Source organism: Pinus tabuliformis, chromosome X, assembly GCF_031772625.1.
Source record: "Pinus tabuliformis cultivar Carrire ecotype Pingquan chromosome X, CPIR1, whole genome shotgun sequence".
Lineage (NCBI taxonomy): Eukaryota > Viridiplantae > Streptophyta > Pinopsida > Pinales > Pinaceae > Pinus > Pinus tabuliformis.
Genome location: NC_142308.1, coordinates 1,094,677,767 through 1,094,821,945, shown reverse-complemented (window position 1 = coordinate 1,094,821,945; position 144,179 = coordinate 1,094,677,767). Strand labels below are relative to the sequence as shown.

The following is a 144,179-nucleotide window of genomic DNA, read 5'->3' as shown; positions in this document are numbered from 1 at the left end:
CCTTCAAGGGGTGATTTTAATGTCCTTTCTTCACCTTGGCTTTGATTCCATGTTGAATTTCTAGTGCTAATTAGGCAAACACAATTGTATATAATTGATAAATACTTCCAATGATATATGATATTACTTTAGCACACCCCACAAAATCATTAAGTAATTACACATAGAAAAATAAACTATAAATAAAATGAAAAAAACAAATATCACAATAGAATCGCCATGCATAGTAGACATCAGTATTTTGCCCTGGGAAACCCAAACTTGGGAGAAAACCCAACAATATTTTCTAGGAGAAATTGTTAAGTTCAACAAAGGTACATATTGATAGTTTACAAGTCAACCTAGGTCAATCGCCCTTCCTTAGACCTTGTTTTGAGCCCTTATCAGCTCTGTCTGAGCCCTTGACCAACTCTTTTCAACCCCTTATCTCTGCTTCCTATTTAGCCACTCTTGCAACTAATGTAGCCTCCCTGAGGCCCTTTAAATCTAGCCTTTTACATTCTCTCCATAGCCTCTTCATGCGGCTTGTTATAAGCCTTCCTCGACCTCTACATGTGGCCTGCTATAAGCCCTCTTTAGCCCCTTTCAATGGTTTTCTCAACACCCTTATTCCGTCCCTAGACTGGCCTTAACTGAGCTCTTGCACAGGCCTATATGTGGCCCACCCTGAGACCCTTTTACAACCCTCTAATGAGATCTATTACGATCCATATTTACGGCTTGTGCCAACATTGCCTAGGCCTAGACTAAGGCCTTTGCCTATGATCAGACATGCTTATTCTTGGCTTGTTTTAGGCCTCCTCTGCTATGACAAGGATTTAGCGTAATCTCAACCCCTAGTAGCGTTCTTTTAGGTTCAGACAAAGGCTTGTTCTAAGCACTCCCTATGGCCCTAATCCACTACCTTAAGCAACCTTTCCTTGTTGTGGATATCAACCACAACTCAATCTTTTCACAACCTCTTATATCCACCAAAATATCCATAATCTTAACCCTTATTTAGCATAGGTATGCGACTGAGTTTAGGGCACATACTAACCCTAAAAAATCTCTTCTTGTTAGACACAAAGAACACCTCCTAGACTCCTTAATGGTCGTGACTACCTTAGATGAATGTCACTCCACAAATGTGCTCTTATGAATGTGTCAGTGAATAAGTGTCCAAGCAAGGAGGTGGAATGCCTATATATAGTGTTCATGAGGTGCCCAAGGAGCACATCTCCTTGTTGGGCCAACTTGAAGAAAAAATATTTTAATTTAATTTCCTTTTAATTATTTAATGAGCTGACTTGAGTAGTTGGGGAATACCTCCCGCAACTACCCAAAAAAACAACATTTGGAAAACCTGTTAAGTAGACTAGGAACTTCATCATACAAGGGTTGTAATGTAAATTTCCAGAGATCAATTTCTTTGCACATCCATTTGATAACCAACATCGAGTATTCAAAGATTTGTGATTGGGTGACAACAAACTCCTTTACTAGTTTTAGAACTAGCTTCAAAGGCATCATTTTATAGAAGTTATTGATTTCTTAACCAATTTCAGCTTTAAAAGAAATATGATGATTTGAATATAGGTGTATTATGACTCTTAAACCTTCCTTAGAAGGGTTTTCCTATGAAACCCCATTGAAAAGATCCCATGGAATAATCTTATTTATTTCCAACTCATCTTACCTATGAGGGATAGCTCTTTCCTACACCAATGAATGGGCATTTAAAATACTTATGGCATGAATAATACAATTGAGAAGGATTATCTTTTTATTTCTAGCAAGCCATACTCCCTAGGCTATGCTAAAAGGTAGTGCTTTGATCTTGGCAGTCCCCTTTTTTTGTACCATGATTTGAAGGCCTCTTCAAGATTGCTTCCTTCCTAGAATTTTTCTACCCTTATTAAACTTTCCACCTATTTCCATACCTCCTTGGAGTATGGACAATTCAACATGAGGTGAACAATAGTTTCTTCTACTAAATAACATTGAATCATCCCCTAAGATCAAGGAGTTCAATTAAACAATTATAGGGAAATAAACGAAGTATTATTCACAATATGAGTTCTATATTTTAACATGTTTGAAATGAAAGTCACAAGGTTATTGTGGTTTTTGCAAGTGAAGAGGTTCTAAAGAATAATAAAGTTTCTGAATTTAGGCTTTTGTGATCCATAATTATGATTGTTGGGACATCTTTTGGTACTAATCACATCCAGAGCTTTTTGTCAATGCGTTTCGAACCACTAGTGTTTCAAAACACGTCATCAAAAATCTCTGGATGTGATTAGTACCAAAAGATGTCCCATCAATAATAATAAAGTTGTGAATATGCAAAGTTATGTTTATATTATTAATAAGGAGAGCATAATTTAAAAACACATGGAGTTTATCCTCAACCTCTTGTGTATCATAGAGTTTGCGAATTCACTCATCCAAAGTGTTTTTTAGGTTACTACTATGATAAGTCTTATTATGGAGGCCATTAGGATTGGTCTTAATTTTGATAATTCTCATTTCATTATGTAAGCTCATAATGTTGGAAAAATAGTTTTTGCATGGAGAGATGTTTTCATCTACATACGTAATGTTATAGTAAAAAAATAAAAATAAAATTACTTTCATTTAAAAAAATTGTCACCTTTAGTGTAAAAAATACTAGTCAGATTTAGAGTAACCCATCGCACTTTAAATTTAAATTTGAATTAGTCGACCAAGTTTGCTTAGGGTTCATATTTTGTATTCAAAAGGGTGTGGGGTTCCCATCCTCCATTGATAATAGACTATCTTGAATGTTGTTGATATTAGTTCAACACCCACTTGACACATTTTACATCTGGATCCCAAGTTGTAGAAAGCTCTAAACTCAAGTTCTAATCTTCAAATCACGATCTATGTTCAAATTAGACTCATTATAATAACAAAATGATTTCAATTTTATTAACACTATGGTTTCCAACAAAAAACTTTGAACAATTACATAAAATTCACGGAATAATCACATGAAAGGGAGGGTATTTCATCTAGTAACATAATTCATGCATAATTCCAACATAGAGTGTGATAGGTTTGAGTTAAAGTTTTAGAATGCCCTATGTTTATTTCATTTTTAGAGTGTTAGAAAAGATAAACATCATTGCCTCTTCATAAATTAAAGATCCCTCCCACATTTCATTTTGAGATGGCTTAAATCAAATTTAGATGCCTATCTCAAAATGGGGTTTTTCCTTTAATTGATAATGTTACATAAAAACAATATAAAAATATGATGGAATCATGGAAGAGCCAATATACAAATTTCAACTTACAACTTTGAGAAAAACTATAGTGCTCCTCAAAATTGTTATTTCTACCTATTTGAGAGCCCTTATTTCACAAATCAAGTAAAATTGTGTATAATTTTATCATTTTAGATTTAGGTTGAACATATATATATATAGCGAGAGAGAGAGCATGTTGACTAGAAAACCAAGTACACCAAATGAGATGTTGAATCCATATAGTCGTTGTGTTCGTATACATTGCACGATGATATTCTACTTCTATGGTTGAAATATAGACCACACGTTGTCTTTTTTCGAGACTAGACAATGGGTTTAGAGCCACGTCAAATCACAATGAACTATAAACTTCGTGTTATCTCCATCTCTATCCCAATCCTAGTTGGTGTAACTATATTGGTTCACTTTGTCATTGCAATACTTTATACCAAGCTCCTAAGTTTTCTTGGTATAGCGAACAAATCTTTTTGTCTTTAAGATGACTTCCTTACAAATCATACATAAATCAAGAAAGTGCATTGAGAGCAAAGGAAATATTAGGTTGCTTGTGTGTTGAATTGATAAAACTATTGACAAGTTGTTGATAGAGCTTAGCATAAAATTCAAATAATGAGTCATTGGTTAGCTTCAGTCATAACTCATAAGGTGTAACACACAATTTTTAGTCTTCCATTTTGAACTTATGTAAAAGATTTGACACATATCTAGGTTGAGAAATAAAGATACCATCACCCATTCACATGCCTTGGGTGTTTGAAAAGAAACATATGATCTCAAATGTATTTGGTAACTATCTCTTCAAACCCAAATTTTGAGTTTGAAGAGATAGTTACCAAATATAATTGAGATCATAGGTTTCTTTTGAGACACCCAATTCAATATAGTTTTGTAATTAAAAAAATTATGTTTTTAACCATTACATTTAGAGAAGTTAGGTGCATTTTATAACTCAATATTTTAGATATCATAATATCCATTTCATATAATCCTCTCATTTCATCTATTAGTTCAATGTAACATATTAGTTGGTCCAATGTAACATATGTCTAATATACTATGTTATATAAAATCAACCTAGATTTATTTTATATTTGGATTTATCAAGCATCGAGAGATCAAATATTGCAAATTAAAAGAGGTTTACATCTCGAAAGATTTAATTCCTCTTGGTGCTTAACATATTTGAAGTTAAAATGGATTTAAGCTAATAATAAACCAAATCAGAATCTATAAAATCCTTAAAATATTTCAAATTTCTTTTAGTCATAATTTCATTAATGTTTTATCTTTTATTTTCATATCATTGTAAAATTTAATATCGCTAATTTAATTACCCCCTTGTTATTTATATAGCTAAATCAAATCTTTAGAACATATAACCCAACCTCTTTTAAGTGCATGATTGCCATCCCTCATATTAAAAGCAATAACATGGAGCCTATATTTGTTCAAATAGTTTAACGGATCATATTTGTAATTTAAATGTCTAATCATAGCTTTAAGTCCAACAAAGTATATCTAGATTTTAAAAAAATGTGATGAGAAACGTTACATTTAATTTTAAAATTACAAAATTTGATAGTCTTTTATATTTATTTGAGGTCTCTGATCCATATTGAATCATTACATTGTTTGTCATCCATATCGATGCATTAGGAGTGGAAAAAGTGGAGGAATCAACTCACCGGACCGTTTTTATCAGCGGGACCCAGTTTGGCAAAATGGGGTCTGAAACCTTCTGGAGTGTTTTGAGGCATCAAATGACGTTTTTTGGGGGTAAAACTTGGTCGCTTTTGCCCGCACCATTTCATTCTATTATACACATAGAGATCTTTCCAACAACATAGGAAGCACGTCAATCGAAGTTGGTATGCAAAAGTTATGCCACTCAAAAGTTGACCTTCCTGTTTTCACATCTTTAGTTCAAGAGGATGTCGTATCAGCCCTATTATTCATGGAAAAGGGGCTAGCCACATGTTTTTTTTTAGTAAAAGACTCTATAATAATCTATATTGTAACTCTAGTTAAGAGTTGATATTGTCAAACTTAACCACTAGTAGGTTATCAAGTTGTGTTGTAACAGAGCCACCAAGAGGAAGAGGCATTCCATTCTTTCCAGAGGATTTGGTCCCATAGTTGAGCAAAGATAACTATGAGAGATAGGAGGTAGAGCACACAGAAAGGATTTGTGTATTGTATTAGCCCATGGGCCACAAGTATTACTTCTTTTCACCTGCAACCATATTTCCAGATAGAGAAAGAAGCAAAACAACCTCACCTTCCAACTGGGTTTTTCTCCCAAAAGGGTTTCCCAGAGAGCATGTCTTGTGTCTTATGTGTATTTTTTTTGTTCTCTACTTTTATGCATAATTTTCATTCGCATGCATGCATTAATTACAGTAAAATCTACAGATCTAGAAATAAAATAAAATTGTAATAGTGTAGAATCTCAACTTTTTAATATAATATTATCAGATCTATTGTGACGAATTGTCCAGTGGAATATCCACGGAATTTTATAGATAATTTGGTATCAGAGTAGGTTTCTTTGGGCATTTTGTGGATATTAAAGGGAAGTAGATTGACGGGACCGAAAATGATAAAACCTTAATCAAGGTCGACGAATCTGTAAACGAACCTCGTGATCTTCCAGAGGTGAGGTTTTTGCAACTCAAGCAACAAGTCATGGATATAAACTGCAATGTAAACCTCCTCATGGTGGCCCTAATCAATAAGTTAGGGACATTTGGAGAAGATGGGGGTTCAAATGTAGAGGACAAATCAAAATGGGGATCAGGAGATCGAGAACACACGGAGAACTAGCCGAAGAAATAACCCAAAAAAGATCAGTCCATTTCGAGTGTCATGAATCAATCCTTGTTTAAAGTGGAAGCAAAATTTGATATCAATTCATACTATGGTGAGATCGATGCTCTGAAGTTGAACCATTGATTGTAACAACTGAAATTTTATTTCAACATCCACTAGATCGAGGAAGGAAAAAAGATCTCATTCGTGTGACAAAAATTGGAAGGTTATGCACTGACTTGGTGGGAGAGCCACACAAAAACCCTGAGGTTGGAGGGAGAACCTACAACGATTAAGTGGGAGGATTACAAAACCCTCATTAAGTCATGGTTTTATCCCAACAAGTAAGTGGAGGACTAGTGGATTCGGTGGCATTACCTTAGGCAAAAATCAGGCCAAAGCATGCAAGAGTACACCACATAATTCAAAAAGATGGTTGTAATGTTGGGTATCTCTCCAAAGAACCCATATGTACTCCTCAAGTATTTGGGGGGTCTACACCACCATCTGCGTGATCAAGTGATGTTGTTTAAGCCCAAATCAGTGGACGAGGCTTGTGTACAAGCATAATACCTGGAAAACATACACTTGAAGAGAGCACAATCAAGTGGATCAAAGCAGAAGGAGAAACAAGACGCTTCTAAGGAGGGGAAGAAGAAGAAAAAAGGGGGAAAAGATAAAAAAGAAGACAACCACATCACACTAGTGCAAAGATCCTAGCAACCACTGCAACATTGATGGCCATATAGAGGAGATGTGTTGGAAGTTTCATCTAGAGCTAAACCTGATGAACAAGAAGAAGAATCTCATGGCCATTGATTCAAGCAACCAAGTTGAAAGCAACTTAGATATGGATGAGAAGATCATTTGTAAGTTAGTACTCAGAAGGTGAATCTGAGTAGCCTTCAGTGACATGAAGAGAAATAAATGACCAAACTCTTTCATATAAAGATACAAGTAAAGAATACAATGCTGGTCAAGAAGTTGGGGCTGGAAGTTCGTGATCATCCAAACCCATGTCCACTGGGATGGGTAAATAAGGATGCATAGTTGAAGATAACAAAATAATGCAAAAATAGATTTGTTATCAATGTTTATAGATGAAGTAGACCTAGATGTGGTTCCCCTTGATGTATGGAAAGTCGTGTTTGGGAATCCATACATGTACATGCATGATGCAATATTCATCATGAGATCCAACTAGTATCAACTCATCAAGGATGGAAAATCATTCATCATCAATGTGCATAAAGGCAAGTCGAAAATTTCACTGGTAAGGGCCAACCAAGCCAAGAAATTGATCAATTCTAGTAAGAAGTATGTTTTGTTGTTTTAAAGAGAAATTTAGTCTAAAGAGGAGTCAATAATAGGCAAGGCATCCCTGGAGGGGTGTACTAAGAGACAAACACAACAATTGGAGGAGTTGTTACATGCATACATGGATGTGTTCCGAAAGCCTAAAGGGTTACAACCTAAGATAGAAGTGGAGCATGAGATCCAACTATTTCCAGACTCCCCATTGCCAAATATTGGGATGTACAAGCAGTCTGTTATAGAAGCAAGTGAGGTGATGAAACAGTTGCAACAGCTGCTGGAATAGGGTGCCATTCGACCAAGTACATCATCATGTGGGTCACCCATAATCATTATGCCAAAGAAGGATGGAACTTGAAAGATGTGTCTATATTAGAGGGCGTTGAATAAAATAACGCTTAAGAACAGATACCCCCTGCCCAAGATAGACGATCTGCTAGATCAGCTGCAACAAGCAAAGTACTTCACCAAGTTGGACTTGAAGTCGGGATATCACTAGATTCGAGTCAAAGAAGAAGATACATGGAAGACCACCTTCAAAACCAGACAAGGTTTTTATGAGTGGTTATTCATGCCATTTTGCCTATGTAATGCACCAACTACATTTATGAGATTAATGAATGATGTACAGCACCCTTTTATAGATTCATTTGTTATTGTCTATTTGGATGATATACTGGTATATATAGTTCTACATGGGAAGAGCATATGTCACATTTGACGCAGGTGTTGGAAACATTGAATAAGCACCAACTGTAAGAAAATTTCAAGAAGTGTGAGTTTGTGCAGCAATCTTTGGTGTATCTGGGCTATGTGATCAATGGATGAGAACTGAAGATAAATCCTTCCAAGATGGAGGGCACCATGAAATGGTTAGTGCCTACTAATGTTTCTGAGGTTATGAGTTTCATTGAGGCAACACAGTACTTGAGGAAGTTCATAGCCTCATTTTTAGTGGTAGTAACACCACTCCATGCCATAACAACAAGTGGCAAGAGTTTCCAGTGGGGAAAAGGTCAACAAAGGGCTTTCGAAGAACTAAAGAAGAAGATTAGCCAAGCACTAGTTCTGGCATTACCAAACTTGTAGCGAACCTTTGAATTGGAGACAGATGTGAGTGGGTATGCTATGGGAGTTGTATTGATGCAGGGAGGAAGGCTTGTATGCTACCATTCTGAAGTATTTCATGGGGAAGTTCTTAACAAACCTACCTACAACAAGGACATCTATGCCATGGTGCAAGTTGTGAAGAAGTGGAAGCACTATCTGTGGGAAAGGAGACATTAATCCACATAGATCACTAGCCGTTACAATACTTGCAAGCCTAGAGTAAGCTACAATAGGCCAGACATTACAAGAAGTGGGGTTTTTACAACAATTTCATTTGGTGATTAAGTATAAGAAGGGAAGCACAAACAACATGGCCAACATGCTGTCAAGGCCACCCACATCAAATATCACAACTTTTGGGACTCTTATGCACATGGAGCCATTCATCGATGATGCATATAAATAGGCATATTTAGAAGATGAGGACTTCAAGGAGGTGTGTCAGCAGTTGTAGAGTCAAAGTCATGTGCACAATGGCGATAACATGGTTGACTACCATCTTCATGATTGTTACTCTATAGGCTCGAAAAGCTATTTTTTCTAAAGGTGAGAGATTGGAGATGATCAGAGAGGCTCACGCCTCCAAGGTTGCAGGGCACTTTGGTGTAGGGAAGACCATGGCTAACTTGCAGAGGTATATGTATTGGCCCAAGATGCAAGAGAAGGTAGCTAGGTTCATAAGAGGATGCATGCTTTGTTGTACTAGCAAGCCTACCAACAAGAAACAAAATCTATCTCATCCCTTCCCTGTACCTACTCATCTTTTGGAAAGCATTTCCATGGACTTTATGGGAGGTTTACTGACGACTAGGAAGGGACATCACTGCTTTTTTGTGGTAGTTGACAGGTTCAATAAGATGTGTGTTATGATGCCCTATAAAAAGACCATCAGTGGGCAAGAATGATCAGGTGCTCAAGTTTCACATCGCACAACATTTCGTCGTTAGCAAGACCCTCAACACGCCAAACTTCACCGATTGCAAAATGCAATAGTTCCCGAATGTGATGCCACTATAGGTTGCGATTTAATATCCCGTCGAGTCCGTGATATCGTAATTGCAAATCGCCCATTTTTATTCACAGACCATAAGAGCCTGTAGCACTTGCCGATTGCGATTTGCGATACGACTGACAAGTTATGGCCCGCGACGCGGTGAAATATTCGCTCAGTTAGCGGATTTTGGAGCGAATTTGTGGGTTTCTGTCAGTTTTGGAACAAATAGTGGGAGAACTAGGAGAAGTCATAACTTCTTCAATTATTATCCAAATTGGATGCAAAAATAGGCTAGATAGCCATTTTTTAGCATTCTGAACTCATGGAGACAGGTTTCAGAGGCATTCGAGCATTATAAACACACTTTAGTTGTAATATGAGCCTAATAGAGAGGCCTAAGCATTGGAGGCTGGACCAAGGAGACGTAGCCTAGGAGGGGTGAACTCCTCATCAAATCTTTGTGTTGTGTGTTGTATTTTGATGTTCTTTGTTGTTATTTTGTTGTTGTTCAGCATATGTTTTATGTTAAATTGTTTATAACATTTACATAAGAAACTCTCATGGGAATTAGTTAATTAAGCAAACATGGTGAATCCTTAAGCACTTGATAAGCAAATGATAAGCATATTGGGTTTTATTCTGAATGGGGAATTAGCACAACATTACTAATCTGCTCCATTTCAGATCAAGTTGGTATCAGAGCACTGGTTTTTGCTTACTAGATTTTCTTTGTGAAAGAAGGATTTAATTGTTTGCAATTTTGTGTCATGCTAACAAGGTTAAAACTCAAAAGAGGAGAAGGAAAGTTGGTTGGAAGCCCTAAAGTTGGGTCAAGTGGAAGAAGAGAAAGGTTTCCAAAGTCTTCTACACCAGTACATCCTCAAGTTGCAGAAGTTGTAGTTGAGTCTTTAGAGACCATGTCTCATGAAGGAGAACCTATCATGACAGAAGATGAGAAGACCTTCAAAAAGGATTTCTTTGATTTGACATAGACGATGAAGGTCCTCTATGAAGAGAGGAATAACATATTGTAAGGAAAAAGTTCCAAACCTCCCAAAGGAGAAGGCTCTTCAGGAGGAGGTAATGGAAAAGGAGGTAATGGGAATGGAGACAAGCCTCCACCCTCTCCACCATCTTCTTCATCTTCTACTTCACAAGCATCTTCACACTCTTCCACTAATACAACCCTTACTCATACTCATCTTCATTATAAAAAAGGAACTGGTAAACCACCTTTTCTAAAGCCTGATGTTAAATTCAAGTTGTCTATGTACAATGGAGAAGTTAATGCAAAAAAGCTGGATAACTAGATTCGTCAGTTGGAGGTGTATTGTAGAATTCAAAACCTTCAAGAGGATGATATCCAAATTTAGTTGGCTTCATTGAGAATGGAGAGTGCATCACTCATTTGGTGGGAAGCAAGGACTCAAGAGGAGATTAAAAAACATGGTGAGATCTCTATTACTTGGTCTAATTTCATTGTTGCTATAAAAAGACAATTCTATCCTTTAGCCCATATGCAAAAAGCTATCATGAATTGGCAAAATTTCAAACAGTTAAAAGGTCAAAATGTGCAAGAGTATACTCAAGAGTTTAGGAGAATATCTCTTATGCTAGGAGTAGACTTGTAGTCACAAGATACTTTGTTGAAATATATAGGAGGTTTGCATAGCTATCTTCGACATGCCATTTTTATGTTTAATCCCATGAATCTTGATGAGGTTTGTGTTCAAGCTACACACCTCGAAGCAAGAGGGAAAAAATGTACAAAAAGAAGGTAAGAAGAAGCCATTATAGAGAGGTGGAAAAGGAAAGAATTTTAAAGGAAAGCAGAAGAAAAATGCTTATGTTAAGAAAGAAGGGGAGAAACCCATGTGCAAGAATTGTTCCAAAGAGGGTCATGATGAAGCGCATTGCTAGAAGATTCATCCTGAATTAAGACCGAAGAAATCTAACAATAAAGGGAAACAAAAGACAAACGTTGTTGTACAACAAGACTTGGGTTCTGACTCAGGTGATGAATCAAAGATTGCAGCCACAGTCACTAAGGGAAAAGCCGTGTCAAAAGCAAGTAAAGAGGAAGCCGTGGTAAGCACCAGTGCAACAAATAACTCTAATAACATTTCAAATGAGGAAAACAGAATTGAGTTGTTCCATATTTGATTTATTTTCAAACACACCAAGATTGATACGTTGTTTCATAGTGGATCTCAGGCAAATTTATTCTCTACAGATTTGGTCAAGAAATTGAATTTGGAAACCGTGCCTCATCATAAACCGTATCCGTTGGGTTGGATAACCAAGGATGCAAATCTTCAAGTCACAAGGAAATGCGTTTTCAGAGTTTCTATTACTACGAATTTCATTGATGAAGTCAAATTAGATGTAGTGCTGCTGGATATTTATGGAATTGTGTTGGGAAGCCCGTATCTGTATGACAGGAAAGTCGTTTTCCATAGATTTGAGAACAAATATCATTTTTTCAAAGATGAAGTGGAGTATATTGTGAGAGCTCATCGCAGGAAGCTTAATATGTCTTTGGCAAGTGCAGGGAAAATGAAGTGATTGTTCAATTCCAGCAAGAATCTCGTGCTCCTTATGATCAAGCAGAAGAATTACATGGAGCATGAATCCTTTGCAGGCTGTGACGTGAAGCTGAAAGCCGAATTGGTTGATGTGGTTAATGAATATGGACACATGTTTCAAGAACCAAAGGGATTGCCACCAAAAAGAATTCAGCATGAAATTCGTCTATAACGAGACTGTCCACTCCTAAACATCGGTATGTATCGAATGTCAATTCTGGAAAATTTAGAAATTAAGAAACAAGTCCAGGAATTATTAGATAAAGGTCTAATTCTTCCTTCTACTTTTCCATGTGGTTCACCAATTGTTTTGGTACCCAAGAAAGATGGAATCTAGCACATGTGTGTAGATTATTGAGCTTTGAATAAAATTATCATAAAGAATCGATACCCATTGCCCATAATAGATGATTTGCTAGATCAATTGAAGAATGCAAAATATTTCACTAAATTAGACTTGAGAAGTGGATATCATCAAGTTAGAATAGCTAAGGAGGATATTTGGAAGACTGCTTTTACAACCAAACAGGGATTGTTTGAGTGGCTGGTTATGCCTTTCGGTCTTTGCAACGCTCTAGCTACATTCATGAGAGTTATGAATGATGTTTTAAGATCCTTTATTAATGAGTTTGTAATTGTCTATTTAGATTATATTTTAATATTCAACAAATCACAAGAAGAGTATGTCAAGCATGTGAGGAAATTGTTGGATGTCTTGAAAAAATAACAATTATTTCTAAAGATGTCTAAATGTGAATTCAGGAAAACTTCCTTAGTGTATTTGGGCCACGTAGTTGGAGGAGGTGAGCTGAAGATTGACCCCTCTAAAGTTTTTGTCATTCTGAATTGGCCGATACCCAAATCATTCACAAAAGTAAGGAGTTTTCTGGGAGCAGCGCAGTACTGGAGGAAGTTCATTGCCAATTTCTCTTCCATAGCATCTCCACTACATGCTTGGAACATCGTGAAGGTTGTCTTCCAGTGGGGAGGCAAACAACAAAAGGCATTTGATGCTTTAAAACAAAAGATCAGTTCAACCCTAGTTTTAGCATTACCGGATTTGAAATACAAACAGATGCAAGCAATTACGCCATGGGTGCAGTTCTTTTACAACATGGTAAGCCCATTTCATTTCATTATGAGATTTTTAATGGTGTTGTTATTAACTTTCCTACATTTGATAAAGAGCTTTACACATTGGTGCAAGGTGTGAAGAAATGGAAGCATTACTTGATGGGTAAAGAAACCATTATTCACACCGATCATCAAACTTTGCAATATCTGCAATCTCAAACAAAATTGTAGCAATCATGGCACTTTCGTTGGATGAGATTTTTACAGCAATTCCACTTAGTAATCAAGTATAAGGAAGGTATTTATAACATAGTTGCTGATATGCTTTCTAGATCGGTTGTTAATGTAGCCATTTTACACAAGAATAATTATGTTTTGCCTAAAAGTTATGTTGAACAATACGCACATGATGTTGACTTTCAAGAGGTATATTCAAACTTGAGTTAAGGCCACCAAGTTGAGGAATTAGACTACCATGTACATGATAATCTGTTGTATCATTTGGGAAAACTTTGTGTTCCACATGGAGAGAGAGTAAATGTCACAAGGGAAGCGCACACTTCTCTTATTGCTAGACATTTTGGTGTAAGTAAAACAGTGGCAAATCTTCAGAGGTATTTTTACTGGCCTCATATGCTTGAAAGTGTGTCACATTTTATCAGAGGTTGTTCATTGTGTGCAGTCAATAAGCCTAGTAATAGGAAACTAGGATTGTACACACCACTTCCAGTGCCTTCACGTCCATGGGAGAGTGTTTCTATGGATTTTGTAGGAGGTCTTCCTTTATCAAGAAAAGGTCATGATTATTTGTACGTAGTTGTGGATAGGTTTAGCAAGATGTGCATATTAATGCCTTGTAAAAAACAAATTACAGCTGAACAAACAACTCAACTTTTCTTTCAAAATATATGGGTTCATTTTGGATTACCTACTTCTATTGTAAGTGATTGTGATTCCTGATTTGTTGGGAATTTTTGGTCAAGTTTATGGAACTTGATGGACACCCAGTTGAAGAAAAGTACAGCCTTCCATCTGCAAACAGATGGTCAAACTGAAGTGGTTAACAAGAAAATTATTCATTTGCTAAGAGGATATTGCAGCAAACATCCTAAGTTGTGGGATGGACCGTTGCATTGTATTCAGCATGCTTACAACCGAGCAAAACACTCTCCTACTCTAACTTTGCCTTTTCATGCATGTCTTGGTTATTTCCCTAAATCGCCTTTGGATTTCATCTTTAAGAAAGATGTAGCTGTAGATGGACATAGCGACATAAACAGAGTGAAGAAATTCATTAAGTAAATTTAGTTGATTCACCAAACAGTTCAAGAACAACTAGAAAATAGTCAAGGCAAGTATAAGGCAAGGCATGATAAGCATCGCGTGGATCATCAGTTTCAAGTAGGTGATGAAGTTAGCAAGGAAAGGCTTCAAGGTGGAGGTAAAAAGCTGAAACCAATCCATTATGGTCCATTTAAAATTTAAGAAAAGATTGGTAATAATGCTTTTAAACTTGAGTTGCCTTCATATATGCAAATTTGCTCCATTGTTAATGTTGAAAATTTGAGATTGTATGAGCCTCCTTGATTGAATATCAAGGATAAAGTGTATAAATTCCATCAATTGAATATTTTTCTCTAGAATTTCTTGATGAGCTTCAGCAAGACACCATACTTGACAGAAGAACGAGGTCATAAAAAAGGGGAAATGTTGATTATCTTCGAGTGGGTCTCAAAGGTACAAATCCATCAAAGGCCAAATGGATTGAAGAGGGGAAGGTGAGGGAAAAATACCCTCATCTGTTCAATAACTGAATATAATATTTTGGGGTCCAAAAGGCTTCCAGTGGGGAGGAGTGATCAGGTGCTCAAGTTTATGCTCAAAAATCAAAGTGTCAGAATTTTGTCAAACTCAACTTCAGATCAAAGAGCTCATCATTCTAAATCCAATGGTGTGAACAGCACTCAAATCTAAGCTCGTATGCAAAAGTTAGAGCAAGTCAAAGTTCAAGTTTGACTTGACTACATGGCAGAATTGGATGCCATGGCAAAGGTCCCAAGGAATGAGGAGACGCCAAGTGGCAGGCCTCCATTGGCCCTCGCATATCTCATATCGCAGGTCACAGTTGGATTAGGTTAAAAATCGGCCCTTAGGCAGTGCCGATTGCGATTTGCGATATTGCATATCGCAATCACAGGAAAAGATGAGTTATAGAATTGACCCCTGACACAATCAAAGTTGCGATGCGATGTATTACAATCGCATATCGCACCCACCGATATATATATATATATATATATATATATATATATATATATATATATATATATATATATATATATATATATATATAGATATATATATATATATGGATTAACGTCGATTACAATGAGCGATGAGTTCCGATAGTGATAAGACCCCCAGACATGATATTTTATATGTCATAGTTTAAGTTCCTGTCAGGTCCGCCAATGTCGCAATGCACAACATTATTCTATTAACAAGACCCTCAACCCGCCAAACTTCACTGATTGCGAAATGCGATAGCTCCTGGATGCGATGCGACTATAGGTTGGGATTTAATTCCCGTCAGATCCGTGATATCGCAATTGCAAATTGCCCGTTTCTATTCACAAACCATAAGAGCTCACAACACCTGCCGATTGCGATTTGCGATATGAACGACAAGTTATGGCCCACGACATGATGAAATATTCACTTAGTTAGCAGATTTTGGAGCGAATTTGTGGGTTTTTGTCGGTTTTGGAGCAATTTGTGGTACAAAGGAGAAGTCATAACTTCTTTAGTTCTTATCGAAATTGGAAGCAATAAGGGGCTAGATAACCATTTTTTAGCATTTTGAACTCATGGAGACAGGTTTCAGAGGCATTTGAGCATTGTAAACACACTTTTGTTGTAATTTTGGGCATAATAGAGAGGCCCAAGCATTGGAAGCTAGACCGAGGAGACGTAGCCTCACCAATCTTTGTGTTATGTGTTGTATTTTGATGTTCTTTGTTGTTATTTTGTTGTTATTCAACATATGTTTTATGTTGAATTGTTTATAACATTTACATAAGAAACTCTCATGGGAATCAGTTAATTAAGCAAACATGGTGAATCCTTAAGCACTTGATAAGAAAATGATAAACATCTTGGGTTTTATTCTGAATGAGGAATTAGCACAACATTACTAATATGCTCCATTTCAGATCAAGGAAGTAACAAAATTGTTCTTTGGACATGTTTGGGTGCAATTTGGGATACCAAGGAGCATCATTTCAAATAGGGATACAAGATTTCTCAGTGCATTCTAGATTACGTTGTGGGAGAAGATGGACACAAAGTTGAAGATACATACATCATTCCATCAATAGACAAATGGGCAGACATAGGTAGTCAAAATGACTTTGGTGCAACTTCTAAGAGGATACAACCAGAGGCATTCGAAGACCTGGGATGAAAATTTGTTATATATACAAAATTCTTACAACAGATCAGTCCACACTTCTACAGGGAAGTTCCCATTTGAGACTTGTTTTGGATATTTACCACCTTCACCTTTGGATATTGTAAATGGGCAATAAGGAGGAGTGAGGGAAGATCTTACATGAGATGCTTTGAGGTCTGAAAAAATTATACAGAAGATCAGGCAGATCCATCTATAGGTACAAGAAACACTATAGAAGTCATAGGAGAAGTATAAGGCCAAGCATGATCAACATAGAACAGAGAAGTCATTCAAGGTGGGAGACAAAGTATGGCTATAGTTGAACAAGGAAAGGCTGCAGGGGGTTGGTAAGAAAATCAAGGCTCTGAGGTATGGTCCTTTCGAGATACTGGAAAAGGTGGGTGATAATTCCTATCGACTTAGTTTACCACCATATATGTGCATTTACTCAGTTGTGAATGTAGAGAAACTGAAACTCTATGAGCCTTCCATGTTGGATCAGGAAGAGGAACAAATCCTACCTTCTGTAGAGGATTTGGCACCAGATGCTCAGGTAGAGTTGACAGAAAATGCAGTTTTGAGAAGAGGACCAGAACTACAAGACAGGGAAGCATGACCTTTGGTAGATTGGGTTGAAGGGACAACTTCCAAGCAAAGCTAAATGGTACACTAGGGAGAAGGTGGAGGAAAAATTTCCTCACCTCATTCAGTAGAAATATTTTGGGGACCAAAAGCCTCCCAAAATGGGGATATGTGATCTAAATTGGATCATTATATTGTTTGTCATCCATCTCGATGCATTTTTAGTAGAAAAAGTGGAGGAATCATCTCACGGGATTGTTTTTATTGGGGGGACCCAGTTTGGAAAACCAGGGCCTGAAACCTTCTGCGAGAATTTTGAGTCATTAAACGACGTTTTCTGGGGGTAAAACTTGGCCACTCTAGTGGAACACAATTTTGTGCTATTCAACACACAAATATCTTTCCAACGACGTAAGAAGCATGTCAATCATAGTCTATATGCGAAAGTTATGACATTCAAAAGTTGACTTTCATGTTTTCACACTTATAGTTCGGGAGGATGTCACGTCAACCTCTATTATTCATGGAAAATGGGCTAACCAAGTGTTTTTTTTTTTTAATGTAAAATACTCTGGAAGATTCTATATTGTAACTCTAGTTAAGAGTTGATGTAGTCAAACTTAACCACTAGTAGGCTATCAGGTTGTGTTATAACTAGGCCACTAGGAGGAAGAGGCATTCCATTCTTTCGAGAGCATTTTGTTCCATAGCTGAGCAAAGATAGATAGGGGAGATAGGAGGTAGAACACACACAGAGGATCTATGCACTGTAGTCGCCCACAGGCCACAAGCATTACTTCTTTGTACCTATAGCCATATTTCCAGACAGAGAAAAGGAGTGAAGTGACGTCACCTTCCAGTTGGGTTTTTCTTTGGGTTTCCTAGAGAGCATATATTGTGTCTTATGTGTGTGTGTGAGCTTATTTTGTCATTCTCTACTTTTTTGCATGATTTTCATTCACATGCATGAACTAATTACAGTAACATCTACAGATCTAGAAATTAAATAAAACTGTAATAGTGTAGAATCTCATATTTTTAATATAATATTATCATATTTGTTGTGACGAACTGTCCAGTGGAATATCCATGAAAGTTTATAGATCATTTGGTATCAGAGAGGGTTTCTTTGAGGAATTGGTGGAGATTGTAGGGATATAGATCGGTGGGGCCGAAATTTGTAAACCCTAATCATGTCCGACAAATATGTAAATGAATCTCGTGATCCTACAGGGGTGAGGTTTTTGTGGCTCGAGAAACAAGTCGCGGATATAAGCCGCAATGTAAACCTCTGCGTAGCAGCCCTAAGCAATAAGTTGGGGATATTTGGAGAAGATGGGGGTTCAAATGTAAAGGAAAATAAGAAGGGGGATCGAGACATCGGGAAGACACAAAGAACCAGTTGAAGAAAGAACCCGAAAAAGATCAACCTAGTTCGAGTGTTGTGAATCAATCCTTGTTTAAAGTGGAATCAAAAGTCGATATCAAGTCGTACAATGGCAATATCGATGCTATGAAGCTAAACAACAGGTTTCAACAACTAAAAGTTTATTTTAGCATCTGCTAGATCGAGGAAGGGCAAAAGATCTCATTCATGTGGTTGAAATTGGAGGACCATGCAATGACTTGGTGGGAGAGCCACACGGAAACCCTGAGGTTGGAGGGAGAACGTCAAGTGACTAAGTGGGAGGAATTCAAAACTCTCATTAAGTCACAATTTTATCCCATCAGGTATGTGGAGGACCAGTGGATCCGATGGCATTACTTCAGGCCAAAACGTGCAGGAGTACACCATATAATTAATAAAGATGGCTATAATGTTGGGTATCTCCCTAAAGAACCCATATGTAGTCCTCAAGTATTTGTGGGGTCTACACCACCATCTGCATGAGCAAGTGATTTTTTTCAAGCCCAAATTGGTGGACGAGGCTTGTGTACAAGCACAGAACCTGGAAAAGATAGGACTTAAGAGAATTCAATCAAGCAGATTGAAGCAGAAGGAGCAACAAGACACTTCTAAGGAGGGGAAAAAGAAGTAAAAAAAGGGAAAAGATAAAAAGATGATAGCCACAACACACTAGTGCAAATATCCTAGCAACCACTACAATATTAATGGCCATACCAAGGAGAAGTGTTGGAAGTTGCATCCAAAAGCTAAATCTGAAGAACAAGAAGAAAGATAACAAGAAGAAGAATCTCATGGCCACATATTCAAGAAACCAAGTTGAAAGCAACTCAGATGTGGATGAGAAGATCATTTTTACGTCAATACAAAAGGAGGTGAATCTGAGTAGCCTTCAGCAATAAGAAGAGAAAGAAATGACTAAACTCTTCCATATAAAGATACAGGTCAAGAAGACAAAGATTGATGCTCTATTTGACTTAGGATTGCAGGTGAATCTCATTGTAGCAAAGCTGGCGAAGAAGTTGGGGCTGGAAGTTCGTGATCATCTAAACCCATATCCAATGGGATGGGTAAATAAGGATGCAGAGATAAAGGTAACAAAATAATGTAAAATTAGATTTGCTATTAGTGTTGATTTTATTGATGAAGTAGACCTAGACATGGTTCCCCTTCATATATGTGGAGTTGTGTTTGGCAGTCCATATATGTACATGAATGATGCAATTTTCATGAGGAGAGCCAACCAGTATTGGCTCATCAATGATGGAAAATCGTTCATCATCAATGCGCACAAAGGCAAGTCAAAATTTTCACTAGTAAGTGCCAACCAAACCAAGAAATTGATCAGTTCCAGCAAGAAGGATGTTTTATTGTTTTTAAGAGAAAGTCAATCTGAAGAGGAGTCAATAAGAGGTAAGGCATCCCAGGAGGGGTGTACTAAGATACAAACACAATAATTAGAGGAGTTGTTACAGGCATACAAGGATGTATTCCGAGAGCATAAAGGGTTACCACTTAAGAGAGAAGTGGAGCATGAGATCCAGCTATTGCCAAACTCCCCATTGACAAATTTTGGGTTCTATAAGTAGTCTGTTATAGAAGCAAGTGAGGTGAAGAAACAATTGCAACAACTATTGGAACAAGGTGTCATTCGACCGAGTACATCACCATGTGGGTCACCCATCATCATTGTGCCAAAGAAGAATGGGACTTGGCGGATGTGTGTAGATTACAGGGCGTTGAACAAAACCACGCTCAAGAACAAATACCCCTCCCCATGATAGATGATATGCTAGATCAGTTGTTGCAAGCAAAGTACTTCACCAAGCTAGACTTGAAGTTTGGATATCACCAGGTTCGAGTCAAATAAGAAGATACATGGAAGACTGACTTCAAAACCAGACAAGGTTTGTATGAGTGGTTAGTCATGCCATTTGGCCTATGTGATGCACCAACTACATTTACGAGATTAATGAATGATGTACTGCACCCTTTTATAGATTCATTTGTTATTGTCTATTTGGATGATATACTGGTAGATAGTGCTATCTAGGAAGAGCATATGTCACATTGGACGCAGGTGCTAGAAACATTGAAGAAGCACCAAATGTTAGCAAATCTCAAGAAGTGTGAGTTTGTGCAATAGTCTTTGGTGTATCTGGGGTATGTGATAGATGGAGGAGAACTGAAGATAGATACTTCCAAGATGGAGGCAATCATGAAATGGCCAGTGCCTACTAATGTTTATGAGGTTAGGAGTTTCATTTGGGCAACATAGTACCTGAGGAAGTTCATAGCCTCATTTTCAGTGGTAGCAGCACCGCTCCACACCATAACAACAAGTGGAAAGAGTTTCTAGTGGGGAAAAGGTCAGCAAAGGGCTTTCGAAGAGCTAAAGAAGAAGATCAACCAAGCACTAGTTCTAGCATTACCAAACTTGTAGTGACCCTTTGAAGTGGAGACAGATGTGAGTGGGTATGCTATGGGAGTTGTCTTGATGCAGGGAGGAAGGCATGTATGCTACCATTCTGAAGTATTTCATGGAGCAGTTCTTAACTACCCTACCTACGACAAGGAGCTCTATGTCATGGTGCAAGTTGTGAAGAAGTGGAAGCACCATATGATGGGAAAGGAGATAGTAATCCACACATATCACCAACCGTTACAATGCGTGCGAGCCCAGAGTAAGCTACAACAAACTAGGCATTACAAGTGGATGGGGTTTTTAGAGCAGTTTCATTTGGTGATCAAGTATAAGAAGATAAGCAGAAACAAGTTGGCTGACATGCTATTAAGGCCACCCACATCAAAGATCAAAACTTTGGGGACTCTTATGCACATGGAGCTATTCACCCATGATGCATACAGAGAGGCATATTTAGAAGATGAGGAATTCAAGGAGGTGTATGAGGAGTTGCAGAGTCAAAGTAATGTGCATGATGGAGTTAACACATTTGACTACCATCTCCAGTATGGGTTACTCTATAGGTTGGATAAGTTATGTGTTCCTAAAGGTGAATGATTGTAGTTGATCAAAAAGGCTCACACCTCTAAGGTTGCAGGGCACTTTGGTGTAGGGAATACCATGCCTAACTTGCAGAGGTATGTGTATTAGCCAAGATGCAAGAGTAGGTAGCTAGCTTCATAAGGGGATGCATGCTTTGTTGTAGCAGAAAGCCTAACAACAAGAAACATGGTCTATATCATCCCTTACCTGCACCTACTCGTCCTTGGGGAAACATTTCCACAGACTTTGTGGGAGGCTTACCGACAACGAGGAAGGGACATGACTACCTGTTCGTGGTAGTTGATAGGTTCAATAAGATGTGTGTTCTAATGCCCTGTAAAAAGACCATTAGTGGGCAAGAAGTAACAAACTTGTTCTTTGGACAAGGCTGGGTGCACTTTGGGATAGCTAGGAGCATCAGTTCAAACATGGATACAATATTTCTCAGTGCATTCTGGACTACATTGTGGGAGAAGATGGACACAAAGTTGAAGAGATCTACATCATTCCATCCACAGACAGATGGGTAGAAAAAAGTAGTCAACAAGACTTTGGTGCAACTTTTGAGGGGATACAACTAGAAACATTCAAAGACCTGGGATGAAAATTTGGTATATATACAACATTCGTACAATAGAGCAGTCCACACTTCTACAAGAACTTTATAGAGAAGATTAGGCATATCCATCTACAGGTACAAGAAACATTGTAGAAGTCACAAGAGAAGTATAAGGCTAGGCATGATCAACACAAAAGAAAGAAGTTAGTCAAGATGGGAGACAAAGTATGGCTACAATTGAACAAGGAGAGGCTGCAAGGCTCTAGTAAGAAATAAAGGCTTTGAGGTATGGTCCCTTTCGAGATACTAGAAAAGGTTGGTGATAATGCCTATCGACTTAGTTTACCACCATATATGCACATTTTCTTAATTGTGAATGTAGAGAATCTGAAACTCTATGGGCCTTCCATGCTAGATCAGGAAGAGGAACAAGTCCTACCTTCTGTGGAGGATTTGGCACCAGATGCTTAGGTAGAGTTAACAGAAGATACAATTTTGCAGAAGAGGTCAAAAGCTACAAGACAGGGGCAACATGACCTTTGGAAGATTGGATTGAAGGGACAACTTCCAAGCAAAGCTAAATGGTACACTAGAGAGAAGGTGGAGGAAAAATTTCCTCACCTAATTCAGTAGAAGCTTTTGGGGACCAAAATCCTCCCAAAATGGGGAGGTGTGATTCAAATTGGATCAATATATTGTTTTTCATCCATATTGATGCATTTGGAGTGGAAAAAGTGGAGGAATCATCTCACGGGACCGTTTTTATTGGTGGGACCTAGTTTGACAAAACATGGTCTGAAACCTTCCAAGAGTGTTTTGAGGCATCAAACGATGTTTTTTTGGGGGTAAAACTTTTCAACTTTAATGCAACTCCATTTCATGCTATTCTACACATAGAAATCTTTCCAAGGACGTAAGAAGCACACCAATCGGAGTCCGTATGCAAAAGTTATTCAACTCGGAATTTGAACTTCCTGTTTTCACACGTATAGTTCGGGAGGATGTCGCGTCAACCCCTATTATTCATGAAAAAGGTGCTAGCCACGTGATTTTGATGTAAAAGACTCTAGAAGAGTCTATATTGTAACTCTAGTTAAGAGTTGATGTAGTCAAACTTAACCATTAGTAGGCTATCAGGTTGCATTATAACCGGTCCATTAGGAGGAAGAGGCATTCCATTCTTTTGACAGCATTTTGTTCCATAATTGAGCAAAGATAGTCAGGAGAGATAGGAGGTAGAGCACACAGAGAGGATATGTGCATTGTAGTAGCCCATGGGCCACAGCCATTACTTCTTTCTACCTGCTGCCATATTTCTAGACAAATAAAGAGAGCGGAGCGACCTCACCTTCCAGCTAGGTTTTTCTCCCTAAAGGGTTTCCTAGAGAGCATATCTTGTGTCTTATGTGTGTGTGTGAGCTTATTTTTTCGTTCTCTACTTTTCTGCATAAATTTCATTTGCACACATGCGTTAAATACAATAAAATCTATAGAATTAGAAATTAAATATAACTGTAATAACGTAAAATCTCAGAATTGTAATATAATATTATCAGATATGTTGTGACGAACTATCCAGTGGAATATCCACGACAATTTATGGATTAGTCTCATTAAAAGAATATTGTATATCCATTTGATTTTTGTTATTTATTTATTACCATATATAAAATATACATACATAATTTATCTTCTATCGTTGTGGTCCACCACTTGGGAAAACCAAACTAGTGATGAATCAAAGGATTTTAGTCCAAAATGATACCAAAATTGGATAATGCCTGACACAACAGAGTGTGATAATAATTACACTAAGCATTTATAGTATGAATACAACTTGTAGCATGATCTATAAGGCTTCATATATAACTAGGAAATTTTAATTTTGTCTCTGTATTCAATTTGTAGATCATTCAGTTACAAAGGAATCTCTTGCATGGCCTCATTCTCTCTAGGAGGACCTTGCTTAGCGGGGTCTCGATGCACCCATATAATTTCATAGAGTAGAAATACTAGTTCTGTCGACCTTTGGTGTGACTCGGACCAACACCGAGTTATCAACAAAGCTAATATCTCAACATTAATAAATTCTCCTTTCCTTGCAAACACTTTCCCAAAGGTCAATGTGATATTGTCCTATATCTCTAAAGGGGTGTGAAGGTGCTAAATTCTAACTACTGAATGAGCTCGGGTTTGAGCACGAGAATTCCCTTCCCCTTGGCTCAACAAGCCCCACTTGATATAAACATGTTATCGGGGCATGGTGGGGGAAGAAACAATACAAATCTTAGTGAAAAGGGTGTGACCAAATGTGAAAAGTCCTTGTGACATGGAACAAGAGGACAAACAGAGAAGGCAATGACTATGGGTTGTGAAGAGGCAAGGAAAGAGAAGGAGATACAAGCTAAACAAAGCCCATCCCTTCATAGTAGAAGTCCCTGCGTCTTTAACAAATAAAAATAATATAACTTTTAACAAGGAGACGAGAGTAATAAAAGCCGAGCGAGCATATAGAGACCTGCAACAAAATTGAATTAAACCAGAGGCTGAACAAACATTATCCAAGTAAATTGATTCCTTCATTCAAGCATCAACGAGAGTTGTTGAGCTTGTATATTTTCCTGAGCATTTTTTGTGAAGCTGTAACCTAGGCTTTCTCCTCGAACAAGATACCCAACCATTGACCTTACAAAAACCCGAGCATACTGAGATGTGCGAGTGAGGTAGGGTAGGGAGGGAGGACCTGAACCTTCCCTTAGAGGTGAATTGGAAATAACCTTAAACAAAGCAGAAACACTTACAATAACAACTAGACCTAGCGAGGGAAGGCCCAACTAAGCACGAAGAAAGCAACCTGTTGCCAAATACCATTGATATTCCATCACCTTGATCACCTAAACACCATCGAGAACCTTCTTGTCTTGGCCACCCTGAATTATTAATTGCAAGATAATGCAAAATGTGTTTGAACAACGATGTATCTTCAATTATGTCAAATAAAAGTAGGTGGTATCCATGCCTTTCCTCTTTATTAAGCAAAGTGATAATGTTTATCACCTTCTATAAAGTGTATATCCATTTGATTTAAATTAAATTTCAATTTACAATAAAATTGATTATATATATATATATATAAATTATTGAAAGTCGCAATAAAATTGATTATATATATATATAAATTATTGAAAGTCGCAATAAAATTGATTATATATATATAAATTATTGAAAGTTGAAGTTTAATTTTTATTCAAATGATTTTTGTGGTTGGAATTTTCCTAATAAAACTGTGTAATATTTATTATCCGTCCTCTAGAGGTACCTCCATTAATCATAATGAGACCTAAAACCCTTTAATCATGATGAGACCAAAAACCCTTTTATTGTTTCCTTTCTTATATTTATAATCATAACTTGGATTATATCTATTCAAAATAGTTAAAGAGGTGTAAATAGTTATTCGGAGCGTTAAAGGTCTCAAAGATTTGAAATATTCAGCCAGAGGTAGAGAAGCTGGGAGGTGATAGTTGCAGCTAATCATGGCGGGAGTGTGTGCACCCATGGTAGTGTTGGACAACGGAGGAGGATACTGTAAAGCAGGGTTCGCGGGCCACAAAAATCCTCTGGTGGTCGTCCCCAATTGTATGGGGCGTCCCCAATCCACGAAGAAATGGGTGATAGCAGACCAGCTCCAGCAGTGCGATGACATAGCCGGCATTACCCTGCGCCGCCCATTCGACAGAGGTTACCTCATAAACCCCGACCTGCAGAAAGAGATTTGGGATCGAATATTTAAAAACCTTCTCAAAATTCGACCCTCAGACTCTTCGGGTTTGCTCTTGGTGGAGCCTCTCTTCAATCTGCCCTCCATTCAGAGGGCCACGGACGAGCTTGTCTTCGAAGATCTAGGGTTCCAGTCCCTTTACGTAGCAGATTCGCCCTCGTTGGTTCATTTATACGAGGCGAGCAGGTCGCCTATCAGCCTTTTAGCCCGCACACAATGCAGCCTCGTGGTGGATTGCGGCTTCTCCTTCACCCACGCGGCTCCCGTGTACCAGAACTTTACTATTAATTATGGGGTTAAAAGAATTGATCTCGGAGGAAAGGCGCTCACTAATTATTTCAAGGAGCTTGTTTCCTACCGGGCTATTAATATGATGGACGAGACTTACATCATGGACGATGTTAAGGAAAAGCTATGCTTCGTTTCACTCGATGTCGCCCGCGACCTTGAAGTGGCCAGGTACCCCTTATATCTTTACTCTCTGAACATTTTAACCCACATGTAAGAGGTTTTGAGGTCCATCCCACCACTATGGGTTCTCATGTCACAGTAAGCTTATACGCGAGTTATAAGGATGACACAAAACCAGTGGTAATGTGTATATTGACAAGAACTCCACTTTGATTTTTTGATTAAGGATCAATATCCACGGGTAAATGGTTTTTGAGTTATTCATATCATCATTTTGCCTACTAACAAAAATCTGTATATTTGTGCCCCTGAAAATTCTCTTGAAAGGTTTCGTTATAATGCCTATTAAGTGCCAGAGCCCAAATTACAAATAGAAATGTTAGAGCACAAATTACAATTCAAACACACACTTGGAGAAATAAAACCTAGAATTTAATAGCCAAGGGTAACTCAATTATGTCCTAATACTATGCCTACAAACTGTGTACTATCCACAATTGCTACAATGAAATTCTTTGCATCTTCCACGATTTGTATTTGTAGCACAGTCGAACTAGAATTGTTTCAATATTCTGCCATCTTCCATGTTTGCTAGAATGCTATTTACGCCGGGGAAGTAAAGTACTTCTCTGTCTTTCACTTCTAAGATTGACAACTACATTCATCACACAAGAGACCTTTCAGGATATTGCGGGTGATAGTTGGCTTTCTTTTTAAAATGATTTTTCCCATCGCAAAAAGAATTTCACAACTGACTTTATTGTGGTTTTTATTTTATTTGGATCGAAACGTTTCAAGATTTTGTCTATCTTGTTATATTTACTATATATTCATGCATTTGTTACCATTGTTCAGAATACTATACAACCACAAAAGATTCACTGTTCCAACTTGTAATTTATTTTCAACCGTTAAATGCCCTTTATCTTTGTCACTCTAGATGGTGACTCAATCCGGATAATGATATTCGTTTTATTGCAAAGTCATGTTTTCACCATTCCTCCCGACATGTAACTTTTTCCCTTCCCAATCGGTGCCTTTTCACGTCATTTTTCTATTCAATACGCATTTGTGAACTAAAACCTGAATATTAATGAAGAACATACCAAGTTTAAATTTTATACACCTGTACTCTTTGTTCTGTCCTTATTTCCACCAAACTGTTGCAGCTAGTCATGCAATCATTGATGTATACTGTATCCTTTAGAAATGGCTAAATACTAATGCTTCAACGAGTCTGTTAACTCCCCATTTCCAATGCCTTCTATTATCAATGGTTAATAAAAACTTATATATAGTCTCCCACAAAGAAATTTTTTAATTTTCATGACACTTGAATGAACTCTATTTCACTCCTCCATTGAAAACTACAAACACAATATAAATAATATCAAACTGTGCTTCTTGACATATGTAGTCACCCCCTGTCAAATATTTTGTTCATCTTATATCACCTAACAATTATATGTACTAAACCAGGTAAAATTAATCCATCGTGTGGAGTAAAGTAAATTGGTACATCTATTATCAGAGGTATTTTTAGATGTGAAATAAAGAATAACTCTTAAAAAAGACACAAGAAACAATGTACCTATGCTTTTGTTGGGATCTGATTATCCGTAAAAAAAATTGTTAGATCTTTGCAAATCTCTCTGCAACAGAAGAATCTGAAAATTTCAATCTTGTTTATGTTCAAATCATGCACTTTTTTTTTGAAGTAGCTAAATGTGATTCTGGATTACCAGGTCATTAGCTCTTCTATTCTTGAATGAAAAATACAATGGTTTGATTTTTCTACCTGTGCACTATTTTTTTTGAAGTAGCAGTTATAAATGTGATTCTGGGTTACCATGTCATTAGCTCATCTATTCTCAAATGATAAATACAATGGTTTTATTTTGCTACCTGTGATTGCTTCTGTGGAATCTACTATCACTCTGGGCAGAAGCAGAGGTTGAAAACATGAAGGATATATAGCAAGCGGTCTCTTTTATTTTGGATTGATACACAGCAAAACGTTCTTTTTATTTTGGATTTTCATGACTTATCAAAATGAACCTTAATTCAGCTGACATGGTTTTGTGTGTGAACAATGTTTTGATCACTGATAACACACACCCGTGCAAATCAGCAAAGAATACTTAGAGTTGCAACATACACATTGGTTAACTTAAACTGGTTAAAGAATCCTAAGAATTGGCTTTCATAAGTAACTTAAACTGGTTAAAGAATCCTAATAATGTTCTTCTGTAAGTGATTGCTTAATCCCTCGGATTGGTTGAATGGTTCTGGTTTTTTCATATTAAGTTACTTCCTTATCAGCACAGTGAAAATACGTTTTGTGAAAAATCATACCAATAAGCCATATGGATTGTTCCAATGGGAAATACATTTTCAAATTTCTACTAAAATGCAAATTCTCTTTATGAACAGTTTTATATATTTTAAATGCTTATACCAATAGTAATCAGTATTATTCTAGTTATGTGTCATCACCAGAATCACCTGGAGATATAACATGATCCACATGGATGAAGGGAGAAGATGGTTAGGGTTTGGTCTGGGTTGATGCAGGAAGAGGAGCTCCTGGATCATGGAGATGATCCTAGTGATTTGTCAATCTTTAGATACGACGAGGAAAGTATATGCCATTGGAATAAGGACAACCTCTTTTTGATCCTGTCAACACAAAGGAACCTGAATCCTTCAATGGGATTTTCTGAACCCTTGTCAACCAGCCAAATGGAACTGTTCCAATGGGAAATACATTTTCTACTAAAAAGCAAATTCTGTTTACAAGCTGTTTATATATTTCAAATTCTTATACCAACAGTAATCAACATTATCCTAGTCATCACCAACACCACTTGGATATATAACATGATCCACATGGATGAGAGGAAAAGAAGGTTATGGTTTGATCTAGGTGGTGGAGGTGTTGAAAATGGTAACTAGCTTCGGTCTTCATAATTGTCTATGTACCATGACTTGATGTAATCAATGTACTTGTCAAAAGAAAAAGAAAAGAAAATTGTGTTTTTGCAAAAGAAAATTATTTATTCAAGAATGGGTTTCTTGCCCATTGGTTATTTTTTCATAGGTCTAGCACCCATTGTGTGCTTTAGGGTTATGACAAGGTCAAAGTCAAGGTCATGATGTAAAGTCCCTTGGAGGGCTCTTGAATTGATGTAAAAGAAATTATTTTTGTATGTAAAATGATCTAGAAGCTACCAAGTGATGGGTTGGGCAGCCCACCAAGTCGGCCCCATTAGAGACAGTTGCACCCCACCGAGAGAATATATAAAGAAGAGGTATTCGACCTCATGTGATACTCTCAAGAAATTTTGCACTCTTAAGAACTCTGAGGCAAATACAGAGCGAGAATGAGGAGAAGGGTAGCGAAGAAAAGGAGAAGGTCTCTTTGTTTGGTTTGGGTATAAAATTCTTTGTTTGGCAAGCTTGCTCATGTGGGAAGGAAGCTATCTCTGTTTAGACTTTGGACTAGAAAAGAACTGTAGATCGAGTTAAAGAGAGAAGCATTGTTGTTTGGGTGGCTGGCCTATTACTTGATGAGTTGTCTTGGTCGAAGGTCTTGGAAGTCTTCCTTGAATTTCTATAAGAAGTGAAGTTTTTGGGTTTTCCCACTTGGAGGGGTTTTGCGCTGGCGTAGGGCCTATTTCTGGTGTTCTTGTTTGCATTGTGATCTTCTTTATTGGCATTGTCTTGATGATAAACACTACATAATAATAATGATGATGGACTGATCTAATATCATAAGAATTGTCAATGTAATAAGAGAAAACATTTAAAAGAAGCCCTAATTCTGTTTGCCCTAGTTTTCTCAACAAGAGGAAGAGGAGCTCCTATATTATGGAGAGTATCCTAGTGATTGGTCGTTCTTTAGATGTGATGAGGAAAGCATATGCCATTGGAATAAGAACAAAAGCCTTGTTTTGCCTTTGTCGACACCAAGGAACTTGAATCCTTTGATGACATGTTTTGGATGCTTGGAAAGGGACATTGCTGATGGAATATAGTAGTACTAGGCCCCTTTACTAATTTAATCAAATGTTTTCTAACTTAGGGAAAGGACATTTTTAGTAAGGGCCTTTTCAATAGGTGGATGACAAGGGTGTGGTTGTTGTTAGCCATAATATTGGTGAAGAGATATGTCAAGGTAAGATTGGCATGTTTGGGCCATGTGAAGATGGTCCTTTGCTTCTAGGTAGTCATTCGAACCTCATTTCTTACACCCTGTTTGAAGTTGGAGGACATGCAGATGGTGATTTAGTGGAAAGAAAACTCTAGGATTGGATTGGCAAAGTTTGGGAGAGCTTGTTAGGCTATATGCTTTTTTAAGTTGCATGGTAAGGGGAAATGGAAATGCCTATTTGAAACGGGAACATACTAGAAATGTGACCCCCCAAAAATCAGGGAATGGGGAAACATGATATATATGTCGATATATATTTCATAAACTTATATTGAAACTTTGAAAGAAAGCATTTAATTTTTAAGTTTTAACATTATAATTTAAAATATAGATACAAATTCCTCAATAAATGAGCAAGTACTAATGCCCAAAGCCCAAGAATATATAAATGAGAAACATAAAATAAATCAGACAAGTGATACATGTAACATAATGCAAGAAATAAACTCCAAAACCAACCTTTATTATTTATAAATATGGTTATGTATCTAAAATTATGGAGACTTATAGAAATCTCCAAAAAATATTATTAAAACATAATAATTAACAAAAATTATTTTAAAACACTTAAAAACGTTTTTAGTGGGCCCCAGGCAATAAAAGGGCCACATAAGTGCATCATACGAGCCCACATGTGATGTATAACCATTGATGTGTTGTGCAATGCTTGAAACACGTTTCAAGAGGGGTGATACAAGTTTCAAAAACATGAAATGCATATCACCCCTCTTGAAATGTGTTTTAGGGTTTTCATACTAAAACACGCTTGGTATAGTAGGTGGGGTGTGCTTCCTGCACCTTAGATGCCTATGTTATACATTTTATTCGAAGGCTAGATAGCCTTCATTTTCAAAAGTAGGGAAGATGTTAATAAGATCTATAGGGGGCATTTGTCCCAATGTTTTACAAAACGGAAACGGATTCGGACTCGGCCGAGGATCGACTCGGAAACGGAAACGGAAACGGCAATGACTCGGCCGGCTCGATTTCAATGACTCGGTCGTTGTAAAAAATACATTAAATATTTATTTTTTTTATAAAAAAACATAATTTTAAATAGTTTAAACATAATTTTAAATATTTTCATTCAAGTTTCCAAACACACAACATTATAATATACATGGAAGACAACATATGATCAAAGTAGGCTCATGAACCAATCCATTATATCAAAATGGTACGGTGTACCCAATGGCAATAGTAAATACATAGTCAACTGTAGTCTCTGTCTGTCATACATGATCAAAGACTCAAGAGTCAAAACAAAATACAAATAACCAAGGAGGCTAGTAGCTACTGGCTACTGCCAGAGGAGCCAAGATCATCTCGACCAATCTCTGGATCATCATCATCAGAGGCAGAGCCAGACAAGGGGCCCCATGACTCCTCCTCATCATCATCGTCTCCAACTGCAACTGTAGAAGTGGTGCCAGTACCAGTACCACTAGGCTGTGAAGCAGATGCAAGCTGAGATAGAGTACAAATGCGGCTGCGCTTCTGTCGTGGCTGAGCAGAGGAAGGCGAAGCACCTACAACTGGAGTCCTAGTCCTACTAGCTGGCTGTGAGACTGAGGCTGGTGGATTGGGATCTGCATTCAACTGAACACGCTGCAGTGGATCTCCAACATCAAGTTCATCAAGATCCTCATCAGGATCAAACTCTGGTATACGACTCTCCACTACCCAATCTGATGTTGGATCAATGTCTTCCAACACAATGGGATCTGAATCAGGTCTTTTGTTCAGCAATTGGTTCCGTCTGAGCCGAAGGTTGTATTGGACAAAAACTAGATCATTCAACCGTTTTTGCTCCAAACGGTTTCTCTTCTTTGTGTGAATCCTCTCAAAGACAGACCAATTGCGCTCACACCCAGATGCACTGCAAGTTTGACTCAAAATACGAATTGCAAACCTTTGCAATTCAGGGCAGTGGCCACCAAAGGCCTCCCACCATTGTGCTGCAAAAAACATAGGAGTGTAATGAATTATGAGTTAGATGAAGGCTGAAGCTCAAAAAAATTACAAATTATATCTAACTTGAAATTGAGAAATTGAAAATTGAAATTTTTGTTTACCTGGCTCATCTGCTTCTCTTGCAATCTTTGCTAGGTTCTTCCCAAAGGTACCTGTTGCATTGGTGAAGGATGTGACCTGCTGATGTATCAGTAGCTGATCAGACTCCGATAGGACCATGCGCTCAATGCAATCAACTAGTCCATCTCTGACCTCCCCCCTCAAAGCTCCTGACTCCTTAGCTTTATAGTGATACCGTGGGTTCAAAAAATACCCAGCTGCATGTATAGGGCGATGGAGTTGATTGTTCCATCTTTCATCAATGATTGCCCAAATGGGCCCATACTTTGCCACTCTATCCTTGTATGCTGCCTTTATTTGCTCCTTTGCTTGATCCATAGCCTCATAAATGAAGCCCATAGCCAACCTTTCCCCATCCACCAACCGCAACACCTTAACTAGTGGCTCAGCAACCTTCACAATCTCTGTTGCCTTTCTCCAAAAAGTTTCATCATGGACTTTCCTTCTCAATTCTCTGCCTTCTGGTTTGTTAGACCAACTGCTATTATTCCAATCATCACTGGAAAACATCTTTTGCAAGTTTCTATGTTGGGAAAGCATAGATTGCAATGTCAAAAAATGTGTAGCAAATCTAGTGATGGCAGGCCTAATAATATCCTTGCCTCCAGTGTGTTTCCTCATGAGACTCAAAACCAGTGTATGATTGTAGATAAATTTGGTTATGCTTTTGGCATTATCTACAGTGTTTCTGACCCAATCTAATTTCCCAATATCCTCAAGCATGAGGTCTATGCAATGTGCAGCGCATGGGGTCCAAAAGATGGTCTTGTGTTTTTCCTCTAACAGTCTACCAGCAAGAACATAGTTAGAGGCATTGTCTGTGATGATTTGAACAACATTAGCCACCCCCACTTCCTGAATAACCTCATCCAATAGCTGAAACAACAATTGGCCATCTTTTACCTTATCAGATGCATCAACTGATTTTAAAAACATGGTTCCCTGTGGGCAGAAGGCAAGAAAGTTTATGATGGTACGGTTTCTTTGATCAGTCCATCCATCTGACATGATGGTACACCCTGTTCTTGCCCATGATTCCTTGAAATCTTGCAAATACTCATTAATTGATGAAATTTCTTTCTGCAAACGAACCCCCCTTAGCTCTTGCATAGTAGGGCCTTTGAAGCCTTTTCCAGCAGCATGTATGGCCTCTAACATAGGCTCATAATATGGTGAACGAGCAGCATTAAAGGGGATATCAGCATCATACCACCATCTAGCTATGTAGTCACAAGCAGTCTCCCTCAATTCTTTCTTCCAATGGTCATCTAAAGTGGGCTGAGAAAGACCTTTACTAACTTCAGGACCATGTGCATCTGATGGAGAGGAGGCTGAGTGAGTGAAAAAACTTTTGATAGTCCCATCACCCTTCATTCTACCCTTTCCCTTATCTTGACCAGAAGCATAAGAGGGAGGAACATAACGGAAAGGGTTTGATGCATCAGTTTGAGGGATAGAGGAAGAACCCTCAAACTCATAGTGGGGGTTGGCAGCCATCATTCTTTGTATCTCCCTCTTTCTCCCAATTTCATCCTGTATCTCTTTTTGCCTAGTCTTTTGTTCTTGAAATTTTTCAAAGCTTTCCAACAAAGTCTTTCTAATCTCCCCAATTTCCTTAGATTGACATGCAGTAATATTGCCTCTAATCCCTGCCAAGTGTTGTTTCAGCCTATGAATCCCCCCAGGACCTGACTTAATTTTCCTATGGCAAAACTTGCAACACATCTCATTATCAACCATTTCAACATATGCCCAAGCAGCATCTTTTGCTCTAGGTGCCATTTTTTGACTAGGAAAACAATCTGAAAATGAAAAAAATAAATAAAAATTGATTCAATGTTCATTTATTTGACTAAAAACACTCTCTAAGCTATCTTTATATGCACCTAAAATTTAATAAGTAAAAACAGATTTATAGAGGTGGAAAAAAATACCTCCAGGCACAAACTGCCTCCTCAAACTTGCTCCAAAAATCAGCTCCTCAATGCTGCTCCAAATGGCTGCCCAAGAAGCTCCTCACTCTAGCTACAATGCTCCTCCAAGACTCCTCACTGCTGCTCCAAAACAAGCTCAAGAAATGCTCACTAACTCTCAAAGAAGACTCTCACTCAAATGCATAAGACTGCTGTGAGTGAAATGAGAGCATTTGGCTGTCTTAAATAGAGTTTGGGAGGGGGAAATGGACCCCAAATGCATTTAACTAATCACATAAACCTTTTCAAGTCCACAAACCCTAACCAAATCAGCAAAAAATCAGCAAAAAGTTATATTTTTCCAAGGTAAAACGCTGCCCACGGATTTATAAACGGTACGGCCGTTTTTTGACGTGACCCGGCCGGGTTGACCGGGTCAGCAATGACCCGGCCGAGTCATTGGCTGACTCGGCCGGGTCATTGCTGACCCGGTCACCGAGCCGAGTCATAGGGCCGGGTTGAATTTTTTTTGATTGACCCGGATTGACCCGGCCGTTTCCGGGTTGACTCGGGCGTTTTGTAAAACAGTGATTTGTCCTAGGGTTCTGTACTAACTCTCAAACAATGCTCCCTGTAATTGTCCAAATTGTACATTAGAATGATCAAATCTCTGACCCATATTGTACAATCCACGTGGAATTTAGGAAGGTCATCCATTGTCATCTTCGTGACCTACCTTTGCTCTTTAGGTCAAGTCTCCTCTAACTTAAGGGAGGCTTCCCTAAGGACTTGCTAAGGCTAAGCAATGAAGATCAGGATGACATCACAAGTAGCCCCAACAAACAGGTTTTGAATTTTGAGAGTTAGAAGAAAAAGAATGATGGAAGGATTTGAGTTTTGAGAGTTAAATGAAAAAGAATGATGGAAGGACGTGAAGATTAGCGCCAATATCCAATGAGGCTATGGAGTAAAGAGAAGATGAATAACAAGAGGATATCAAGAAGAATGACCTTGTTTTTTTTCAATTACTCGGAATATGGATCAGGGTAGAGACTATCATCTAGAGGATGAGTAATTGCTCAATAAATCAGAGCAAAGCATAAAGCCAAAACTCCATTAGAGAGGATTCCTCAAAAGGATTTCCCTTAGCCCAAGGATGGACTATGGCATGAAACAAACCAAGCTTTTACTAGGGGAACCTCATTGAGGGTTTGCCTAGTAAAGAAGGCCAATGCTTACTTCACACCAATAAAGGGGACATGAAGACTTGTTCCTTTGACATCCCCATCCACGTGACAATGTTTCCCCTTGATGGATTGATCTAACTAAGCTTTGTGGTGATCTTGAATCACTTGCAAAGTAAACCCTTAAAAATATTGCGGACAAATCCAAGAAAGGACCAACATCTTTTGTTGAAACATACATCACATAATAGACACTCAAGACCAACAAACACTAAAAGGTATTTTTGTTAAACCCTAGGGAGAAGAATAGTCCCACTATCCAATCATGATTACAAATGAGGAAGTCCTTCCTTTACATATAGGAGATAAGGAACTTCCTTTACATTAAAACAATATTATTTGTGGGATTTCTTTAGATCTAGCAAGGAAATTCTAGATCTAATCTACATTTAGAACTAAAAATTAACAAAATAGAGTGGTCAAATCTACACGTAGAATGAGAAATACAAGAAATCTCAATAAAGGTAAGATTCAATCCACCCAACCACCAGAGAAATGGTCAACAAATATTTTTTTCCTTGGAGTTAGTGGCCAACATCCCATGAAAAAGGTCCAACAGCCTCTTTGAAGAAGTCAATCCCCTAATAAAGGCAACATTCCCTTGAAAAATGCTTTGAATAGTTCATGGCCATGAATCGTGTGCCTTGAATGGTCAATATCCTTGATTAGTGGACAAATAATTTCCCAATGGCCCTTTGAATTGTTTTAACCTTAAGAAATATGGTAAAGGCTATCTTGGGAAGGGTCGTTCTACCCACATAGCCTCAACAACTTCCTTGAATGGGCCAATGTTGTGCTTGAAGATGGAGTGCTTGATTTGAGTTTGGGATGCTGTTATGTGGCCCAACAAACCCCCATGTGCTTGAATATTGAGCTCCCAACAACTAGTTGACCCCCATGTGTGGTTGAGCATCCCCTTGACTAGCAACGTCCACCTTGAATTGGCCAAAGTCTTGCTTGAGGAGGCTAGTGTTGAGTTTGGAGAGGCTAGCATTAACCTTGAAATGGCTAATGATCACCTTTTTTTCCACCTTTGACAACCTTACTATTTCACATTGTAGCTAAAAGAGGTTGAATTTGCTTGCATGGGCTTGAAAACTCCAATGTTGATCTTCTTTTGAGCATTAGAAGATGTGATGGGCAATAGAAGGCTTTATGCTCCACATGCAACATCCATTTGCTTTTCCACCTTTATATTCATGGACTATATGCCCACATCCTCCTTTGGAGATGAAATTTGTTGATGTTTGTAGCCCGAATAGGTACTTCTACATAGGTCTAAGTGTCTAGACGTGCAGAAGTCACCCAATACACCATTAGACCTTAATAATTACTTTAATAATTAAGGCAATTATTTTATAAGGAAAAAGTGAGTTTAATCTAATCTAATGCAAAAGTTATTTGCATTAGTGAATTAGATGAATCTCAATCATCAATCTCAATTGAGGCGAGATCTAATCTTGGCCTTCAATCACTTTGGAGATTAGGGTTGTGGATTTGGTCATAACTCAAGCTTATAAAAGCAGAGCCAGGCTAAGGGAGAATACACAACAATATGCAGGAGCACAAGACATTGAGAGAGACATCTCAGTGGTTGGTAGAGAAGGATTTCTAGTCAAGTGTGTTGGGTTTGAGGAAGGCGCAAAGGAGGAACAAGGAAATTCAAATTAGCCAAATCTAGGGCTTGATTTGCTGGATCAAATCCATATTGTTGTATGTATCTTCCTTAGATTGGGCCCTTTTCCTAGTAAGGGAGCCCAAGTAAGTTCTGAGTAATTTAATGATAAATTGTTGACTGGGAAGAATTTGCGTGTATGTGTCTAAGTGAGATTGGTTAATTTAATGTGCTTCCATTGAATATTTTTTGTTTATGTGAAAAACTCAGTTGTGCTTTTATTCAGTAGATGTAAAATTTGCTAGGAATTAATTGCCATGTGTTGGGTTTAGCAATGAACATGGTATCAGAGTGTAAACTCTGAGAAGCCAACCTTAGAATCACAAAAGCTAGATTCACTTTTGCAAGCATAGGGTTGTAGGGATCGAGTTAGTACATAATGCACAAAGGTTGATAAATTAAGGCCAAGTTTCGATTAGTGAGCTGAAGCGGTTGAAGACAAAATTTGTTTTTTTGTATGGGGTCCCAAAGGTTGAATAAGTTAAATGTTAATTAAAACAAGTGAGATAGACTTGGGTGGTTAGTAACAAGGGCTTGCGCTAAATTGTCAGACCTTGCTGCCATTAGCTACTTATAATAGTTAAGTGGCCAAAGTGCTATTGGAGGAGGAGCCGACATGGTTGACTAAAAATATAGTGCAAGGTGCAAGGTTCAACACACAAAGAAAAGTGGTTGACAAACATAAATTGGGCTTGCGAGTCGAGTTGATATATCCGATAGAGCACTAGAGGTCAATGTTGTCGGGGGTTGATGAAGGTTGTGGTAGACATTGCATAGAAGTTGGAGTGAGGAGTTATACTGTTTGGGGCCGAAATTGTCAAGTTAGGTCGTCGGGGAGATTGCGGAAGAGATAGGGGCAGTGGAGTAGCCAACAAACCATAGTCGTAGGAGATGGGACCTGCAGGCAGAGCCACAAGTTAGACATTGCAAGGGTGTCAGGGCTGTGGAGGATCGATAAGGAGCAGGGATGTGGTAGAGAAGGGACTCTACCAGTTGCCCAATAGAATCTCTAAGCCGTGTGTGCACGAAAGATAGTGAGCCCACAACAAATGAAAGCCAGAACAAGAGTCAGGGGCAACCACTGTAGAGGTGACAATTGAGGCACCAATGGGCCAGGCTAAGTGGAGGATGCGTCCAGGTCGTGAAGGGCTCAATGAGTAGGAAAAAAAGTGTGAGTAGGTTGCAACCACAGAGTAACAATAGATTTAACACGAAAACCAACAGATCTGAAATTCAGTTGGTGGATTTCATGGGTGCTTGAAGTACAAAGCATCCAATTGGGTTTTATTGGGCTTGACGGATTAAGCTTATTTGAGTTCCTAAAGCACTAGGCAAATTTTTTAGTTAAGTTTTTGAATTGGAAAGATGGCAACAACTGGTGTTATGTTTGAGGATAGGTTGTAGTATAACTTCATTCCCCAGAAGGCAAGGGTTTCATTGATTCTCATGGAGAATGGCATATGGGAGTTTGCTAACACCAAACTCACCTTGTCTACAGATGTTGCAGATTTTGTTGAAAATAGTGTAACTAGGTTCGGTCTTCATTATGTCAAATTATGCATTAATGTATTTTTGTATTAAAAGAATTATTTTGCTCTAATTAAAGGGGCTCAAGACAAGTCATGTAATAAGTGAAGACAACCATGTATTATTTATAAATGTAATGCATGTAAGTCCTTCTAGATCATCAAAGAAATACACAAATGTGTACCCACAGATTTACTCAAGAAAAACCGCTCAAAGGCTATGTATTCACGTCTGCTTAGCTAATTAATCAAAGGAAATGTCGGCCTAATCTAGGCTCACGTCAACTCAATAAGATGAGAGGGCAAGCTTATTTATAGGCTAACTGTGGCTCCTCCAAAACACAATTCAAGTCTGATCTCTCATGTTGAAGGGCAGTGGTCTTAAGGTCGAGGAAAGGGAAGGTAGCCGCAACACATGAGGAATTCTGTCCCTTCATGCGAAGTCACCACCGAGCCTACTCCTCATCACAGTGTGCAAATCAGGGTTAGGGTCTTGCATCACCTAATTGTGCGAAGGGTTTGAAGGGTAGTTCTTGCCGCAATCAAGACAAGGAGACTATTGTTGGAAAGTGCGAGGGTATTGTGGGGCTAGGAGAGCCCTAACTTCATCCGCATACATGCATACATTCTGAAATCTCGGGCTTCTTCCTTCGCTGTGGTGACAGTCAACATAATTACCTTGTGAAAGCCTTGAAGATAACCCTATTTGTAACCTTGACAACATATGAGACATCTACATGTGAAGCAAGGATAAATCGAGGCTAGGAGAGCCTATCCGAACTATTTTGGTGTAGACTGCCATGATGATTCATTACATAATTGATCAAGCATGATTGGGTACACATTTTGAAGTATTGTCATTTGATGTTGAAGGCATTTCTGGGTCATGTAACTTCTCAATATAGATTCTTTAAGAAAGAGTTCAAGGGTTTTTCCTCTCAAGTTTTGGAGAGGTTTTTGCCATGGCATGGTGCCAATATCTTGTGTACTTGTGCATGGTTGATTTTCTTGTTTTGATAGCTGATTGATGATAACACTACATGGTAATAATAATATTTATCAAATCTGAAGGAAAATAATATCTCAAGCAGTTATCATAGTAAAGAGAAATAGATCAATTGTATTGCCCTTATTTTTCTCAACATGGTATCAAAGGGAAGGTTCAACAAAGGGCGTAAAGAAGATCAACTCCCTCATGCAGCAATTAGCAAGTATGGGTTAGCGCAAAAAGGCAGAAGGAAGATCTCGGTTGGACACAGATCTCAGAAGGCCTTAACAAATGCGGTAATTATCACAGTGATAATTCTCTCCTCCTCGGTGGTACTCATTTCCGTGAAAGGGGTCAGAGTCAGTGTATTCCTGTGGCAAAGAGGATCTATGAGATCCTACAGCAGTGCTAACTCGGCATTATTATGACAAGTAAAGACTTCGAAGTATACCATAGTGGGAAGACTCGTTTCTAGCACCTTGGTTGATCCAAGTAATATCTCTGTTGCAATGAACAACAATGGTTAAGAGGCAGATATACGTTCTTGGCATAACTGTTATGGTCTCAGTTTTAACCAGTGTTGCACTAATCACGATTTTACGATAAAATCGCGAGTTTTTGAAATCAGATGTATTATCGCGCGATAAATACATGTATTTTTTTTCGGCGATTTTTATGAAAAAATCGCAATTCGACCTCAAAAAATCGCGGCCCTTACCAACAGTGCATTATATAACAAAAAATCACGATTTTTTTTTAATTCATTTGCACAACAGACAACGGCACGCCGACAACGACAGGGTTTTGGAGTGACCTCTTGGTCGTTTGGGCGCTGAATCCGCTGATTGGAGGAGAAAAACAGAGTGAGAGCTAAGGAGGAGACGAATTTTCTCCATCAAACCGGTATGGGCACCAACATTTTGTGTTTTGTAACTTTGTTTTGGTTTTTTTTCTATGTTTTTGGTTGGGTTTGGAATCTGGATAACCCATTGTTTATCAAAAGAATTCAATGGGTTATCAAATATTTTTGAATTGATTTGAATCTTGATGGGGTTTTTGTCATTTGATTTTTCATTTTGTTTGTTAAAATTTCTTAAATTGTCAAAAATTCCATGTGTTTTGTTATAACTTATGTTACTCATGTATGTAATTTTTTTTAGTTTTTGTACAATGTAAATTGTAAGTTTGTAACTTGTAAATTGTAATCCTTATTTTGCCATAGGTTCACCGAATCACCATTCAACTTCAAGTTCAAAGTTCAAAGTTCAAAGTCAAACATGCCAAGGAAATTGGACCCTCTGTGGGAATTTGGTGACCCTGATGGAGGGATTGATAGAATGAACTTGTCTTGCAAGTTGTGTGGGCAGATATGTCAGGGGGGTGTACAGATTGAAGTATCACCTTGCACAAATCCTTGGATTTGATGTAGGGCCTTGCACAAATACAAATCTTGAAATCATCCGAAAAGCCATGAGATCATTGGAAAATTTAGAGCACAATAGAGAGGCCAAAGCAGAAATGAAGAAGCAACTAACAAAGTCTGTGTTAGGCTCAGGTGAACAAGGAAGTGGCACTGGTTCTACTTCAGCATCAACCAACCCGGTAGCTGCCTCATCATTTTTTGTTCCTAGAACCACGCCTGGTTCACAGCCATCTATCACTTCAATGCTTAAAAAAACTGAGAAAGAACAAGCTAACAAGTTGTTGGCCAAATTTTTCCTTTGGAATGATATTCCTTTCAGCATTGTAAGGAATAATCCATTTTTCCAGCCTGTTGTTGATGCTATTGCAATTGTTGGCCTAGGGGACAAAATCCTTTCTTATCATGACTTTAGATGCCGGATTCTTCAAAATGAAAAGGTTGACTGCACCAAAAGATTGGAGGAGTTTAGCGAATCATGGGCACAAACAGGATGCATTGTCATGTCGGATGGTTGGATTGACCAAAAGGGGAGAACCCTTATAAACTTCTTGGTTAGTTGTCCCAAGGGGACTATGTTTATGAAATCTGTTGATGCATCTGCACATATCAAAGATGCAAAAACTTTATGTGATTTGTTGGATGTGTTTATTTTGGAGGTGGGTGCAGAACATGTTGTCCAAGTCATAATGGACAATGCTGCAAATTATGTCGCTGCTGACAGGATGCTTATAGAGAGGCATCCTACTTTATTTTGGACACCTTGTGCTGCACATTGTATTGATTTGATATTGTAGGACATAAGGAAAATTTCCTTTGTCAAAGATATTGTTGAGTCATCAAAAAGAATTACAAAACTTATATATAATCATACATCTGTGCATAGCTTGATGAGAAAATTCACCAACAACAAAGAGTTGGTGTGCCCCGCCATTACACGGTTTGCCACCAGTTTCATATCTCTTCAATCCCTCTTGAATTCTATGTGGGATGTGAAGAGAATGTTTCTTTCAGAGGAGTGGTGTGCTTTGACAATGAGCCGCAAACCAGAGGGAGAGGCCATATGCAGACTAGTTTCATACCAGGAAGACTTCTGGGCGGGAGTGCAGGAGGTGTGCACTGTTACTGAACCTTTGGTAAAGGTTCTTCGATTAGTTGATGGTGAGAAGCCCACAATGGGCTATTTGTATGAGGCCATGGACAGGGCGAAAGAATCCATTCGGGCCTACTATGATGATAAGGGAGATAAGGGGTTTTAGAGACAACTCCTTCTATGGGAAGTGATTGATGAACGATGGAACAACACACTCCATCGTCCCATTCATGCTGCAAGGATCTACCTGAACCTCGCATTTTTTTACGCATGTGGGTTCGTATTTGATGTTGAGATCATGGATGGATTCTTAACCTGTGTTCAGAGGATGGTGCAATCTCCAGCAGAACGTACCAAAATCTCCAAAGAAATTGAGAAATGGCAGGTGGCACATTTGGCTTTGACATGGCTGTGACTGATAGGACAACTAAAATGCCAGGTATTTTTTAGTTTGTTTCAAATTTCATTGTCTCTTCAAGTTCATAACTTCATACTTTCCTTCAACTTTCAAATTCCATTTTTTTCTTATATTTATTTAAAATTTTATTTGTAATTTTGTTGTAGATGCATGGTGGAGAATGTATGGTGCCAGGGTACCCCTTCTGCAAAAGCTTGCCATTCGAAACCTCAGCCAAACATGTAGCTCCTTAGGATGTGAGCACAACTGGAGTGTATTTGAAAAAATACACAATAAGAAGCGCAATAGGTTAACACTTAAAATATTGCAAATTTCCAAATAATTTTTTGAATTCATTAAACAATATTTTTTTTTATAATTATTATTTCATGATCTTTGTACAGGTTGGAGTCCCAACGACTTAATGACATGGTCTACGTCTACTACAATCTTCTATTGTGGGTGAGACAACTTGAGAGAACACCTGATATGGAGGCCATCTCATTGGATGGGATTGACACCACTGCTGCATGGAGGGTTGAGGCCGAGAGGCTTGTCATGGAGTCTGTTGATGATTGGTTAGTGCAAGAGGTAGTGGAGGAGGAGGAGGAGGAGGAGGAGGAGGCGGAGCAACAGGAGGAGGAGGTGACACCACCTACCCGGGCTACCCCTGCCACCAGTAGAGGACGTGGTCTACCTCCTATAGCTCCTAGTTCTTCAGCTTCTAGAGCACAGCAGAGTCCACTGCCAACTCCATCGACATCTACATCTAGAGGGAAAGGGAAAGCTATTGCATTTTCTCGCAAGAGGGGCAGAGGAAATCAATAGTATTAGACTTTAGTTATTTGGTTCATTTCATTGTATATGACATTATGACTCATGATATGACTCATGAGATACATTATTATATTTTTTGTTGATATTTTGAGGCTGAGTTGGGAGTCATGAGTCAGGACTTACTATTCAGGACATGATTCACTGTTATGTGTGATGTAGCACTAGAAATGATATTAAACATCTTATATATTAGTTCTTTTATCATATTTATGTGTCAATGTATTTATTTTATGTTGTAGATGCTTTAGATATTAAAAAAATTGAAAAAAATGAATATTTTTGTATGTTACAATTTTTTTATTTTTATTTTTATTTATTTATTTAATTTTTTAATTTTAATTTTTATCATTTTATTTTATTTATTTATTTATTTTTATTTTTTTTCTTTCTGATTTTTACCGATTTTTTCCCAATTTTTGCGATATTTTTTTTTTTTTTTTTTTTTTTGCCGATTTTTTCCCTGCGTTGATTTAATCCCGATAACTATTAATGCAACATTGGTTTTAACATCACTATGATATACCCTTAGTAATGATATTGTCATTCATAAGAGACACAGCATATGATATCTCTGTCGCATACTTGATGATCACTTTATCATTGAATATAATCTCAGTCTTGATGAAAAGACACAGAAACAACAAGTGACAAAGATGATCAGTCTCAGAATTATAACAGTATTAGAAGCAACAATAACTACTATAGTCTCACTGGAAGGTAAGTATCTCAATCTCGGTGGACTTATTTCATAACAGTCAATGTATACCTATGATGAAGAAGGGCTCGGAACCCCTCACTGTATTTATATAGTCTCACTATCTCGGAATAAGATCTCATAGTCTAGAAATATACTCTCGACATACTCGGCATTACCATAAAATGAATCTCGGTGATTCTCGGCATATCCATGATCTAAAGGTGCAAATCTCTAATGGATGGAGCAAAGATCTCATTCTCGGCATACCTAGTAAATCTTGGATGGATGAAGCAGAGAGGACTACAAGTGAGGACACAATATTGGCATGAAGTCTAGGCTAATAGTCTTGGCATATTTATAAGTGTATCTATGCATACCCTCAGTACGTCCCAGTGAAACTTATACTTGGTTACAGTATTGGTGAAAAACAAAGACGCAGTCCTAATCACAGTAGTCTCGGTGCACAATATCCATTACTGTCTCGGCATCAATAAAAGGGTAAGGATCTAGAACATTATCACTGGCTCGATGGATGATAAAAGACTTACTGTCTCGGCATAAGGAGGATCACAGTGATCTCTCAGTTATGCTTACAGTCTCGACATATTCTCTTGGCATACGATCTTAAGGTATAGTGATGATCCTAGTGCTTATGGAAACATGATGAATCAGTCATCATGATGATTGTCACAATGAAAATCTCAACAGACCTCGTTGACATAATGAAGAAGCAACAGTAAAGATCTCGGTGCAATAAAGGTACAACAATGATGATCTGGGTGAAGGAGCAACAAGGATGATTGTAGTCATGGTGCAGCAGTGACCTAATTGAAATGCTAGAAGACGTACTCTCTGAAATGCAGTAAAGAAGGTCATCTTCATGAGATCTCAATTGGGAGATTTGAGAAAGATGGTAAGAAGACAATCATCTATTTTCCTAATAAGCAAGATGTCAAGTGTCCTTGGGACAAGGAAGCTTCCTCATCTAACAACTTATGGTATCTGTGCAAAATGGAAAAAGGATAAGTTGTGGACAAAAGTGTTGAAGGTTAAAAGACTGAAGCATGAGAAGGAAAGTTTGGTCCTCAAACCAGACAGTTTTTCAGTGCTATGGGAAGATTATGGAAAGGAGCTCATATCGCTGGAAGGATGGAGGAAGCTGAAGAAAAGGGCCAAGGAAAGAGGGAGTAATAGACCTCTACTATGAGTGAGATGGTTTTTCTCACAAAAGGGTCCTATCACAAGCTCCAAATCTCCTACAGATATGTTCATGATGATAAGATGCATTGTGGCATCATGAAAACAAGAGCTTGTAATCATGAAGGACAAAATCCATGGCAGTCGAGCATGAAGGACATAGCTCTTGGGAATCTCATTGGACATTAAAGGAAAGGACAAGAAGTCAAAGGAAACATTTGCCAGATGGGGATCTACAAGATCTTGAAGATTCTCTGATGAAAACCTCAGTGGAGGATCCCCTAGTCAGGAAAGGCAGCAAGTGTTTCATCAAGAAATCCAACCTTTGGAATTCATGAGACGATGGTCCAATGACATGAGAAATGAAGCAGACCAAGGGATTGAAGATCTTTTCAATCAAGGAAGCTGCTAGAAGCAGCAAAGGTAAAACAAGGTGTATGCTTATGTTTATATTTAATATTGTAAGGTCATGATGTATGGTTGCAGGTGAAATAGATCAAGCATGATCAAAAGGGAATAGATCTCCTCCTCTGAAAGGATGCGGAAAGACATAAGTTTAACTAGATGAAATCAACATAATATGTCCTCATATGAAGTATGAGGTAGTTGACTACAATTGAAGAACTTTGAGAGCTCCTGGGAATGAAAGACATGAGGATGAAAGAGATCGTGAAACATGCAACCATGACGAAGGCAGTCAACATCCAAAGGATCAGGAAGACTTGACCAGGAAACCTCCCAGAATGATGTGAAGACTTTGATGGAAGTCTGAAAAGATGAGGACCCTTGACAACAGATATCATTGGGAGATGTGTCAACATGAATGCAGGATGATTGATACCTACAAGAAGATGTCACTGGAAGAAGGCCATCACCAAAAGGTAATATGTGATTTGTTTTTGGTGTCTGACCTCTTGAAAGAAATCTGGGTATGTGTGCAGGATCAAGGAAAGAAGAGTTGTGAAGGATGTCACAACTATGTACCTTGTGATCCAGAGCAATCACTGTTGAAGAAGAGTGAAGACAAATGAGCTTATGAAGGAAACCCCAGATATGAAGCCAAGGAGGATACTTTCCGGAAAAGAAGGAATGACATGGCGGAGGAAAGTAATGGATGGCTAACCCCACGTGAAGAAATTGATGACATCGAAGTCTTGAATCATCAGTCAACTAGAAGACCCTATAAAGCATTGATGATAGAGTCCCTGGGTAAGAGGGAGCTATGGGAAGTTTCTATGAGTAAAGGAACTCAAGCAAGTTTCTGAGTAAAGAGAAACTTGGAACTCGTCCTTGGTTAAGAGGGAGAGTTAGACATGACATTCTTGTCTTCAGTTTGGAAGAAAGAATGGAAGATTGTGTAATCATCTGGCATTTAACACTCTTTGAGGATGTGGTAGGGCATCCAAGACAAGAGTGGGCAAGAGGACCGATATTCTTGAGGGCTAGGAACCCAAGATGAGAATAGTCCTAGTAGGGCATACTCGGAGAACACCCGGGGGGGAATGACCCTAAGAGAGACAATGATGATGTGTGTCTATCAGTCATTGGTCTCGCCAACATTGTGTGCTCTGATCTATCTGAGAGATAGAGCTGTTAGTCAAGGCCTTGCTATATGGAAACAATGATGGTTGAAATGATGCTATAACAGATGGATAACTAATCTGACTCTTTACTTATAAAAACTCTTGTATTGAGAATGTCCATGTACCATGTGTAAATGAATACCTCCCTAGTTAAGAGGGACTGTTGAAAATAATTTAACTAGGATCGGTCTTCATTATGTCAAATTATGCATTAATGTATTTTTGTATTAAAAGAAGTATTTTTCTCTAATTAAAGGGGCTCAAGACAAGTCATGTAATAAGTGAAGACAACCATGTATTATTTATAAATGTAATGAATGTAAGTCCTTCTAGATCATCAAAGAAATACTCAAATGTGTACCCACAAATTTACTCAAGAAAAACGCTCAAAGGCTATGGATTCACGTCGGCTCAGCTAATTAATCAAAGGAAATATTGGCCTAATCTAGGCTCACGTTGGCTCAATAAGATGAGAGGGCAAACCCAAAACGCAATTCAGATCTGATCTCTCACGTTGAAGGGCAACAGTCTTAAGGTCGAGGAAAGGGAAGGTGGCCACAACACATGAGGAAGTCCGTCCCCTCATGCAAAGTCACCACCGAGCCTGCTCCTCATTACAGTATACAGATCAGGGTTAGGGTCTTGCATCACCTAACTGTGCGAAGGGTTTAAAGGGCAGTTCTGGCTGCAATCAAGACAAGGAGACTACTGTTGGAAAGTGCGAGTGTATCATGGGGCTAGGAGAGCCCTAACTTCATCCACATACATACATACATTCTGAAATCTCGGGCTTCTTCCTTCGCTGTGGTGACAGTGATCATACCTTGTGAAAGCCTTGAAGATAAGCCCTATTCGTAATCTTGACAACATATGAGATATCTACATGTGAAGCAAGGATAGATCGAGGCTAGGAGAGCCTATCTGAACTGTTTTGGTGCAAAGTTGCAAACTGTCATGATGATTCATTGCATAATTGATCAAGCATGATTGGGTACACATTCTAAAGTATTGTCATTTGGTGTTGAAGGCATTTTTGGGTCATGTAACTTCTCAATAAAGAGTCTATAAGAAAGAGTTCAAGGGTTTTTCCTCTCAAGTTTTGGAGAGGTTTTTGCCCTAGCATGGTGCCAATATCTTGTGTACTTGTGCATGGTTGATTTTCTTGTTTTGATAGCTGATTGATGATAACACTACCTAGTAATAATAATATCTATCAAATCTGAAGGAAAATAATATCTCAAGCAATTATCATAGTAAAGAGAAATAGATCAATTGTATTGTATTCCCAGTCTAATATGAATTGGTGTATCACTGCAACCTCACTTCACCCCCTGAGACATATCTCAAACCATATTTAACTATAGCATGCAGGTACCTCAACACATGCTTCGTTGCAACCCAATGCACATGCCTCGGCTTAACCATATACTGACTCAGGGTGTTCACTGCAAAGCAAATATTTGGCCTGGTGTTAACCAGGTACATCAAGGATCCAATCAATTTCTTGTACATTGTGGGATCCACCAAATCTGAATTTGAAGCGGAATCACTTAGCTTCTTTAGATTTGTCGAGATAGGTGTAGCTAAATCACCTCAAAATCTGAACAATGTACTTCCCTTGTCTGAGGAAGATCTCATCTGATCTTTGCCACACCTCCAATCCCAAGAAATAATGCATCAAGCCAAGATCCTTCATCTCGAACTCCGAGGCCAACTCCCTCTTGCACCCGACGATGAGCCTCTCTGCCCCAGTAAGGAACATATCATCAACATACAACACCAAGATCAAAGGATCTCCATCAACAACCATTGAGTAAAGGTCGAGATCTGCGTCACTCTTGGTGAAGCCCAAACTCATCAAGTATCCATTAACCTTGGAATACCATGCCCTGGGTGCTTGCTTGAGTCCATACAAAGCCTTCAATCTGTAAACATGGGACTCCTTCCCATGTATTTCAAAGCCCTAATGTTGCTCTATGTACACTTCCACTTTAATCACACCATTGAGAAGCGTTGTATTACATCCATTCAACGTAATCTCCAATCTATAACAGAAGCAAGAGAGGCAGTGGTCTTGATAGAAGTGTACCTGGCGACTGGAGCAAATCTCTCCTCATAGTCCACTCCTTTATAGGAGAACCCTCTTGCCACAGACCTCACTTTGTACTTCTTGATGCTGCCATCTGCTGCATGCTTGATCTTATAGATCCACTTGGAAGTCATTACCAACTTTGCCTCAGGTCTCGACACTATCTCCCACACATCATTCTTCATGATGGACTGATACTCCTCCATCATGGCATCCTTCCAAACCTACTGGCCTGTTGCCTCCTCATAACTGGAAGGCTCAGAGTCAATGATGTGGCTTATTAATGCCATATAACTCGAGCACTTGTATGTCATTTTCTTTCCTTGAAAGTACCACGGGGAGCTACATGTCCTTCTACATCTTGCAAGGTGTCACAAACCCTGTTTGTGCTATTTTATCACTCTTAAAACAACTAAATCACAACCATTTATTATTAACCAGGGTAGGTCTTTTATTTTAAAGGAGTTTGCATTGTCTGTGCTGATACATGAACAACCAGGGAACACAAAAATGTCGTTGAACACACTTGCAAAATTTAAAACATTATTGCAGAAATTAAACTCACACTTGCAGAAATTGAAGAACACAATGTAGAAATGAAACTCATTCAGCAAAGAAGAAATTCACACTTCATAAGCTTCAGAAAAGAAATAGGCGCGCCATGTGTTATTAACTAGAGTGCAGCAATAATATAAAACAACATACCATAAATCTGAAAACAGAAGTGTGTCTATTCCACAATATATGCAACGACAATAAGAAATTCACATCAACATCTAAGAAAATAAATATACTACTAATACTACGATCCCTGCTAAAGAGGAGGGCCCTTCCTCCCTAGTAGGGTGCAGGAATGGAACAAAACTACTTAAAGATTCAACACAAGAATTGCAGAATCATCACCAAGTACTTGTTGTATTAAAATAGCTGAAAGATACAAGATCAAAATATCGGTATTGTTCCAGATGTTGCCGTCCCCTTCTCATAGGACTGAGCCTTTTTATAAAGTCTTACAGAGCCCCAAAATTAGGGAACGAATCAGTCATGAGAATCTCACGATTCTCATGCTGATCGATTTAACATAAATGAAATAAAATAGAAGTTGTTACAACCAGTTTTCAATTAAAGACCTATTATGGTTACGCCACTTTTTATAGCTATAACTACTCAGATCTTTTCAACCTTCCGCATAGAGTTACATCTCATGGTCTTCAACAATTATCTCTAAAATAGTGGCCACGGTCTTTAACAGTTTACAGTGTAGCAACAACGTCACAGTGTAACAGCAACTCGTGGTGTAACAACAATCTTCAGGGTGTAACAACATGTAACAACAACAACTGTTTGCCCATAGTCTTTAGTAATTACAACAACACTTGAAAGAAAAACATCCAAAATACCTCTTCCATAATTGCCCTGGTTAGTCATTCCAAAAAGACATTGTTTCTTTCAATACTTAACAAAAAATGGCATAATAATATGTTAGAGAAAAAGATTGCTTCTTGACTAGGGAGAGTGACATTGTGTCAAGGGATTGATGGATTCGGTGAAGGGAAATGGCCAAAAATAGGGAAAAAGGTGCTTGAAATATCCTTAAATACTGCACCCAACATCTTCCCCCAACTAAAGCCACTGCATGCCCTCATGCAGATTCCTCTGAATGTTCAGGGTCGTCCTTTATTACAATACTGGTGTGTTGCTGATGTAGTTCTGTGAGATCATAAATGTCAGCAGTATCTTCATCCTCTTGCCTGTATCCTTGAGTAACCATAAGTTGAGTGGTCCAAGATCTTTCATCATACCTGTTTAGTTGGTAGTGAGGTTGGTAGCTCTCAATCGGAAGCCAAATCAAAGGGAATTTAAACTTAAGTCCTATCCAAAAACCTCCCATTGATTTAATAATTCGTGCATACTCGGGAACTCGAGTAACAACTATCACAAAATTATGAAATCCAAAGGGATCCCTTATCTGTAAAGTTTCGCTACTAGCTTCCGAACATTTCAAGCTTCCCACCAATGCTCTGCTCTTTAGCTGTGCAAAAATATTAAGACAAAACCCAATGACTCTTCTCCTGTACTGGGATGATTGTTCCACCATGTTAGGAGTACTAAGAAATCTTCTGAATTCTTGCCTCAGGGTAGTAGCCGTACCAGGCTCTGATCTTATTTTCAGCGTTGTTGTCTCTTCATTCCTATCAGATGATGTCTTGGCAAGATGCCAATCGACTTGGTTCCTCATAAAAGATATGAAGGCCTGCAACTGTAAGTCTCCAACATAAGAAAAAAGTTTATAATCATTTGTAGACTGGCATGCTCAACAAATATATTGTGCAAAAAGAGTTCACACAACAAACTTTGTTCATCAAAATCACAGGAACTGAATACATTTAAAAGAGTTCTAGTAGAAACACCCTTATAGGGTCTATTCTCATAGATAAATTTCAATTGGAAAAGATAAAACTTTTCCCACAAGAAAACCAGATAAGATCACTGTTTTACAAAACGCCCGAGTCAACCCGGAAACGGCCGGGTCAATCCGGGTCAATCAAAAAAAATTCAACCCGGCCCTATGACTCGGCTCGGTGACCGGGTCAGCAATGACCCGGCCGAGTCAGCCAATGACTCGGCCGGGTCATTGCTGACCCGGTCAACCCGGCCGGGTCACGTCAAAAAACGGCCGTACCGTTTATAAATCCGTGGGCAGCGTTTTACCTTGGAAAAATATAACTTTTTGCTGATTTTTTGCTGATTTGGTTAGGGTTTGTGGACTTGAAAAGGTTTATGTGATTAGTTAAATGCATTTGGGGTCCATTTCCCCCTCCCAAACTCTATTTAAGACAGCCAAATGCTCTCATTTCACTCACAGCAGTCTTATGCATTTGAGTGAGAGTCTTCTTTGAGAGTTAGTGAGCATTTCTTGAGCTTGTTTTGGAGCAGCAGTGAGGAGTCTTGGAGGAGCATTGTAGCTGGAGTGAGGAGCTTCTTGGGCAGCCATTTGGAGCAGCATTGAGGAGTTGATTTTTGGAGCAAGTTTGAGGAGGCAGTTTGTGCCTGGAGGTATTTTTTTCCACCTCTATAAATCTGTTTTTACTTATTAAATTTTAGGTGCATATAAAGATAGCTTAGAGAGTGTTTTTAGTCAAATAAATGAACATTGAATCAATTTTTATTTATTTTTTTCATTTTCAGATTGTTTTCCTAGTCAAAAAATGGCACCTAGAGCAAAAGATGCTGCTTGGGCATATGTTGAAATGGTTGATACTGAGATGTGTTGCAAGTTTTGCCATAGGAAAATTAAGTCAGGTCCTGGGGGGATTCATAGGCTGAAACAACACTTGGCAGGGATTAGAGGCAATATTACTGCATGTCAATCTAAGGAAATTGGGGAGATTAGAAAGACTTTGTTGGAAAGCTTTGAAAAATTTCAAGAACAAAAGACTAGGCAAAAAGAGATACAGGATGAAATTGGGAGAAAGAGGGAGATACAAAGAATGATGGCTGCCAACCCCCACTATGAGTTTGAGGGTTCTTCCTCTATCCCTCAAACTGATGCATCAAACCCTTTCCGTTATGTTCCTCCCTCTTATGCTTCTGGTCAAGATAAGGGAAAGGGTAGAATGAAGGGTGATGGGACTATCAAAAGTTTTTTCACTCACTCAGCCTCCTCTCCATCAGATGCACATGGTCCTGAAGTTAGTAAAGGTCTTTCTCAGCCCACTTTAGATGACCATTGGAAGAAAGAATTGAGGGAGACTGCTTGTGACTACATAGCTAGATGGTGGTATGATGCTGATATCCCCTTTAATGCTGCTCGTTCACCATATTATGAGCCTATGTTAGAGGCCATACATGCTGCTGGAAAAGGCTTCAAAGGCCCTACTATGCAAGAGCTAAGGGGGGTTCGTTTGCAGAAAGAAATTTCATCAATTAATGAGTATTTGCAAGATTTCAAGGAATCATGGGCAAGAACAGGGTGTACCATCATGTCAGATGGATGGACTGATCAAAGAAACCGTACCATCATAAACTTTCTTGCCTTCTGCCCACAGGGAACCATGTTTTTAAAATCAGTTGATGCATCTGATAAGGTAAAAGATGGCCAATTGTTGTTTCAGCTATTGGATGAGGTTATTCAGGAAGTGGGGGTGGCTAATGTTGTTCAAATCATCACAGACAATGCCTCTAACTATGTTCTTGCTGGTAGACTGTTAGAGGAAAAACACAAGACCATCTTTTGGACCCCATGCGCTGCACATTGCATAGACCTCATGCTTGAGGATATTGGGAAATTAGATTGGGTCAGAAACACTGTAGATAATGCCAAAAGCATAACCAAATTTATCTACAATCATACACTGGTTTTGAGTCTCATGAGGAAACACACTGGAGGCAAGGATATTATTAGGCCTGCCATCACTAGATTTGCTACACATTTTTTGACATTGCAATCTATGCTTTCCCAACATAGAAACTTGCAAAAGATGTTTTCCAGTGATGATTGGAATAATAGCAGTTGGTCTAACAAACCAGAAGGCAGAGAATTGAGAAGGAAAGTCCATGATGAAACTTTTTGGAGAAAGGCAACAGAGATTGTGAAGGTTGCTGAGCCACTAGTTAAGGTGTTGCGGTTGGTGGATGGGGAAAGGTTGGCTATGGGCTTCATTTATGAGGCTATGGATCAAGCAAAGGAGCAAATAAAGGCAGCATACAAGGATAGAGTGGCAAAGTATGGGCCCATTTGGGCAATCATTGATGAAAGATGGAACAATCAACTCCATCGCCCTATACATGCAGCTGGGTATTTTTTGAACCCACGGTATCACTATAAAGCTAAGGAGTCAGGAGCTTTGAGGGGGGAGGTCAGAGATGGACTAGTTGATTGCATTGAGCGCATGGTCCTATCGGAGTCTGATCAGCTACTGATACATCAGCAGGTCACATCCTTCACCAATGCAACAGGTACCTTTGGGAAGAACCTAGCAAAGATTGCAAGAGAAGCAGATGAGCCAGGTAAACAAAAATTTCAATTTTCAATTTCTCAATTTCAAGTTAGATATAATTTGTAATTTTTTTGAGCTTCAGCCTTCATCTAACTCATAATTCATTACACTCCTATGTTTTTTGCAGCACAATGGTGGGAGGCCTTTGGTGGCCACTGCCCTGAATTGCAAAGGTTTGCAATTCGTATTTTGAGTCAAACTTGCAGTGCATCTGGGTGTGAGCGCAATTGGTCTGTCTTTGAGAGGATTCACACAAAGAAGAGAAACCGTTTGGAGCAAAAACGGTTGAATGATCTAGTTTTTGTCCAATACAACCTTCGGCTCAGACGGAACCAATTGCTGAACAAAAGACCTGATTCAGATCCCATTGTGTTGGAAGACATTGATCCAACATCAGATTGGGTAGTGGAGAGTCGTATACCAGAGTTTGATCCTGATGAGGATCTTGATGAACTTGATGTTGGAGATCCACTGCAGCGTGTTTAGTTGAATGCAGATCCCAATCCACCAGCCTCAGTCTCACAGCCAGCTAGTAGGACTAGGACTCCAGTTGTAGGTGCTTCGCCTTCCTCTGCTCAGCCACGACAGAAGCGCAGCCGCATTTGTACTCTATCTCAGCTTGCATCTGCTTCACAGCCTAGTGGTACTGGTACTGGCACCACTTCTACAGTTGCAGTTGGAGACGATGATGATGAGGAGGAGTCATGGGGCCCCTTGTCTGGCTCTGCCTCTGATGATGATGATCCAGAGATTGGTCGAGATGATCTTGGCTCCTCTGGCAGTAGCCAGTAGCTACTAGCCTCCTTGGTTATTTGTATTTTGTTTTGACTCTTGAGTCTTTGATCATGTATGACAGACAGAGACTACAGTTGACTATGTATTTACTATTGCCATTGGGTACACCGTACCATTTTGATATAATGGATTGGTTCATGAGCCTACTTTGATCATATGTTGTCTTCCATGTATATTATAATGTTGTGTGTTTGGAAACTTGAATGAAAATATTTAAAATTATGTTTAAACTATTTAAAATTATGTTTTTTTATAAAAAAAATAAATATTTAATGTATTTTTTACAACGACCGAGTCATTGAAATCGAGCCGGCCGAGTCATTGCCGTTTCCGTTTCCGTTTCCGAGTCGATCCTCGGCCGAGTCCGAATCCGTTTCCGTTTTGTAAAACATTGGATAAGATGGAGATGGCGTCCTGCAACCCAAAAGGTTCAGGGCTAACTCATACATTTCTCTTTTATCTTCAGTCAATTCCTTAATTTCTCGTTGCAATTGCTAACTTTGTCCTTCCTTCTTCTCGGCTTCCTTTGTCTCCCGTTGTATGAGTTCTTTTGTCAGCAACTCCTCAGCCCATTGATCCTTAAGAGTGTGAATAATATTCTGATGCTCCTCTAAAGAAATCACTCCCTTTTTCAGGGAGAGTGCCAATTGTTTCCAATTCTGCAATTCATAAATCAATAAAAGTTTTTCTAAGTGCCAATCTGCCTCAGGGTCTAGTGCAATGGAAGGTGTAACAACATCTCGAAATTGGAGTTGTTCTGCCTTGACTGTTGGTTCTTGTGTAACAATAATTTCATCGACAGGTTCTTGTGGATTAAATCTCACTTTTTCTTCCTGAAAAACTTCTACCTCGACTGCTGGTTCTTGTGTAACAACAGTGTCATCGGCAGGTTCTTGTGTTTTAGTTTCCAGGTCAAATTCCATAGGGTGCTTTGTTTCGACTGTTGGTTCTTGTGTAATAACAACGTCGTCAACGGGTTCTTATGTAGCAGCTCCCCATGGTTCTGTCTGAGTTTCCTTCGAGATGGTGTTTGCATCACAGATTTTATACCCTGCTGTTGCCAGCCCTTTAGCACATGTTGCACATACAGGCCCCTGTGTGGTTTATGCTCCCAATTTATCGACAACCTTCGCCAATGTGTCAAGACCCGGAACCCTTGTTTCCCTTTCCCTATCCTCTAATTGCTGCTTCAATTCTTTGTTTTCTGCTTCTAATTCTTTAATTTTGAGCAGCAGGGCTTGGGTTTCGTTCTTACCTGGCGAAGGAGTATCTTGCTGCTTGGCCTGTTCTTCTTTCTTCTGTTCCTTCACGCCTTCATGCTTGCTGAACTTCTTTTCAGATGGTGGCGAGGGTTCCGGTCGAGTGCCAACCTTGACCCTTCTCTTTGGTGTTCTGCCACTGACAGGTCTTTCCAACGATCTTTTCCCGATTCTGACTTTGGAGGACTACCCCTGCTTCTCAGCTACATCAGTTTTTCCTAGAGCGTCTGTGGAGGTTTCAACTTGTTTCCGACGTGAAGTTCTTGTCTTTTTGCTAATGAAATCCTCCCAACTTTGCCCTTGCTGCTCCAGGGCCTCCAATATGATCAACTTTATAAGTCCATGATTAGTGATACAACTTTTCGGGTGTGAGGCAACCTTTACCGCGACCGCCATATGCTTCAAGTTCTCCAACAGGAAGTAAGGAAGATTGATCAATTGCCTATGCCGAAGATGATTCAGCAGCGGAAAATGATAATTAAAAACTATCGTTGCATGCCCCTCACATGTAATATATTTGATGATAAACAAAGCAACATCATTCCATGGCTGTGGAAGGGAAAGGCGATCAATTCCCCTTCCCTTCTTAACCAATTTCTCCTCTCCCTGCAAAAATTCAGTCTTGAGGGATGGGTCATTGATTTTCCAATTGAACCATCGCTTGCCTTCAGTTTGAAGTGTTGTCACTCAGGCGACTACTTCCTCTATAACCTCTAGCTTTAAACCTCTAACCTCTGTTTGGTTTCTGTCCAAATTCTGGGCAAATTCCAGAGCAACGCTTTCATCTGACCCTCTTAGTCGCTCGAAAAATTCGAGCCACCCTGCTTCTCTGAAGATTTGACAAGCTTCTGGGCAATTCTCTAAAGCCTTTATGGAATTTGGCTCATGTCTTACCGCTGCTCCACCCATCCTGCACTGTTACAGCTGATCCTTACTGCACTTCCGTCTATTCACTGTCACAATTCTTGAGAAATCATGCAATGTGGGTTATCATTTCGTTATTAATCCAAAGGTATGGAAATCTGGCTCAGGTACGGTTCACACTTGATGAAGTGATTGCTCATAAAAAGGTGATAATGATTACAAGATTTGCCACTTCAAATCAAATTATATTACGAATCACAAAATGATTCACCCCCCCAAGACTTAAATGCAAAGGTCGTCCTCGACCGTCAAAATATAATGACATATTAATTGCCATAACTGCTAAGTAAAGAAAAAACAATATTCCTTTTTGAACGACTTACCGGAGGGTGATGTAATTGATACCGACGACGACCACTGGTGACGAGGATTATTGAGGCAGACAGTTGTAACCGGTTCCCTGCTGTAATCGTCTCCCACTAGATTGGCTGTTACAGATGTAACAACAAATGGATTTCCTTGTGATAGCTAAATATTTACAGCAAAACTTTTATTACAATAAGATATGCCTTGGAGAGTATTATGCTCTCGAAGGGATTTCTAAAAATGATACAATAAAATGAATAAAACTAGACTTGTAACAACATAATATATATGTGTAACAACATGCTGTTACAAAACTTATTAAAAAGAAAAATATGTACCAACTGCCACAAAGTGGTTTTCAGTTGATACAATTATCTACCTGCGCCCCACAGGAGGTTTTCATAGGCAGATTTTTTATTAATATTTTATTATTTTATATTTTTTTTCATTTTTTTATTTTTATATATATTTTTGGTGTGTCAGTTGCCAACAAAAGTTGGTTTTCAGCTGCTACACTTATTGGATTTTAAGAATTTGACAGCATAAGAGAATTTTCCCTTGCTTCCATAACTTGGAGATCAGATCCTGTGACAATGTTAACAAATGAATCCTTCGAGGTAGGTTTATGGTATAACCAAAGACGATGCCCATTGGCAAACAATGGCACCTTGGCATTGTCTATGGTAACTAATTTCACAGTCCCATTGTCAAAGACTGTATCTACCTCGTAAGGACCTAGCCACCTAGTGTAGAGCTTCCCTTTGAAGTCTTTGAATCGTGAATCATACAATAGAGCCCAATCGCCTTTCTGAAACACCTTTTTGATAAACTTGTCATGCCACTTAGCCCTCTGTTGCTGGATGATATCTGTTTACTGAATGGCAGCCAGTCTCTTCTCATCAAGTTCATTTAGCTGATTTAACTAATATTTCTGAGCTGTAGTCAAATCCAGGTTCACTTGCAATGCTATTCTAAGTGTTTTTACTTCGAACTCAATAGGAAATAATGGGTTTTTACCATATACCAATTCATATGGTGAAAATCCAATAGTATTTCTCCATGTAGTTCTATATGCCCATAGTGCTTTTGGAAGTTTGTCAGCCCAGTTCCTCCGGTGGCTAGCTACAATCTTGGTGAGAATTCCTTTAATAACTTTATTGGTGCTTTCTACTTGACCATTTGCTTGTGGATGATATGGTGAAGTAATCCTGTGATAGATCTTATATTTCTCAACTAACTTCTGGATCAAATGAGATGTGAACTGCACTCCTCCGTCTGTCACAATTTCTCGAGGTACTCCAAAGTGAACAAAAATGTCTTCAAACAAAAAGTCTGAAACAACCTGCTCAGTTGCCCTGGTTAATGCCTTTGCTTCAACCCATTTTGTGACATAGTCTGTACAGACTAGAATGTAGGATTTCTGCTGAGATGAAGGATTAATTGGTCCTACAAAGAGCCCACTTCTCAAATGGTTCCAAAACTACTTGAGGTTGTAATGACATTTCATCTGACCGAAGTGGTTGACCCATTCTCTAACAACTGTCACATCCCTTTACAAATTTCTTTGCATCCTGGAATATGGTAGGCCAATAATATCCAGTCGAAAGCACTTTATACCCTGTCCTTTTGTCAGCAAAGTGTCCTCCACAAGGTTCCTCATGGCAGGCTTTGAGGATATCAAAAATCTCATCTTCTCTCACACAATGCCTGATCTGTTGATCTAGCCCTGTGTAATAAAGGTATCCCTCTACCCAAGAATATCTTGCACTCTGCTAAACAATCCTCTTCCTTTCTCTTGAGGACAAATGTTGTGGAAATCTCCCTGCAACAAGATAATTAGCTATGTCTGCATACCATGGTGAGTAAGTTGAAATAGCAAAAATATATTCATTTGGAAAAGAATCCTCAACGGGCATGCAATCATCATCAATAGTCAACCTAGAAAGAAAATCAACCACTACATTATCTTTTCCAGGTTTATCTAAGATTGTTATATCAAACTCTTGTAACAGCAGCAACCAATGTGTAACCCTACCATTAGTGACAGGTTTATTCATTAAGAAACGAATGGCAGAGTGGTCAGTGTGCACAAATATTTGATAACCTATGATGTAGTGCCTAAATTTATTAATAGCATGTACTATTGCAAGAAAATCTTTTTCTGTAACGGTGTAATTTAATTCTGCTGGAGTCAGGTTCTTGCTGATGTAGTAGATGGCATATGGATTTTTGTCTTCAAGTTGACCTAACACAACTCCTATAGCAGTATCAGATGCATCAGTTGCTATATGGAATGGCAGATCCCAGTTTGGTCCTCGCAAAACAAGAGCTATTGATACACACTACTTTAATTCTGCAAAGGCTTGTTCACATTTCCCTGTCCAGACAAATTCCACATCTTTAGTAAGCAAAGAAAATAATGGGGATGCAATCTTTGAATTTTTTTCTATAAATCTTTTGTAATACCTTGCATGTCCCAAAAAACTACGTACCTCTTTTTGTGTTTTGGGAGCTGGAATTTTCACAATTATTTCTATCTTAGCAGGGTCTACCTTTATTCCCTCAGCAGAGATATAATGCTCGAGCACAATTCCTTCATTCATCATCATGTGACATTTTTCAGTGCTTAAAGAAATATTAGTTTGCTCACATCGTTCTAATACTTTTTCGAGATTGGCTAATGTTGGTTCGAAATCATCACCATAAGGTGTAAAGTCATCCATGAATACTTCCAAACAGTCATTTAGCAAATCTGCAAATATTCCCAATACTGCCCTCTGGAAGGTTGCTGGTGCATTACAGAGTCCAAAAGGGAGAACTCTGTATGCAAAAGTCCCCCAAGGGCAAGTAAAGGTGGTTTTATCCTGATCCTCTGGAGCAATCTGTATCTGATTATAGCCACTAAACCCGTCCAGGAATGAAAATAATTTCTTTCCAGATAAGGTGTCAAGGACTTGATCTATGAATGGTAAAAGGAATGGTCCTTTTGAGTGGCTTTGTTAAGCTCTTTGTAATCCACACAAATCCTCCACTTGCCGTTCTTTTTAGGAACAATAACAAGTGGAGATACCCATTGGCTGTCGGAGATGGGATAAATGAAGTTGGCATTTAGAAGTTTTTGCAATTCTTCTTTCACTACTTCCTTAAGTGCTGGGTTCATATGCCGCCGTGGTTGGCTAAATGGAGTGCAATCTCCCTTCAAGTAGATGTGGTGAGTGCATAGATTAGGGTGAATGCCTTTCATGTCTGTGTAATCCCATGCAAATGCCTTTTTATGTTTCTGTAACAGCTGTAACAACATCTTGTTCTGCTCAGGAGTCAGGTTAGGATTAATATTTAAACTTTTCCTGGCTCTATTTCCACGAGGCTTCTTTTGAGATTAGGGGCGGTTTTCATATGCTCTAGACTTAAATCTTCCATGGTATCTTCCACCCCTAAATCATCGATAGAAGTAATAACAAGGGAATTACTGATAAAGCCATTGATAATATCATCCTCTGTTTCATTCTTAAAATATTGGGCTTTTCCAAGAGTGAGGAGTGGCTGGGAATAATTTGATTCAGGTTCAAATTCATCCCATAAGGGATTTTCCAAATCCTTACTTGGTTTTGCAGGGGGGTAAAGGCTGAGGTTCTTTGTGGCTTGTCCATCTGAAATTGTCATATAGCCGGATCTACAACCTATGAATGCATTTGCAGTGGCCAACCAAGGCCTTCCTAATATCAGGGGATGTCCCCCCAAGTTTGATTTGGTTTGTAAAATAAGAAAGTTTGCTGGATACTTCCAGGAATCCACTGTGATCACTATGTCTTCCACCATTCCTTCAGGTTTAACACGTGACCTATCTGCCAGTTCTAGCACTGTAGGTGTTTGTCTTAGCCCGTGTAATCCTAAAGTGGTGAAGACCTCCTTGGTCATTACATTGATTGCTACCCCTAAATCAATTAATGTATTCGAAATGGGCTTCTCATCAATATAAACAGTGACTGTAGGATTCCCTGGATCATTATATTTAGTCAAAAGAGGTTGACCAGTCATCAGTTCTGACAGTTTTCCCATCACATGGATGGTAACAGGGTCTTTGGGCTTCCTTCCAGGTTTCTTGACACATAGGTCTCTTACTGTTTTCGCATAAATGGGGACATCCTTAATGGCTTGCAGTAAGGGAATCCTTATGTGCAAATTTTTTAACTCCTTGAGAAAATCAGATTCAGGTTGTGGAATCATCCTAGTTTCAGCTAGTCTTTGTGGATACGGGGGATCCTTAGTTACCATAACAGTTGGATTGACTGTTATAGGTGTATCATTTTTATTCGAATTGACTGTTACAGGTGTAACAACCTCATCAAGGTCCACAGTATCATCCCTAGGTGATTCACATTCCTCTTCAGTAATAACAGGGGGGTTTTTGGATTTACTACTTTTCTTGATCGAAGGTGGATTTCATTACATCCAACAGGAGTAATGTAGTAAGTCTGGAAAGAAGTGGGGGCTTCTATATTTTGGGTTGCCTTATTATTTGGGTTAGGGTTAGACTGTATAGGTAATTGGGGTCGTATGGGAGGAGTAGTAGTAGATGATGAGAGAGGTGGCAGTTGCAATTGCTGTTGTACTGGTAGTGCAGGAGGGGCTGGACCTAAAGAGTTTCCCCTCCAATTTTGAGGCCAAGAATATGATTGAGATGGAGGATACTGAAAAGGTGGAGAAGGAGACCATTGGTTCCATGGTGAAGGAAATTGAGCTAGAGGAGGAGTGGAATACTGCCATGGAAATTATTGAGCATTATATACATTATTCCATGGATTAAAAGAAAAATCTTGAGACATACCTGGTGGTCGTGGTTGCCAAGGCTTCCTGGACCCGATAAAGTAGGAAGACTGTACTTCTTCACTTGATTCCTTGAGTACTGCTTTCAGTTTGGGAAGCTCTGGACAATAGCCTGTAGAATGCTCTAGATCATAGATATTGCACAAGTTGATGCTGTTGACTCTACATTCCTTCAAGGAATGTTTCTCTTTACATTTCGAGCAGAACACAACCAAAGCTTTATCAGCTTCATCCTATGCCTTTTTCACTTGTGTTGTTGTCAGATGGGCAAATAAGGTATTGAGAAGATCAGTGTTAAGATTTTCGAATAGATTTTCAATCTCAGCTTTGGTCACACCTTCATTTGCAAATTTCTGTATTCTAACCAATGTTTTATAACTCCGACTCCGACTCCGACTCGGTCGACTCCGACTCCGACTCCGACTCGGTATCGACTCAGCCAGCTCGATTTCAATGACTCGGTCATTGTAAAAAATACATTAAATATTTTTTTTTTTATTTATAAAAAAGATAATTTTAAAGATTTTCATTCATGTTTCCAAACACACAGCATTAGAATATAGATAGAAGACAACATATGATCAAAGTAGGCTCATGAATATATCCATTATATCAAAATGGCACCCAGTGCACTGTCCAAGACATACATGATGATGATATAAAGATCAAAACAAAAACACATAACCAAGGAGGCCAAGATCATCTGGATCAACCACTGGTAGCATATCTACATGCTTCATAGTTTGTAACTCATTTTTAATCTTGTACCCTCATCAATCATCTTAGACCATCTCACTAAGATGGATGTTAATAGATGTATTCATGAGAAGAACTACAAAAGCAATTTGTATGTGACACAGATCAAGATATAGGATCCCTAACGCCAAAACTTCTACATACACATCTACATGCAGTCATGATAGACCCATCTACACCCTATAGAATATTTTGTGGCTATTCTCTAGTTTTAGGATCCCTTGGGGCAACTTCAAGTTTGTTCCCATCAACTTTGTAATATGTATAAAGATAAATTGCCATCTTCCAAGAGAGAATTGCACCTATAAACATTCTAACTAGGATCACATGTCTAATAAACATTTCAATTTCATGTGCCCTCTTGAGTCTTTATTACATGGTTCTCAGATAGTATCATTGTTTACTTAGAAATTCACATTGTTCCTTGAGGAATTTTATACAATGAATGCAACATATTTCTTGCTCCATTCTTACAGGAGATTTCATGTTCTTGGCAAAAAGTTCACAACATTATATCTTATCAAATTGCCAACGCTAGACTCATCACTTTCTATTTTCAAGCACTAAACGATGTGTCCACCAGCTTTTAACACAAATCTCTTCACCAAAAAGCAAGTTAAAAAAAATCGTTGTTTTTTTAGTTTTCGGGCCACTCTCACCGCGCTGGCCGGGTTATTACCGAGTCGGCCGAGTTATTACCGAGTCGGCCGAGTTGTTAGACAACTCGGTCGGCTCAGTAATAACCCGACTGGCCCAACCGGTTTGATGGCCGAGTCGACTTGATGAGGGATTGACTCGGACCAACTTGGTCGAATCGGTTCCGAGTCGGCCGATTCTTAAAACAGTGATTCTAACAGAGGCATCCCATGCCATGCTTCTCCCCTGTGACAATCCTCTCGAACACCTTAACCAAAGTTTTTTTATCTCATTAAATGGCTCTTGAGATGTATCTCCTTTTCCCAATAGGTTCAGCATGTTGAGGCAGTCATCTCTCATTCCTCGTATAAATATTATTTTCAAAATTTCCAAATCCAGATCGCTACGTTTAGATCTCTGTAGATTATAATGGAATCGTTCCACATAATCTTCCAAGTTTTCTTCTTCCTTTTGTGTCATTCTAAATATCTCCTCTCTCAAATCTTTGGTCCGGCAATAGTCCTGGTATTTCGACAGAAATGTAGTCTTCATGTCTCCCCATGTTTGGATAGTAGTAGAACCCAGTCCCATAAACCATCTTAGTGCTGCTCCTTTCAGAGTAGCAGGGAATAGTTTTAGCTTTTGAGCATCCGAAGTGTAGTCATAGCTCCTGCACAGAACATCAAATTCAAACAAAAATGTATCAGGATCTTCTACAGTGAATCCTTGAAAAGATGGAAGGGCTAATAGAGGAATATTTTTCATGGGAGCTTTGCCCCTTATATCACTTATTGGAAATTCAAAAGTGGTAATAGTGGCATCTGTTCTATCATTTTTATTGTTGTTATTGTCTCCCATTGTGGATTCTCCTAATTCTTGTTCTGGTGAGTACCCTCCCAAAGATTGTTCGGGTGAATGTTCTATGGATAAAGATTCCTGTGATGATTGTTCAGGTTGTTCTGGGGCTGGTTGTTTTATTGCACTGCTTGAATCTGGGTATTGATAAGTAAAAGAATGTTCTTTCGATTTTGGTTCTTGGTGCCTCCCACTGGTTTCCCCTTGTCCTTCTAATCCAAAATCCTGGCCACTAGTCTCTCCCTGCTGTTCCTGAGTTGAATCTACAGATTTGGGAGTTTGTAGGCTAGTTTGAGGAAGGTGGGGTCCTAAAATAGAGGAACCAGATACTCCTGATTTTGATGTAGGAGTAGCAGCTTTCTGCAGACCTGTTTTTCTTGTGTCCCTATGCGAAGTTGACTGGTCTCTCTCTGCTTTTGAGATCAATTCTTGAATAAATGTTTTTCTCCCTAGATCCGTATTTTTCTTGTTCCTTTTATGACCCGTTTTTCCTGTAGATTTATTAGAGTTCCTATGTTTCGTTTCTTCTTTACTCATACATCCTACACATGGACCCTATGTGTAATTATTTCACACCCTAAGTGTCTCAATTACTATAGTGGTGAGCCCGCTCAAGTATGTTAGAGCGATGCACAGGTTCTTACTCTTGTCTTACCGCCCAACGTCTGTAAAACTGAAGACACTCTAAAAGGAAATTTCAAAAATTTACACACCCTAAGTGTTTTAATTATCACAGTGGTGAGCCCGCTCAGGTATGTTATAGCGATGCGCAGGTTCTTACCTCTCGTCTTACCGCCCAACACCTGTGCAATTAGAAACACTGTATCAAAAGAAAATTCAAGAAAAAACACTGGCTGACTGTACCGTCAACTGCCTTCCCCGACAACGACGCCAAAATGTTTGTGCTATTTTATCACTCTTAAAACAACTGAATCACAACCATTAATTATCAACCAGGGTAGGTCTTTTATTTCAAAGGAGTCTGCACTATTTGTGTTGATACATGAACAACCAGGTAACACAAAAATGTCGTTGAACACACTTGCAAAATTTAAAACATTCTTGCAGAAATGAAACTCACACTTGCAGAAATTAAAGAACACACTGCAGAAATGAAACTCATTCAACAAAGAAGAAATTCACACTTCATAAGCTTCAGAAAAGAAATAGGCGCGCCATGTGTTATTAACTAGAGTGCAGCAATAATATAAAACAACATACCATAAATCTGAAAACAGAAGTGTGTCTATTCCACAATATATGCAACGACAATAAGAAATTCACATCAACATCTAAGAAAATAAATATACTACTAATACTGTGATCCCTGCTAAAGAGGAGGGCCCTTCCTCCCTAGTAGGGTGCAGGAATGGAACGAAACTACTTAAAGATTCAACACAGGAATTGCATAATCATCACCAAGTACTTGCTGTATTAAAATAACTGAAAGATACAAGATCAAAATATCGGTATTGTTCTAGATGTTGCCGTCCCCTTCTCATAGCGCTGAGCCTTTTTATAAAGTCTTGTAGAGCCCCAAAATTAGGGAACAAATCAGTCATGAGAATCTCACGATTCCCATGCTGATCGATTTAACAGAAATGAAATAAAATAGAAGTTGTTACAACCAGTTTTCAATTAAAGACCCATTATAGTTACGCCACTCTTTACAGCTATAACTGCGCAGATCTTTTCAACCTTTCGCATAGAGTTACATGTCACGGTCTTCAACAATTATCTCTAAAATAACGTCCACGGTCTTTAACAGTTTGCAGTGTAGCAACATCGTCATAGTGTAACAACAACTCGTGGTGTAACAACACTAGTGGTGTAACAACAATCTTCAGTGTGTAACAACAGGTAACAACAATAGTTGTTTGCCCATTGTCTTTAGTAATTACAGCAACACTTGAAAGAAAAACATCTAAAAGACCTCTTCCATAATTGCCCTGGTTAGTCATTCCAAAAAGACATTGTTTCTTTCGATACTTAATAGAAAATGGCATAATAATATGTCAGAGAAAAATATTGCTTCTTGACTAGGGAGAGTGACATTGTGTCAAGGGATTGATGGATTCGGTGAAGGGAAATGGCCAAAAATAGGGAAAAAGGTGCCTGAAATATCCTTAAATACTGCACCCAACAAAGCCATGCTGGCCTCTTTCGGGTCATGGCAACATCTCTTGGTGGATCCACTAACTATGCTGGCTCTGTTGACTCTTCCTGATAGTCTGAAGGACAAACAATTGAAATAGAGGGATTTACATCCCTCAGAGCCTCCTGCTTCTCACTATCAAACTCGCTAGCTCAACTGTCATGTACCGATACCAGGGGTGGATGTCCTAACAATCTGTACAATCCTCCCTCTCGAACATCAATCACTCCTACTAAGTCTATGCTCGAGCCCTTAGGCCACATACAAGAACCTGACCATCATTGAATGCAAATCGGTAACCTTCATCCTCCAACGCTAAGATAGAGAGTAGGTTCTTCTTCAATCTTGGTACAAACAATACATGTCTCATGTGAAGAGAATCTTTCGACTCCAGCTGAAACAATGTTGTCCCGAATCCATTCACTGCATACTTGTTTTTATCCACAAGTTCCACCCGCAATGCTGAATCCCTCTTTGTAAAGTCAATGAGGGAATATCGAAAACCTGTCATGTGCCTAAAAGCACCACTGTCCACCGACCAGATATCACTACTATCGATAATTGTGCCTGAAAGAGTGGAGACAAATAAATATTCCTTCGACTTCTGTGGTGGATGCTCATTATTATTATCATCAATATCGGCTGTTGATGCATTTTGCTTTCCCTTCCTTTTCTTCTCAGGACATTGGGAGGCATAACGACCCAATTTATGACAATAGAAGCATGTGATCTTTGACATATCCTTCTTCTTCTGATTTTGAATTAGAGCTGGCCTTCTACCTGTATCTTTCTTTTCAAACTTTCCAAAATTTCATCTTCCTTTTCTTTTCCTTGCATACGCTGCAAAGGCTTGAATTTCCTAATCCTAAAGTCTCTGCAAGCTATTCTTGGACAACAATCTAGCCTCCTCTTGGACACAATCAGTCCATGGTTTATCAAACATGGGCAACTTATCTCGTGCACAAATTTCTTGAACAAATGGATCCCATGAGGAAGGAAATCCATTGAGAGCACTGTAACAAGATCTCTGCATCATCAATGGTATCACTAATGACTTTAAGTTCATCTCTCAATTGAGAGACTCTCATAAAATAAGAGACAACAAAATCTGATCTAGACATCATGGCACTACGGAGTTGATGCCTCAAGGTTAATTTCCTGCTTGTTGCTACTCTTGTACAATCCCACCAACTTAGTAACATGTGGAATCAAGTGGTCCTTTATGTAATCTATCAAGATTCTCTTAGCCTTGGCTTCATTCTTCTTATACTTGGCTTTCTGCTCAGCTTCCTCTGGCTCTGGAATGACTTCTTTGCATGTTTTCAAAGCTCATATTCTTCCAAGACAAGGAGTATCTTGGTCTTCCAAGATCTAAAATTGGTGGCACCATCCAACCTATCTTCTACTCTGAGACTTGGCACCATTTTGACAAGAGATCTAAAATCCAATCAAGCTACTGAATACTGTCTCTTAGGCTGACTTCAATGGCTGATCTTTCAACAAAGCTTTGATATGATGTTGAAAGTCTATGACAAGTGTAGTAGAATACAATTTTCCAGCTAGATAATTACTACTTCCAAATGATTTTCAAACAATATTTTATGCTACTACTATTATTGAATTATTACACTCAAAAAATCTCAATGACAAATGCAACAGAAACAATAAAGGTCATAGAAAGACAACCATACACAATAGACACAAATTTTCACTTAGGAAACCCAACCTTGGGAGGAAACCCAACAATCTTTTCTAGGAGAAATTGTCTTTTTTAGGAAGGTCACAAATCAGAAATTTGTCTAGAAATTGTTGGAAAATGTAACTAGGTCGGTCTTCATAATTGTCATTGTACCTATGTCATTATATATCTTATGTAAATGCAAAAGAAGAAAAAGAAATATTATTTTTTAAGCATGGGTTTCATGCTCAAGAATTACTATTTTATTTAGATAAGCATGTTCTTCCATCTTCTAGGTTTTGTTGAGTCAAAGAGTCAAAGTCCTATTTGGACCTATTGTAAAGAAAAAGGAAAAATAATTTTTAATATGTAATTTGGGTCGAAAACCCCTCTAGATGCCAAGTTGGCCTACCTGTCAATTCGGCCCAATCCCAATGGACATTTCTATTTGCACCCCTTTGGACAATATAAATAGAGGGAAGATGGAGCTCATTTGGACACACACTTGGATGGTTTTGGTTTGAAATATCGCAAAAAGGACAGAAAGGAAGAGGAGGGCCAAAGTATGAGAGGAGTTCCTTCTTAAGTTTAAAGTTTGTGGAAGTTTTGCCTTGATACATCTCTTGTTGCTTGTCTCTTGATGATGGATTTACTGTGCTAAAGGAGGGTTTGACTTGGCATTTAGAGGGTGAAATTTTCTGTGGTCATGGGTCTTGGATATCTCACTTTGATCTGATTCTATAAGAAGAGAATTTTCTAGGTTTTCCCCTAGCTTGGAGCCTATATCTTGTGTTTCTTGTGTACTGCGATCTTCATGTTTTACATTTGATAATTGTTTGATGAAGAAGAACGTAAATAAATTAATAAGAAGCCAATAAATTTCACAAGCAATTATCATAGAAAAGGGAAATCTAATTTAAATTAAAAGCCTCCTGATTCCAACATAAATATGTGCCAATAATCCAAGTCAATGTTGGTAAAACCAATCAAAATAATCAGAAGGCAATGTTGGTCAAACTGCTACCTGTGATCAAATTCGGCTCTGCAGTCAACCTACATGTGCGATTGTAGTCAAGCCCTCAATCAACATTGTATGAACTGTGGTAAAATCTGAGGTCAAGCAACTTGGTCAACACAAGTCAAAGTTCAGTCAAATAGTCAACTTCTGTCACAAGTGTGGTTGGTCAAGTTGTTGGTCAAAATAAGTTTGTTCTTCTCACATTTGCAACTATACAAGAGAGATAAAATGACAATGAAGATGAACCAAGACGATAGATTTCTCCTCCACTTAGAAAAGATCAATGAGCTTTCTATGTTAATTGATTTGCCTCTCACATGTCTGTCTATTTGTATAGAGCTCTAATCTGAGCGGACATCTATAGAGGTGGCTCTTTAGCCCCTTACTTATGGAGCCTACATGACAACTCAACATTAGACTAGAATTGTTAACCCCACTAATGGGTAAAAACCCCATTAGATAAACAATTCAAATCCGCTCTATAAAATAGATCACTCCACCCTAGAGCTAGCAATGTGAGTACTGTGGGCCATTTACCCCTAACCAAATCAGCATGGCCCCATGGGTAAATGTATCAATTTCCCTTAGACAAATCAACATGACCCCATGGGAGATGTTTGCCCCTGGGCCATTCACCCTTGGCCAATTCAACATGGCTTCCTTGGGTGAATGTATTGTTAGGATATTTCGACACATAGGAAATAGTTAAGTATCACTTGGCCTAGTGTAGAGTTAGGTAAAGTGTGTTTCTTTACTATGTACTTTTGTAACTTACAATCGACAGTCATGATATGTAGTGATCCGACGGTTCATTCTCTCCTCGGTATTATCGACACTTAATCCGTGGCTTAACACCCGATTGGTCCATGATTTCTATTTAAAGAGCATGGAGGGTCATTTGTAAGGTGACCATTCATGAGAGAAGCTTATGTAAATTTTCTTTTTTAATTAATAAATTGCCTGAAGTGGCCGTGTTGGCTCAGGCCGTGGACTGTTTCCCTCTTTGAGGGTTTTAACCACGTTAAGAATACTGGTGTATTGATCTGTGATATGTTTGTGAGCGGTGTCCTTTGGTGTTCTATTTGAGGAACTTACCCTGTAAATTCCTACATGGTATCAAAGCTATTTGAGGGCCGCATCCGTTGGTGATCCAAATTTGAAGCCGGTACAACTGCATCCGACTGTTGTTTCCTAGATCTATTGTTTCTGACTGCTTTTGGGCTGAGAGGACTGCTCTATTGTGTTAGGAGCATCTATTCCAGTGAGAAACCCCTTTCGTTTCACGCGAAAAGGTTTCCGGTAGCCCTAGCTACGTCATTTTTAAGATTTGGAGGTATATAGTTTTTTGTGCAGTTTTAGTTATTCATCTCTTTGTTTATTTTGGTTTATTTAGCTCTTTGTTTTTTATTACCGGATCTATACCTTTCATTTCTGTGTATGCTCTTTGCGCCACCACTCTGTGCGATCTGGGCAAATCAGAAATAGAAATGAAGGATTTTTCTCATGCGTATGCTCTTTTCCGCCGCGCCTTAGTGTGATCTTGGAAAATCAGAAACATTGAAGAAAATATTTAGTTTCCGGCGAAAGCTAACTCCAAGCCATAAGGTTTGGTTTTTTTTGGTAGGCAAAAAGAGATTTTTCAAGTAAGCACGCACCCCAAAGCTTCAGTGACTAAAAAAAAAACCCCCCTTCCTCTTTTCCAAAAATTACTAACCTTTTAAACTAGCTCACTTGGTCCAAAGTTACTCTATGAGAATAGAGGTCTTGGGTTCAAATCTTTCTTTTTGTTGAGTTACTTTTTCAAAAAGCACATGTAGCTTATGTTTTAAAGTTACTTTATGTAAAAGTGTTCTCACCCATTATAAAAAGTGAGTCAACTATAATTCTAAAATCTCTTTATTTTTTATTTAAGTTACAATTTAGTGGGTAGCTCATAAAGTACCATTGTAAAAGTGACTTTCACTTATTTATAAAAGTGGGTCACATAAAATCTTTTTTTTTTTTTTTAAATAGTGAGCTAATTAGATTAAGTTTGGAAGGGGGGAGTGGATTTTTTTTTTAAATATAACATTATCATTCATTTCTGCACATTCACGCACTTCGTCGGCATCTTCAACAACTTTTCTTCAAAAAGCCATAACTTCTTCATCCAGAAGCCGTTTTTTTTTAATCAGCCTAATTTTTCGAGATCTTTCCATTGGAATACTTAGTTTCAGCATCTACAACTTCAGTTTCTGTTAAAATGGAAAGTCCATGCCAAGTTATTCTTGACAACACCAACTACTTCCAATGGTGGTCCTACATTGTGGATTTACTTAGAAGTAAAGGTCTTTACAGAATAGCCTCAAGCCAAGAAACTAAACCTAAAGATGAAGATAAAGCATCCAAATGGGAAAATAGGCAAGATTAAGCACGTGGGTTGATAGGGATGTATATTTCTCCAGACCTTAGATTCCATATCGCAGAACTTGATACCCCTAATGAAGCAATGAAACAACTCACTAAAGTTTTTGGAATTAAAAATGAAATCAGAGCCCATCAACTCGAAAATGAGTTGTTTACGTTTTACCCCAATAATTTTTCTTCCATTGAAGATTTTTTGTCCAAGTTCAAGATCCTTAGACTTTTCTTGGAAGGTGTTAAGGTTAAGAAAGAAGATGGTAGTCTTATCTATTCCATTCTTACTAAGTTGGGATCAGCCTACTCTGTGTTTGTTTCCACCTTCCATTCTACAAGAGAAGCCTTTATTTCTCAAGGACAAGACTACAAGTCCCCTTCTTTTGATGCCTTTTGTGATTCTTTAATAAGAGAACAAGAAAAACTCTTACATCTTGGTCTTCTCAATCTTGGAAACTCTTTTAAGAAAGCCTTAGCCGCTTAGCAACAACCGAATTCAAAGAATCCTAAGAAGCAATATCTTAAAAAGAATGGTCCTAAACCAAACAAGGGTCCTAAGCAATTTTAGTCTCAAAATGAAAAATCATTTCAACAAAATGATAAGGCAAATAAAAACAAAGGGAAGAAGACTGATAGACATTGCAACTTTTGTAATTGAGATGGCCACTTAGAATCCAAATGCTTTAAGAAGATGGAAGCCTTGGAAGCAGCAATGAAGAAGCATAACATCCATTTGGAGCACTCTTCAACTTCAACTTCAACTTCAACTTCATCTTCAGGAATAACACTTTCTGCATGTGGTTGTCAAGCATCTCGGTCTGGTTATGCACTAAATGTATCTTCTTCTTCTCATTTTCATGAGTGGCTCATTGATTTTGGAGCTTCTTATCACATGGCCAAAAACAAAGCCATGTTTTCTTCTTTAAATGATTGTAACACCAAAAATATATATGTTGGTGATGATATATCTCTTAGTGTTGTAGGGACTGGACTTGTTCATCTAGACAATGGTCAATTTAATGATGTTTTATGTGTTCCAACCTTATCCTGCAACCTTCTATCTGTATATTAGATAACTCATTCAGGTGAAGGTAAAATCGTTGAATTTTCATCTCACGATGTTGTAATTAAGGACCTAAGAGATCCTAGACAAATTTTAGCTACTGGCATTGCTGATGATTCTACAAGGTTGTATAAGTTTAACAACTTTGGGTCATCAACTCTTCTCTCGGTATTTGTTGCTCATAATGATGAAGTGAGCAAACTTTAGCATGAGCGATTTGGTCACTTAAACTATCGCTCCCTTCAAAATCTATGTAAAGAAAATATGGTGACAGGTCTCCCTTTGGTATCATGCAGAGATGGTGTTTGTTCCGAATGTGTACTCGGAAAGCATCATCGTGATAGGTTTGAAAAACGTGCCTCTTGGCACGCCTCAGCGCTTTTACAGCTTGTGCATAGTGATTTGGTCCACTTTCAGTTGTTTCATTCTCTGGCTACAAGTATTTCTTAACTTTCATTGATGATTTCTCCAGACGCACTTGGGTATATTTCTTAAAATTCAAGAGTGAAGTGTTTAATATGTTCTTGGCCTTTAAGGCCTTTGTTGAGAAACAATTTGGACATCAAATTCTTAAGCTAAGATCTGATAATGGCGGAGAATATGTTAACAACAAATTCATCAACTTTTGCACTGAGCATAGAATTCAAATGCAACATACTGTTCCATATACTTCACAACAAAATGGTGTAACTGAAAGGAAGAGTCACGCCTTAAAGGAAATGGTTAATTGTATGCTTCAATCTAAAGGACTTAGTCTTAATTTTTGGGCAAAAGCAATTAACTGTGCAAATTACATAGTAAATCGCACTCCTACTAAGGTTCTAAAGAATATCACTCTAGAAGAAGCAGGGAGCTCAATTAAACCAGATGTCAGTCACTTTCGTGTTTTTGGAAGTGAAGCATGGGCCCATATTCCAGATGAGAAACATAAAGCTTTAGAACCTAAGAGTGAAAATTGTATTTTTGTTGGATATTCTGAAGATGTCAAAGGATATAGACTTATTCCACTTAAGTCCAAAAATGTTATCATTAGAAGAGATGTAAAGTTTGCTGAAAATATATTGGCCTACGAGCCTAGTTCAGCGGATGTGCCACCTCTCTTTATCCCTTCTACTTCTGAAAATATTTCTTCTTCAGATGATAACAGTGAGGATGACAATACTCCCCTACCTTCTCAGGATCCTCCTTCATCTCCTTAGCTTTCAAAATGGGTCCGTGCGACTCGGGATGCAGCAGGTGATCCTACAGATCAGCGACGTACACGTTCTCAGTTCGATATAGCCTCTTCTTTACTGGCTCAAGCTTCAACGAATTATGATCCTGACACCTTTGCAAAAGCTTCAGGCCATCAAGATTGGGATGCAACTATGAATGAAGAATATCGGTCATTATTGGCAAATGATACATGGGATCTTGTTCTTCTTCCAAAGGGACGAAAACTTGTTAGATGCAAATGGGTTTACAGAACCAAGTTTGGACCAGATGGAAAAGTTGATAAACATAAAGCTCGTCTTGTTGCTAAGGGTTTTTCACAAGTTGAAGGCATTAACTATACTGAAATCTTCTCCCCTGTTGGCAAAATGAACTCTATCCGCCTTGTTCTTTCCCTTGCTGCCTCTTTCAAATGGGAAGTCCATCAGATGGATGTTAAATTTGCCTTTTTGCATGGGGACTTGCATGAAGAAATCTATATGGAACAACCTCCTGGCTATATACAAACAGACTCCAGCCTTGTATGTCTGCTTAAGAAATCCCTTTATGGTCTCAAGCAAGCCCCTTAGGCTTGGTATGCCAAAATGGATAGCTTTTTTTTAGATACTGGCTTTTCTAGGTGTCATTTTGACAATACCGTCTACACCAAGAAAGTGGTTTAAGTCTCTTATCATTCTTGTTGTTTATGTTGATGATCTTATTCTTACTGGTAGTGATCCCAACCTTATAAACCATTTGAAGTCCAACCTTAAAAAGAAGTTTGAAATGACAAACTTAGGACACTTGCATTATTTTCTTGGTCTTCAAGTCTTGCAAACCAAGGAATGTATTTCCCTTTCCCAGTCTAAGAATGCCTGTGATCTTCACGCCACTTTCACATGGAAGATTGTAAGCTAGTGCCTTCTCCCTTTCAGTCTGGAGCCAAACTTTCAATGACTTGTACTTCCCCTGAAGTTGATGCTTCTCCCTTTTAGTCTGGAGCCAAACTTTCAGTCACTTGTACTTCCCCTGAAGTTGATGCTACCTTATACCATCAGCTTGTAGGAAAACTTTTGTATCTGACCCATATTCGTCCTGACCTTTGCTTTGTTGTTGGCCTTATTGCTCGGTTTATGCAAAACCCACATGAAAGTCATTGGAAAGCAGCTAAAAGAATACTTCGTTATGTTCGAGGTACAGTTCAATTTGGGATTCATTACAGTGCAGAAACATCTCCTCTATTGGTTGGTTTCACTGATTTCGATTGGGCTGGTGACCCTAATGATCGGAAGTCTACTGCAGTTTATGTGTTCACTCTTGGTTTTGGACTTATTACATGGGCTTGCAAGAAACAAAGTGCCATTTCTTTTTCTTTAGCAGAAGCAGAGTATCGTGGTGCCGTAGAAGATAGTAAGGAAGCCTTGTGGCTTTGTTAGATCCTGTCAGAGTTTGGCTTTCAGCAGCAGCATCCGACTACACTTTGGTGTGATAATGAAAGTGCCATTTAACTATGCAAAGATCCAGTCCAACATCAGCGCAACAAACACATTGAACTACACATGCACTTCATCAGAAAGCTCATTCATGACCATGTTCTTGAAGTGCAATATTGTTCAACAAATGATCAAGTTGCAGACATCCTTACAAAGGTTCTCACAGAGGCGAAGTTTACTAAACTTCAATTTATGGTTGGAGTTCAGGAAGTTGTCACTAAGGGGGGATAGGATCATAGGCTCTAATGCCTCCTTCCTTCTCCTATTGTGTCATATTTGTATATCTTTCAATCCTATCCCAAATTGTTCTTAAGGGGGGATGTTAGGATATTCCGATACATAGGAAATAGTTAAGTATAACTTGGTTTAGTGTAGAGTTAGGTAAAGTGTGTTTCTTTACTATGTACTTTTGTAACTTACAATCCGACGGTCACGATATGTAGTGATCTAACGGTTCATTCTCTCTTTGGTATTGCCGACACTTGATCCATGGCTTAACAACCAATTGGTCCATGATCTCTATTTAAAGCGCATGGAGGGTCATTTGTAAGGTGACCGTTCATGAGAGAAGCTTATGCAAATTTTATTTCTTTTATTAATAAATTGCCTGAAGTGGCTGCGTTGGCTTAGGCTGTGGACTGTTTCCTTTTTTGAGGGTTTTAACTACGTCAAGAATACTGGTGTATTGATTTGTGATCTAAGTCACCTGACACGGGGATTCGGGATTCGTAGGATTCAGGATTCGTGGTGTCTGATTTGGAAACGTTGACCCCCCGGAACAGGACACGTAGGATTTGTTATATATTATTTTATATATATATATATATATATATATATATATATATATATATATATTAAAAATTAGATATTTCTTACACAAATTTTAATTAATGATACAAATTTATTGATTTCAAACATAGATCTTCATCTATAGCTATTAGCATGCATAGTACATACAAAATTCAAATACATGTCAATGGTACTGGTCACATAAATCATGATTCATAATTCATAACTGAAAGACAACTTACAACTACAAGATAGTAAGATAAACACACTGACAACTGTAGTTTTCTCATTAAGTCATCAAATCAAAATGTGTTACATAGGTAGCGCTGGTGCAATGCCAATGGCAAATAGAAATAGAAAATATAAAACAACTACAGGTATACAGGCCTCAAGGCATCAATCAGCATCAGAATCAGCATCAGTGTCCTCATCATCATGGTCCCCACTGCTCTCCTTTGCATCCTCCTCCTCCCCTGTATCCATAGTTGCCTCTGCATCTGCTGGTGTGGAGGATGACCCCTCTAAGTCATCAAATCTAACAAGCTCTAGCATTGGATAATTGAGATCCATGTTGACCAATGCCAACTCAACACTGGTGTCCAGACCCATATCATCAGGAACAATGTTACTTGGGAGAGGAAGCGAAAACGGGAGCGGAAACGACATTTTCAGAAGCTCCTGGTTTGGTGCTCTTGATTAAATACGAATTCCATACCCTAATACATGACAAAATTCAATGGAAACATTGCAATCCCCTAATCCTAAAATCCTGAAAACTGATAAGTCTGCTGGATTTTGAATGAAATCTAAAATTTTACTTTCTCCATATGAAATCTAATGAGGTCGGAACCATTTTCAAACATCCTAAGTCATTTCATGGTAATGTTAAAAATTTAAGTAAAAGGATGAGACATTCTCCTTAATCTTCATTTTCATCCATTTACTTTAAGAATTTAACATTACCATGAATAGCATATCAATACTAGGGCCTAGACTTGATCATTAAGCTGCCAAAACGCTTGTCAAATGAAAACATGCGTGGTTGTAATGACCAAATGCGGCCTTTTCATACCCGCGCAGGTCACTTTTGGCGCCTAACGAGTCCTGGAAAATAGGACACGATTTCCAAAATCGTGACACGCTGGGGGATTCGACGTGTCAAAATAGGACACGACGTGTCATGTTTTTTGGACACGAATTTCGAGAGAATCATGTCGGACATGACGGATTCGGATTCGTGGGCCCTATAGAACGAATCCGGTTACTTAGTCTGTGATCTGTTTGTAAGCGGTGTCCTTTGGTGTTCTATTTGAGGAACTTACCCTGTAAATTCCTACATATCATTCCCCCACTAGTCAAATCAACATGATCCCATGGGAAAATGTTTGCCCGATGCTGCAAAAACATCAACTTTTTCTTTTTCCCCCATTCGAAATTGGCTTGTGTGGAGAGTGGGGGAAGGAAAAAGGGTGAGCTGAGGCTATGAATGGACCCTTGGATGTGCAGGGCAGTGCCATCTTCCCTAGCATGTGTTGGTTAAGTTTTGAGTCAATAGGATTGGAAGGACTAGATTTTGAATCTTGGTAAGGTTAGAAGGAGGCTGGTGCAGTGTTCTATCAAACTGCGAATGGAGGACCTCTTGGTATGATCCAAAAACCCTGATTTGGGGACGTTCACAAAGAGTCTTAGTTACAAGGATGTGTTTGAAAAGAGGGATTAGAAGTATCTTGCTGCTGGGGAAGGATCTAGAAAGTTAAAGCTCCAATGAGTTCCAAGATTTTCATGTGGTTAGCACTAGCTAACAAAGTATTGACTTGGGAGGCCCTCCAAAAGAGAAAAAGGCAATGCTTCCATTCTTTGTCTTACTATTTTTTTATTCTCTCTCACCATTTTTCCATGGTAACCGTTTGTTATCCCACTATTAATTTAATCTTCAGTTTGTCTTGCATCTATCGTTTGTTCTTTGCATTCTCTTACCTGTCTCCTTTGTTCCATCACTCTCTTATTGAACCGAACCACATATACATATGTTGTAATTCAAATCATTCCATGTGTTAATTGTTTTATCGTTCATCTGTCTTGGGATATTGATCACAAATTACCAAATGAGTGGGTATAGCTATAAAGAGGAACAAACAATACTTGATGACAATGACATCTATGTGTGTATCCTGTAGATTGCATATAAACATTTATTGTCAACTGTAATATATTTGATATAAATTGATTTATCTCTCTGAAGTGATATGCTGTCACTACACAAGAATTTAAAATGGTTCAATATATCATGTATGACCCTATATGTGTTGTAAATGCAAGGACATAATGGAAATAATGCTTGCAATTAATTTAGAACATGGTAGTTAAAATTCGCTAGTTCTGCTCTGAACTGGTGGGTTCAGATTGTTTTGGCCAAATACCAGTCTGGTTTAGTATCTGAAGTGGTTTGGACTGCTTTTAGTTGGAATTGTTAGCTTTCGTGGTTACTGGAAAGTGTTTACACCATGCTCAGGGTGCTTCATGTGATGTATAGTGCATGATGTCTAGATGACTCCTAATTCTGTTTGGTAAAACCCTAGGGGAGAAGAATTGTGTTATGAATGTAAATAATTAATAGTTAATAATGATTAGTGTACTAAAGAGGCATGTCTCAAAAGGCATAACCATTCATGAAGGGGCACCTCAGCAAGCCCTCATTTGTAACAATTCCATCATCTCATGTCTTTTGTATATTTCTTATATAAATATATTATTCATCCCATGATGGACATTTTTATATTTCAGATATTTTGAATATTTTGCTGTTTATATAGAAAAAAAGTCAGATTGATAGTATATAAAAAAATGTAAAAAAAATAGAAAAGAAAAGGATTATTGAATTTTTTTTAATTATTTTAGAAAAAAATTAAGTCAAATTAAAAAAGGAGGAGGAAAAAAAAGCCCACCAGTCTGCATTTGCCACTGCTGATAGGCCTGTAGCTGCTCGCAGCCACCAGCTGACGCCTATTGGCCACCAGTCCTTGTTTTGCTTGGGGCCACTGCGAATAATTACCACCTCAGTGCATGACTGCCACTCCTCCTCCACTATCGACCTACGCCCAGTGGCTGTTGCCGTCGTCTGACAACATCCAACGACCGTCGCTCATGTTCATCTTTGTATGGTTGTGATCATAGTTTTAAAATTCGGCCGAATCGAATCCGAAACGGTCGAGTTGATCCGAGTCATTGAAGAATTTTATGACCCGGCAGAAAAACCAGTTCGGGAGGCCGAGTCATGACTGACTCGGCCGAGTCAATCATGACTCGGTCAACCCGGCCGTTTCCACATCTACTCGGCCGAGTCATTAAATCTAGCCAGTCCCCCCAAAAAACAACGATTTTTCTAATTTTTTTTGAACTTTTTAACATTTCGCTGATTGTTGGGGACGCCAAGGTGTTTTCTAAATTGGTTAAGTGCTATTTGGGGTCCATTCACCTCTCCTAGTATTGATATGCTACTCAAATTTCATGGTAATGTTAAATTCTTAAAGTAAAAGTGACATTCTCCTTAATCTTCATTTTCATCCTTTTACTTAAATTTTTAACATTACCATGAAATGACTCAGGATGTTTGAGAGTGGTTCCGGCCTCATTGGATTTCATATGGAGAAAGTAGAATTTTAGATTTCATTCAAAATTCAGCAGACTTATTAGATTTTCAGGATTTCAGGATTGGAGGATTGCAATGTTTCCATTGAATTTTGTCCTGTATTAGGGTATGGAACTCGTATTTAACCAAGAGCACCAATCCCTCTTTGTACCTTGATGTTAGTGACATTGGTTGTCGAACTTCTCCAGGATTCGCTCCCAAACCAGTAGCTTCTGAAAATGTCGCTCCAGCTCCCGTTTTCGCTCTTGCTCCCCACTTTCGCTCCCGCTCCCAAGTAACATTGAGTCAGATGATGTTGGCAACTCTAGCAGTAGCTAGTAGTACTGGTCACAGAGTTTTGTTGTAGAGGCCATTTACAGCCTTCTTGGTTATTTGTTTTTGTTTTGATCTCTATATCATCATCGTGTATGTATTGGACAATGCATTGGGTGCCATTTTGATATAATGGATATATTCATGAGCCTACTTTGATAATATGTTGTCTTCTATCTATATTCTAATGTTGTGTGTTTGGAAACATGAATGAAAATCTTTAAAATTATGTGTTTTTATAAAAAATAAATATTTAATGTATTTTTTACAACGACCGAGTCATTGAAATCGAGCCGGCCGAGTCGATACCGAGTCGGAGTCGGAGTCGGAGTCGACCCTCGGCCGAGTCGGAGTCGGAGTCGACCCTCGGCCGAGTCGGAGTCGGAGTCGGAGTTTTAAAACATTGGTTGTGATCTTCATTATTTTGGCATTTATTTGATGATAAGAACGTATGCATAAGCAATAAGAACATAATATCACAAATAATTGTCAAGGAAAATACAAATTAAAAAGTTACCCTCATGTTACCCTAATTGATTTTCCAACACGACCGCCTAGTCCCTGTGCCATCTTTTCCAATTAATAGTTGCATGCTTGCGACGTCCATCAGGCCCACTCAGGCGTACAACGAACGTTGTTTCTATAGTGCGCTGAATTGCACAATTTTACTTGCTGCCCTAAAATTCATTCCTGTGCTACGAGAGATCGATTGAAGCAGAAGGCTAAGGCAGGGCGTTCGATCGAAGAAAGCGAGGCCGAAAGAAGGCGAGCAAACAATCTTTTGGCCATTCAAATCAATGTGTGACGTTTGAAAAAGGTTTTTGACTATACCCACCGATTCATATTTGATCAAATGTTTGTTGTTTGGGAAAAATTAGGAGTGTGAAAGTTGATCATCGAAATATTTCCAAACGCGTCTGTACAATCACAATGCCATACAGTCAAGTATTTGGTCTAATGACTGTATAGAAATAACAACGTTAAAAATAATATTTAACAAAAACAAATAAGAGTTCAAGTTTCAAAATAATTTCAAAGAAGAGTCAAAAATTATAAAAGGGTTAAACGAAGAAAATAGTATATATATATATAAAGGGTAATTTTTAGTTAATAATAATAATAATAATAAAAAGGAGGAAAATGAAAGTAAAACAAAGGTATTGAATAATTTTTGAAATTAAGGAGTTAAAGGAGTCAAGAAAAAGCAAAAAGATGCATTTCATAAGGAATCGTGGATTCTTTTCAAAATGTCCTCTTTGTTGTTGGGAAAAATCAGGAGTGTGAAAGTTGATCATCGAAATATTTCCAAACGCGTCTGTACAATCACAATACCATACAGTCAAGTATTTGACTGTATAGAAATAACAACGTTAAAAATAATATTTAACAAAAACAAATAAGAGTTCAAGTTGCAAAATAATTTCAAAGAAGAGTCAAAAATTATAAAAGGGTTAAAAGAAGAAAATAGTATATGTATATATATATATGGTAATTTTTAGTTAATAATAATAATAATAATAATAAAAAGGAGGAAAATGAAAGTAAAACAAAGGTATTGAATAATTTTTGAAATTAAGGAGTTAAAGGAGTCAAGAAAAAGCAAAAAGATGCATTTCATAAGGAATCGTGGATTCTTTTCAAAATGTCCTCTTTGTTCAGAAGGATATTCTAATTGTCAAGAGTCATTTAGAAACCAAAATGTCATCTGCGAAAAGTGTCACAAAACTTTTACTTTAGTTGAATATCAAAATGACACACAAAAACAATCATTAGAAAGAGATATGAAGTTTTATTAAGGGATAAAACAATTAATGGGGACACCTGAGCGACAACATGGAAATTTTAATAAAGGATTGAAGAAAACAGAATCCAACTTGCAAGTTGAATACCCAACGTCTCTCCTACAAGACAATGTAATAGAGTGTACTGAGAAATTGCAGTTGGAAGATCAAGAAAATTCACATATAAAAATTTAGAAGACAAAATAGAGAAACTTTAGCAAAACAAGAAATCATCACAACAAAAATATAAACATCTTGAAGTTATGCATTATAAGGACGTAATCAAAAGGGATGAAGAAATTTATCGCCTCAGGGACCACAATGATTTTTTTTTAGCACAAGTTAAGAAAGACTAAGGTCACAAAGAAAGAATTCAAGAAGCACCTATAAGATTAAGAAGAGGAAAATTTATGCTTAAAGAACCTTAATCAAAGGTTATTAGAACAAATCAAAAGTTTAAAAGATGAGGAGAAAGACACTACGAATAAAGTCAACAATCCAGAAAACTAAGAACTTTCACGTCTAAAGAATCATAATCAAAACATACTTACACAAATAGAGAAGCTTAAGAGTGATAAGGAGTTGCTAAAAGACAAGTTAGAACAACTTATTTAAGAAGCATCAAAATCTTCAGATGTGCAAATTCAAGCTGAAAACTAGAACAAACACTGATCCAGATAATACCACAATTCAAAAAGATCCCAATCCAATTGAAATCAAGACGTAGTCAGAAGGTGCAGTTCAAACAACATAAATTTCAAGTGAAGATCTAGCAGTTAACCAAACTACTTCTGTACTTGAAGGAAATCAGATACCTCCAATAAACCAAGAATCGCCTCAAACAAAGGAACGATAAAATCACAAGAACTCCTTATTGACACCCAAATCATAAAAGTAGACATCTCAACCAATCTGCCAATCCATATCACTCAGACAAGAAACAAATAACTTATGTTCCCAAGAACATTGATGACACCACAATCTAGTCTTATGATGACAATTTACCCCAGCTATCAAGTAATTGCAAAGTTCCACAAAAGATTGATTTTGGATGGCTAGATAATTTCACAGTATGACAATTATGTACCACACACAAAAATTCATATTGTCTTGTATCATCAAGGATGACCGTTCCAAGAATTGAGAAAGATGAGAAGACATTACAAGACAAAAGATATCAAGTCTTTTCATTAATAAGCTTTGTGGACAGCTTTTCTAAAGGGAAGACAATGTTATGAATGTAAATAATTAATAATTAATAGTTAACTATGATTAGTGTACTGAGGAGGCATGTCTCAAAAGACATGACTGTTCATGAAGGGGCACTTGCCTAGGTATATAAGTGGACTCTCATTTGTAACAATTCCATAATCTCATATCTTTTGTATATTTCTTATATAAATATACTATTTGTCCCATAATGGACATTTTTATATTTCAGATATTCTGAATATTCTGCTGCACATACGAACTTTATTCGTAACAAATTGTTCTTGTAACTCTTTTGAGACAAGAAGACCAGGGTTTTGTGGCATAAGAAAACCCTACAGTTACTTATATTTTTGTTAAGGAGGAGAAGAGAAGGAAACACCTTCCACTTGTGGGAGATAACTGTTGAAGCCAAGGAGCACTTGCTAGTGTTGATGCTTCTTTGTGGATATATTTGTTGGCAGCTAGCTTTTCTTGGTTTTCTTTAGCTAGGGTTTTGGAGAGCTTGAAAAATTGTACCGGTTTGTGACTCGCTATGAGTATGCACATGTACTTCATTTCTACCATTTATATATGAAATTTTTTGTATAATTGCAGAGTTTGTTTTTATTTTGCATTGTCTTCTTGATTGGGTAATTTCCAGTGCTTGTTGTTCATTCTGATTTGATATAACACGGCTGAAAGTGTTTAGTGCTTCAACATATATCTTGAAGATATTAGGGCAGATTTACTGCTATAAATTCACCAGTAATAAAAGCAAATTTTGGTCTGGTTTATGTTTGGAAAGTGTTCCCTAAGGGCTGGAACTTGTTGGCATAAGTTTTGGTATATTTTCTGTTGTGCCGTCCAGTGTGTTGGTTTGAAGTAAGATGAATTATTGTCCGCTGCCCTCTGTTGTAAATTAATATTTCGTATCATCCCTAAGGATGAATTTCATAGGGATTAGATCCATGAAACTTCTTTGTGAGATGGAATTTCTGAATTTGCAATAAACTACAGATTCTCAAAATTTCTATAGGAATTGAACAGTTCACCAAAATCCTCTACAACACACATAAAAATAAATTATCTACTTTTTTAAAATTGCATTTAATCTTAAGTCTTAAAGTTAATTTAAGTTAATAAGAGAAAAACATGAATAATGTTGATTAACATAAATTTTAATGTAAAAGATTAAAGTGGGATCCCCCTTTTAGGATTTTTGGTGATGGAATCAGACCGATTGGACCAAACATGAAGAAGATGGAAGTTGGGGTGCTTTTTAGCATTTTGGTATGTATCAAAATAGGCTCCTACACCCGTTCCTCCTGCACTCTTTGAGTTGAGAATTGTGGGATCCTAAAATTGAAAGCTAGAAGGAGCCTGGAACGTTCAATTGTATTTTTCTCTCAAAACTTCAATAATGTTTATCCTAGGATTCAAAACTTATATCTCAATGTAATTTTACTATTTGCATATTTACATGCACTATGAATGAACAAAGATTGCACTTTTGGTGTATATATATATATATAATTGAAATTGAAATACTTAATGTACTTTTATTTGATAGTTTTTATAAGCTTAATGCTTTACCTAATCAAGTTGATCATTAAATGGTGAACAATGCAATTTCCTATATCATGTTTACTCTTTATAACTGTTAACACTCAAAACCATCTGGTTCCAAGTATAAAATCTGGAAGAGTTAATGCTTGAAATTGGAAAAGTTTAAATGTAACTAGTGTTCAACACACTAACAATTATTTTGACGTTTTAGCATATATCGAAACGGGGTCCTGTACCCCTACCTCCTGCACACTTTAAGCTGAGAATTGTGGGATTCTAAAATTGAAACATAGAAGGGGAATGACATGCTCTGTATCTATGTATTTTCTCTAAAAACATTAGTTATATGTGTCTTAGGATTCATAACATATATCCTTGATGCATTTTTTCTATTTGACTCTTACATGCATTGTAAATCAGTGCTTTAAAAAACGGCTGAGCTGACTCCAACTCGGCCGAGCCAGACAGAGCCAATGCATGGCTGGGTCGGCTCGGTGGCCAAAATGGAACGGCTGGCCGGGTTGTTGCCGAGTCGGTCGAGCCAATCACCAACTCTCAAACCCTTCCGACCCTCCATTGCTGCGACAATGTTCACGCCCAACACTAGGAGGTAAACGCCCCACAGACCAGTAGGATTGTGGGATCAAATGAGTTCTGCAATAACCACAAGTCTTCTGTATTTAATTTGTAAAATGTTAATGGAAACCGTGTGGAAGAAGGAAAAGAATAAGACAGAGGGAAGAAGAAAAACAATGAAAGGCTAAAGGAAAAATTTGCATATTTAATTTGTATGATGTTGATGGAAATCCTATAGAAGATGGAAGTAAAGTGGAAGGAAAAGAGTAAGAATGGAAACCCTGTGGAAGAAGGGAGCAAAGTCGAAGGAAAATAATAAGAAAAGGGGGGCGGAGGAAGGTTAGAGGAAGGATTCTTTATTCGCAACAACCGAGGGGCACGATAGCGACATAAGCACGACAGAGTTTTGGGGCTTCCATCTAGGACCGCAGCAACGAAGGCTCAAAGGAGTGCCGAGAAAACTTTCAACATTCTTATCCTGGGATGGGAAAGAGAGACGGGCATGGCCAAAATTACTGCTCATGCGCTACCGATTGGGGATGGAGAGATGATGAAAATTAGACACCCTACAAACGACCCAAGGCCATCGTTCAGGCAAACGCGAAAACACAGCTCGATTACCAACCCACCTTTCACACGGAAAGAAAACCTGTCGTCGGTATCATTTGGAGGGGGACAAGGGGACCAAGACGAGCCAGGGAGCCAAACCACAATAGCCCCTACAGCTCCAAGAATTTAGAGATAAATTGTCCACATATGCCTCCCGGGACGAGCATGGGCAACATTACTGCTCATGCGCTACCGAGTGGGGATGGAGAGAAGATGAAAATCGGCCACCCTACAAACGACCCAAGGCCATCGTTCAGGCAAATGCGAAAACACAACTCGATTACCAACCCACCTTTCACACAGAAAGAAAACCTGTCGCTGGTATCATCTGGAGGGGCACGAGGGGGACCAGGATGAGCCAGGGAGCCACACCACAACATCCCATACAGCTCCAAGAACTCGGAGAGCGGAAGGGGAATTGTTCACATATGCCTCCCAAGACGAGCGTGGCCAACATTACTGCTCATGCGCTACCGAGTGGGGATGGAGAGAAGATGAAAATCGGCCGCCCTACAAACGACCCAAGGCCATCGTTCAGGCAAATGTGAAAACACAACTCGATTACCAACCCACCTTTCACACGGAAAGAAAACCTGTCGCTGGTATCATCTGGAGGGGCACGAGGGGACCAGGACGAGCCAGGGAGCCACACCACAACAGCCCATACAACTCCAAGAACTTGGAGAGCGGAAGGGGAATTGTTCACATATGCCTCCCAGGACGAGCATGGCCAACATTACCGCTCATGCGCTACCAAGTGGGGATGGAGAGAAGATGAAAATCGGCCGCCCTACAAACAACCCAAGGCCATCATTCAAGCAAACGCAAAAACACAACTCGATTACCAACCCACCTTTCACATGGAAAGAAAACCTGTCGCTGGTATCATCTGGAGGGGCACGAGGGGACCAGGACGAGCCAGGGAGCCACACCACAACAGCCCATACAGCTCCAAGAACTTGGAGAGCGGAAGGGGAATTGTTCACATATGCCTCCCTGGACGAGCATGGCCAACACTACCGCTCATGCGCTACCGAGTGGGGATGGAGAGAAGATGAAAATCGGCCGCCCTACAAACGACCCAAGGCCATCGTTCAGGCAAACGCGAAAACACAACTCGATTACCAACCCACCTTTCACACAGAAAGAAAACCTGTCGCTGGTATCATCTGGAGGGGCACGAGGGGACCAAGACGAGCCAGGGAGCCACACCACAACAACCCATACAGCTCCAAGAACTTGGAGAGCGGAAGGGGAATTGTTCACATATGCCTCCCAGGACGAGCATGGCCAACATTACCGCTCATGCGCTACCGAGTGGGGATGGAGAGAAGATGAAAATCAGCCGCCCTACAAACGACCCAAGGCCATCGTTCAGGCAAACGCGAAAACACAACTCGATTACCAACCCACCTTTCACACGGAAAGAAAACCTGCCGTTGGTATCATCTGGAGGGGCACGAGGGGACCAGGACGAGCCAGGGAGCCACACCACAACAACCCATACAGCTCCAAGAACTTGGAGAGCGGAAGGGGAATTGTTCACATATGCCTCCCAAGACGAGCCTGGCCAACATTACTGCTCATGCGCTACCGAGTGGGGATGGAGAGAAGATGAAAATCGGCCGCCCTACAAACGACCCAAGGCCATCGTTCAGGCAAACGTGAAAACACAACTCGATTACCAACCCACCTTTCACACGGAAAGAAAACCTGTCGCTGGTATCATCTGGAGGGGCACGAGGGGACCAGGACGAGCCAGGGAGCCACACCACAACAGCCCATACAACTCCAAGAACTTGCAGAGCGGAAGGGGAATTGTTCACATATGCCTCCCAGGACGAGCATGGCCAACATTACCGCTCATGCGCTACCGAGTGGGGATGGAGAGAAGATGAAAATCGGCCGCCCTACAAACAACCCAAGGCCATCATTCAAGCAAACGCAAAAACACAACTCGATTACCAACCCACCTTTCACATGGAAAGAAAACCTGTCGCTGGTATCATCTGGAGGGGCACGAGGGGACCAGGACGAGCCAGGGAGCCACACCACAACAGCCCATACAGCTCCAAGAACTTGGAGAGCGGAAGGGGAATTGTTCACATATGCCTCCCTAGACGAGCATGGCCAACACTACCGCTCATGCGCTACCGAGTGGGGATGGAGAGAAGATGAAAATCGGCCGCCCTACAAACGACCCATGGCCATCGTTCAGGCAAACGCGAAAACACAACTCGATTACCAACCCACCTTTCACACAGAAAGAAAACCTGTCGCTGGTATCATCTGGAGGGGCACGAGGGGACCAAGACGAGCCAGGGAGCCACACCACAACAGCCCATACAGCTCCAAGAACTTGGAGAGCGGAAGGGGAATTGTTCACATATGCCTCCCAGGACGAGCATGGCCAACATTACCGCTCATGCGCTACCGAGTGGGGATGGAGAGAAGATGAAAATCAGCCGCCCTACAAACGACCCATGGCCATCGTTCAGGCAAACGCGAAAACACAACTCGATTACCAACCCACCTTTCACACAGAAAGAAAACCTGTCGTTGGTATCATCTGGAGGGGCACGAGGGGACCAGGACGAGCCAGGGAGCCACACCACAACAACCCATACAGCTCCAATAACTTGGAGAGCAGAAGGGGAATTGTTCACATATGCCTCCCAGGACGAGCATGGCCAACATTACCGCTCATGCGCTACCGAGTGGGGATGGAGAGAAGATGAAAATCGTCCGCCCGACAAACGACCCATGGCCATCGTTCAGGCAAAACCTGAAAACACAACTCGATTACCAACCCACCTTTCACACGGAAAGAAAACATGTCGCTAGTATCATCTGGAGATGCCTCCCAGGACCAGCATGGCCAACATTACCACTCATGCGTTACTGAGTGGGGATGGAGAGAAGATGAAAATCAGCCGCCCTACAAATGACCCATGGTTATCGTTCAGGCAAACCCGAAAACACAACTCGATTACCAACCCACCTTTCACACAGAAAGAAAACCTGTCGCTGGTATCATCTGGAGGGGCACAAGGGGGACCAGGACGAGCAAGGGAGCCACACCACAACAGCCCATACAGCTCCAAGAACTTGGAGAGCAGAAGGGGAATTGTTCACATATGCCTCCCAAGCCGAGCGTGGCCAACATTACCGCTCATGCGCTACCGAGTGGGGATGGAGAGAAGATGAAAATCGGCCACCCTACAAATGACCCAAGGCCATCGTTCAGGCAAACGCGAAAACACAACTCGATTACCAACCCACCTTTATAGCATATTTATAGCCCTAAAGTAATCTATCACTGTGAGAAAGTTTTGAAAATTATAAGGCCGAACTATGGTTATCCTAGTGGCATGAATTAGAAAACTGAAACAATGCATTGAGCCATACAATGTTTTTAAAAAGGCAAACGTTCTGGCAATGGACTAATAGATACATATTTACCTTTGATTGTTCTGGAGCTTGACCAGAATTAAATCAAGGGTTTTGATACTTCATTAGGGGCAGATTTCTTGAAATCATCTCCAGCAGTCTAGGTAGAAGCATGAGACAGGCCGTCTTGTAGCAAAGGCACAAATTTGAAGACATCTGTTGATCAGTTCATTGACTTATCATTTGGGAAGCTATGATTGGTTGCAGAGAATTGGTATTATTGTTGTTGTGGTCTAGTGATTGTCCTTGGGCTGAGGTAGAAAAGAATCTTGGCATTGGTGGCTAAGTATGAACATTGTATTGGATAGTGCACTGGGTGCCATTTTGATATAATGGATATATTCATGAGCCTACTTTGATCATATGTTGTCTTCTCTCTATATTCTAAAGCTTTGTGTTTGGAAACATGAATGGAAATCTTTAAAATTATGTTTTTTTTATAAAAAATTAAATATTTAGTGTATTTTTGCAACGACCGAGCCATTGAAATCGAACCATCCGAGTTGATACAAAGTCTGAGTTGGAGTCGGAGCCGACCCTCGGCCGTTTCCGAACCGGAGTTGGAGTTTTAAAACATTGCTGTAAATGAACAAACTTTGCTATTTGGTGTCTATATATATATATATATTATTCTATAGTTTATATGATATCGATGCTTATCTTATCAAGTTGATCATCATATGTTGAAAGATGCACTTTGATATGATATATCACGTTTTCTCTTTAAGCTTTTTAGCACTAAAAGCCATCTTGTTCCAAATGTGAACTCTGGATTCTGGAATAGTTAATCCTTGAAATCGGAAGAGTTAGAAGGTAACTAGGCAAGGTGCCTATGTCAGCTCACACAATCCCTCTGTACTTTGGTTTAGTGCCTGCTAACCATAGAGGGAATCCTTATTCAACCTGGAAGTGAAATATGAGAGCTAGAGACCAAAGGGTGCAGCAAAAATGTGTTAAATACACGTAATATAAAATATCAGGCCTTTATTTTGCAATAAAACTCATAAAATAACAAGCCATAATGTAGTTTTACACCTAAGATGCATTTCTACCTTGGGAAACATGCGAATGTTTTGATAGATTTAAGATTGCTGTGGGATGGATTGTTTCGTTGTAGGTTTCCCAGAGAATTTGTCACAGTATTCATCTTCCAGAATAGTCAACATTTCGAATCCTCAACCGGATTCATCTTCAGAACCAAATGTCAAGTAAGGGAAAAAAGAACAGTTATTAATGGATGCAGAGCAGCAAGAGGGGAAGAATAGAGAGGAGGTTGGCTACTGAATGTAAAGAATAATAGAAGGATATATAATGTAGTAGTAGTCTTATCAGTGTTTATTAGAATTATAGTAAGTAGATATTAATATTAATACTAAAGTATTGTAAGTAAAAATATCAATAATAATACTATATCAACAATATACTATATTATTACTATGAAAATAACAATAATAATATTATTATTATATAGATACTATAGTGTGAGAGTAATAGATATAAATATTAATGATTATAGGTACAATAGCGTTAGCAATATAAATATTAATCCTATTGATATTATAGTACAAGAAATATAGATATAAATATTAGTAATAATACTAAAGTACTAATATTCTAAGTAATACGAATGATATAAGTATTAATATTTTTTTTTTAAACTGAAACAGGAAATTTATATTAATAAATATCTGTAGCTGGAACATGTAGCTGAGCTGCTGAAGTACATTGGAATGAATACTAAAAGGAAAATTTCTTTAATGCTTCAATGAATCTAAAAGGAGGAGGGTAAAAAACCATCCTCCTCCCAATAAAAGGAGAATATGTGGGGGGAAGATCCAATACTGTCCCTTCTGAAACTTGCACCTATTGCTTCTTGAGAACAAGAGTAGATTCTTACAAATTGTTTGCACAGGATGATACAAAAACAAAACATTTCTAAGACTTGAGCGAAATTGACCCCTCACTAGATCCACTCGATCGAGTGAGAGAATGATTGGCACTAGATTTTGGGGATTTCTTGCTTTGATCCTTACTACTTCTTGTTAATAGAGGGGAGGAACGCTTATTGTTTTTCAGAACATTTGAATAGGAAGGACTAGAAGATTAGAGATTGATCTCCTCCGATTCCTCCATTCTAGCCTCTTCTTCTTCTTAATGATAATACTATAGTACTAATCATATAAGCAATACTGGTATTGTAAATATAAATAATATATATGAATAATTATCATGATAAGTTTTAGTATATTAAGAATTTATGCTATATTAATACTATTGAAATATTAATAATAATGTTATATTAATATGAATAGATAGAAATATAAATAACTATAGGTACAATAGTGTTAGCATTATAAATATTAATCCTATTAATATTATAGTACAAGAAACATAGATATAAGTATTAATAATAGTATTAAATTACTAACCTTTTAAGTAATACTAATGATTTAAGTATTAATAATAAATTATAATACTATAGAACAAATATAATGATGGTAGTATAAAATACAATAATATAATAATTAGTATAAAATATAGTAAAGATATAAATATTAATGATAATACTATAGTACTAATAATATAAAGAAGGGATGCAATGAGAACTTAGTCAATGGTTGTGGGAGTGTGCAGCTAGGGTTTCCTAGCCATTGCCTTTCACCCAGCTCGTTTGCAGGGTTTTCCTTGTTGCTGCATGTAGAGTGCTACAATGTTTGTGGCGAATCGAGTTTGATCTGAAGAGTTGAGCACAACTCAAGCTGATCACGAGAGCTACTGACTCTTATGAGCCTTGCTTTTGGCTTAGTTGATCTGTTCCCCCAACCATTTCCATGAGTGTGTAGTCCATTGGGATTTTTTGCTACTAGTGCTTAATATGTGGTGTGTATGTTGGGTCACTCGTAGTTGTAACAAGCCATTTTCATGTAGACGATAATTTAGAGTTCCCCTTTGATCTTGAGTTGTTGAGCTCATAACTTGTTTAATGGGTCTCCCAAGCATATTTGTTAAAAAGGCGAATTCAATTCCTTTTATTGATTTGGGGTTTCCTTCTCTATGAAGAAGAATGTTTGTACCCTTTGAGGAAAGAGAGTTAATTGGTAAGTTCATCGACCTTAGGACTAGTTATAGCTTTGTTTAAGGATGGGCCTCTATTAATTGGGTAGACCATGAGCCCACTAGTACATTATATTGTGGAAATTGTCATTTTGCTTTTGTTTTTGAAAGTAAGGAGGATAGCGATCTGATTTATAGATTTGGACCTTATTTCATGGGCATCAAGGTAATGTTTCTCGCCCACTTGTCTCTGGATTTTAATTCCATGATGAAAATTTCTTTTGCGCATGTTTGGATTAGATTGTTGTATCTTCCCCTCTTTGCTGCGGTGATGGTATTTTTACAGCCGTAGGAGACAAACTGGGCGACTATATTACTAGTTCTCAGGCCAAGGAAAATAACTTCTTGTGCCAGAATTTGCATTGAAATTATTTTTGCAAAAGGTCTTCGTGAGGTGATTTAGCTCGACTTGGAGAGCTTGTCCCATCTCCAAGCCCTGGATTATGAGCAGGTTCCTTTTAAATGCAATTTTTGCCATGAGTATGGGCACTTTGCAAGAAGCTGTCCAAATTCTCTTGCTTCTAAACCTCCTTCTAAACATTTGCCATCTTCTCACAATAATGATGAGTAAGGAGCATTCAATCCAATTTCAGGGAAATATAAGAATCTTCTATCCAAGAGGCCTCATTCTAGCAGGCTTGAATCTCATCAGCATCCTCCCTCCAGTAATAAATATGAATCTTTGAAGTCCTCAAAGGCAAAAGTTATGGTTGAAGATGCCCAAGTAGATCAACTAGCTCTAGATCAAGTGCTTCCAAAGATCATCAATTCATTCGTCGAGGAAGAGTCTTCATCGAAGGATAACGACAAAAACCTTCATTCAGAAAAGAAGGAAGAAGAGGTTGGAGTCTTGGACTAGAGGCAGGGGAGGAGGTCAATATTTTCTCTTCTTCTCCTTCCTATTCAGATGCTCTAAAACACATCAGTGTCCCTCCCCTCCATTAACAAGAAGTAGGAAAGATCGAAGAAAGAAATCCCTAAAATATGGTGCTGAACACTCTCTTGCTCGTGGATCTAGTTGGGGGGGGGTTGGTTTTACTCAAATCTTAGAAATGTTTTGTTTTTGTTTCATCTTGTGCAAGCAATTTGTAAGAATCTACCCCTGTTCTCAAGAAGTAGTAGGTGCAAGTTTCAGAAGGGCTAGTATTGGATCTCCTTTTATTGGGAAGAGGATGGTTTTTTCCTTCCTCTTTCTAGATTCATTGAAGAAATTTTCCTTTTAGTATTCATTCCGATGTACTTCAACTGTGTGTTTCGGTTGCATATTTTTACTAATATAAATTTTTGTTTTGGTTAAAAAATAAATTTTAGTAAAGATATAAATATTATTTATAATGCTATACTACTAATAATATAAGTAGTACTAGTCTTGTATAAATATTAACAGCAATACTGTAGTATTAATACTATAGTACCATAAGAATAGATATAAATATCAATACTAAAACTAGAAGTATAATTTATAATGCTATAAAACTATAAATATATCTAATAAAATAATATAGTATTAAAACAAATAAATTAGAGTTAGGGAAAGGGTAAGGGTAATAAAGAAAAAATGGGATCTAGGGGGGAACAATCAAGGATGAGAACAGGGAGGAGAAAACAAAAGAAAAGGGGAAGAAGATAGTTAGACCTAATTGTTAGGAGTCCTTGGTTGAATAATGGGAGCCAACTTCTACTAATTTCTAAACCACCATCTTTATTCATGTTTTTTGGGTTCTAAGCAATCTCCAAGGCTTCTCTTATGTGTTGTTTGTAGTAAGTGATTTTCTTAGGGAAGGATTTGAGTATCTTCAAGAGAAACATGATGCCTTGTTTTAACCTAATGGTCTGCAAGGGTTGAGGTGCAAACTCTTTCATTTTTGATATCACCCCCTTTTTTCTTCATATAGATTTTAAATGATCTTCTCGTTTCTCCAATATAGCATAAGCCACAGGAACAAGAAATTTTATAAATGCCTTTTTGTTGGTGTCTATCGATGTTATCCTTCACATCTCTCATTCTTTGTCTCACAATTTCTAATGGTTTGAATGAGGTTTTGATGTCTTTCTCTTTGAGGACTTTTGCAATCCTTTCAGTTACTCCTTGGATATATGGGAGGTAGGCCTTTTTGACATTATTGTCTAGCGAATGGGTGTTGTAAGATGGTGTCCTTCCTCTTGTCTTATAAAGGGTTGCCTCGATTTCTCTGTCCCTGTAACCAATACTCTTGAAGACTTTTATTAGATAGCCTTTTTCTTGTAAAAGATGCTCATTGTTAGAAATGCTCATTGCTGTTGTGGCTAGTGTTTTCAAAACTCCAATCTTTTGCATGGGGTGTTGATGAGAGCTAACATGTAATTAACTTTCAGTGTGGGTTTTCTTTCTGAAAACCTGGTGCCCAAGGGTTCCATGATGTCTTCTAGTTAATAAGACATCCAAGAAAGGAATGCTCCTGTTGTCTTCAAGTTCCATTGTAAATTGGATGTTATTCGAGATTCCATTAAGGTGAGTCAAAAAATTTTTAAGCTCTCATCTCCATGTGTCCACTTCACATGGGTATCGTCAATGTACCTTTTCTAGCATGTTGGCTGAAAGTGGTAAGAATCTAGGGTTCCTTTCTTCAGATTCTTAATGAACTATGATAAATTCTCCGGGAAACTTACAATCAAACAATGTAAATGTTTTCTTGGAATATGAAGATTTGCCCTAAAAGTGCATATTTGCATGTGGAAATGCAAAAATTAGTGAGTTTAAATATTGAAATTACAAATAATGATTGCAATGCCTTTAATCTTATGGGTTATGGAGTTAGAAAATTTATTAAGAGGGAGTGATTCCCGAAGTTAACTGTTTCAAAGATTAAAGCAAAGCAAGAGACATAATGCACAAGTGAGATGTAGTTACCAAATATATGTAATTGTTATCCCAAAGTTGCAAGTATCACAAAGTTTGGGGGAGAATAACTTCAACTACAAAGCACTCCAAGAAGTGTTAAACCACTTCTAATCATAGTTACACACAAATGTTCAAGGATGAATTCACATGAACAAGTTGCGGGCGACCTCTATTCTCATTGAAAACATTGATTTCTCACAATAACTTGAATTGGAAAGTGAGGTGTGAAGATGAGAGCTCAAGACAAATCAATAATCAATAATCAAATCTCACCATTCTCTTCACTATCCCTTTAGCCTTATAGAATAGGCATAGAGGTTTACGTAAGTATCACAACTATCAATAGAAAAATAAAGCTATCACATGCTGGAGACAAACTCCTCTAAAGAGGGTGTATGAATTAAAGAAGAAAATACTATAGTACACCAACATTTGCTCAAGTTGAAGCTTTTCCAATGCATTCACTCTCCTCCTTGACAAGAATAGCTCATGTAAAGTAGGTAATTCTACCAAAACGAATTTTCTTAATGTATGCTCTTTATTTTTTAGTTGAAATAACATGTTTAATTAGGGAAAGTCCACCAAGGAAAGCTCCCCATTTGCACAAATAAGCTCCTCACATCATATGCCAATGTTGTGTGAAACTGAATTTTTTTATTAAATCCACCAAGGAAAGCTCCTCGTTTAATTAGGGAAATTCCACCAAGGAAAGCTCCCCATTTGCACAAATAAGCGCCTCACATCATGTTTCAAGGAAAGCTCCCCATCTGCACAAATAAGCTCCTCACGTCATGTGCTAATGTTGTGTGAAAATGACTTTTAAAATTAAATCCATCAAGGAAAGCTCCTCCATTTTGATAAATAACCACCTCTAGGTGTGTGCTCTAACTTAGGATAATAACATCGTGTGTAAAGGGGAGGAGTCCATCAAAGACATCCTCAAACCATAAATAGTCTCCTTATGTGTGCATCGCTCCAAAAATAACAAAAGGAAAAATATTACTTTAGTCTCTAGAAAAAGTTTTTTTAACTGATGCATTCCACTCCTAAAGCTAGAAATAACATGTGTATGTGGTCCAAATAATCCACTCTAATACATTATGCAAATTAGCCTATGAAGATTGAAAGAAACAAAATAAAAAATGAATGCAAACTCATCCCCAATATGACCTGAATCTCGTCAATTTGATCAAAAATCAAACTTCTCAAACTAGAGATAAATGGGATTCACATGTTATACAAGATGTCAGGCTCCAAAAATAGTGCCCAATTCTAAAAATTCCCACTACTAAAAATAGACCAAAAATTGATAGTGTCTCATTGCCATACAAAATGTCAACCTCCAAAAATAATGCCTAATTCCAAAAATTTCGACTACTGAAAATAAACAAAAAATTGATATTGTTTGATTGTCACCAATTTTCACCCACTATTGTACTTGATGCTCGGTCTTTGAAAATGTGATCATCTTTGAAAATTGAAAATTTCTATTTTCAGAGCTTGAGTTTGACCATCTTTGACCAAGGGCTAAAACATGGTAGAATATCATAAAAATGGAATTCCATGCCTATCTCTACAATGGATATCCAAATCTACTTCCAAATTTCAAGAAAGATAAGTGATGCAAATAATATCGCAAAAATCGTAAAACACAATGGTTAGAGCATGAAACAATCTTGGAGGGATTAGGGTTCCTTCCTTGAAAGGGAAGAAATAAGAAAGGGCCCAAGAGCCTTATAGTGTGGTTAGCTCTTTGAGGGGTCAAGGAAATTGGGAAGGGCTTGGGTCTTGTTACCCACCATGTTGGTTGGGTACTCTTCTTTTTTGGCAAAAGAATGAGGAATGATAGAAGAACCAATATATCTATATCTATATATATATATATATATATATATATATATATATATGACTGAGCAAATTCTGAAGGAACTTGTGGCTTTTTAGAGTTTCGACTTGTTACCGACTAAAATGCGTAACCCTATAAGGGAAAACTTTTCTCCTATTCTTCACGTCCAACTGATCAACCATGCAACTCCTGATAACCACCACTAACTGATGACATGTCATTTTATCTTTGCCACGTGCATCAGCCATATGCTTCTCACCCATTTGGCAAGAGCACATGGACGGAGGTGGGCTTTTGATCAAAATGTACTTTATTCATTTTGCAATCGGGTGCTTATGCTTGTTTGTATTTGGGCATTTGATATGGGTTATAGGGTGACCTAAAAGGAGGGGTTTTAACCGCTATCTTGTTCCCTCACCTTAAATGGGGGGTTAGTCTTTGATCCTAGTCTAGTGGGACCTCCCCTAATGGTCTAATGGGTATAGGAGGGGCACTACTTGGGAAGCCCTGATTGAGATAACGTAGTTCCATCTATCCCTATGCCATACTTACCACTTTCTATCATACATTACAAGACCTTATATCACATCCATTCTTTGGGTTCAACTGACCATTGGTTTTTTGGGATTTGGCTCCCATACATCCACATACCTGGGTAGGGCCCAAAACTTTGCCGTGGGAGCTTGATGCAACTAAAAGAAACAAAAAAAACATATCATGGCCACAAAACAAAATTAAAAGAAAGAATATCAAAATGCAAAAGATGGCCGAGACATACAAATTAGCATGTGGGTGAATGCCTAGCATGAGCTCTACCTCTATCATTATGTCCATCACCCAGTTCTTGAGCATATGTTGCTCCATTACATCATGAAAAGGAACCCTTGCATGTTCTGACCCCGATGAGAGATAAAGTGACTCATCATTAAGGGGTAATACAACTGCTATATCATTCAAAGTAAGTTCTAACCCTTTGAGCTATGAGCAGTAATACAAAGAAAAACCAAGCAAAAGTAAAAGGCGCACAAAAGGGGTGGAAAAGCAAAGGCAGAGTTGGTGAGTCATGCATCCACGATTGCTCCCTCCTCACATCTATGCACTTAAGATGTGGATCTCCGTCATGCTAGTCCCTTTGACCATGGCACTTGGCCATGAAGTCTTCTCCCCTCCGTACCATTATTAGTATTCACCAATACCTATCAATTGAAGGGTGGATTGAGGAAATTTTACTTCCTCTTACAGTTTAGAAACACCTAATAGGGTTGTCCCTTAGCCACTTTTACCTAGGGAGGAAACACCATTGTGAGTTCAAGGCCCCGATTTTGGAAGGGAATCCTTATTTGAAGTATTAACTAGCCCATTACTTTCAAGTTTGATTCACTTAGATTCAATAATGATTATTGTCCCTAATGACTAGTTGCTTTCACTAGAATCTATGTTGTGATTGTCAGGTGGTTCAACAACCCATGTATTAGGCACCTTACCCACAGGTACCCAAGCCATCAAAGGAGTATATTGGCACTAACAGGTGAATCATTGAGAGCCTTGGGCCTCTGAGCAACAGTAGCACATCACCCTAGACACCTCCTGCACCTAGGGCTTTCTACCACTTTGCACTAGATTTGATGATTATTCAGGATGACACACCTGGACCTAGCATGCCCCCAGGTCGGCCTTAGCACCATATCAGGGATGGCAACAAATTCAGGGCTCAGAAGATCATGGTCTCACCTTCAGACTAGTAGCACTTGAAAATCCCTCAACGTTGGAGCAAAGATAGACTTTATGTGCAGGTGGAGCAAAGATAGACCCGTTTGTGGTGCCCCAGCTAGATTTTGGGACCATAGGGACCTCCTGAGCTTGATTTGAGGGCCAACCCTCAAGCCATGATTTTTACATGCTACTACATCACACCTGGCACCTTGTAGCACCAACGCTTGGCATTTGGAGCACATTTCATGCATGACGTGAGCCCTAGAAGGCTAGCGGCTCACACATGTGGGCTTAATTTGCAAATTAGGTCGAAAGCTAGTGGGTTGGCTTGTAACCCAGGCATCTTTAGTGATTTTACTTGTTTTTAGGGGCTTATAGGGTAATATTAGACCTCATCCTCATAAATAGAGGAGAGGATCATTGTTGTTCATCATCATCACTTGGACTATTTTGACCATCCTTAGGATAATTTCAACCTCTTTGTATCTTGGAGAATATGTGACCTATGGAGATCATTGCTTATTGGAGCTATATTCTTGTCTTTGAAGAAGTTGCCTTGGATCAATAATTGGATTGTTCATGCATATTGTCTTGTAAGTGAGCTTTATTATTGAAAATTTCTGATTTTATGTCTAATTTATGGAATAGATTGATGATCTAGGGTTTTCTATTGCACTATTGTTATCAGAGATAAATTGTATGGAAGCTAGGTCTCATTATTGCATGCATTACTCATGTATGATATGTGAATGACAATCCCCTTGGTGAATCTTACATAGCTCTCCCAAGTGAATTTTGATCCCTCACAAAGGTAATAGTTAGGGTTTTGTTGCTTGGGCATCAAAACATCCTTACTCCTTTGCCAATCTTAAGAATCCATTGACTCCATCCACCCAAGGACTAGGCACTGGCCTTGTCTAATAGGTGATCAACTTTTCTTTTATCGACAAATTGAATTTCACTCTTCCTCTTTTCTCTTTTTTCAGCCCTCTCAAGGATAAGTGGCCTCATCTAGGGCATAGTGCAAATTGCTCTGGGAGAGAGATGTTTGGTCTTGGAACGATTCAACGACAAGAGTAGAAGTGGTTGCCTTAAATTCATTCCTTTTGGTGGCTAATCCATCCATTTTTCTCATAATTTCGCTTGCCCTAACTACTTTGCCTTAGGAGAAACCCTAGTTCGGTTAAGCTTCAACTGGAGGGCTTCTTGAAGGTTTCATGTGCCATCATCTTGCTAGAATATATTATTGCAAACCCTTTCTTGGTACCTTGACTTTGGGCCATAACATTTCCCACGCTATTATTCAAACCCTAGGTCTAGTGTGCCCTAGTTTGGCCTCTCTAAGGGAAGCAAATTGCCTCTTCTTCACTGTTTGAGCCTTATACCTAAGTTGTGTCATCCCTTATAAGCGCACTGTGTTATACCTTGAAGCTTAGAATATATCTTAGGTGACCTATATACCGGGATTCCTCCCATTGGTGAAAATCGATAAAGAGCAGGGGGTAGTAGTTGTGGTGACATTGAGCCACTGCCTTATTGTTGTCGCTTGGTCTAGTGAGTGCCTTGTAGGGTACCCCTCTACAAGGCCTTCTAGATTTTGCGGCAACAACACTATTGACAAGTCTATGAAGCAAAAGCCTTAGAGGATTATGGATGTGCTATAAATTGTATAACTGACTCCTTGTTGAACTACTGTGATTGATTTGATATAACATGCTAGATCTGTTCCCTGTGCCTCCTCTGAAGGCAATTTGGGGTGAATACCAATAGTAGGATTGTAAGCAAACATTCCATTTGATCCTGTAGCAGATTTCATGTTAAGTACACTTCTTGATGACCATTTCTAGTAGACTTGAAGTGTGGCACAATGTTTAATTACCGTTAGTGTGGTGGCCATCTTCAGGATCTGTCAAATGTTGATGATTTTATAGCAACTCTACCTCTCCTAATAACAACCTGGGTACTCAGCCAAAGGCTAAATGAGGGTCCTCCTAGTTTTTGTGCAAACAGAATAATGATGCAAAAAGAATGAGGATATATATATATATATATATATATATATATGAAAAAATGTCCAATTCGAGTTAGGAAATCAACTGGGCCAACTTGTACATATGGTTTCTAGCCAACCTGTGTTTCTGGAATATACTTTAAGTTCTTCTAAGTTGATAGGGCCAACCTCATTTTATTTTGGAATCCAGTGGGAATTCAAGTGGCACCCTAGGTATGGACAACTTGAACACATTTAGGGCGGACCTATATAGTCGAAGATGCTTGGGATAACTTGAGGAGTTATCTTGGTTGAAGGAATTTATGAAGCTGTACTCTTCGTCATTGGAGCCCTTGTCCACATTGATTGACACTTGGGTGTCTTTTGTATGATAAGAATAGTTGTTTCACCTTTGGAGACCCACCACTAAGGAGGGAAAGTCAACTTTTAAAACCCATGCATACATCGTTGGAGGGAAACTTATGGTGCTTCTTGGAGGTGCATTTACCCACATATGCAGGAAGGTTCAGAGCCTTGGCACACTAGAATGCCCACCTTGTGTGATGACATGAGCGCTGGAGCATCCATTTGGTTCACTTGCCCATTGCATTTGCTTATTTGGGTGGAGGAAAAGAAGCTTGATTGCCCACTTTGGAGCAGCTCTTTTGGAAGGGTTCTTTGTTGTGATTTGAGGACTGGTGTACCCACATTGGAGGATGGTTGCGGCTTTAAAAAGCTTTCTTGCTTGGGCAGTTTTGAAGTCACCTTGTAGATAAAGTATTGTCCCTTGGGGCTTGTGCACCCAAATGTGGGGCAATTTGAAGGAGTTTAGTGGATGTTTTGGAGACTTATTGAAGAATCCATGTGCATTGGAGTGCCTTTGGAGGCTGGATGCTTCACCAACAACACTTCATTTGAGGAAAGGGTCATGGTCGTTTACCCCTAATTTTTGTATATGCGGAATTAGAAACCCTAGTTTACATAATTTATATTAATTAATTTGTAGGGAGGGCCTTTGGCACCTCCTTAGGTCGAATTAGGGGCTTTTAGCTTAGAAAATATTAAATTATTGTAATAATGAGTTGAGGCTCTAGAGGGAGTTGACACCTCATTTTCTCATAGAGTTTTGATGCAAAAATCCCATAGCAATCTGAAAATTTTGTGTTCTTTTTTATCTTGTAAAAATTTGGCTATGGATATTTCAAGTTGAGCAAATCGTCTTGGGGATTATGAAATTGTTTGGATGGATTTTCTTGGATTGATGAAGTGATGCTATGGTGAATTGTGCTATTTATTATAAATGTATATCTCCTGTTAATAAAAAAATGTACTCAATGATTTATCTTTCCTATTCTTTGCTGTCCATGTGTGTTTAACATGGTATCAGAGCGGCCAAATTCTGGCCCTGCTCATATTTGAGCCACTTGTTTTGTGGTCTCTACCTACATGTCAGTTCTGTCTTTCTACTAATCAGAGTTGATCAGAATTGCCACCTTATTGAGCTTTGTATTCCTCATTCTGCACCATATTCTTTCCTACGCTCTGTGCACTCTCTATAACCATTTTCTGCCATATTCGATTTATATTCCCTGCAATATGCTCCATACAAACCTGACATTTGAACGCTGGTCCGACATTATTCTCCTGCTCTTCTGTTGCGCTGTCTAACCACCTGTTTGAATGCGTTGAGTGCCTGCCATTACCTGTGGTCTGCTACAATTCCATGTGGAGTATGAGGATTGTCCTGAGAATTATGAGGTTGCCCGTTACCTTTTAGAAATGAATCGCTGGAACGTTCTGTTACTCACAGTCAGAAATTTTAATGGCATTCATTTTAATTAAGCGTCACAGTTTTCTCTTTATCTCCCTGTAAATTTTTTTTGATTGGTGTTACTCACCGTTTGTGCTCTATACAAAGCATGTACACACATCAAAAGAGGACCTTGATATTTTGCAGCAGGCAGTAATCGTTTGTTATATATGTAACACATGTAAGAAGGATCATCCAACAGTCACTCGAAACATAAAAGAATTTTCCATGTTGAAACCAGAAAAGAAGTGCCACTGTTCCTATCTATAGGTAGTCGTAAAGGCAGTATGAGTGGTTGATGGTCTAAACATTCTCGTAAAAAAATATATATATAGTTATGTTTATTTCCATTTCTGATTGAACCGAGCAGGTGAATCAGCAAGGTGATTGGTTGGTTATATGACTCGTTGGCAATGCATTGGCTATGATTCTCGGTTGACCCGTTGACCCCACTTTGCATGCATCACTGGATCAGATGACAAGCCAGGCTATCCTTTCTCTCTTGTTAGTAGCAAAATGAACTGGGGTTAGATATTCTGATCGATATTGAGTAGTTCTACGAGTTGTATGGGCTAGAAAGGGCATAGAGGCTATACTACTAAGTGAGATAGTGCTCTCTGAATAATCGACAACTTGGGGGCAGAACCAACCCTTGTTGGCGCCTAGTTTGAGTGATGCGAAATCACCGAGAGAGCATTTCTTTATTGATTGACGGTTATTTCAGGAGGGGTGGTCCAACGGGTGAATGACAACCAATTGCGGGTTTTGATAGGTGCACATCGACTATTGTTCTTCTATCGCATATTCTCTTTCGCTGTTCTCGTGATTTCGATTAGTCTTCTTGGTGGAACTCAGGTACACAACGAGGCACACTGGTTCCAGCACTAATGGTCGTGGCAACTATGTACACAACAGGACTTGCTGCTCTGTTGTAAGCTGTGTTTCAACGGGGGTCAAAGTATTCATATATTCAAGTCTTGTCTCGTGGAATAAAAATAGCAGAAAGTTGGAAGCGTGAAAGCATGTTTAATGAGTTCTCCAAAGCGATAAATTCATGGAGCGTGGAGGTTGGATTATCATAGGTATCTCAGATTTCTTCAAAGAGGCTTAGTGCAGTGAAACGTGAGCGGTGTAGCTGCCGAAAATTTGTAAGTTGAAATGAAACTGTAGGAGTTCAAACTCAGCGGAGGACCAGGTATTTTAAATTCGCTCAGGGAATAATTTCATTATCTTCCAAAACTGCTTTGGGAAGCCGACCGATATATATATATATATATATAACATGTGCATTGAGCTTGGATTCATATTATTGTGTTGGCGTTGTAAGTGTGTTTAGTAAAACAGAAATCCTGTAATACCTCCTGGCATTTGATATGGGTTTTCTCCTATCCCATGATGAACAGCTCTAATTAACAGCAGACTTTGGAGTAGAGAAGTCATCACTTTATTCTTGGTGTTGTACACATTTATGTCACTGTTTCTATACACATTTAACCTCACTGTTTCTATACTATATACATGCAGAAGAGGGTGTTTATTATAAGGTAATATTCACAAAATGCAAAATACAGATAGAAGGTTACAGTTTTGAGCATTCAACAAACAAAAAGAGGTTATAGTTATCGCAGTTATAGTCCATTTGGTGTGCAAACTTGCAAATTCTCATTTAATCAACCAGTTTTGTGTAAATTATCAGTTGGAGAAAATGGCTAGATTTGATGATGTATTAGAGTTACTGAATACACTAATGCACTCCACTATTGGTGGGATGGTAAATGTCAGCAAAGACACTCTTTTTGACATTCAGACCTGCCTGCATGATGCACAAGAAAAGATTGATTTTTTGCAACTAGAATCTCAATTCCAGCAAGATGAGCTTCAACAGATTTGTCATTCCAAATTGTTTTCTGCTCAAAACAATATATTGTTCAAGGTTAAACCAGCAAGTGGTGAAATTAGTAAGATTGAGGTTGAATCAGATCCAGAACCCAATAAAGCAGCAGTTGTACATGCAGATGCAGAAACTCAGTCTGCACTTCCCAAGCCCATCATCAGACCTTGGGAACAGCTTGTCCACAACAAGCACAGAACTGGTCTTGGATATGACAAGGACTTGTCCTTTCATATTCCAGACTATGCCAAGCCCATTCAGTTTCAGAGTGCTGGATTAATTTATGACAGTTCACCTGCTCCTTATGACAGTTCAGTTTCAGCTGTTCCAGATTCTACTCCTCTTCCACCGCAACAACAACAACAACAGATTGTAAAATGCCAACACTGTGACCGAGTTGGCCATTTGAAAGATCACTATTTTGATCTTCATCCATGTAAGCACTGTCATAAAACCAGCCATTCTTCACACAGATGCTTCAAAAACGAACGTCCTACAAGAACAAAGATTCATCTTGGATGGATCGCTTCTTGGCAATGGGCATCAACAGCCAAGAAGATATTCCAAACACATATCAGAACTTGTTCCAGAGTATTGAACAGTCTTGCAGTTGAGTTTTCTCCATCTTCTCACCTTGTATCTGACAGGGGGGGAAATGATGGTCATCTACAAGCTTCAAAGTCACATCAAGCGAGCCTGAGCCACAACCTGCCACACCAGTTTCAGAGTTGTAGCCAGAGACAAAGATGCCCGTGAACATGCCTTCAGTTGGCAATCTGGGACACTTCCTCTAGCAGAAGACTTCAGCTTCTTGCCAGCTTTGGAAGCATTCCAGGAACAAAATTGAGGACACTTCCTCTAGCAGAAGACTCCAGCTTCTTGCCAGTTTTGGAAGAGTTCCAGGAATTGCATTAACCATTCCAGAGTTGTTGGTTATCCTTAAACCATCACAGGTTGAGACTTCCCTTTTCAGGTTGAAGTTTTACCTTTTATGCGGGGTGAGACCTCCCTTTTATGGTTGAAGGTTTCCCTCTTTAAAACAATAGGATCACTTCCTCTAGCAGAAAACTTCAGTTTCTTGCCAGTTTTGGAAGAGTTCCGGGAACTGCACTAAGCATTCCAGTGTTGGTGGTCATCCTTAAACCACCGCCCTTTATACCAACATTTCATAGAGCACATTCAGCCTAGTGCTGCCATGCATTTTTGCACATTTTGTATTACAGCTCTCTTCTTGGACTCATACATAACCCTTCGGATTAAGGGGGGGAATGTTGGACACCTAATCCTAAAGGGTTAGTGTGGAAGCCGAAAAGACTAAGCAGTCCAAGAGACCTTGGGATCTGAAACCCAAGAGTCACAACATTGTATTATAAATGTATATCTCCTGTTAATAAAAAAATGTACTCAATGATTTATCTTTCCTATTCTTTGCTGTCCATGTGTGTTTAACATTATTATTAGTATCTTCTTCCATTTTGTAAGGTTGTAAAATTAGGGTATCTATGAACTTTTCATGATATTTTGGAACATTTTATGGCTCAAAAATCTCCTTTGCAAGATTTGTCACTAAGTATCCATAATGGAAACTAGAGTTGCAATCCTTGACCTTAAATCTCCTATTGACTGAAAATTGCTAGGGTTTGATTGAAGAGTTTCTCTCTTGCTCCAACCAAGGTCTTCAACCATTGAATCACTCATGGTTTGACTCCACATGTCCAAAGATTCATTGATAAGACAAGGCATTGATCCTTCATTCTCCATCACTTTATACCTTTTTTATATTAAATTCAAAGTAGCATGTGTTTGGAATCTATTTGAGCATCTCCAAGACTTATCTTAGCCCTTTAGACCCAACCATAGATTCTTTGAATTCACTACTTCATTTCACCGAAATTCCTATATTATTGAATATTATTCAGGGTGTATATATCGTAGGATCCTTGGAGAATATTTGGCTTAAGAATTCTTTGGGTTAATCTCCAAGACTTGTTGGGGAATCCTCCCTTGTGGTAATAAAATCCACCCGAGTGAACCATTGCTAAGGTGATAGTTGTGGTGGATCTCATTGTTGCCCATAACGTCGAGTCTCTAGTGAGGCTTTGCATTAAGGTGCTAGAGTTTGCGGTAACAGGTCCCATCACTCTTCTCAAGACAATATTATGGACTTGGATCTATGATGGATCATCCTATTAGGTGAACCTTTGGGTGCCATCTTGAAAATTTGAAATCACCCTTTTGGAGAAGTCAATACTAGGTCTCCAAGAATGTCTTTTGTTTTTGAAAAGATCAAGTTTCTAAAAATAGAAACTACTAAAAATAGCAAAACCAAGAATTTGAAAGTGCCAATAAGATTGTTGTCATAGACCCATGCCTCTGCCAAACAATTGATGGTCACTTCAATTCACATGGAAGCATTACTAAAAATATATATCTCGCAGTCTAAACTTGAAACTTGTGAAAAATAACACAACATGTGCTGCCCCTTTTGGATACTAATCTTTGAATATTCCTTGAAGCTCTACATTATACCTGTGGAACAAGGTTGGGCTAGAATAAAGCCTTTGCAACAACATACCTATATGGCTAAGGTACTCACAACTGTCGATGCCGAATATTGAACTCTATAATATTGAGTCAACTAGCTTTAATGTTTATGAATCATTGCTGAATGGTGAACTTTGCAATATTGACCCTCTAATTTGTCAACATCGTTGTAGCATTACATCCAAATTTTTGGAGGTAAATTTAGTGTTAAGAAAGCCAAAGGGGTTAGTTCAATCTTCTCTTGTCGATGTTGTTGGGGATTTGGCTAGTTTTGTGTCAACAAGTGTTTGGTTTGAAGTTTGAGCCTGTTAAATTTACATTAAACTCTGCAACTACTTAGATGAATAACTGTAAACTAGGCAACTGAAACTGAAACCAATTTTACTTTCAGCAAGATATAGAGTTTTGTAACAATTTATAAGCAGCAGGATAAAACACTAGAGATAAAACACATCATACAAATTGACACATTTGTTTACCTAGGAAATCTAAAAGGGAAAACCTGCTATCTTTGTTGTGGTATTTTATTTATTGTTCTTGAGCAATTGATCAATTACAAAGCAATCTATCTCTGAGAAAGCGTTCTACTTCTCACTAATAATAGCTGATACAATTGATTTCGGCATGCCTTGATCATTGCTTGATCTCGACCCCCTAGCTCACAACTAATCGTTTGCTGAACTAGCTTGACTTGCATTGCAAATCCCTGATTCTGCTCCTTAATCTTTGCGCACTATCATCCTCCATTTCCTTGCGCACTAGGTCCCTATGTCCTAGTGCACAAGAGGCCCCTAAATCCTTGTGCAAATCTGCCTGTATTTCCTTGCACATAAGTCCCTATTTTCTTGCGCACTTGAGGCTCCTATTCTCTTGCACGCTTGTGACTTCCTATTCCTTAGGCCACAAGCTCTCAATTCTGCGCACACACAACCAAAGAATAACCTCCCAAATTTGTTAACCAACTTGTGATTTCCTATGGCTTCGCCCTCTTCTTTATAGACCCAATTCGAGCATGCAAGGAGACCTAGTTCAAATTTAGAAGCTCGAGTTCTGATTGCGAGTTAACTGAGAGTGTTACTCTCTCTCTCTCCTATCAACACTGGAGTCTTAACTCATTCTTCCTTCAATCAAGACTAAAGACTATCTCGTTCTAACTGAACTTGCAACTGCCACCTCATTTTGTAGGAAAATTTTAGTTTTCTTACAAAATTCACTCACACAACATATTATCTAATAAACATATGGTCAAAACCCAACTAACCATAAATTCCTTTATGATCATATTACACACATGACCAATCATTAACAAACTGGTGCTTTGCATTAATTTACTTCTGTCAATAAAACTCCAAGTTAAATATATACCATGATTTCAAGCCGCTCCATGTGCATTACATTTACTATCTCATGGACTTATTCATATGCTTATTCTGATAAGGTATCTTCCCCTCATCCTACAGGGTTCTTTTTCTCATGAGAGCCTTTCTCGAATTCTTTGACTTGAATTCGTTTCCAATCTGCTTGTACAAAGCTTTCTCCTATCTGTCCTGCAAAAAAAATACACGCACAAAATATTTTCCTCTCACTTAATTCTAGATTATAAAAAGATGTTGAAATTCTTCATTCATTCATACACAATTACAAATTGGCATGAAATTATGTTTCATTCATAAAATCTTGTACATGCAAATACTCAGAAACACTCATTCCTCTCTCTTGGGCTGATTCCACATTCATTTGACCATTAGCTTTTCCATACGGCTTACAATGATTAAATACAAATCTAGAAGAAAAGTAACTTTTTTTAGATCCCTAAAGCACTCCCTGATTTATTCCCTAAATCTCTCATGATTTATTCCCTAAAGCTCTCATGTTGTTCAAGTTAAATTACCTTTTGCCTTATGGAAAAAATCTTGCCTATCCATAGCTTTTGTAAACCTATGGCTCACACTTCCTATAGTAATAAAAGAAACTATGATTATTTACAAATAAGGAATTAAAATTCCTTTTCAATGTTGAAGCCCTTTTGGAACTTTTCTTCAAAAAGCTCGATAACTTAGGGAAGATTTAATGCCCCTGCATCAAACTCCCAAAGTAGAAAGGCTCCATGACCTCCTGGTAATTTGTCATTGATTCTAGCGTCCCATACTTTGCATTGTAGTTGATCATCCATCTCATCATGCTGCTGCTCAAAGACTTTTGTTTATGTCATCTTCATCTCTCCTGGTTTCCAAACCTTATATTGTTGTTGTCCACTTGCTTTGCTAATGCAAAGTCTTATAGTGAGATTTTCCTTGTTGCTGGCGTCCTTTCCTTCTTGCTGTACCTTCTTCCTGGTTGAAAGAAGGGGAATTTAAAGCAGTTGAGTACGAGGCAGAAAAAGTGCACAATTGTGAACCAAAACAAGGACTAGTTCTTGGTGAAGAAGAGGATGAAGGAATTGATGAGATCCAAGATTCTCCTTTTTTTAAAACTAATGAATTTTCTGTGGATGCAGGTATGGAAGATGGTGGACAATTACCTACAATTGTCTCAAAATTAGAGGAAGAACAAAATGCAAATTCTGTTACAAGTGATGAGGGTGAAGGAGGACAAAACTCTTACTCTGTTCTAAGCCAGGATGAAGAGCAACACTTAAATGCAACACTTGTGAAAGGAGGTACAAAGAGAAATGATGAACATGAAGGCATACTCAAGGAGATTCCAAGCAATGGAATTGAGCATGAAAGTCTTTTGCCAAAGGAAGTAGATGTGGACTTCGAAGAAGAAGTAAAGCTCTTGGAAGAGTGGTTGGTGAAGGACAATGGTAATGAATGTTGCAAAGAGTTTATAAAACCAAGTCAAGTTTGGTTTGCTAATTTGGATGAAGAATTAGCTTATTTGGAAGAGAAACTATTAGATCCAAAGGTGCATATCCAACATGCAGAACTGGAACTAGAGGAGGAAGTTGTCTTGAAAGATACTAAGGTGAATGATACTGTAAGGTATGGTCAGCAGAAATTTTTTGAACTAGAGGTGAATAAGAATTTTGTGATTCTTATGCAAATGGAAATGCAACAACAAGTGAGAGATGCAAGCAAGTTACAACAGTCAAAGACAAAGTTAGATGAGGAAATAGACATGTTGTGGATGTTGATGAACAAGATGACCGGGAGAAGGTATAACAAGAGGAAAAGGACAGCTAGCAACAAGGAAAAGCTGACCGTAAGGCTTTGCATTAGCAAAGCAAGTGGACAACAACATAAGGTTTGGAGACCGAGAATATTGTAGGCGACAAAAGAAAAAGCATATGGACAACACCATGATGAGATGGATGTTTAACAACAATGCAATGTTTGGGATCCTGGAGGATTAAAAAATTAACGAAACATGACCAGGAGGTCATGAACTTTTTCTACCTTGGGAGTTTGATGCAAGAGCATTAGAGCTTCCTGAGTCATTAAGTAATTGCTGAGAAAAAGCTTCAAAATGGGGTCTTGATGTTTGAGAAGAATTTACATTTTTCTATGTAAATAAATTGTATTTTCCAAGTTGGTATATTTTATGAGTTTTATAACTAATGAATTAGTTTTAGAAAAGTTATGGATAGGTGAGATTTTGTCCATAAGGCAAAAGCTAATTTACCTTGAAAATCATGAGAGATTTAGGGAATAAATCATGAAAGCTTTAGGGAATAAATCATGAGAGCTTTATGGAATAAATCAAGGAGTGATTTATGGATGTAGGAAAATATACTTTTCTTCTAATTTTGTATTTAATCATTGTAAGCCTACGGGCAAGGCTAATGGCCAAATGAAAGTGAAATCAGGCTCATAGAGAGAAACAAATGTTTTTGAGTATTTTTGTATGTACAAGTTTTGTTAATGAAATGAAGTTTCATATCTTCTGTGTATGAAGTGTCTATGTGCATGATCATTGAAGAATTCTTAAAATTTGGAATTGGTAGAATTAAGTGCCTATGTGTGTGAATTGGGCAAAGAAATCTTATTGAAGATTTAGTGAAATTAAATTTAATGCATGTGTTAAATGGTGGAGACTAAGAATCATTGGTCAAACTACTGATGGGAGATTTGCAGTTAAATTCTTTGTGAATTTTGTATTGAATTTAGTTATGGGTTATGTTGAGATCGTATGGAGATCTAAGTATAGACCAATGGATGAGTTGTAGCAGGAAAATTCGATTTTCCTGCCATCAAGTGGTATCATAGCGTTAGAGCAAGGTTGCTAGAGTGCGAAGTGGAGGAGGAGTGTTTTAGGGAGCGAAAGAATCTTTTTCCTAAAAACACAACGTTGGAGCATTTGTTTATATATATATATATATCTATATATTTAAAAAAGATGCGAAATGCCAAATTCGTTGCATAATATATGAAAACATGCATATTTGTACATTAATGAAGATAGAAAAGACATCTATAGGACATTAATGATTAATCATCTAAGAACCAATCCTCTCCAATCTAAATTCTAGCAATTACAAACAAACATACAATTTTTTAAGCTACAAAAGAATTTATACCATTAACATATGCAATGAAATAGGTCATCTATCAACTATTAACAATAATTTGACCAAACAGAGATGTTTACAAAATAAACTAAGCACACTGAAGTATGAAGTCTGAAAGGTCCATCGACTTCAATCAATAAACTAAGCTAGTTTCTAAACACCTCTTTGTAGAAGAAGTGTTCACCAATTGTAAAAGCACCACCCATGTTGCGAAATGTTGTGGCTGTGGGGTAGGACCATGATGTATACTCCATCACACCTTGACAAACAATGTTCCACAATTACTTATATCGAGATCCTCATCAATAGTATTATCCTTCCTTCTTTGTTTCTTGTCTAGGGACATCAGTGGACACAACCTAATTTTGGTGAAATTGCCTTATCCAAGCCTTGAAATATGGTAGAAAAAGCTTAACATGTCGGATTAATGATTTTGGTTTGAGTGAAGGGTACATTTGTGCTATGGCCATGACAAATGAGTTCAATGATCAACACCACCAACATTGGGGTAGATATAGGGCTTGGTGCTCTTGATTAAATGCCAATTACATACCCTCATACATGATAGAATCCAATGAAAATGCTGTAATCCCATTGATCTTCTAATCTTGAAAACTATTAAGTTTGCTGAATTTTGAATGGGATACGATATTTTGTTTTCTCCATATGAAGTGCAATGGGGTTGGAACCACTCTTGTACATTATGAGGCAATTAACGGTAATGTTAAAAATTTAAGAAAAAGGATAAAAATGAAACATAAGGATTTAGCATTACCATTAGGGAGTGCCAAGGGAGCGCCTAGGGAGCATCTAGGGAGTGCACTACCTAGCTTTGATAGTGTCCTTGGGAGCATCGCGCTATCGAATTGGCATCAAGTGTGTCCAAAAGGTTTGGACCACGCTTTTGGATTTTGGAAGCGTGCTCCTACTCAGAGTGTGGTCCGGGGGTTGAAGTGAGGGGGAGGAGGGGACACTCCCTATAAATATGGTTAGGCGTACTAGTCTACGACATTGTGTTTACTAGGGATGCCAACCATGAATGTGGGAAAACATCCCTTGGGTTTCCTTGCGAGACTTTCCTTGGAAAAAAAGTATTATGTTCTTAGTTTGTTAGTAAGTCACTGCTTAGAGTAATTAATGATTTTTCTACCTATGCTCTTTATTTATATTGTTAAGTATTCTTTGACAAAGAGGCTATTGCGACAAGGTTTGCTTGAATTAGGTCATTGGTTTACATTTGTTACACTAGAAATGCACGATGAACATTTATGAACAATATAATGTTGAGACAACTAGATAAAATGTTAATGTACTTGTTGGAAGGGCTAGTCAACTTAGTTGACTAGACACACAAGTCAGATAGCCGACTAGACTCTCTGTTGAATATATAAGTCGGGTTGACTCACTGAATAGTTAAGGTAGTTATTTGTAATTGTCAGTCTAGTTTATATATGAAATATGATGATAGTGAATGTAGTGACAGATGTGGATTAATACAATAAGTGTTTTGGCTAGTTTACCACGACTCTTATTTCTCTCTTTGCTCTATCTTATGTGTTGCTTGTCTTCCTTTACTTAACATATGCTTGGCGTATGGATATGTTGGTAACAATGTATACATTTCGCTATATTACAACATTGGTTACATCGTTGACAATTTCAGAACTCGAGTTGAGTTAAGATGCACACATAAATGTTTAATTTAGAAGAGATCCAAGAATAGTGGTGGAGAAAAATCAATAATTACCCGAGGAATTATGCAAGGAGAAATCGATTCCCTTTAGTTGAAGCAAGATCTCAATTCTTCACAAAAATGCACAAAATATTTTTGAATCCATCCACGTCGAATTGAAAAAATACATTAACAAATCGTCAAATGGTTGTCTGACCAATGGAGCATGGTTGTTGTCAGAAAACATCAACGGAACATTGGTTACATCATTGACAATTTCAAAACTCGAGTTGACTTAAGATGCACCCATAGATGTTTAGTTTAGAAGAGGTCCAAGAATGGTGGTGGAGAAAAAATAATAATTACCCGAGGAATTATGCGAGGAGAAATCAATTGTCTTTAGTTGAAGCAAGATCTCAATTCTTCACAAAAATGCATGAAATATTTTTGAATCCATCCATGTCAAATTGAAAAAATACATTGACAAATTGCCTAATGGTTGTGTGACCATTGATGCACGGTTGCTGTCAAAAAACATCAACTGGGGGTGAACAAACCTATAGGAATGGGTCGAACAAATTATCAGAGCACTGTGAAGAACAAGTAATTGAGGTTCGAACCTCCATCGAAAAAAATAAAAGTTTAGTTCTACCCTGATTTCCATGGCTGCTTCCTATGCACAATACTTTCGTTACTTTATAAATTTCTTCTCGAAATGGGTGTTAGATATATTGTTGAGTATTAATCCTTGCTGCGTGAATCAATCAATATCAATGATGAATGGAGGGGAGAAAAGTGGGAACAATTTCTAGAAGTTGGCTATCATGATACCAAAAGAGGTGTGGGACTTGTTTCTCAACAAATAAGTATCCCCATGGCCTACCTTGTCGCCAACCAAGAGCAAGTTGGAACCAATGGGGGATGGGACTATCCGTGAAGACTCGTAATGCTATAGAATTGACCAAAATCGAGGAGCTAGTTTGAAGAAGAGCATCTTGTCCAAAAAGACTAGGGAGGACACACTTGATGAGAGCTCGTACAAGAGGACACAATGTCGTACATATTATTATAAACCAACAACTGATATATAGAAAATTGCAAGGGACAAACGTTGTCAAAAAAGAGAGGAGATACATAATGCAAGAATAATGTGTCACTTGAGTCAACTTGAAAGCCCAGAGTGGCAGATCGCTGGTGCACAAGACTCTGAGGATGTTGAAGAACACACAAAGTGGAGAGTTGTAGCCTCGATGGCTTCAGAGCAAAGTGAGAGTCTCAAATTGTGTTTAATCCGATGGAGACAAGTCGAAGCTATGGACGTAAATGACTCTGGACCTATAATATGTCATTCTTAAATGTTAATTTTTCTTTTTTCTTTTTTTTTAAAGAAATGGGTAGCATTTTCGTTAGATAAATTGGAAAAGGGCTAGGTCCCATACAATCTTGGAGAGCAAGCTCTCAGAAATATTCATCGTTTTAAACTGAAGAAGGACCCTATTGCTACCAACCTTATTTACATATGAGCTTTGTACATAGCCTATACTGTAAACTTTCCAAAAAACCCCGCCATATTCTATAGATCGAAAAAACATAGATATAACTAAAAAAGAAACAACTATCCGCTGCTACCAGGGTCAATTTTCCTCAAAGCTTCTTCCGCAGTCGTAACCAATTCTTCAGCACCGCCTACTCCAAGTTCCGGGTCCCGAATAGTGGCAGCGTCTGCAACATTGTCATCATTAGGGACAGAACCATCCCCAAATCTGAAGACTTCCTTTAACACCTCGACCGTTGCAGTCTCCACTTTAATTTCAATGTTCTCCACCTTTTGTTGCAGACTCATCACGTCAATGCACAGGCTCTCCATAGTCTTTTGCAGTAGTTCCATGTCTTTGCCAAGTCCCGACAACTGGGCGTACAAAACCACCATGTTCTCATTGATCTCTTTAACAATTTCCTTTACCACCTGCTTGCATGAACTGTCAACCAAACCTTCTATATTCCTGAAGCGTCCCGAGTCCCGACCCTCTTCTGCCACCACTTCCGTTGCTTGCAGAAGCCATCTTTGTGGTGATTCTACCCTGTATTGGGAAAATCCTTTGATTTACCGTTCGCAACACGCTGCTATAAATAATGGCCTGGTTAATTCTGACATTCATTCCCGTCTTGTCCTTCATAAATGCGAAGCGATTCAGCATCATGGCGTAGCAGCTACCCTCCATCTCCTCCACTGCCAAAACTAGCTTGGAGCGAATTGCGATGGTACCTTCCCACCCCACAAATGGAACTATATTAAAACACCAAGTAAATAACCAAGGATGCATCGCCCACCTGTCACAGCACATGACCTTCGATCTACGGCTGCCACACCTGTTCCATAACTCCTTACCAACCACCCTAGCTCCCAATGCACTGCAAAGGGCCATTGGGGATATAACCTTAATAACTACCAATTTGATGTGCTGCAGACCTGTACCCCATCTGTACAACGCCGACTTGGAGAAATTAATACGAATCAGGGAATGTGACATATTTTAATGGAGTGATTGATACTTAAGGAGCCTTGCTCCAAGGCCACCCCGACGTTGGCTTGCGCGTCCGCCATCTGGTTGTTAGCCCGCAACACATGGAACATTTTAACCTTTTCAAACTTTTTTAATAAATAATTTATCTTGGTAATGATTGAAGAGGATTCAACATCGAGGAGGTTCTCATTCTCGGAGAGCTTCAAACATTTTTGAATTACCGTCATAGAATCACCAATGATAATCAAGTTTTTGATACCATTAGCCATGCTAATATTCAAACCCTACCAAAGAGAGAGAGAGCTTTAGCTTGATTGTTCGTGGCGGTGCCTAGTCCCCATGCGAACTTTATTTCTATCTTTTCTTCGAGGTTTACTATTACCCCTCCCGCTCCAGCCTCCCCGATTCTTAGATGTTAAAGTTTGACCAGTATTAGAATTCATGAATTTCCCAATCAAAGGGTGAATATAGAATCAAAACCCTCCTTGTTTTGGTACTAAAAAGATGACCAAGGAACTTAAGTGATTAAATCATTGTAGAAATATTGACGACCAGTCAATCTTGGGCTAGAAATGAGGAAGTCAACAATATTCTCCTTAAAATAAGAGATCTCATTGATGAACCTCTCTTGTTGAGTTTGTTAACTATAGAATAAAATATTATTCTTATAGATAACGTTGATGAAGTGTCGTAACCCTTGGTGAACTTGTTTAAAAAGCATGTAGACAAAGCTTGCAAATCGATGCAATAGTGTTTCCGGTTGTAAGTGTTGAAGTTGAAAAAGAATCAAGTTTGCCTATAGTTGACGAACATATAAAAGCAGGTGTTGATCCTGAAATCGACCAAATATCAGTCTAAGTACAACAATCGATTGACCACCATAATAGAGCAATCAGTTCCACACCACCCAATCAATCGATTGAAGCAAGTTAACCCATGGAATTCTTAAAAAGAACAAATGGGCGAGGCATATTCCTCGCTATGGAGGAGAAGAGGACCCCAAAAGACATTGGTTTGTTTGTGAAATGTTTTGGGACGTATGCAATATCAATGATGAAGATAAGCAGATGGCTCAGTTTGCAGGCTATCTTAGGAAGAGAGCTGTCACTTGGTTCATGAATTTCACAAATAATCAACCACGAACAAAAGCTAGAATTTAAAATAATTTCGTCTCCTTCTTCAAAGCCCAAGATGTTCGTCATCTTGTTGCACAAAAACTCGAGGAGATCAAGCAAAAGCCTGAAGAATCAGTTCGGGAATATGATAAAAGATTAAAGGATCCATTGAGTTAGATGAATTACAATATTGATGAAAATTTCCTCATTCAATGGTATGTAGCTGGACTACAAAAAATTAGACAACCATTGAAAATGCACGAGATAACGACATGTGAAGAAGCACTCAAAAAATCCTAGCACATTGAAATTGATAATGACTGCTCGTCGACTTCCTCGTCGATAGATAAAAGATTAGAGGAAAAATTGGAACAACTGCAGCAATCTTTTAAAAACTTTGTTGTTTGATGGAATGAGATCTAGTGCACTATTTGCATCAATGAAGGACACACAAAATAATTGTAAGTTTGCAAATTCCTTCGAGCAAGACATTTGTTTATACTTGACTTATATTGTGAAATTTGTCAATTGCTGATAAACCACACCACTAGAGATTGCTCATACAATTTCAAAAATGTTAAATCAAAATGGTCTGCAGTATGCGAGGAAGAAATGCATTCCACTCAGGAATGCCAATTAAATGGATGCAATAAACTGAACTATCATTCAGTTTATCACACAAAAGCAGGGGATTAGTCAAGGGATCCTAATATGTAGGGTGGAAGAGGATACTCCTATCAACCATTAAAATTGCAATGGATACCAAGGAGGAAGAGGTCGTAAGGAATTCGGTAGAGGTTGATGTCAGAGTCAGGGAAAACCTTATTGTTTCACATGCCGACAGGGAGAGCATATGGCCCCCGACTGCCCATTCAAGGACATAATCGCCCTCAAATTTTGTAGCATGTGTGTTGGGCGACCATGGTTTAGAAGGTTGCCCTAAGATTTTAGAACAAGTCTTAAATAAAAGGGTTGTTAACTTCATAAAGTGTCGAAACATAAATTATTGAATTAAAAAAGTCGTCATGTTGTAAGTAGGTCTGAGGTAGGACAAGAAAATCACCCTCGTAGGGAGCAGGTATCAAGGCAACAAAGACCCAATGCTCAATACCTAGATGCTGGGCAATAAGAAGAATCATTGAAAGAAGCACTTCATTTTTTCAGATATAATGACTTCGCTCAATATGGTAAGTACCATGAAGGAATGTTGAGTCGAGATAACATCCTAGTAGAATTCCTTGAGTTACCCAAGCAAAAGCAATCAGTCGATTGACTGATTGACATAATATGTTGAAGGAATCCATGGATGAACACCAACTGATCAAACACCTTCTCTAGCTCAAACATGAGAAATTTTATGACTACTATCCTCATGTCGACTTAGAAATAAATGGACATATGGTAAATTAGGTTGTTGTCGACTTTGGATCTCTTACCTAGAGAATCATGGATCAAGCTAGCCAAATCAACATTACAAAGGACAACGAATTATATAAAGTTGGTAGATCAATGCTTCTTGGAACTAATTGGTATGCTAAGGAATGTTGAAACAATTGTAATGGGTATCCCAATCCGTGTTGACTTTGAGGTAATTGACTTAGTTGAGGGTATACTATCATATCCAACTTTACATGGGAGACCCTGGAAGGGACAAAAGATGAGAGCTACCATCTCCCTAGAAAGGGATAAGATTAAGTTGGAAGGCAACAATAAAAAGATCATTATCCCACTGGGCCTAAAATAGGCAATCATTCGATTCAAGTATGGGAGTATTCTGAGACCAAACAATTATACCAAGTCATGCATGAAGAAAAGGATAACATTGAGCCTAATGTCGGAGTAGAAATACTAGGAGGCTCATTGCTATTTGTTGGAAAAAAATTTGACGCTGAACCATATCAATTGCTGCTGGAAAACTATGAAACAGTGACCAAAGAATGTTGGTTGATACATGCAATTCCAATCAAAAGAAGTCGATCATGTTTTTTCGTAATAGAAGAAACCATTTTATATGAGATAAAAATTAAATAAACCTTGACTTTGGTTCCCTTAGACTTAAAAGTCTTTTGTGTTTCATTAAGTGGAAGTCTTTGTCACCCCATGTTGACAAAGTATCTAAGTCGATCGGGGATCAAGGTTGAATGTAGAATCTTGTCCAAATTTTCACTGGACACCCGTTCAGCCCGCTACAAACGTGGACTACTACAACTACCTACTTTGTTAAACAATTTGGTAGAAGGAAATTATCTGCAGAGCCTGACATCCCAATATTTAAGCTAGGGTATGACTGTATGGAGCATATTCAATGTTGTGAGAAAGAGTGGAAAATACTTGGTTACAAAGATGAACGTTTGGTCAAATATGTTCCCGTCTACTGTGGATGTCTTGTCCAACAAATGATACAAAATTGAAGAGGCACAAGGTGAATCCTTCCATTGGAAGGACTTAAAGAACAACTTCATTAAGGACTTTGAGTTTAGAGTCTAGACTAGATGAGGAGAAAGAAGAAATAAAAGAAGCAGTACAAAGCATTTGCAACTTTGTCGGAAGACTCGACCTTTGCAGCAATACAAAAAGGAAAGATGAAGGTCGAATCCCCTTTGACCTTCGACAAAGTATCTTGTAAAGATGAAGCCAACCAAGTAGTTGCCTGACTTGACATGGAAAATATAATAACACTAGGGCAAATTTTTTAGTGAAAAAAGGACCATCTCCAGACACAAAAAAAGGTGAAAACAATGCGAAAATGGATAAATTAGAATAGACAAGCCATAAAGCCAGACTTCCCACTTGTATACTAGGAAATCTGAATTGATGATAGAAAACTTTATGAAGCAAAAGCACCTAAATGGATGGTGCAGAGCTTAAAATTAATGAAGTTGACATCTATAGTGATGGTCGGCCAAAAATGGTCCTACTTGGGGACTATTGGTCCAACAAGCACGCCACTGAATTTATTGACTACCTTAAAAAATGTCAATGCATTTTTGCTAGAGAAATAAACAAATGCATCGACCAAATATAAATAAGGGAAGAAAATCATTTCCAAACACTTCATCAACAAAAAGTGTGGCGTGACAGGAATATCACAGTTAAAAATTTATAGTCAAGAGGTCTTGCACTTCTATTTGATAGTAGAATCAAATGGAAACCAAAAAATGGATAAAAACATGCCTAGGGACTAAGTTGCACTGAAACCAATATGGGGTTTGAAACAGATACAACAAATTTTCAAAAAATCTATATATGATACGATACGAGCGGATACCTATATATATATATATATGATAAAATAAGAATTTCATATCATCATTCATCTTTTAGTCTTTAGAATCTAGATTCTTGTAATATTCCTAATTGGAATTTAACAACTTATACCAAGCAATGGACTAAGAACAATAAATAAACTGGAACTCATACACAATAATTAAAACACCAAAATGTCCAGCAACACAATCTGAGCCATTTTATTAATTTTATGATAAAAGAGTACATAAAATGAGTTGAAGTTTTGGAACCTGGGCTTGCTATGCAAGTTATGCAAACCCTGTGTAGTACAACTATGATCTGGAGGAAACATTGGCCCAAACTAGTATTGTGCACTACCCAAAAAATTACTGCTGGAATGGAACTGAGATTCTGCCTTGAAGAATGCTCGGATCACCTTGAAATTGTAGCCACATACTCCCCTTCAAAACCCCAGAAATACCCATAAATGGTTTGGCCCAACTCCAAGCCAAAACTGAGCCCACCAAGTGATGCAGACTCCCTAGCTAACTAACAATTCGCCCTGCTATAAGAATGAGGATTTCAGGCCCGAATATTGCTCAAAAAATTCTATAAAATTAGTCGCAAACTCCTCTCAATAAACCCACAAAAACCCAAAAAGGGTTTGGGCTGAATCCAACGTGCCCTAGTGACCCCAAGAAATGTGTATGGTTCTAACTAGCTGGAAAAACGCCCTGTAGAAATAATTATGCTATACAAGGCCAATCAATTACTATAAAAATCTCCTCCAAGCCTCTTTATTTCTCCTTAGCCCGAACTTCCCAAATCTCCCTGTCAAAATGTATGCGTAATAGCTGTCCAGAAACCCCTGAAATAGATAAATTCGGCCCTCCAAAATGCAGCACTCTCGGCCTTGCAAATCACCAAAGAAAAACTCGCCCTCCCAATGGATAAATCTATGCAAATTCTTCAGCCAAAACTCCACTATTTGCTAGCTTCTCTCAGCCCCTTCGAATTTCCTTTTGCACCCTAAGAGAAGCACGCTCCAGTTGGAAATGATTTGCAATGTAGCTCCTAGAGAAGCCTTGAGATGGACTCCTTACTCCCCTAGGGTGACACTCGAAGTTCATCGAAGGTAGAGTTGGAATTCGCACACGGAAATTCCTTGTGCTGAACAACACGGTTGTCTTGGTTAAGCAGCTCAAGCGAACTAATGTTGAAATTGTAAAATGACTAAAGATCCCCCAAATGAGAGCCTCCTTGCTCTATTTATTATTGTTGGCCTGTCTCTCCCTTGGTGGCTCCCAATTTCCACTAGTTCATCACTTTTCTTTTTCTCTGTCTTTCTCCACAAGTGTGCATTCCCTTTTTGTCTCTCTTGTGGCCCCCACCTGCCAATGAGCCGCAATCTTGCCTTTTCACCCAAGCTCCTCAAGCCGAAATCATATCTGAAACTCGAACTACAAAATTGTGCTATGCCTAGCACCTCCCCAATAAACTTCGTTAATCTCCTCAAATGAATAATCAAAACTGGGGATATTAGAATTCTATATTTAAAAATACATAATAATCATCATGAACTCAACATAAACAAATCATCATCATCAATTCAGTATAAACATTGTCATCATCATCATCAATGATTTTTATAACATTCAAGTTGGCACCTTTGATTAAAATGTCAATACCCAATCACAGTTTAGAGGAATATGAGATTGTTTTCAGAGTCGCATCATACTTCATGAAATTATATATTTTTTCTAATGAATTTAACAACACTAACACAGAGGCAACATAGTGAATTTGACTTTGTAAATAGTATGTTGCATAATATCTTGGTCTAGACTCTAAAGGAGCCATGGCATAGAAATATTGTTTAGTATCACCGAATATAATGTAAAATTAATCGTTGTAAATATTGTTAAGAACTAATTAACGAAACAATGAAATACATACAATATTGTGGAAACACAAATACAGAAATGCATAAATCAAAAGAGACACAAATATACGTGGTACAACCAATTTGGGCTTTGTCCACAGAGAAACAACCAATCCTTCCTTTTATATTATCTAGCAAAATGAAGAGATAAAACCTACAACAGATTTGTTATAATTTCCTCTTTGCTCTCACACAACCTCCTCTCTCTGTCTCGCTCAGAATAATAATACATAACCGTAATACAATTCCCTCATATAAATCGAGGGTTGCCTTCTAGGGCAAAAAACCGTAATTTAACATAACTTCTACCATCAAATCATCCACCTAAAAAATGGCCAAGATTGACTACGAAATTACAATATTTTACAAGGCAATTTTTCATCTATTTTTAGCTTCGGGGGTGCTGCCCTTGAACCCCTGTCGGGGGGGGAGGGCTCGCGATTAAACAAGTGACATTGCTGCCCTGCTAGGAACAAGGATCCAACGCGGCTGAAACAAAAAAACCTCTGAACAATCAGGAAGATAACTAGGTTCCACACCCAACAAATAACAATTTCTACACATTATAAATTGGACGTTATTCCATTAGCTACAACAGGAGATGCTCTGAAATTCATAGGAAGAAGTAAGTTGGATTTATTTATTCACAACCTAAGATCATATGACCAAGAACCAATGCCACAATTTAAGCAATTAAGTATTGTGAAGTATGATACTAGTAAAGAAATTCTAAGAATTTAACCTAATGCAAAGAAACTGTTTCCACCAACCAACTTTGTGGGTAACAACTTTTTTTCTTGATTTCATAGATACCTTATGAGTTTCCATTCCAAATTCCAGGGTTCCATCCTTTAGATCTGGCATTGTTGAAAACTTGTTGGCAAATATGTCTATCATGTCACGAGTCGTTTTTCAAGATAAATGTTCACTTTCAGATGAGCTGTAATCAATGGATATAAGGTCTGCAAAGAATTCAACTGCATTTACATGCTCTGAACAAACAAACCTGGAATATATTCTTGCAAGAAAGTGCTTAGAACATTGGAAACTTGGAAAACTAGAAGCTTGGAAACGTATCCATATTTTCTGGAAACGTATCCAAATTTTCTACAAATGTATCCAAATTTTTCGGAAACTCCTTTGAAACGTTTACAATCTTAGGTTGGTCGTTTCCGAAAAAGTGAACCGTGGCGGAAACATTTCCATGTCGTTTCCAAGCTATTTCGTACACGTTTATGTATTCGTAACACTGAACGACGTTTCTGGGAGTTGGCGGTAGCATTTCCAGTAACTTAGCTAGGGATCTTTGACTTAAAAAACATTCAACCTCTGGGAACAATACAATTCAAAACATTAAAGGGGCATTTGGTGAACTTAGTTGTAAAGGATGCTCGCCCTAAGAAGTACAATTCATGAATTTGTTGGCATGTTTACTAGTGAAAACCTTTTGGAGCACTAGTAACCATGGGTGAGTCTGAAAACCACTTAATGGCAGCCTCACCTACCAACTAATGTATATTAGTTTCCATTTATTTTGTTACTAAAGAACTAGATTTTCATATAATAACGAAACAATTCGGTATAGAAGTAGGTAATGTAACCAACAATCTCAGCAATAAAAAGGCTTCACATCTTTATTCCATATTGAAATCAAGTCAATATGGATCAAGAACAAGATCTTTGAAAGCTATTAAATAAAAAGATGCAGAAACATGAGAAAAGTAGGGAGAAGATTGACAGTTTAGAAGAAAAAAAAGAAAATAGAAATATCAACACCATTATGTAAAACTAATCTACAGAAGGAAGCTAATTGAAACAAACAAGATGACAAGGGGTATAAAGATGACATATATGTTGGGTTTGACCATGAAGAAGTTGATTGGGAAAGATGGGACAATGAAGCATTGTTAATGTGGCAAACTTGAGCAAACAACTGTCCACAATAAATTGTCCCCTCAACCCCTCATGTGATTGTCACTCGCTTGCATTCAATACGATGGTATGGGGGATCATGCTCGATTAATGAGCAAAGCCCACCCAAAACACTTAGACAATATCACACATGATACCTCATATCTAAAAAAACATGATATGCCATTATGTGAAACCAACCTGTAGAAGGAAGTTGACCAAAACAAACAAGATGACCAAGGGTATAAAGATGACATATATTTTGGGTCTAAATACGAAGCAGCTGATTGGGAAAGATGGGACAACGAAGTATTGTCGACGTGGCAAACTCGACCCAACAACTGTCCACTATAAATAGTCCACTTAACCCCTCACGTGATTGTCACACATTCAATACCATGGGACAACAACTATATGGGGGATCACATTCGATTAATGAGCAAAGCCCACCCAAACACTTTAGACAATATCGCACATGATACCTCATATATACCACTTTTGCGCATTGAATACCTGATTGCACAGTGGGAGCTATTAGTCATTCTCAAGTGTTCAGAGTTGTGATAACTCTCAATCCGACTCAAATTTATTAAAGTGTCCATGTAGAGAATATTTTGTAGAAGATTTCAAGGTGCCAAGGATGAGGGGATAGGCTTAGGAAACAAAGACACCGATCGAGCCGCGAACCAAGGTTAGATTTGATAAATTGACCAAGACAAAGCTTGAAGCACGTCTGCACAATATTCGATAGGCTAAATTGGAAGAGATCTCATGGGATTACCAATGGACAACATTTAAGCAATGGGTGCTAGTCGATAACAAGTGGAGGGCCGAGTTGGCTTTCTTGCACGTGGCTAGCTAAGAAATCGAATTCGGCCTCCCTCCCCCTCGTGTCCCAAATCCAAGAATCAGACACAATTCTCTAGGACACGTGTTCGATTCACATGTCCAGCGTGCCTTGGCACGTGGGATTCGATGGGCACGTGGGTCGGACTCGAAGGGCACACAAGTCCCGATTTTGGGACATGTGTCCCTCTGAAAAGTGCGCTGTGCGACCTTAAAGCCCGATTTGGGCCCATTTCTCACTCATTCTTGAGTGTCTCTCTTGCTGTGGGTGTGTGGGAGCGACTAGCAAAGGGTTTGGGAGCATTTTGGAGGTGATTCAAGCAACATGTAAGTGCATTTTGCTTATATATTTTTTTGCTTTTTTTGCTACAACATTTTGCATGTCCATTTTTTTTTATAAGTTGTGCATTTTTTTTACAGCATTCTTGGCTCAATCAAGGGCAGCAGGGAAGAGGCAAAGGAAGGGGAAGAATGTCCCCATTGGTGATACCTCTCCTATTCCAATTTCATCAGGGTTTGCAAGTGGTCCTGCTATTGGAAGTGGGGATGCAACAATAGCTTCAAATGTTGAGGGTAGAATAAATTTAGAAAGACAACAGGCTCAAGAAAGCAAATATCCCTTGTGGAAGTATGTCACAAGAGATCAAGGGCCAGGCATCAAGTTGAAGGGAGGAGGCAATGTTGCTTGGAAATGCAACTATTCCAACAATCATTTCAAGAGCACTTATTATCGTGTGAAAGCGCATTTGTTGGCCTTACCAGGTTTTGGAATTGGAGCATGTACATGTGTCTTTAGCTAAGAGGAAAGAAATGGAAAAAGAGGCCAATGCTTGTGTGGCAAGGGTCGCTGCGTCATCTAAAAACACAAGAATGATGATCTCCTTCCATTCTTGAGGAAAAGCAACAAGAAGTTTCCATTTGAGAGTTTTGGTGGGGGTGTGGGTCAAGCAGCAGAAAGAAAGGCAATGGCACTTGGGCCAATGGACAAGATTTTTTAGAAAGAGAGACGGGAAGGACTTGATCTCACCATTGCATTCTTTTCTATATGAACTTCATATCCTTTATTGTTGCATGCTCACCTTTATTTCTTGAGATGTGCCGAGCTCTAACTCAAGGGGCTCTATCAAGTTATGTGCCTCCTAGGTCAGAGAAGCTTAGAACCACATTGTTGACTAAGGCAAAGAAAGAGGTGGACAAAATGCTTGAGCCTATTAAATCTGCATGGCCAACATCTGGGGTTAGTATTGTTTCTGATGGATGGAAAAATCCAACACACCACCCTCTCATCAACTTCATGGTGTCTTCCTTGAATGGGCTAGTTTTCTTGAAATCAGTGGATGCACTGTATATGGGTAAGTTGTTCATTAAAGTTATTGAAGATGTAGGTGTTGATTCTTGTGTGCAAATCATTACAGACAATGCACCTGTTTGCAAGGTTGCTGACATGATTGTGGAAGCTAAATATCCACAAATATTTTGGACATCTTGCATTGTCCATTCTTTGAATTTAGCACTTGAACTATTGCTTCTGATGTGCCTTGGATTGGAAGTATTATTGAGGATGCACAGCATATCTGCAACTTTGTACAAAATCATACAAATGCCCTCACAATCTATAAGGAGTACACCCATCTATCATTGTTAAAGATTGTAGATACACGATTTACCTCTTCATTCGTCATGTTGAAGAGGTTGAGGGAGGTCAAGACCGCTCTTGGGGCCATGGTTATTTCAACTTTTTGGTCTTTCTAGAGAAAGATAGATCAAGCAACCTCAAAAAGAGTCAAGGACACAGTGTTAGATGATGCTTGGTGGGAGAGGGTAGATCTCACTATTAAGATCATGGACCCTATCATTGCTTTGCTACGATTTGTAGATACAGACCAACCCATCCTAAGAGAGGTTTATGAGGGATGGGATTCCATGATTGAGTCTGTGAGGACCATTATTTTACAAAGTGAGTGCCCTGAGTATGAGACATCATCAGAGGCCTTCTTCACCACCACACAAGATATTCATGTCAGCAGATGGGACAAGAATTGCACACCTTTGCATTTTTTAGCTCACTCATTGAACCCAAAATACTATAACCACGAGTGGCTGAATAGTGGACCTTCCCGCAGATTCCCTCCTCACATGGATCGTGAAATTTCACAGGGGAGGAAGGATGCATTGAGGCAGATATTTCAGGATAAAGCATCCCTTGATGAGGTGGAGGATGCATTTGCAGAGTTTTCAACTGGCATTGGGTGATTTGCAAGCTATGATGTGATTAGAGACAGGTGGGCTAAGAAGCCCTATTCTTGGTGGGAAACTCATGGGGCAACAAGCTCTCCTCTATAGTAGTTAGCCATGAGGCTTCTCTCTCAGGTGACTTCATCCTCTTGTTGCAAGAGGAATTGGAGCACATATGGGAATTTGTATAGTGTCAAGAAAAGAAGGCTTGAACAGTCTAGAGTAGAGACAATGGTGTATGTGCACACCAACCTTCGTCTTATTTATAGGCAGAGGGATGAGTGGTTGAAGGGAAAGACAAAGATGTGGGATGTCTTTCCTGATGATATGCGTTTGGACAACAATGTTGAGTTGGCATTGGCCAACTTGGATCTTAATGACCCAGTGCTAGAGCTTGTCACTTTTGATGATGGTGATACTCTTGAGGGGTCATCCTCCACACCAATAGATGCAAAGATTACATTGGATACAAAGGAGGAGGATGCAACAGAGGAGAGCAGTGGTGACCATGACAATGATGCTGATTTTGATGATGATATTGATGATTGATGAGCTACCTACTACCTTGTAGTTGTTTTGTATTTTTTATTTCTATTTGTCATTGGCATTGTTACTACCTATGTAACACATTTTGATTTTGATGACTTAATGAGAAAACTGCAGTTTCTTGTCTTTCTCCTATTGGATCATTGATGAATTTGTCACAATTGTATTTGTATGCATAATGTTACATTGTACAACTTACAAATTTTAAATTTACAATGTAGAATCTAGATCTATGTTTGAATTTGTATCATGAATGAGAATTTGTGTAAGAAATATCTATTTAGTATTAATTTTTAATATATATATATATATTTAATAAAATAATATATAACGTGTCCTATGTGTCCTGTTCCGGGGGGTCTACGTGCCCTTGTCGGACACTCGAATTTGCGTGTCCTGCATATCCTGTGTCCCTGTGTCAGGTGACTTAGGTGGCTAGTATTAGAGATTATTTGGGTGCACCACTTGTAGTCGAATTTGATGGCTAGAAAGAAGAGGTCGCAAAGTTCGTAACAAGCAGGTTTCATGATGGTATTGTATGAATCGACCATCCCTTAGAAATCACAGTGGGGGTGAAAAGATACCCATGGTAGTCGATACAAACAAATGGCTCATAGAATTCACCGGGGGAACAACAACGAAAAACTCCAAGGGCTTGATCATTAGTCAAATCAAAGAGCCCCACATTAAGTGGATGTGCATAATTGTGTTTTTATGCTTCACTGTAGCAGGTCGATTGTTTGATGTAAAGCTGGATATGCTGGAAGCCATTGGACAACTTGTGATGTAAAGAAAGCAGTACAACTAGGGTGATTATCTAGCCAACACTGTGAAAACAAATTGCAAGGAATTTCAATATTAAAGTAGGGCAATTTGCTTCCCCCCTTTATTAATTTGGCTAGCAATGGCTCTAGTCTCACCCATCGGGGATATCGACTTTACTAGAAATCATTCCCTTCTATGGAGAATTATAAATGTTTTGCATCGAATTGGTCGAGGGAGAATGAATCGCTTCCCTCTGAGAAAATCTTTAGAAATTGGTTACAAATATGAAAAACATCTCCCATAGATGGAGGGTACCCCAAAATATTTGTTAGGCACTATCTACATCTTCACATATCCAATTGAATTTGAATACCAAAAAGGTGTGGTACATGAATAATGATCAGGTGTAGCCATAGTTTTCAAAACCGGCTGGTGTGAATTGGAAACGGTCAAATCGCCCGGTTCATTAGCCCTGGCCATCAAACTGGTTGAAAACCCCATTTTCTGAGCAGTGCACTGGTTTTTTGGTCTGACCGGCCATAAACTGGCCAGTTTATTGCCAGGCTAGCGACAGACCCAACATAATGCAGTTTTGTGAGTTTTGATGCCGTTTTGAGGGGAATTTGGGGTTGTTTCCCTCCAAAAACAACCCCGTTACCCCTCTAATAAAAGCACGCCTCTCCTCTCATTTTCCTCACACATATCAGCCCTAGCAACACTAGCAATCAATGGTAATGTTAAATTCTTAAAGTAAAAGTGACTAGTGACTCCGCATTCAACAAACACTCATTAAAGATTTAGTAGACAAACAGGATACTACAATAGAAGGAAGAGTTGCAACTGCTCTTGATATATGTGGAAGAAAAGAGCTTGGAGACCAACCTCATGTAAGAAGAGAGGCAGTGGCTTCAAGAAGGGAAGAAGGCTCAAGTCGAAGCCAACAACACATCTGAACAACTTCAGCAAATCTGATAACAAATATAGGAAATGGATAATAAGGTAAAACTGCAAGATTTTTAGCAGAACTTTCTGTTGGACCAGCTCCACTATATATCTCAGATAAAATCTTTGGAGCCTCAAGTGCATTGTTCAGTCAGGGAATGGAATACATTTACTCAGCACTCATAAGATAGTGCTCGGGGAAGCTCAAATAGTGCCACCAGTAGTGGAGCCTTCCCCTTCAACCAAAATATCATTTTTTTCAGCCTAGTGCCTCCGAATATGCACCCCAGGCTTGCCTTGGTCAGTTGGCTGCATCCGAGGTAGAGGTAGAAGGCTCAAACTGGTCACTAGCAGAAAAAGAGAGAAGAGGAATTAAAACAAAGGAAATACCTCTTAATCCATGGCCAAAGGAAAAGATGGTTGATCAACCGACCTTGACTCCAGTCCTAGAACAAGCAGAGCAAGCACTGCAGTCCTCAGCAATACCACTTTCTTAGCATTTTACCTCATCTTTTTCTACTAATCTTTATTTTTTTTATTCTCTCAAAATTTGTACATTGTAAAACTCCACATTTCCACTTCTTCATGACGAAGAAGAAACTGAGGGTGGGGGAAATGTCGGAAGGGCTAGTCAACTTAGTTGACTAGACCCAGAAATTGGATAGCCCGACTAGACTCTTTGCTGAATATATAAGTTGGGGCGACTGACCAATCAAGTTGGTTTCTCAGTTGGGTTGACTGATTGAGTAGTCAAGGCAGTTAATTAGTGTTAACTGTCGAGAGTCTAGTTTATATACGAGATATGATGACAATGAATGTAATAACAGTTGTGGATTAATACAAGAATTTTGGTTGGTTTGCGACTATTATTTCTCTCCCTTTGCTCTATCTTATGTGTTGCATGTCTTCCTTTGCTTAAGGTATGCTTGGTGTATGGATCTGTTGGTAACAATGTATACATTACACTAGATTATAATAATATTGATGGTGAATGGTGAACTTTGTGATATTGAACTCACCCCATATAATATCGAGGAACATATATTGTAGCATTACACCCAAATTTGTGGAGGCAAATTTGGTGTTAAAAAAGCCCAAGGGGTTAGTTCAATCTTTTGTTGCCAATGTTGTTGGGGATTTGTGTAGTTTTGGATCAGCATGTGTTTGGCTTGAACCCCCTTGGGATAGGTGCACTAGTCTACAACAATGGGTTTACTAGGGATGCCATCCACAAAGGTGGGAACACATCCCTTGGGTTTCCCTATGAGATTTTCATTGGCAAAAGATATCTGTTTTTAGTTTGTTAGAAAGGACCATGGAAACTAATTAATGAATGTGCTACCTATTTGATTATATTGTTAAGTATTCTTTTACAAGAGGCAATTTCAACAAGGTTTGCTTGACTTAGGTCATTGGTTTGTTAATTAGGTGTACATTTGTTACTCTAGAAATGCCTGATGCACATTTATGAACACAACACTCTCAAGTACACACGTCTTTAGATGCCTCCATTATTTCATTCCTTAAAAAATAATTGTGAATACGTTTAATCTCTCTCACTTACATTGCTTACCATTGCTAGTGTCCTAGTGAATCGTTAAATAATATTATTTCAAATTTGTGTGAGGTCAACATTATGCATGTTTTTTTGTGTGCAACATTCATACTTTATTCCCTTCTATTTCATTGGGCATGGGCTGTTCAAACCAATGTCTTAAAACTCCGACTCGGCCGAGGGTCGACTCCGACTCCATATCGACTCGGCCGGCTCGATTTCAATAACTCGGTCATTGTAAAAAATACATTAAATATTTATTTTTTTTTATAAAAAAACATAATTTTAAAGATTTTCATTCATGTTTCCATACACACAACCTTATAATATAGATGGAAGACAACATATGATCAAAATAGGCTCATGAATATATCCATTATATCAAAATGGCACCTAGTGCACTGTCCAATACATACACGATGATGATATAGAGATCAAAACAAAAACACATAACCAAGGAGGCTAGAAATGGCCTCTACAACAAAACTCTGTGACCAATACTACTGGCTACTGCTAGAGTTGCCAACATCATCTGGCTTAGTGTTACTTGGGAGCGGGAGCGAAAGCGGGGAGCGAGAGCGAAAACGGAAGCGGGAGCAACATTTTCAGAAGCTCTTGGTTTGGGAGCGAATTCCGGAGGAGTTCGACAACCAATGTCACTAACATCAAGGTACATAGAGGGATTGGTGCTCTTGATTAAATACGAGTTCCATACCCTAATACATGACAAAATTCAATGGAAACATTGCAATCCCCCAATCCTAAAATCTTGAAAAATTGATAAGTCTGCTGGATTTTGAATGAAATCTAAAATTCTACTTTCTCCATATGAAATCCAATGAGGCCGGAACCATTCTCAAACATCTTGAGTCATTTAATTGTAATGTTAAAAATTTAAGTAAAAGTGACATTCTCTTTAATCTTCATTTTCATATTCTCCTTAATATTCATTTTCATCCTTTTACTTAATATTCTCCTTAATCTTCATTTTCATTTAACATTACCATGAAAACATTACCATGAATAGCATATCAATACTAGGGATCAGAGGGGAATGGACCCCAAATAGCATTTAACTAATTTATAAAACACCTTGGAGTCCCCAACACTCAGCTAAGAGTTAATTTAAAAAAAAAAATATGAAAAATCGCATTTCTTTTGGGGTCACAGACCGCATTCATTGACTCGGCCGAGTTATTGCGGAACCGGCTGGGTTGACCGAGTCATGACTGACTCGGCCGAGTCATGCAATAACTCGGCCGAGTCATGGTATTTCTGCCAGGTCATAAAAATTTTCAGTGACTCGGATCAACTCGGCCGAGTCATGGTATTTCTGCCAGGTCATAAAAATTTTCAGTGACTCGGATCAACTCGGCCGTTTCGGATTCGACTTGGCCGAATTTTAAAACAGTGGTTCAAACTCCTAGTAACTTTGTAGTTAAATTTTCTGTATGTTCCTTTACAATTTCTATATGCCTGCAAAAAATATCTGATTGGATTTTGTCTCTAGGGATATGCTGCTTGGAAGTTCTTATAAAATAATTCATATTCCTCTCCTTTGGGGTTTGTGCAGGAAACCAGGAAATGAAAATCTTATTCGAAGTACATATGTCCTTCCTGATGGTATCAAACATAAGCGGGGTTTTGTGAAAGATCCAGAAGGGGCCCGGAGATATCTGTCTCTACAAGAGAAAGGAGCACTGCCAACAGATTCACAGGAGAATTCAAGAGAGCATGATATTTCTCAAATTGTTGAGATTGTAGAAGATAAAAAGGATGATGCTTCCATTAGAAATGAAGTATGGATACTTTTCAGTGATCTCACAAGGAAGAGAATGTTTTCATGATATCTGAAATTTGGAATCATATGATATTTTTGCTTTTTACCATTTTGATTTAATAACAGTAAATTATCTTCATACATGCAGGAGTTGAAGTTGACTAATGAACGGTTTCTTGTTCCAGAAATGCTTTTTCATCCTGCTGATCTTGGTGATTTTCATTTGCAGAAGCCAAAATTCTATTGGTAATTGGTTCTTATTGAAGCTTCCTGAAAAAGTGAATCCTATTGTGCAGGAATGAACCAGGCTGGCTTGGCAGAATGCATTGTGCGGGCTATTAACTCCTGCCATCCTCATCTTCACCCAGTACTTTTTTCAAGGTGTTTTTCTGACTAATTTGGTTCTCACTGCAGCTGTCAAGGCTATTGGATATCTAAATTTTAAAATTTGCTACTGCTTTAATGAATGTCTTCTGATAATCTGCTTTGTTTCTTATGCATCAATTTTCAGCATAATTCTGACTGGTGGGAGCTCACTTTTTCCACACATGAAAGCAAGGCTGTAAGAATCAGATCAATATTTGTACCATTAGACTATTAGAAACTGCGTTGAAATGTCTTATTGTCAAGGTTTTGTCCTTTTTACGAATCAATAAATATTGTGGGGCAGAAAGAAGGAAAACAACCCTTTCAGCATATGTATTCTGTTTTTAGTTCATATCCTAAGGGGAAATATTTGCATCCCATGGGTTTTCATGGTTCAAAGGCTTTAATGTTGTAGCTTTCGCTCTCTGTAACAGATGTTGTGTTCCATCTCATGATATTTATTTTGTTGGTCTGAGATACACTTATTGTGCAGGGAACAGGAACTGCGGCCTCTTGTTTGTGATGACTATAAAGTAAAAATTGTGACACAAGAAGAGTGAGCAAACATATATCTTCACGTGGTTTTTAGTCTTAAAGTTGTCTTTTGCTCCGAGGTTTAATTTAAGCCAGGAGGATGATATGGAGTTACTTTTATGTGCCCAGGCCAATGTTAGGTGCGTGGAGAGGGGGATCATTATTGGCAGCCAGCCCTGAGTTTGAATCTCTGTGCGTGACAAAGGCAGATTATGAAGAAATTGGATCTGCAAGATGCCGGCGGCGTTTTATGCATTAATTCTGGAATCTTTTGTTGTGGTCAATCTTCTCAAATGATTACTCCGACACAGTTTTCTGCAATTCAGTTTGTATATATGATATGAGAAGTTGGTCCTTTGTTATGTCACCTGGAGTTTTTGATTTTACTGGGGCAGGTGAGTTTACTTTTGCAGATAAACATTAACGTATACTGCTACAAAATTTAGCTGATGAAACATTTCTTGATGCTGTTGTAAGTTGCAGAAAACTGAGCAGCAAGATGAGGTGTTTCAGACAATTCAGGGCTTCATTATTTACCTCGGGGGCTATTATTATTTCTAATTTTGAAGGATGAGATGTTTGAGGCTGGAAGTTTTACGCTGACATGTGAACTATCCCGGTATTGAAGTATTATGTAAAGGGAGTCAAAGCTTTTGTATGTAACAGTATAAAATTTCATATGCAATGGCATCTGAGAATGGCAATATAATGTTCCTACAGTTGCCTTTATCCTTTAATTATAAGTTTTTCTCCTCAGCTTTGGTATCTAACTGAACATATTAATAAATAATTTGTAAATTGGCTGACTGATTCAGCTTACCTGTAATTGCATTTTATCCATGGTGTTATATCTTAGCATTGATAAGGTAATATTTTATGTTTCAAAACAGATGCCTTTATGCAGATCAGACTTCCATGGTTTTCGGAAGAAATGACTTGAACATTACTTGTATTTGAAGGGCATGGTGACATAGGAAAGTGCATGTGCCAGTTTTTTTTGTTTGGTTCAGGAACCTCTCTAAAGGAAACAATCTCACAGAGAATCCTTTTTCTAGCAACAGTTTCACATATTAAGGTGGTGAATAAGATCTGTACACACGTCAAATAAATAGAATGTTGGAGTGAAGAGAAGAGGTCAAGTATAACCTGTTTAAACTATAAATACCGTACATGTCAAGGCATGTGCACGTCTCTACTTATTATTACTTAAGTGCATATAGCAAATGGTTTATGCAATGAAGTACGCAATCTCAATTCGAGATATCATTCCCAAGTAATCTAAACTTGGGAGGTAATTTTAAAGCAACATTTTGTATAAAATGCTGGTGCTTTTGATGTACTGGAATTCTAAAAATAAAAACTACTAAGGTCATTTATAATCCCAACTAAAGCCTATTCCTTATATTTCATCTTGTCTGAATCTGATTATGGCCTTGGGCCTAGTTTGGTAATCTGCATCTTTTCATTGATGGGTGATACATTTTTGCGTTGGCAATTTTGTGCACTCATAGGCTATTGATTTTGTTCCCAATGTGCATCGTTTTTGTTGGTTGATCGCACGCCATACATTAGAATTTGAAGAGGAAAAGGTGGCTTTGAGAAGGGGAAATATTTTTATCATGTATTGAATATCTTTATTGAAGCTTGGACATGGTTCTTGTTGGCTCAAAATCTAGCAAGAGGCTTGTGGGAGGACTCACAAGGCAAGAGCCAAACTATGATACAAAAATGAGGTAGGAGGCTTTCCAGTTTATCGCCTAAAGGATGTTTTATGTCAATTGGCTCAAGGTTGTTGATTTTTGTAGCTACAATCAGTCTTCAAATTAAAGGAAAGAAAATTGTTTTGTTTAATTCATGTAGGCCCTAAACAAACAGGTCGGTCCCACTAGTTGAATGGGTTTGACCCTAGGTCAAAACCCACCTACTTTGACCAATATATATATAGACCATTCAACCTCCTTTGGCATCAATTTGGATCACACAACAACAACATATATTCTGTTCACACATGCAAAGGAGAGAAAGAAGTCGTCTGAAATTTCACTGAGCCTAAGGATCTGTTTGACCAGCAATGACTGAGCTCCTTTATGATTTGTTTGAATGCAACTTTGATTGTACTGTTTGACTGGAATATTTGGCACTTGACCAAGCTCCTTTTTGGTTGAGTTGGCCACAAAGTTGACCAAATTTCTAAGCCACGAGTTGACCGAATTTATGAGTTTGACCACAGTTTGTCCTAGGCAGTTTGACCGAACTTTCTAAGGCAAAGTTGACCTCAATTGATCGAGACTTTTTGAGGTAGAATTGACCATAGTTGACTGATATTTTTGGGCAGTGTTTGACCAAAGTTCTGGGGGAAGTTGATTGGGATTTTTGGGCAACAATTTGACTAATTTTTTGGACAGTTGTACTAGGTTTGACTTTGATAGTTTGTGGCCAGGTTGACCAAGTTTGACTTGAAAAATTAGATTGTACCTTTGTTGAATTGAACAATAATTTCTCCAAGAAAAGATTGTTGGATTTTCTCCCAAGGTTGGGTTTCCTAGGTGAAAAATTTCTGGTGTCTAGTGTTCTATTGTGATCTCTATTGTTTATATTGCATTTACAGTGGAATTTTCTGAAGTGTAATTGCTTAATGATAAACTGAGTGTGCAAAAATATAATTAGAAGTAATTATCAGTAGCAAAAAGTTGTGCTTGGCTACTTTGCACTGGGAAATCAACAAAGGTGGTGTATGTGAATGACTAGGCAAGGTACTTCTTCTATGGATTAAGGCACAATTATCTAACAAAGGGACAATGTACCATATGCAAAACCAAAAATATAGTGCTTGATTTATAAGGTTTCAAGAATTAGCTTAATGAAAGTATATCTAGGCATGCAGGCATAAAGAAAAGCCTTACTTAAAGGTATGATCAACAATAGGTGATGGTAAACCTTCAAACAAACCTTAAGTTGAACGCTACCTAGGGCTGGTGACATTAACACTAATGAGGCACTTTTCACCTTGAAACAAGCTAGATATTGAGTGTGTGAGGTAAATCAAGGTGAAGGCAAGCCAAATAGACACCAACGTTTTGCCTTCTCAAGCCCTAGTTGAATTTGACCCTTACCTTAGCCCTAACAAAGAAAATGTAGAAATGCTAATGAGTTTTGATGATCACTAGGATCCTAGTGCCTTTCCCTACTTGAGTGATGGAGAATTAGGGGCTAAAATTTTAGAGATATCAAACTCTTGCTTGGAGTGAGGGGGAAAACCCTTGTTTTTACTTTCAAACCCTAACTATTTTTTATGAGGGGAGAAATTAACTAGAACAAACACTCTCTAGATCTTGTAGGGATTTCAAGGAAAATAGATTTTAGGGTTGAAAATGCCCCAAAAGTGCAATGGAAGGGTTAAGTGTGTCTCTAAGCAACATGATCAACCATAATTTGTGGAATTTTCTCAAATCAAGCCTCAAAACATCTCCACGTGTTCAGAAGCCAACTCTGGGTGCCTTGCATCATCTCTGTGGGTACCACATATACACCATAGTGTACTGTTAATTTTAGATAATAATGGTATGTTCTATGCTTTAGCACAATTTACTTCAATGTTCCATATCAACCCAATGGCAATTTCCAATTATATTCCTTAGCAATCACATTAACTTAAACTCATTGACAATAAATGCAGAGAGAACATAAAACCATGTGCAGAAGACAAGCCAATACAAGAGGACACAAGATATGGCAAATGCCGGGGACAAACCCCAATGTGGGGAAACCCTTTGATCAAATCTTCTTATTATTCTTCAATAGTTCAAAAGAGAGAGAGAGAGTACAAATATCAACTTAACTTGCCCAAAATAGTTCTGTCAAATCCACTGCCAACAACAACCAACTGCAACCTTGACCAAAAAGTCAATGGTGGTCAAAGTAGCTCCAAAATGTCCTTCAAGTAGCTCGGTCAACAACAGAAAAAATTTGGCCTTCCAAGAGGGTCAAAGTCACCCCAAAAATAGTTTGGTCAACCCAGTCAAACATCGCTATAATTTATGCGGTCAAACGCTGAAGTCAATGCCAAAGTCAAACCAATCAAACTATGCCAGTCACCTCGAAAAGTGTGCCAATCAATGCGGCCTTCAAAAATTGAAATTCTGCCCTCAAGATCGAAGTCAACGCTGGTCAAAATCGCCCAAGTCGATGCTAGTCAATGCTGCCTTGTTTCCTGAAATTTTCGGCCTCCAAAACAGTCTTGAAATTCGTCCTCCTTTCACACGTGTGAAGTAGGGGAGGTTGCCTCAAAGTTGTACGAACCAATCAAGAGAGGAGAGAGAGATATGTGATGAGATGACTGATGTCCAAATGAGAGAGAGGTCACTCCTATTTATACACTTCGTCGAGGGTGGGGATACACATCTATTGGGCTTCATGAACTTACATTTCATTGAGGCCGACCTTGAGAATTTGTGCATGAGAGAGAATAAATTCAAAATTCCATTTCTGCTTGTTAGAATGAGATGATCTTTATATCAAAATTGGACCTCTCGAAAAGATGAATCCAATGCAATAATCATCTCCATCTCCATCATATGCGCTGTCTTAAGGTGGAATTTGGCCATAGTTTTCAATTTTAACACTCCCTCTCAACCAGGGAGAATTCCACCTGCCAATCCATCTTGTCATCATCATGCCATCCTATCATCCTGTACCATCCTTGTCATCACTTCCTTGCTTTGCTTTGCTGAACCATGAAGTAATAATGAAGAAAAAGTGATCGAGAGTGAGTCATAAGATTATACCACTCTCCATTGACAAAAGTCGGTCCTTGATTCCAGATCAAGTTGTTGAACACCATGCATCCTAATCATAGGGAGTACGACGATACATGATGCGTCCATCAATAGTACTATGGTCCCTAACCATCTTTTCCTAGCTCATTGGCCAGATGAGAGGTACTTCCCATGAGTCCCAGACTCTGTAGGTAAGATGTGTGCTGGGGCATTAACAGGAGAAGGTGAACCTCTCATCTTGCTCATATGTCATAGGAGAAGGTGAACCACTCATCCTATGCATATGTCAATCGTAGGGGTAGGTGAACCACTCACCCTACATGCATGTGTCCGGGTAGGGGAAGGTAACACCCACGTAACCTTAACAGGGATGGAGGCTTGGAAATCAGTAGAAATTGGACCTCTCTGCTCACCCCCATTGATTAAATTAACCCTCCCTTTCACATTCCCCTTCCTCCCTTCATCTTGCCCTCACTCTTTAAATCAAAACAGTCCCTCACATAACCTAAAACAACTTAAAGAATTATATAAAATATAGCATTTATAACATAATATCTAGACTTCACATTAAATAAAAATGAAACTATACTCAAAATATATTAAAAATATTCCATTACTCAAAAACTTATGATTTAGAATCTAGTTTAAAATGACTCTACATATCAAGCTTTAAAAATTAATTAAATAAAACAACATAAAACAAATTTTGCATTTAGTTTATTTTTATAGTAAAATTATAAATAATAAAACAAGTTACATTAATAATAATAAAAGCCTAATTAACATAAAAAATTGTTAAAGAGAACCTAAAAATATACACAAGCTTAAAACCAATAAACATCAACTAAAATTAAATCAGGTTAAACAATAATCCAAGATTAAGTAAAACAATTCACAAACTAATATTAAATAGAAATAAGACGCTACTTATAATACATTAATTAAATTAACACATAAGAGTTTTAGAATCCTAGTTTTAATAAACCTACAAATAAAACTTTTAGAATTAACTAAATTAATTAAATAAAACAATATTAACAATTACAAGAATTAAATAAAATATCATTAAACAAAATAAAATTAAAAATAAATAAAATTAAAACATTCTATTCATTCACATGGTCGGCTTACAAACTTGACTAACCATCTATACCATATTTATTGCTCACAATTCACTTCTCTGTAAATCAGTCCTGATGATGAGTCTTGGTCTAGACTCGAAACGTCGACTAATAAAAGATGAACACTGTGGAATATCTGAGTTCAGTTTCTCAAAAACCACACTACAGAAATCTACAAACCAAAATCATATATATAGAGTTAAATATTTATGAAAAAATTCTATATACCTTATATTAAAATAAATTAAAAATAAAGTAAAAATAAATTTTATATATATTTAAATTCCACTTTGAAAAATAATAATTTATAATTAACACTTATTTTTTAAATTTATAAAAGAAAATAAATTGAAAAACATTTATTTGGATGTATTAGTTTTTTAAAAAATAAAACACTATAAAATCAATGACACTCATAATAAAATTGGGGAAATAGTTCATTAAAAATCATAAAATTATAACACTTATTATATTGAATGATAACATTCAAATTCAATATTTGAGATTACCAACATCACCTGTGTCTAAATTCTTTTCTTATATTTAGTTTTTCCATTTTATTAAATTTGAGTTTACTAACAATAAAAGTGTCTAAAGTCTTTTGTCGTCCTTTTTTTTACTTTATAGTTGTATTTCACACGCTAATTGTATGAGGCTCTACTAAACATTGAACTTTGTAGTAATTGAAAATATTTTGTGATGGCTTCCCATTTTATGATTGCATTGTATGAGTTATTGAAATTCATCACGTCTCCTTCCATTTTCTCAATTATGTTACGTGTCGATTAAAATTATGAAATTTCATAAGAGAATCTATAAAGGAATCTCAAGATCTCATTTTGGTAGGTTGTTAACTTGATAAAGTCTAAACTAGGTATTAACTTACTTTTTGATTGAGATGATATGATTTTTTTTTCAAGTAACTTATCCTTAAATATAAGTGCTTAAGCATTTGAAAGGTCATTGCTCAATCATCCCTAGCTCTTCCATATCTCTTATAGTACTTCATATACCATCCATATCCTCATACATACAATGAATATTATCTTAAAATGATAATTGGATCTCTCTAGGTTTTAAAGTACTAGTAATCTCATTCACACCTTGGATCCACAAGAAACTTTAGATGTTCTACTAACAAAAACCTTCATGCTAATTAAGCATTATTAAATATTTGCTTAAGGTTTTCATTTGAAAAAAATTATAAGTATTATAAGTTGGACAAATCTCCTAGTTTTCTTGCCATGTTCCAATCCTTCATAGATAACTTCTCTTTCTCCTTGTTTATTAATTTCAACAAGTCTTAGACAATCTTTAAACAAGAAACAACCCGTTGAAAGTGTTAGAAATCGCCAAACAAAGGGGGTCTCCCCAGTATGAAGTCCCAATTAGACCTCACATTGTTCGGAGTAGGAGGCCCATCCAGATAATTGGTCTGACCACCATTATTCTTAGGGATTTTCCTTGGATGCAATTATCAACATAAGAGTTTATACAAACAATCTTTGAAACAAGCAAGTTGACACTATGAGGCATATAATTGCAATGTATATAAGGTACTTTCATGAAAGAGAAAAAGAGAGTGAGCCTCTAGAAGAAAAATAATAGTACTATCCTAAAAGAGACACACAAGATCATGGAAAGAATTGTTAGTTAACCTGCAAAGTAGTTCACAAGATAACAATGATCATAAAAGAAAGTAACAACACACATTCAACAAGATGCATACCAAAGACAACGAAATAATTCATTTTCATTAGTATGTGTAAACATAAACATACACCACAAATAATGAAAGAATATTTTTACAATCATTCACAACATATGCATGAAAGTCTGTCGGTTATGAGAGCTTCATATATTAAATGAAAGTCCCAAGATACACAATTACAACGATGCAACACTAGTCTTAATGGTGGAACATTAATTCACCACTTGCTCCTCCAAAGAATGATCTTCTCTCCTATGCCAAGCTAGAGAAACCAAGGTGAAAAGTCCTTTTTCTTGAGCTATGAGGGTGTATATATAACAAACGAGGCGACTCTCTGCCTCACTGTGACTCTTGACCTTCCCCCATGACTCTTGAGATCTCATATGAATTTTCGAATTCCTATGTGACCTATGTGCTTCTACACGACTTCAGGAATTTCTAGTGACTTTTCACATGCCACGTGGGACCCTTCGAATTCCACACATTTTACATTTTCTCATTTTTTGGAAATTATATAATCACATTCCACAAATGATGTGGCAAAATACATTGACACATGAATTTTGTAGTGACACTTTAAGAAGCCACGATTTGGCAATGGTGACATAATACTTCAGTGTGCCAATGCCAAGCTCTTCTCTTTGCTGCTATGACTTTGAATTCTTCATGATAAATATTTGCTTGTACTCCATTTTCACCCTCAAAAGGGTCTAGATGAGTGTTGGAAACTTCCAAGTCAACATGAGTTTCCATCTCTTTGTCTATGTCCAAGACTCCTTTACTCTTGCATGATAACATCTTTGTGTCCCATCTCGACAGGTTTTGTCCTAGTGACCTCTCCTTGATAACCACTTTAAAATCATATTTTCATAGTAAAATGATATCATCTGCAAATGAACTCACTCATGATAATACAACATCAATCCCATAATCACTCATTCTATCTGTGCTTACTTATGTAACATACTGACTGTGGTGGGACAATGGGAAAAGTTTAAGAGAGACTGTTTAGGAATTTCGCAGTTGAGCTTCACAGGGACTGAGGGATGGCCCCACTATCCACTGGAATTGCACAATGTGATATAAGAAGAGGCTTTTTCAAGGCTCTACGCAATGGGGAAATCCAAGAGACAAGGGTGATGAGCTTGCTGACTGGAGATGTGTAGTGTGCAGTGCTCATGGAAGAGGAAGCAACGATTTCATAGCTGAGATTCATAGGGATTGAGGGATGATCCCACTATCCATTAGAACTACACAATAAGTATTAGGATGAAAGACAAGACAAGGCATTACACAGTAGGCAAGTTCAGTTAGCAGAAGTGATAATACTAGGCACTGTAACTATGAAATGCGTGGGGATTGAGGAGTAGATTCTAGGATTGCACATTTGAGTGTTGAAGTGACCTAGAGATGGACCTACTATCCTCTAGAACTGTGAAATTATTAGTAAGAGGCTTACTTGGTGAAGGGATTGCATAGTTGATTAGTGTAGACAACAGAAGGTTAAGTCACTACACCTTGGGGATGCTCACCACACAATGAAGAGAAAGGAGTATTTGTATTGCACAATTTATCATTGCAAGGAGGAAAATAAGTCCTTATTGCTATATAAAAGTGCTTAATGCGTAGTACAAATAAAAATTGATCGAGGCTTAGTGGAGTGAGGCAGTACAAGCATCAAGGGTTCAGTGACTATGCTCTAAAGGTACTCAATGCACAATAATGGGAGATGTCCCCGAGAAAGGCTCAATTCACAAGTCTAGGAGGTGAGGATTTAATCAACGAGACTTGTGAATGGATAGTTCTCATCACCTGGTGGAGGGTTAGTGATTTTATAACTTGCGCCTGATGGAAGGATCAAGAAGAGCTCCAAAAATGGCTAAGTGTGGAATCAATGGAACAAGAGACAGAAAAACATACGAATAAGTACCAAACATAGATCACACACATGCATGCCATCAAATGCAAGGAAAATAAATGTTCAGTAACCAACACCGGCACATATAGATTGAAATGACAAAAAAACAACACTTATTTTTGAGTGTGATAGTTGAAACATAGATTTGTGACACTTATAATACAAATTGAAACACAATTGATGACTATAGCCAGAAAGTGCGCTAAGCCATCAGAAAGTGTCCAACACATATTCTAATGATCAATACCATTAGCTAGTGTAAGAGAATATGATAGGGTTGCCTCTATGAGGTGTGCCATGGTGCTCCTAAGATGAGTGAAAACAATTGCCAAAAACACATGCAAGAGTGAATACGACACTTGCAAACACAAATAAAACACAAGCGACACATGAAAGAATGAAATTAGGAAAAAGTGGCACTTGTAAAATATAGAGAAATAAAAAAATGATGCATGTAAGAGAAAAAGAAATCAGAAACGACAGTTGAGAAACTCACCCAGTAGACAGATAATTTACAACCATGAGTGAGAGAATGCTTCTTATACCCCAATAATGTACATAGCTCAAAATCAAAAAATAAAGATGATCTTTGGACTAGACTCTTTATATAGGGAGAGCATACATGCCATGAAGTTTATAATTGATGAAGGTACTTAATGCATGTTCAGAGACTAGGAGGCAAGAATAGATTAACTAACTTGAGAAACAATCTCATTGCCAACAAAAGATGCATAGTCATTTTCTGCAAAAGATTCCCCCACACCATCACTCTCCATGAGGATTGCGCAAGCATTG

General features: G+C 38.3%; 1 protein-coding gene across 1 annotated transcript; it reads left to right on the top strand.

Annotated features, from left to right (window-relative positions):
* The first annotated feature begins 25,580 nt into the window (after positions 1 to 25,580).
* On the top strand, positions 25,581 to 134,615 carry LOC149143643 (actin-related protein 6-like). Its single transcript, XM_089446558.1, has 7 exons — positions 25,581 to 26,404; positions 132,753 to 132,978; positions 133,108 to 133,171; positions 133,256 to 133,340; positions 133,471 to 133,521; positions 133,819 to 133,881; positions 133,989 to 134,615. The coding sequence occupies exons 1-7, from the start codon at positions 25,701 to 25,703 to the stop codon at positions 134,116 to 134,118; spliced, it is 1,323 nt and encodes a 440-aa protein (XP_089302684.1). The 5' UTR covers positions 25,581 to 25,700; the 3' UTR covers positions 134,119 to 134,615.
* Positions 134,616 to 144,179: the final 9,564 nt, after the last annotated feature.

Excerpts from the sequence above, each read along its gene's own strand:
- LOC149143643 (XM_089446558.1), top strand. The coding sequence starts at position 25,701 with ATGGCGGGAGTGTGTGCACCCATGGTAGTGTTGGACAACGGAGGAGGA. Across the intron at positions 133,172-133,255 it reads TTTTCATCCTGCTGATCTTG|GAATGAACCAGGCTGGCTTG; the intron begins GTGATTTTCATT and ends CCTATTGTGCAG. Across the intron at positions 133,341-133,470 it reads CACCCAGTACTTTTTTCAAG|CATAATTCTGACTGGTGGGA; the intron begins GTGTTTTTCTGA and ends ATCAATTTTCAG.